Source organism: Pinus tabuliformis, chromosome 1_2 (assembly GCF_031772625.1).
Source record: "Pinus tabuliformis cultivar Carrire ecotype Pingquan chromosome 1_2, CPIR1, whole genome shotgun sequence".
Taxonomy (NCBI): Eukaryota; Viridiplantae; Streptophyta; class Pinopsida; order Pinales; family Pinaceae; genus Pinus; species Pinus tabuliformis.
In genome coordinates, this window is record NC_142298.1 from 2,767,978 (window position 1) to 2,912,156 (window position 144,179).

A 144,179-nucleotide genomic window follows, 5' to 3' on the forward strand; every position below is an offset into this window, starting at 1 on the left:
ATCCAAAGTATTTGGTGGGAGTGAAAGCATGCCCCCTTATGAACCACTACGAGTCAGCAACCGTTATTCTTATTATTATCCAAAGTATTTGGTGGGAATGAAAGCATGCCCCCTTATGAACCACTACAAGTCAGAAATGGTTGTCCCTACTACTCATTTTTATTATTCTTATTATTATCTAATTTTAAAGTCACGGCCAAACTATACATCAAATATAGTTATGACAATTGAGTTTTGATGTATTTTCCTACTATTTAAAAAACATAATTTGAAAAGATAGGCAATCCAAATTAGAAATTTCAATTAAAAAACCATTAAAATTTAATTATGTTAATAAATAATGTAAGCACGCCATTTTTAAGTAATTTCTTAAACTATAAGTTACTTTTCCAAATTATAGACACACTAACAATATGAGAAAAAAATTATAAAATTAAAAGAGAAATAATAAAAATATTAAAAATTATAATAAATAATTTTCTTGATAAAATCATTAAAATAAAAATATAATTGGTCACGGCAAAATCAAAACGTCACATGGCAAGTGAAAACATTTTTTTTTATTAATAAATAAAGTTTAATAACTTTTTTCCGACAATTTCATATTAAAAATTTTAAATTTTATTTTTTAATTAAAAGTAAAGGTATTTTGGAATTTAATTTAATTTTTTTAATTAAAAATAAATTTATTTTGGAATTGAGGTTTTTTTATAATAATAATAATAATAATAATCGAATAAATTGTTTTTTTAAATAATTTTATAAAAATTATAGCGAAAATAAAAGTATTATGACTTGCAAATGAAAATTATATATTGTGTTTTACTGGGATTAATAAAGTGATTTTATTAATTTATGAGATCTTGGATTGACAATGATTAGGTGATTTGTTAAGGTACTCCTTTATGTGAAGTTACTGGTTCAATTCCCCATCGTGGTCGAGGTGATATATTGGACATGATGAAGATGTAGTTCCAAATCAAATAAATTAGACAAAACTTACAATGTATTTATTGATATCAATACTTTATTCTACAGTAAAATTATACAATTAGAATATATATCATTTCTCTCTTTCAAAACACAGTAAATTGTAAAGTGACAGAGAAATAGAGAATTAAAAGCAGACTTTTGTTCCTAACATAAAATAAAACAGAGTTAGAGGACACCAACTTGATAATAATTTTGGGAAATATATGGCTAATTATTTGCCTCCTTCCATCCTTGACACAAAAAATAATGCTTTTCCCCCTGAGAAAACCAGGCGTGCAATTTCTTTCTAACTATTATTCAATGCTTCTCTTTAGTCTCTCTCATTTTTTGCTTAGAATCATTCAGACAAAAGCAAGAGAATTCATAGATAATATCCATCTACCACTCTTTAGGTAGTTACTAACTGCCTCCACCTCATCAACAGGTGGAAAGTAGTTAACTGCTCATTAATGAGCTCTTGTTTCCCACTTCTGAAGACAGCTCCTTGTCTTCTAGAAAACATTTAATTTTCCAATATAATAATGTTGAAAATCAGCAAGAAAATCTAGTTTTGACTTTGCCTTGGTCAAACTCAATTAAAATTCGAATTTCTGTTTCAGCAGAATACTTGGAGGTATTTAACTGAGATGACATGGTTCTTGTCACTCAGTTAACTCAATAAATTCGAGTTGGAGACACTTGAGTTCAGTTCTACGTGATTTACTACTAATTTGTAGCAATCCGTTTCAGTTAATTTGAGTTGTTGTCAGTTTAACTAGTTCTAACTATCAAAAGAACTAGTGGAGGTCAAGTTGTTGATATGTAAGTTCAACCACACTCAGTGATCAACTAGTTAATTGATCAATCCGCCAAAAATAATTGTTGCATGCAGAGAATTCGAGTTACCCAGTTGAGATGGAGATTCCAAGGTAGTGTACTATCAGTTGTAGCATATTTCCATGTGCACAGGTGGTGCATGCGGTTAGAGATTGACCTAAGACTATTACATAATTTCTTGGTGTGAAATTCCTAAAAGGATAGGGGAAATTTCCCAAGGGAATAGCTCAAGGAAATAGGAGCTTTGCAAGGCTTGAAATTGGCTAAATGTTGGGCCAGGTTCATTCAATCAGGTAAAGTGATAGACTATACAGTTACAGGGTTTTCTCAAGCTTAAGCTAGCATTGTATTTATTATCTATTCCCTTATTAATGCAACATAGATAGTAATGGGTTTTGAACAGTTTCTTTCCCCTAGATAAATCTTTGTACATGTGTAATGTTTCCTTTTTCATGTCTATGATTCTTTTTTTAGATGGTGAATTAACTTCCGCATATCAGTAGAGTAGCTTCAAGTCTTGTGATTTAGAAAATTTTATGAGCAGTATTGAATATAATACATTAATTTCTAGATGGTATCATAGCTAGAATCATTGTAGAGAAGATATTTCGAAGTTGTCATTGCAAGAGATTCAAATTTGAAGATCAGTGTTGCAATTTTTCTTCAAGACTGAGAAGATGGATTTCAATGGACTCAGGGTCAAGTATGCCTTAGAAGGCACCTCAAAATTTATTGCATGGAGGCATTTTTGGATGATATTTGGCTTCTAGAATACATCAATACATATGTAGCAAAACCCCAAGCATCGGATGCCAAAAATATTGCTCAGTGGAAGAAGGATGTGGCCAAAGCGAGGAGAATCCTATTAGAGGCGTTCAAGATCATATTGTCTCGAATGTCCATATAAAAGAGACTCCATTCGCAATGTGGAAAGCACCGACAGAATTGTTCGAGAACAATAGTGACCACAGGAAGTTGGCACTCAAGGACAAGCTTTGAAGTATCAAGATGCAAAAGAATTAAAAAATTCCACAGTACCTGAGAAAGTTTACACAGTGTCATGATGAACTTGGCGGGGTTGGTGTTAATATCCATGAAGAATACTTGGTAGCTCTTGCCGTTTTGGGCCTTCCCAAGAGTTGGAATAAATATCAAGATTTGGTAAATGGTAGAGAGAGACTACCGAGTTGGGAGTGGTTACAGTCTGATCTAGTGCATGAATAAATAAGGCAGAACACCAGAGACATGACCTCATCTAAGGGTGAGGATGAGGATAATTATTCTTTGGATGGAAAGGAAAATAAAGGGAAAGGGAATAAATCCCAATCCAAATCAGATTTTAGTCAAGGGGGAAAGAAGAAATACTTGTCCAGAATCAATTGCTTTCACTGTCATGACTTCAGGCACTATGCAACGAAGTGTCCACACAAGAAGGTAAGAAAGAAGACCGTAGGAGGAGAAGTGGGTGAAGCCTTGGCTTCATAATTCGAACTTTATTTTACCCTCATTACATGCATGGCAAGTGCAGTGATGGGTAGTGTGTGGTATCTCGACAGTGATGCCTCATTCCACATGACGGGGAACAAATAATTTTTTAGTGACTTGGAGGAGAAGGATCTCCAGATGCACATCAAGATGGGAGATGATGGAAGGTATAGCACAACTGGTATTGGAACAGTTACTTTTCAGAGGGAGTCTAGCTCCCCTCTCAGGCTCAAGGATGTGATGTTTGTACTGGTTTTGAAGAAGAATCTAGTTTTTGTAGCAGTGTTGGAAGACTGTGGCTACGATGTGATATTCAACAAAGGGAATTCTTTCCTAAGACACATGAAAATGGGACAAGTGAATAAGATCAAGGTTCGAGTGAAGAACCTCTACAAATTATATGCGGAAGACTATGCAACATTGAGCACAAAACAAGAGAAGGTTCAGAGCAAGGTTCGAGTGATTATATGCGGAAGACTATGCAACATTGAGCACAAAACAAGAGAAGGTTCAGAGCCGAGATGTCGGTGAATTATGGCATAGAAGACTTGGCCATTTGTGTCATGCCGCTTTGAAGATCATGCAAAAAATTTCTACAGGCCTCCCCAAAGGAGCACTAGAGTAGTGGGATACATGCAAAGGGTGCACATTGGGGAAGTACACAAAATCCACCTTCAATGATCGGGATTAGATGGCACATGCAATCCTTGAAAGAATCCACTCTGACGTTTGTTTACCTTTCTTGATAGCCTCCACTGCCAAGAATAGGAATTATGTTATATGTGTAAATTATTTCTCATGAAAGTGTTGGATATACTTCACGTAGAAGAAAGACCAAACATTCTCCAAATTTGTTGAATTCAAAGCACTTGTTGAGAAAGGAGTCGACAAGAACGTGAAGGTTCTCAAGAGTGATAACGGAGGTGAGTACGTGTCGAATGAGTTTAAAAAAATTTGTCCAAACGAAGGCATTTGATGGGAGTTGACAGCACCCCATAACCCACAACATAATGGGGTGGATGAGAGGAAGAACAAAAGTATTTTGGGAGCAGCACGAGCAATGTTGCATGACCAAATTCTACCTTTGCACTTGTGGGTTGACGCATGCAACACAGTGGTCTATTTGTAGAATAGGAGTCCTCATAGGATTCTTGACATGAATACACCAGAGGAAACTTTTTCAAGGAAGAAACCAGATGTGTCACACTTTAGGATATTTGGATCATTAGTTTACTGTCATGTTTCCAAGGAAGAAAGGAAAAATCTCGAATCAATAGCATATTTAGGCATATTTGAGGGGTACACAGATGCACCTCACAACTATCATGTGTACTTTCTATCTCTCAGGATGAAAGTGGTCAGAAGAGATGTGAAATTTGATGGGGAGAAGTAAATGAGGTGTTCTCTTAAGGGGGAGCTTCAATTGGAGCCAGATCAGGAGCTTTTGTCTCCAAAGGAAGAACCTTAGGAAGTTGTGAAGCATCCACAAGAAGAGGAGTAGAGAGTAGAGACATCCACTCAAGGAGAGACATTCATAGAAGGAAGGAATCAAAGTAGAGAAGCTGGAAAATTATTGTAGGATGCTAGAGAGGATGTGGGAGCACCCACATCACAGCGCAGGTAGAGGAGGTAACAATATCGGCACACTAGCTACATGGTTCTAATGAGTGATCTCGTAGATACTTATCCATCATATTTTGAGGAAGCTATAGAGAAACTAGTATGGGTTGATGCTATGGTATATGAATATGATTCCATTATCAAAAACAATGCTTGGGAAGTGGTCCCAAGGCCTGCACACAAATCAGTGGTAGGTTCGAGATGGACTTACAAGGTAAAGCATTTGGTCGACAGTAGCATCGAGAAACACAAGGCCATTATTTTTGGCCAAGGGGTTCTCTCAGGTTGATGGAATTGACTATGAGGAGACCTTTACTCCAGTAGCAAGGTACTCATCCATCAGGTCAATTCTAACATTGTCAGCGTAGATGGGGTGGAAGGTCCACCAGATGGATTTGAATATAGCATTCCTCAATGGAGTTATTAAGGAGGAAGTGTATATTGAGTATCCAGAGGGGTTTGAGACCTTTGAAAGAGAGTCGCATGTGTGCAGACTCAAGCGAGCGTTGTATGGACTCAAGCAAGCACCCCGTGCTTGGTATACTAGGATCGATAGCTATCTCACTAGTTTTGGCTTCACCAAAAGAGAAGCATATGTAAACCTTTATCACATTTTGGTAGAAGGTAAATTATTGATCATTGTGTTATATGTTGATAACTTTATCCGTACTGATGATGAGCAGTTGATCAGATATTGCAAGTAGGACCTTGCAAGAGAGTTCGAGATGAAGGACATTAGCCTCATGCACTACTTCCTTGGTTTGGAAGTATGGAAAGGATATGGGGAACTATTTGTCTCTCTGGGCATGTATGCCAATGATATACTTCAGAGGTTCTACATGGATAGGTGCAAAGCCAACTAAACTATATTGGAAGGCAACAAATCATGTGTTGAGATACCTCAGAGGCACTACTCAGTTTTGTCTTTGGTAAAGACAGATAGAGGTAGTGAAGCTGCAAGTCTTCACTATAGATTTTCCTATAGATTCATAGCTCATGTAATGTACTAAAACACAAGACAATAATCTATTATACTCTTTAAGTAGTGAAACCAATAGATCAATGAAAACAATAATCGACAAGAGGAAGATAATCAAAGACACATAACACAATTGTTTCTCTGGGGAAAGCCACTGCTCAAACTCTCTTGCAAGATCCTCCTTGCAATACTTGATCAGTTGATCATCACCTGTCAAAATCAAATCGTCGAAATATAACACAATGATCAATAATTTACCTTATATCACTATGTTGTATAGGTTTGCATCTGCTTCACTCTTGGTGAATCCCAACCCGGTGAAGTAGTTATCGATCCTGGTGTACCAAGCACGGGGTGCTTGCTTCAACCCAGACAATGCTCTCTTGAGCCAGCACACATTTGACTTACGGTCGAAGGTCTCAAAACCTTCAAGCTGCTCTATGTACACCTCTCCCTCAATCATGCCATTAAGGAAGGATGTATTTACATCCATCTGATGTATCTTCCAACCCATCTGCGATGATAATTCCAATATAGATCTGATCAATGAGTACCTTGCAAAAGGAGAAAAGGTCTCATCATAGTCAATCCCTTCTACCTGTGAAAATCCATGAGCCACAAATATGGCATTATGCTTCTCCACACTACCATCTGTAGCTTTCTTTACCTTGTAAATCCATCAGAAGCTCACCACTGACTTGTCCTCCGGTCTTGGGACCACATCCCAAACATTGTTATGAACTATGGATTCATACTCCTCCACCATGGCATCAACCCAAACTGGTTGTTACACTACCTCCTCAAAGGAATATGGATATGTCTCAACACATCCTCTCATAAGATCTATGTATCCAGTGTACCTCTCAAGTTACCTCCTTTGCCTCCGTTAAGATGTTGGTGCTCCCACATTCTCTCATGCATCATGCGATAACCTGTCAGCCTCTCTGGTGAGCTTTTCCCCATCTCTGGAAGACTCTACCTGAGTGGATGTCTCCACTCCCGAATCATCTGATGTGGTTGCTCCACATCAATATGAGGCTCCTCAACCATAGGAGCTAAAATCTCCTCAACTACATGTAGCTGAAGTGCCCTCTCAAGGGAAACTCGCATGGACTTCTCCTCATCGAATCTGACATCCTTGAGAACCACTTTCATCCGGCTGGTCGGCAAGTACACTTGATAGTTGAGAGGTGTATCAGTGTACCCACAAATATCCCCAACTCTGTTGTTGGATCAAATCTTCTTCCATGCATATTTGATCACTTGGCAATACACCGATGACCAAAAAATCCTAAAGTGACAAACATTTGGACTCTTACCAGAGAAACCCTACTCTGGTGTTTTCATCCCAAGTATATGATGTGGGGTTTTATTCTGCAAATAAATATTTGAATTTCATGCCTAAGCCCACAAGTATAGTGGTAGGCCCTTATCATGCAACATCGTTTGTGTTGCCCCTACAATGCTTTTGTTTTTCCTTTCATCCACCCCATTTTGTTGTGGGTTATGGGGGGTTGTCAACGCCCGTTTAATCCCTTCTGATGCACATAAATTCCTAAACTCATTTGAGACATACTCACCACCGTTATCACTCCTAGAAGCTTTAATATTCTTGCCATAAACTTTGTCAACCAATGCTTTAAATTCACAAAACTTTGTGAAATTTTGATCCTTATTCTGCATGAAAAATATCCAACATTTACGAGAAAAGTCATCAACAAATATAACATAATACATGTGTTTGACCATGGATGTTGTCGAGAATGGTCCACACACATATGAATGGACTCACTCTAGAATCACCTATGCTCAACTGTCTCTGTCGTGAAAGGAAGCCCTGGTCTATTTTCCCAAAGTACACCCCTTGCATGTTGTTGTCGATCCTAAAGATAGTCTCTGGATTGCAAGGAGACCGGTGCTTAGGACATCCAAATTTGGTGCATTATTATTATTCTCTGAAGAATTTAGAGCACCATTTTGCTATCACTTATAATTTGAGTTTAGTTGGTTCAAAGAAACTTTGGAAATACACATCTCATGAGTTCTTTATAAACAAGAGATGCACAGTGATATAAACTATCCATCAACGGTGGTCAATACCATTCAAGGACTTACAGCTCATTTTCTTAGATGTAGATGTGACAACAGAAGAAATAAAATACAAAATCCATCATATAAAGCTTGAGAGATCAAGTCTTCTACACATATCTAGATTTAGAGAGAAATGATAGCCGAAAAATAATGGCGAATGCTAAGACACATGGAGTTTATTTAAAGATTTGACTTCCACAATCCATACAGGCATTCTTCATCAATAGTTTGATTCAAATGAATATGTATTTAAGAGGAAACACATATAGAAGCTTCTTAACATTAAATTTGAGATGAACATGGAACATTTATAAAAATACTAAGGATAAGAGACATACTGAAATCCTAAAATGAAGGAATCGCCATAGATATTCCATTAATATTCTGTGAAACATACATATCGAAAGAATCAGAACATTTCTTTCACAAAACGATACGAAGTTTCTTTCCAAAATTATAAACCTTTCCTTCATTCATAAAAATTGTATATATAGGCCTTTTGGACAGAGATAGATCGTTAATGAGATATTCCTTTCTTGATTTGGTTCATTATGAAAAAAACATCTCAAAATTCTAACATGTGTGAATGCATAGCTGTGTTTAACTATGATGTGCTTATATATATATATCTATATATATATATATATATATATATATATATAACACACAAAAGTAGTTGAAACTCCAAAGTTGGCATGATCTAAAGGATCTTCAAGAGTGGTGAGACGATGTGGTCTAGTGAGGAGTATGTTCTGCCCGTGGATTAACATCTTGTACGAGTGGTGGATTAACAAACTATTTGCATTGTTTCCATAAGGCTGGAGGGGGGTGAGGAGAAAACCTGAACCGCCTGTAGCTAATCTTCAAATCAGTCATACTCAAGTAGTCCAAGCTACGATGAAAAATACTTCTAACAATCTCAAGTAGTTGAAATTCCCTCTTTAAGAAATTTACCACAGTTTTACCCTTAAGAGTGTCAGTTTTATCATGAGATGAACTTGCCCTACTTTTAGATTCTATCATTTTCTGATTGTATTGTTCTTGAGGCAGCAATTCCCCATGAAGCACCCAACAGTTAGGTAGTCCATCTTGTATGACCCTGTCAAACTCGTCATTGAAAGAAGCCACTTCCTTTTGTACCTTGACAAGATTTTGTTCTGCTCTAGGTTTGGCTTCTTCTTTCAAAACCACTTTGAAGATCTCCATCACTGCACTGACTCTATCTATTATGTCTATGGGTCTCATCTCCTTGATTGGTCTCTCATTCAAGAAATGAATAAACCTTTGAGAAATCTCGGATTTCTTTATACTTGTCTATTTGGCATTAACGATCAATGATTCATACTCACCACTAGTGACCCTTTCATCATGTATTAAAGTCACATGTTCCCATTTGTGATTCATTTCCTCAATGATATCATCCCACACCAACTACTTGGCTTCAAGGAGAGACATGTTTCCCTTCAAATTAGCCTTCAATTCATCTATCTCATGAGTTGCACCGTGTATGTTCTTAGTGACATGTTCGGCATTGGTAACAACGATTTTTAGTTGTTTATCCTTCTTAGCTAAATGGGCCTTAGCAGTATCTAAGTCCCTTTATGTCTTGTTCAGTTCATTTTCAAAAAGTTGAAGCTCAGTCAGATCCTGGGTGAGGCGCTTAGTGGGGTTCTAGGGGTCTTCAGGCACTACTACCACACATACATGAGTGTCAATCTTCTTTTGATATTCGGTCACCATTTGTTCTAGATCCAGTACTTTATCCTTGCTATCTATCAACTCCTTCATCGGTTTCTCTTTCTCCATATCGACGTGTGCCAGCTCCTTTGTTTGGACATGTTCACTACCAAGCATCTTTAGCCTATACCTTAATTCTTGATTTTCCTTCTCAGTTGATTGTAGAATGGCTTCCACAGCTGATCTGTCATCTGGGTTTATACCCAGTTTAATGATCAACTCTTTATATGATTCCTTCTAGAGATATAAAGCTTTGGAGTTGGCCTTCTCCATTTTTACTCTATTGGATACTTTTCCTATATATGTCTCAGCTCTACTAATAGTCATGAGGTTCTTACCCATATCATTATATAACATCTCCCTAGCATACTTATGTAAGTTGACCTTATTTGACAAAGGGACACTGGCTAATTTTAGGGAAACATCCAAGGTCTTGAATTAGGACCTTGTAGGCAAGAACTGCACTAATGGGTGTTGCAGTGAAATTTTCATCTAATCCCTCTCTAGGTCCATAGCGGTCAGTATTCGAGTATGGAGAGGTGTTGATTGGGAAGCCATTACTCTTTGCATTATCTCCATAACCTTTTTGTTTCTTTCCTCAATATATTTTCCTAGAGGCCAACTAGATCCTGTAGCAGAAACATTGTCCTTAGGGTATGGAATGACTACTTTGGTTGTGGATGAAGTTGTGGTTGTTGGTGGATTTTCCAGATTAATCTGAAATCCTAGATGATTTGACACCAGCTTCTCTACCTGTATCCCCATTTCTTCTTCCTCTTTTGGACCTTGACTCCTAGCTTTTTTATTTATATGGTCTCCCTTTGATTCTTTGCCCGTGCTTACTAGGGATTCAGTCTCCATTTTTGTATTAAGAGGCCATGAATCAAAGTTATCTTTCCATTCAATTTCGTGCTTAGGGTCATGCATGTAAGTTGATGCTTTAATATTTTCTCTCCTTCAAGCAATGATGCCTTGAGGATCATAATATCAAGTGTCTCCCTTTTTGAGCTCCATGGATTCAAGTAGGGCCTTAACTACTTTAAAATCATTCCTTGTATTTACCACAACAAAAACCTATTGGATGTCCCATTTTAAAATTGTAACCTTTCTTTTTTGGTACAAAATGAAGTAGGTATACACTGAGGATTTGTCGAATGAACTCAAGGGCGAAGATCCTAATAGGCATGAATACTGGCAAGCGGTATGGACAAAGTTCACAACCGTAAACCTAAATCTCTTTGTAATCCTCATAGAGGTACCAGTGTCCTATCATAGCATCATTGTTGAGTTGGAGGAACTCTTTGTGCTAAAGGAAGATTCTGGGTGGCAGGGTCCCATGGATGATCTGGTATGCGATGGCCATGCGGGTCGAGATGAATTGGGAATACCCACCCAAGTCAGGTCTTCTTCTCACAGAGATATTCCAGTCAAAGATGGAATGTTGTTGCTTGTTGGGAGAAAACACTTGAAGGTCTAGACATTGGAATTCTTCAATATGGGTATACAGGAATAGATAAAATAGAAAGAAATAGTAATGAAAGTAAGAAGAAGTGGGAAAAAAAATGAATCTGAAAACATGTGGCCATGGATAGGTAGAGAGGGATGTTGAGCAAGAAACCAGGTTGTTTCATTTTATGCAGACACCCCACGATGGCCTTATTTATCATGTGCGAGCTATCTTCGCCCATCAAACAAGAAATTACAGATAGGATGGGTCAAACGGGACTCCTATAAGAGGGTTATTGGGAAAAATTCCTATAAGGGAAAGGATTTAAATTCAGGGGAAAAGATTTGGTCCAGGAAGGATTGTTGTTCATCGAGAGGGAGAGTAATGAAGTGATGAACCAGGGTAGCATCGGTGAATGGATGCATTATGGAAGAAATAGGGAAAATTAAAGCCCTTTGGATCAACGTAGGAGTTACTTATAGGATTTTAGTCTCTGAGGTAGAAACAAAGTAGTTCTTATCTTCTTCGTAGGTTTTGGCAAGCCAGGATATAAATTTAGGGAAATGATGAACTTAAGGCGTGATTTGAAGATACAGACCAGAGTGGAAAACCCTAAAAGGGTCTTCTTTCCTCACATGGTTAGCAAATAGTTCAAACCGAAGGTCAGCGAGTGGATAAGGACAAGTGAGGTTTGAAATTTGACTCTCAAAATCCATTAAGGGATCAACACCATGAGACTTGACCTCACAGGTCTTAAGGGTTGCAAGCGAATTTTGCTTCATTTTATTGAGAAAATCAAAGTAAAAATCCAGGTGGTCAGGATTTCGAGTTACCTGGATCCTGCAGGAGTATCAGAAAGTGACATTGAAAGTGGTCCTTACATGTTTCAGGTGCGCGAAGCGAAAGGTCTTGCGTAGGTGACCAGGCGGGGGATATTTTTACTGAGACTATTTAGTAGCTGTCTGAAAAGGTAGGTTTAAGGGACAAGCTATTATATAGTAAAAAGAGAGATATTTTCCAAGTGGTGGGATTATAGATAGTAGTAGGGGGTACATGGTGACTTAGGGTTGGTCATATGAAAGGGAAGCGGAGAATAGGAGCAGGAGAGAACAATCACATTTACCTTTACCTTTACCTTTAGGCCTCGTTGCTTCTAGTCATGTGGAACCAATGGGATGATCCCATCTAGCAGGTGGCCCCACCATGCTACAGCAGGCAATACTCTTAATGGAATGAGCCCTCTGCTTGCCCTCGAAACCAATCAGGACCATTGGATCAACGTTTGAATTTTCAACGTCAGCGCTGCTCCTTTTGTTAATTATCGTGCAAGTTCTTCCCACAAAGTTGGTTTAGGAGTGTCGGGGGTCCTAAAGGATTGTGATCTTGCTAAGAGGAATGTGCCCTTTACCAAGTGCTTTAAAAGAAATCATCATGCCCTCTAATCACTTGGGTCGTGTTTAGTTATGAACCCCCAATTCGCACTACATGTTGCAGTAAGGATTGTGTATTGAAAGAGGTTAGTCCTTATGACTTTCCTTGAGAGTGATTATTCCGTTTGTCTATGATTAATGCCGCACTATTTCAATATTTGAAGAAAAATATTAAGGCTAGATATAGCATTGGCTTCGACTAGGGATGGAGCATTAACCTCAATGTACCGAGAACTTACAACTTGACATTTTCTCCTTGGGCTTGGAGTTTTATAACAGAAAACTTTGGGATGACAAAAAATAGAATAACAATAATTTTGAACATCATAGAATAATTACAGAAAACACATCGTTATTTACAATGAATTGGGAGAGGTACCTTTAGTGTTAGAAATACAGTTTGAGAAACTGCCCATTTACTGGTAGTTCTAGTGATTCTCCTTCCAGATTTTCCGATAAAAAAGTATTGTCTCCTTTTGCTTCAAAGATTTTGAATGGGTTGAACCATAATGGGTCGAAATTTCCATGTTTTCCCTTGTCATCCTTTCTAACATCCCACCTTAAAACTAAATCCCCTGGTTGGAGTGGTCTATCCTTTGCCCTCTTGTCGAACAAAGATTGCATTTTCTATTGATATTTAACCAATTTTTGGCTAACCTACTCCCTTCTTTCATGAAGCTCGACCAGCTAATTTATCCTTCAGATTAAATCATTTGGTTCTTCTTTTGCATATTGCAATATTCTGGCTACTATCATTGCAAGTTGTATTGGGAATAATTTTACTTTGTCATAAACTAATTCAAAAGGCGATTTTCCTGTGGATCACTTAGGAGTGACCTTGTTAGCCCATAGAGCAAATTTTAGCTGAGAGCCCCAAATTCTTTGATTCTCTGTAATTATTTTCTTCAGGATTGTCACCATCGTCTTGTTGGAGGACTCAGCTAGCCCATTTCCCTGAGGATAATATGTACTAGAATGACCAACTGTAATATTAAAGTTTTTACAAAAGCTAATGAATTTTGCCGACTTAAAGACCTGAGCACTATCAGTTATAATTTTCATAGGGCAACCAAACTGGGAAAAGATATTTTCCTCCAGATTTCTTATAACCACGGAGTTAGTTTCATTCTGGTTTGGGATGGCCTCCACCCATTTTTTAAAGTAATCAGTGGTTGTGAGTATCTACTTATGCTGACCACTGGAAGGAGGATGTATTTCTCCTATGAAATCCAGTCCCCACTGTCTGAAGGGCTCTTCAATACACACGAGGATCAAAGGGAGGGGAGCTAGCTTCTACTTTTCAGCAAAGATCTAACATTTCTGACAAGCTCGAACCTGAGAGTGAACCTCTTTGAAGAGTGTAGACCAATAAAAGCTGGCCTTCATTATTTTGTGAGTTGTGTTTTTCCAGTTGTAGTGCCCCCTGCAAACACCATTGTGAAATTCCTCAATTACCTTTTGAATTTTAGTCTCCACTAGGCACAATAGTAGAATCCTAGTGGGGTCTTTCCAATAGAGCTGATCATTGGATATGAAAAAATTTTGAGCCTATAATCTTAATGTTCGGTACTTGGATATGTCTATTTTTAGTGGGCACCCTAAAAACATTAGATAATGAATAATATTCTTATACCAGACTGATGTTTCATATTTAATATGAATCTTTTGGATGGAAGTTTTGATGTTTGATTGTTGCATTCCTGCTTCATCTTCTTCTGTCAATAAATTAATATGCATGGCCTGGAAATTGGATTCTGATAGGATTTTGGCTAATCCTTTCCCTTTGATGAGCTTCGTAGGCTTAATGTCCAAGTCATATTCTTGAATCTTAGTGATCCAACTTCCCCTTTTTCCCTCGTTGTCTCCTTGTACCAAAATGTCTTTAACTGTTGTTGTTGAAACATAAGCTATAATGTCAGAATGTAAGGCATAAACTCTGAAGGCCTTCAATGCCTTGACCAGAGCATAAGCTTACTTCTCCAAGATGTTATATTTCCATTCATCTTCTCTCAATACTTGACTGAAAAAGGTTACTGGTTGTTCATAACCATCCTTATTCTTTTGTAACAGAACATTAGCAATAGTATGAGGGGAAGCAAAGGAAAAGATATAAAAAGGTGTTGAATAATCAGGGTTGACTAACACAGGTGCTTTTACAGAAGCTACTTTGGTTCTAGAAAAGGATTCCCGTGAAGTTGGGCTCCATTTTACCTCATTCTCCTTTTTCAGCATGTCTGTAATACCTTTCACTATTTCAGCATAGTTGGGTATAAATCTTCTAAGAAATTTGGTCCTTCCCAAGAACACCCGAATCTCCTTCTTGTTCCTTGGTAAGGAGATGTGATTAATAGCCTCCACTCGCTCCTATGCCACTATGTGTCCCAACAATTTTCCTTCACTCAGAGCGAACTGAGACTTATTTGGATTCAGAGATAGTCCAAATCTCCTGCATTTTTCGAAGGTGAGTTTTAGGTGCAAGATATGCTCCTCATCAATTTGGAGAAAACTATGATGTCATCTATGTAGACCACTACAAATTTGTCTTTTTCTCATATGAATGTTATATCCATAGCCCTTTGAAAAGTTTTTTCGGTGTTTATAAGTTTGAATGGCATTCAGGCATACATGAAGGTTCCCCAAGGTGTGGTGAAGGAAGATTTCTTTTGATCATTGGGGTACACTACTACCTAGTTGTATACTAAAAAATTGTCCATCATGGACATCTGAGCTTAGCCGAATACCTTTTGTAATATGTATTCCATCTTAGGCAGTGGGTAGTTTTCCTTTAATGAGGCACTATTAAGGTTTCATAAATCCACACATAACCTTATCTCTCCATTATTTTTCCTAACTGGAACTAAGTTTTCCACCCACTCAAAATATCTGCCTAAGATTTTGCTTACATGGTTTCATTCCACTTTTCAAAGGAATCTTATGCTAAATAATGTTAGTATCAAATGTCTTCAAATCATCATACGACCAAGAAAACACATCTTTATAGACTTTGAATAGATTTAAATACTTTTTTTGTATTATGAAGGGATCCCTTTTGACAGTTTGATCATTCGAGGTTCATCCTCTGAGCCAATGTTGCAGTCTTCCACCTGTTCATCAGCTCCTTGTTCGGCCAGTTTTGAGACTACATCATTTTTCTTGAATAACTTTTCTAGAGGAACTAGGCCATAAGGGATAGTGTTCCCCTTTAGCTGTAAAACTCTGTGTCCTGCAATATTTTCTTCCCAGAGAGTTGACTTCTCTTTTGTTACATTTTCATCTTCCTGGTCAATAGCTAAATTTGAGAATTCTCCAATGACTTTTATAAAACGTTTGATTTGTTCACCATCCTCAAACACCTGCCAATGTCTCGCATTATCAGGTATAGAGGGTTTGTACCTAACCTTGACCTCATACCTAAGAAAAGGATTTTGGGGTGGCTTAAAATTTATGGAAGCTACAGCAAGTGAATCATCCATTTGATTCCCTTCCTTGGGTAGGAATTGGACGTTGAATGCCAGGAAGAAGCTTTCCATCAAGTCCCACACCTCATTTCTATAAGCCCTTAGCTTGGGGTGTTTAGTTTGACATTGGTTTTTTATTTGCTTTACCACTAGCTTGGAGTCTCCAAATACAGTCAAACATGCAATTCATATTCCTTGTTGCTTGCAAGCCAAGTAGTAAGGCCTCGTATTCTACCACATTATTTGTTGTTCAAATTCCAATTTAAATCAAAAAGGGACCAAGCTACCCTCTGGAGATACTAACAACACTCCTGCTCCATTACCTTCCTGGAATTAGCCCCATCGAAGTATAGCTTCCATACTTTTCCACTGTCTTTGAGTTGATCATTTAATTGGGCTATTGAAAGTACATGAGTTACTTCTAAGGTAAAGTCATATTCTTCTAGCATTAGACAAGAGAGATCACTATCTCTCTCGTACATAGGAGTATTATTCGAGCCCTCAGCTTTGGTAACTTTTTAAATTAGCCTTGAATCTCTACACAACCTTCTTTCTTCACCTCCAAAGGTAGGGATGGTGGCATAAGTCAAATCCAACTTGATGGAACCTCCAATATTTGACCCCCAAGATTTCGACAGGAGCATGCCAAACCTTGCAGGGATATCTGCTACCACAGTGTCCATAATTACACTCTTTACTGGGATCTAGTCCAAGTTCACCACTAGGTCCTTTATCATTCCCAAGCATTTTACTATCTTAAAGTCGAAAGAGTAAATGTCTTTGTAAGGTATAGTTATCTACAAACCGACTTGCTCCATCATTGTTAATGGCTTAATATTATGAGAGGCACCTGAGTTAAGCATGCAATTGTGAAGTAGGAGGTCATGTATTACAAGAGTAACATAAAAGGGTGCAGTGGAGGGATCTTTCTCTTCAACATGGGGTCCAAAAACTACCATTAGCCTTTCTTCTTGAATATTTAAACAGTCATGTGAAGGGACTGAAGTGGATGGAAGCATAAACTAAGAGACTTGAGCTTTATAAGTGTGTTTTTTTAGGAGTTCAATTAAAGGAACTGGGATTTTGAATTTTTCAAGTTCCTTTTGAATATTGAAGACATATGAACCTTTTTCTACACTGCAGATTCTGCTTGTTCTCTTTCCTTTTCACAGCTTGCGTAGAGATGAGATTTGACTTCTCCTCTATGAGGAATTTGGGCTTATAAAAAAATTTATTTAAGGAATCCTTTTTTCTTAATATTTGAATCTAATGGTTCTTTCCCCTTATCTGAGGGTCTAGGAGTCTCTTGAGAAGAAGCACCTTCATTCTGGTCTTGTTCTCTTGAAATCTTTCTAGAGGACCAGAGATCATACTTTATATGCAGCTGGGCTTGCATGAAGTTAGGAAACTTCTTGAAGTAATCACCTATCTCTCCATCATTCAACATTGTTTCCAAATCATGCCCTTCTTCTTCATGAGTTATGATTTCTTGCTCCCCTTCCAAGAAAGAAGAATACAAGTTGCCTTGAATTTCATGAGTGTCTTGTGATTGCTCATCCGAGTCACCCTCTATGTATAATGGACAAAGAATATGGTCCTGATGTTCCTTCCTTTCTCTTTGTAGTATCTGTAATGGTGGTCTTCGGTATTGGGAATTAAAGCCTTGATTAGAAACTTGAGCATTCTGTTTTGGGAGACTTTTATTTTCCATTTCCAACTTAACCAGTTTATTTGATAAGATTTTTATTAACTTATCCGTTTCTTCCAACTTTTGTTCCTGGGACTATTTTCCATGACTAGAGGAAGATGCTTCCTCTTTTCCCTTCTTCTTTTCTCTAGGATCAGTCTTACCTCTCGACTTTCCTGTGGATGTGAAGTTGGCCTCCACCTCGAAGGAATCAATCTAGATCTAATCCAAAGTGCGAGACTTCCTTTCCCTTAGTGTGAAACCAAACTCAGATTCGAAAGCCCTAGCAAAAACTACTCGGCCAGCTGCCTGGGGAGGTTTGATTTCAATAGGTAGATTGTTGTATTGTTTGTTAAACCATTTTATAATTTCTGAAATATCTTCATCCAGTTTCTTCTTTATTGCATTGAACTCAGTGAGGATATATTTGTGATATCTCTTTTCTCGCCACTTCTTCATAAAGGAGTTCTCCAGCTCTTCCCAAGTGGAAATGGAAGCATCTGGTAAGGATTTAAACCACTTTCTAGCCTCTCCACCAAGAGATTGAAAAAAGAGCCTCAATACCACATCTAAGTGATCGACATTTAAATTATCTTCAAATGCACAAAAGATCTCTATATTTCTTTGTGCTGAGATATCATTTTTTCCATTAAATCTGGGCAAGAGATTGAGGTGATCTTATGGGATGGCACTTAGAGGTTAAGGCAGGTCTAATGGAGCATATTTTTTCAATAGGAAGCCCGGGACATCCATTTGAAGTAATGGAGATGGTGTTAGATTTACTTGGGGTCTCTGTACTATGACAAAAGATGAAAGAGTAGACAGATTGAGACTTGTGGAATTATTTATATTATGAGTAGGATTGTCAGTGAAGATAATTTTTTCCTTTTCAACCTCAAGGAGAGGAGGGAATGAGAAGGAAGGAGTATTTATTGAAATTTCCTCTTCTTTGACTTCTAGGGGAACGGTATTGGGTATTGTACTTCTTTCGGAAGGATATATTAGGAATCTAGGAGTAAAATTTGAGCAATTAATGATGGCGTGCTGAGAGCTAGACGAGGAATCTTCAAGAAATGAGGAGATAGTAGCATCAGTGGTAGGGGTTTTTCCCTTCCAAACTCTCCTATAAATTATTCTTTCCGGATGAGATACAGATGGTGTTTTTTGTTGAGAGGTATCTGAACGGGTGTGGGGTCTCCTAAAATCTAGGATGATATTCTTAATATTTGGACAATGGAGTTTCCAAGGTGATGAATCTACAACTCATACGTATTTTATCACCTCAACAGAGAGTGCACGAATGTCGTATCCCAGGGGGGGAATTCTCTAATATATTCCCCGATGATGGTGCCATAAGATGTTGTCAATCCTAGAGACAGTATCTAGATTGCAAGGATACCAGTGCCTAGGACATCCATATTTGGTGCATTCTTATTATTCTTTGGAGGATTTAGAGCACCATTTTATGTCACGTATAATTTGAGTTTAGTTGGTTCAAAACAACTTCAGAAAGACACAGCGCATGAGTTCTTTATACACAAGAGATGCACAGTGATATAAACTATCCATCAATGGTGGCCAATATCATTTGAGGACGTATAGCTCATTTTCTTAGATGTATATGTGACAACAGAAGAAATAAAAGACAAAATCCATCATATAGAGCTTGAGAGATCAAATATTCTACACATATATGGATTTAGAGAGAAATGATAGCCAAGAAATAATGGTGGATGCTAAGACACATGGAGCGCATTTAAATATCTGACTTCCACAATCCATACAGGCATTCTTCATCAATATTTTAATTCAAATGAATATGTATTTAAGGGGAAACACATCTAGCAGCTTCTTAACATGAAATTTGAGATGAACATGAAACATTTATGAAAATACTAAGGAGAAGAGACATACTGAAATCCCAAAATGAAGGAATCACCATGGATATTCCATTAATATTCTATGAAACATACATGTCGAAAGAACGATAACATTTCCTTCACAAAACGATACGAAGTTTCTTTCCAAAATTCTAAACCTTTCCTTCGTTCATCAGAATTGTATATATAGGCCTTTTAGACAGGGATAGGTCGTTAGCGAGATATTCCTTTCTTGATTTGGTTCATTATGACAAAAACATCTCAAAATTCTAGCCTGTGAGAATGCACAGTTGTGTTTAACTATAATTTACTTATATAATATAACAAATTAAAAATATTAAGTAAAAATAACACAAAAGTAGTTGAACGGACTCCTGAAAGAGGGTTATTGGGAAAAATTCCTCTGGAGGAAGGGATTTAACTTCAGTGGCAAAAATTTGGTCCAGGAATGATGAACCAGGGTAGTGTCGGTGAACGGCTGCATCATGGAAAAAACAGGGAAAATTAAATCCCTTTGGATCAAGGTGGGAGTTACTTCTAGGATTTTAGTCCCTGAGGTAGAAACAAAGTAGTTCTTATATTCTTGGTAGGTTGTGGCAATCCAGGATATAAATTCATGGAAATGATGTACTGAAGGCACCATTTGAAAACACAAACCAGAGTCGACAACCCTAAAAGGGTCTTCTTCCCTCACGTGGTTAGCGAACAGTTCAAGGCGATAGTCAGCGAGTGGATAAGGACAAGTGAGGTCTACAATTTGACTCTCGTAATCCATTAAGGGCTTGACACTAGGAGACTTGACCTCATAGGTTTTAGGGGTTGTGGGCACAGTTTGCTTCATTTTATTGAGCGAATCAAAGTAAAAATTCAGGTGGTCAGGGTGTCGAGTTACCTGGAGCCTGCAGGAGTATCGAAAAGAAACGTTGAAAGTGTTCCTTGTATGTTTCAAGTAGGCAGAGCGGGAGGTCTTCCACAAGTGACCAGGTGGGGGATATTCTCGCTGAGACTGTTTAGTAGCTATTTGGAAAGGTAGGTTTGAGAGACAAGTTATTATATAGTAAAAAGAGCACAATTGTCCAAGTGGCAGGCTTAGAGATTGGAGTAGGGGGTACGTGGTGACCTAGGGTTTGTCAGAAGAAAGTGAAGCAGAGAATAGGAGCAGGAGCAGACAGTCACATTTTACCTTTACCTTTACATTTAGGCCCCATAACCTCTGGTCGTGAGGAGCCAATGGGAGTAACCCATCTGGCAGGTGGCCCCATCGTGCTATGGCAGGCAATACTCTGAATGGAATGAGCCCTTTTCTTGCCCTCGGAACAAATCAGTACCGTCAGATCAATGTTTGAATTTTCAACGTCGGCGTTGCTCCTTCCATTAATTCTCGTGCAAGTTATACCCCTATAGTTGGTTTAGGAGTGTCGGGGTTCTTGAAGGATGGTGATCTTGCTGAGAGGAACACACCCTTTACCCTGTGCTTTAAAATAAATCATCGGGCCCTTTGATCACTTGGTTCACGGTTATTTCTAAACCCCTGATTCACACTACATTTTGCACTAAGGATTATGTACCGAAAGAGGTTAGTCCTTATGACTTTCCTTGAGAGTAATTATTCCATTTGTTTATGATGAACGCCGCACTATTGTAATCTTTGGAGAATCATATTAAGGGTGGAGATAACATATGTATCAACTTTCTCTAGCATACCTTTGGGAATGCCAGTAGAGATCTTTTGCATGATTTTCAAAGCCCCATGATGCAAGTTACCCAATTAATTGTGCCACAACTCGCCAACGTCTCGGTTTTCCACCATCTCTGCTTTCATGCTCAAAGTAGCACAATCCTCTACCTCCAACTTACAGATATTCTTAACTCAAATCCCTATCTTCTTTACTTGACCTATGGCTATGTGTCGAAGGAACACATTTCCTTTCGATAAAATCACATCATGGCCTCTATCCTCAAGCATGGCGACAAATACTAAGTTCTTCTTCAACCCGGGCACATACATAACATCTCTCAAGGTGAGAGGATAACCCTTCTCCCTCAATAAAGTAACCGAGCCCAATCCAGTAGCACTAAACCTCCCATCATCACCCATCTCGATAGGCGTTTGGAGATCCTTCTCCTTCAGGTCATTGAACAATTCCTTGTCAAGGTACCATACACTGCCCATCATTGATGACACCATGCATGAAATGAAAGTAAATTCCAATTCAAATTGAGATTCCAAAGCCTCACCGTTGCTCCTCTTAAGGACTTCTTCTTGGACTTCTTGAGTGGACAGTTTATAGCAAAGTGTCCCAGCTCATGACAATGAAAGCACTTAACTTTCAACATGTATTTTGTCTTAGCTCCATGGAAAGAATCTGATTTGGAATGGGACGCCTTCCCTTCCCCTTCCTTTCCTTAGCCGCTAAGGCACATTTTTCCTCATCATCAGTCTTTGATGGGGAACCATCTTTGGTGTTCCTTCTAATCTCCTCCTGCATCAAATTTGACCATATTCGTTCCCAATCTGACAGCTTCTCCTTCCCATTGACAGAGTCCTGATAGCTATTCCAACTCTTGGGAAAGCTTAGGAGAGCTAGGCTCACCATATCATCTTCATAAATGGTTATTCCAACACTATCAAGCTCATCACAACAATGAGTGAACGTGGTCAAGTATTTTGGAATTGTTTTTCCTTTCTCCATCTTGATTTTTCGAAGTTTGTCTTTTAGTGCCAACTTCCTATCGTCACTATTGTTCTAGAATAGGTTTGTTAGTGCTTTCCACATAGCATACGGATTTTCCTTCCCATGGAGACTCAAGACAATGTGGTCTTGAACTCCCTCAAGGATTATCTGCCTCGCCTTCGCCACACACTTCTTCCATTCGACCAGATTATGTGCATCTGATGTTGTTGGCTTAGGAATTTCTTTCTCAATGAATTCCTTGAGGCCATTATCCTCCAACAGAACCTCCATCCTATTCTTCCAGACTATATAATTTGAGTTGCCTTCCAAGGCATACTCGAGCCTCAAATCGAAGAAATCCATTTGTCGATCCTGAAGTATGTATTGCAAATTTGAATTTCGCCTGTAACCCAAAACTCAAAACTTCGAAATATCCTCTAGTATATTGTCTTCAGCTCTGATACCATGTAGATTTTCCTATAGATTCGTAGTTCATGTAATGCACTAAAACACAAGACAAGAATAAACTCTACTCTTTAAATTGTGGAAACCAATAGATCGATGAAAAAAATAATCGACAAGAGGAAGATAATCACAAATGTAGATTGGGTGGGGAGTCCATCAAACAAGAAGAGAAGATCAGGAGGAATTTTTAGTGTTATTTCAGCATCAGTTTCTTGGTACAGTAGGAAGCAGAGATCTGTGGCACTCATCTCAAAAGAAGCAAAGTACATGGCTACAAGTCAAGCAGCATGTGAGGCTATCTGGATGAGAAATATTCTTGTTGGGTTATTTGGTCAGAAGATGGATCCTACTGTGATTTACTGTGATAATCGGAGATGTATCAAACTGTCTGAGAATCTTGTATTTCATGATCAATACAAGCATATCGACATCTAGTATCACGATCTACGATATTGTGTGAAGAGGCGGATTATGTTGTTGCAATACATTCCGAAAGAGGAACAAGATGTAGAGATTTTGACAAAGGCTTTGTCAAGAGGAAAATTTGAGTTCCATATAAGCAGGATTGGGGTATTTGATAATCCCTTTCTTGCTGAGAGGGAGTGTTGAAAATGCAGCAAGAAAATCTAGTTCTGACTTTGTCTTGGTCAAACTAGATTAAAATTTGAATTTCTATTTCATCAGAATACTTGGAGGTATTTCACTGAGGTGGCATGGCTCTTGTCACTTAGTTAACTCAGTAAATTCGAGTTGGAGACACTTGAGTTCAATTCTACATGGTTTCTAATTTGTAGCAATCTATTTCAGTTAATTTGAGTTATTGTCAGTTTAACTAGTTCTAACTGATAGAAGAACTAGTGGAGGTCAAGTTGTGGATGTGTAACTTCAACCACACTTAGTGATCAACCATTTAACTGATCAGTCAACCCAAAATAATTGTTGCATGTAGAGAATTTGAGTTACCCAGTTGAGATGGAGATTCCAAGGCAATATACTATTAGTTTTAGCTTATTCCCATGTGTACAAGTGGTGCATGCAGTCATAGATTGACTTAAGGTTATTGCACAATTCGTTGGTGTGAAATTCCTAAAAGATATGGGAAATTTTCCAAGGGAACAACGCAAGGGGAATTGAACCAGTAACTTCACATAAAGGAGTACCTTAACAAATCACCTAATCATTGTCTCTCCAAGATCTCATAAATTAATAAAATCACTTTTACTAATCCCAGTAAAACACAATATATAATTTTCATTTGCAAGTCATAATACTTTGATTTTCCCTATAATTTTTTATAAGATTATTTAAAAAAACAATTTATTCAATTTTTTTTTATTATTATTATTATAAAAAAACCTCAATTCCAAAATAAATTTATTTTTAATTATAAAAATTAAATTAAATTCCAAAATACCTTTACTTTTAATTAAAAAATAAAATTTAAAATTTTTAATATGAAATTGTCAGAAAAAAGTTATTAAACTTTATTTATTAATGAAAAAAAATGTTTTCACTTGCCATGTGATGTTTTGATTTTGCCGTGACCAATTATATTTTTATTTTAATGATTTTGTCAAGAAAATTATTTATTATAATTTTTAATATTTTTATTATTTCTCTTTTAATTTTATAACTTTTTTCTCATATTGTTAGTGTGTCTATAATTTGGAAAAGTAACTTATAGTTTAAGAAATTACTTAAAAATGATGTGCTTACATTATTTATTAACATAATTAAATTTTAATGGTTTTTTAATTGAAATTTCTAATTTGGATTGCCTATCTTTTCAAATTATATTTTTTAAATAGTAGGAAAATACATCAAAACTCAATTGTCATAACTATATTTGATGTCTAGTTTGGTCATGACTTTAAAATTAGATAATAATAAGAATAATAAAAACGAGTAGTAGGGACAACCATTGTTGACTCGTAGTGGTTCATAAGGGGGCATGCTTTCACTCCCACCAAATACATTGGATAATAATAAGAATAATAAAAACTAGTAGGAGGGACAATAGTTGCTGACTTTTATTTGCGAGTGCAAGCTGACTCATCATTATTCAAGGAAAACCCACATTATTCAAGGAAATCCCACAACACATGCAATTACTCGCTAGTGGTTCATAAGGGGCATGCTTTCACTCCCACCAAATACTTAGGTTTTGAGCTGCTCTTATCTAAGCAAAATAGTTTTAGGCATACTCCACACTGTTATTCAAAGAAAACCCACACCACCTAAAATTACCCATAAGTGATTTGTAAGAGAGAGAATTTCACTCACACCAAATGCTTCTAGATCTTAGATAGTTAACATATTTTCTTAAGTCCAAAAAAAAATCGAGCTCTTAATCGAACAAAACAATTTTAAACCTACTCCAACCCAAATATCCTTCTAAACTAATTACACTAACCACTTTTGATTTTATAATTTTTATATTTAATCTAAAACTTTTTTTTTTTTTGAACTTTTATATTTCAGCTATTAAACTTATTTACAATGCATATTTTTATATTTAAGAAAGACTAATAAATTTATAACATATTGTTTTTAAAATATAAAATTTAAATTTAAAAACATTTAATATAAAATTAAAAGAAAATCTCATATCGACTTCTTCACGTGTTAATGTTGACTCAAAAAAGTTAATTATAATTTTTCATGGAGTATTTTGACGTTGATGTAACCAACTCTAGATATTTTAATAAATAATAATTTATGAGAATAATAAATTATTAATTTTTTTTCATATTTTATTTAACTTCTCATTTACTATATTTAACTTGTACTATGTTTGAAAGAAATTCACATTTCTTCTGATTTGTCCATTTGAACAAGGAAAGTGAAAAAGAGACCGAACGGAACATTAAGAATTTATAATTCATGAACCTGATTCTCTTTCAACCTAATTTGAACATTACCAATTTATAATTCATGAACCCGATTCTCTCCAATATCTTTTTGTTTTAGAATTTAAAAGGGTCCTGACCTCTACTCTATTGATCTCTCAAGGCCAAGGGAAGCGAGAGGCAACAAACTCTAGTTTACAAGGTACGCCATTTGGATTATCTATCAGGAAATAATGGTCGAAGTGTCTGCGTTTATCAAGATTTGATTTTTCAATTGTTTTCAGGATGTTGTTTATCTGGTTAGGTTTGGTTTGGCCTTTTAGCAATGCTTCTTAGACCTCTTTCTATGAATACCCTCCTACTTTAGGGTACAGGGTTCGAACTTCTTACCTTTCTGACGGTTCTATTTTCCTTATTCTGCTCTATGCTGGGTAATTCATTTTTGAATTGACATAATATCTCACTCATTGGTATAATGTATTCCGAGCTCCTCCTCCTTCATAGTTCTGATAGTTTAAGCCATAGCAGTTATCGACCATTCTCTTCTATAGTAGGTTTTAATGGCTGAAAGTTAAGACTTACTGACCTATAAGCAGGACATTCATCCTCCGTGGAACGAGTTTAGGTTTAAGCATTGGTACTTTATGATATTTCCAAATGTATGTGAAAGACCTTATGGGTTTGCAAGGCGATGACACATGTAGTCATTTTAGGAGTAAATGGATTCCCATATCTCTTGTTTGAGATGCTGCTTTTATATGAAAGTAGTAGTGGTTGCTTTCTTCATAGTGGATTCGCTTGAAACAGATAGAACAGATATACTAGGTCAGAAACCAGGCTTCAATCTTTGTACAATTTAATCTACCTCGTTGCCAGAAATCTAACTTGCGACAGAATTCATGGGTAGAGGTGATCCCCATCACACTAAAATCTTGATTGGAAGTTTCCACCGTGTTGGTTTTGGAGCATTTTCTTTTTGACAAGAAAATTTTCATTTCATCTCAACGGTAGTTAGGGTTTTGTATTCTTCATCAACTTCAGTAGCTTTCCACTGATCGCAAGGAGAACAAACTCCACCAATCTAACCTTTTTCTCATATTTTATAACAGACGCCTGAATGTTTTCTTTGGTCTTTATCCTCCACTTGATGGTATATTTACAACCCTTCCCATAATATTTGGATTTGGATACTTCTCCTTTCACCTGATGGTATATTTACAACCTTTATCATCATATTTGGATTTGGATACTTCTCCTTTCGACAATATTTATTCTCAATCTTGTCATCCTTCCATTAATTGAAATTCTTGGCCACTACTATACAACATCCTTCAATTCTTGTTGCATCTTTCTAAATTTCAACTGTTGTTGATCTTTCATCTTTGATTTTGGAAGTGCGTACCTTAGAAGGGTACACCTTCCCTTTTATTCTCTTTTATAGGTGAAAAGGGGCATCTCAATTTGCTTCCGAGCCTTTTCAAGCTTCTGCAAACATTCATCCATGTTAATAACATCTCAAATAATTTGGACTCCATACTTCACTGCATCAAAACTTTTTTTCCCTTTATTCTGCTACATTGGCTTGCAACCCATCATTTGAAAGCAATATTATTCAAAAATACAATTAATATTAATAATTACTAATAACAACGCAAAATACGTTATCAAGAACATATATTAGGTTACTAGAACATGTAATGGATTACAGAATACAATGTGATCTCCTGATATTTTAAGGGTTTGCACAGACATTCAATAAGCAATAGAATGTAATGTTCCTAATGAAAAATTAACAGTGATAATCAAGCAAATGCAACAAATTCAACACAATATAAATGTACACATATCAGAGAACCAAAATGAGTTAGAAACATGCCAAGATGGGCGAATTTTATTATATAGATGAAGGAGTACAAAATAGATTGGAGTGAGCACACCTGGGCTTTCTTAGAGCAAGCTACAAGCCCTAGGTGGATGAATATCAACTACCCAAATGATGCAGAAAGCTCCCCAGCAAATCACTACGCAGGCCCTTGAAGAAGTACATTGCTGGCTGAGTTGGGAGCCTTGTTTGACCCCTCAAATCTGCATAGAAAATTTTGCCAAATTATTTTTGAGATCCTTGTCAAAAACTCAGAAAAACACAAAAGGGGTTTTGGCAAATTCTACTGACCATCTGGGACCCAAAATTTCAGTTCTCTCCTCCCCATTGGTTGCCAGATAATTCTGCTATTTGGAGCACCAAAACTTCCCCAAAAATTCTGTAAAATTAGGAGTCAACTCCTTGGCCCCTGACTGTCCAAACCCAAAAATGTTTTGAGCTAATTCTGAGCTCTCAGAATTACCCAAAATTGGTGCTACGCCCTCCTTAGTAGAACTAGAGACTATGTCCCCAGTGGCTCTATGGCTGTATCTGTTGCAAACTCTTTCCTTATTTATTCTCAATCTGCAATAGGAATGGTCTAGGAAATTTTCCCAGATGTAGGGGAGAGGTGTTACATCAAATCCTGACACAAGATAACTGTTACTAAACCCAACCCCACAAAAACGTTGTCCAATGACCCCTTGTGCATGCCCTAGGAAGATAATTTCATTCACTTCAATAGCAGTCATTTCCAGCTCCAAAAATTTCCCCAAAAGTTGAGCTCTCCCTCAAGCAACTCCGTTGATTTTCTCCGGGCAAAATACCCTCGAAAGCTAGCTGAAATGAGTGGTACGATTCCCTACTGCGTCCTCCTTGGAGTACGAATTGGTTGAAGGAATCTCCTAAAATGTGCTGCAATACTCCACAACCCTCTCACCAAAGTAGCAATAGCTTTCCTTCCTAGGGTGGCACTCTAAGTCCACCGAAAGAAGGGTGAATTCTCCCCTTGGAGAACTCTATGCTAAGCAGCACTAGTGACCCAGCTAAACAACTTGAGAAACAAAGTAAATAGATGAGTGAACAAAAGACCCCAATAACTTCTATGCTCTTGCTATTTATATTTCTTGCCTCCTCATGTGGTTCCCTCCATCCAATATTTCAACCTCCTTCCCTTAGCAATTCAATTTTCCTAAGGGGTTTGAATTCCCCTTTTTTGAGTGGCCCCACATCTCACTACCATTTTAATCTTTCATTTTTCTCTAATGTTGGTGACCACCATCTCTCCAAAAATTAAGTGGGGATTCCCACCTACTTTTCCTAAGTTTACATGCCAAAATATTTCCCAACCCCCAATTGCAAAAATAGAAATTCATTTTAGTAAAATTAATTTAATTGGGGACATTACATAGAAGTGTAGAGAATATAAACATCCTATTTTATTAATGTTCTTCGTTGATGCTTTGTGATGTGGCTTGTGGAGATAAATCCTCGTTGAGGAGATTAGTGCCCAGGCATCTAAGTTTTCTTTTAACAGAATTTGTTAGGAAGCATGCTTTTCATACAAATGAATCTTGAAGTTCAGAGTTATTCTCTATAACCAGTAGACTATGCCTTGAATATCTACAGACTCAAAAATTAAAGGGTGAGAGGTTTGAATTCCTGAGCATGTTTGAATTCAAGAAGTCAGAACTAAAACAGAACTGCTTCAAACAATTATGCTTAAAGGGATGTAATAGTACTTTTGATATAAAAAATCCCGAATATAATGAGTTTACTGGTATAAGATAGCAGGTGTGATTGATTGGTGATCCTAATTAAACAAGTCAAGTCAACACATTTATTAATGCTAAAATTTCTTAAAGGCCCTCTTCACTTTCCTGGATTTCTAAGTTTTTTGCCATGCCGCTTTTACTTTGTAGACATTCGTGGTGTCTGCGGGAATCACATTTGGGTTTCATTGGTCTCATGTAGACGTAGAGTAGATAGTTCCGCAAAGTTTTTTATTTTCTTCCATGGCACTGTGGAGAGCAAACGATAGCAGACAAAAAAATCGAGTGATTCATTGATAGAGTAACCTCGGAGGGACAGCGGAAGACTTTATATTCTCCCAAATATTGCCATTTTTGTGCTCTTATATGTATTTTTAAAATTCTATTGCTTATTGTTTTTAATTTAGATAACATCAGTTTTCCATCCAAATTTACAGACTTTCACCACGCTGCAAAATCCATCGGTTGATGGAAACGATGCAGAAAAGCTAAGTTTCAGAGACAAGTCAGTCCAACATGAAATGGTTGTTGAGTTAAAAACTTAAAACTCGAAAGATAGCTAGTGGCGTCAAGATTTGAATGGAGGGAAGCCAGGGGGGAAGCAGCATCGTTAGCGGCCATTTTTGAACAAAATGTAATCAAAAGAGACATAGATTTAGTTTTGACGTATAGATTGGAATTTTAACATATATATATTTTTTTCTTTCTGATTTTTATTAATTAATTTAAAATTTAAAATGATATATAAAATTTATACAAATTTCAACATATATATATATATATATATATATATATATATATAAAATTTTAAATTTAGTTTTTTCTTATTAATCTTAAAATATAGGTACGTATTTTTTAAATTATATTGCTTATTATTTTTAATTTAGTTTTGACTTATAGATTGGAATTTTAACATATATTTTTTTTCTTCTAATTTTTATTAATTAACTTAAAATTTAAAATGATATATAAAATTTATACAAATTATATATATATAATTTTAAATTTAGTTTTTTCTTAATAATCTTAAAATATAAGTGTGTGGGTGTAAACTAATGATGGTTTTTTATGAATGCAAATTTAAAAAACAACAATTTGTTAATTTGAAGAGATAATTAAAAATTAACTTGAATATATGGTAAAAGCACAAAATGTATGAAAATGATTTAGCTTTAATATATATAAAAATATATCAATATATAATTTTATTTACAAAAATTGAGTGAATTTTACTTATAGTTTTTGTTTTTTCATGCAATTATAATACATATATATTATGTTCCTATTGATGTTAACTTTTAGTACTTAAGCAGAGGAATTCTAATAGTGCTTAATATAATTTTTATAAATGATTAAGATCGAAGTAATTGAGGTATGCATTTTAACCGCATTTAACATTTTGATATGTCTAAGTCAAAAATATATTAAAAATATATATTTTGTGTCTATTATTAATTTTATTATATTTTTTAATATTATTTCCGTATCCTGATCCTGGATTTTAAAAAAACTAGCGAATTAAACAAAAAAAAAAAAAAAAAAAAAAAAAAAAAAAAAAAAAAAATTTAGCAAATTTTCAAAAAAACGGATCCAAATGCTGGTAACTTAGATTAAAACAGACCTAATGCCTTCCAAAACATATTTAACATCTAATTTGTTATCATAAGGGTTTGCTTAGGGCTTAAGATAATATAGAAATTAGAAGCCATTAATAAGTCTAATAAAAAACTATAAAAGGAGACCAAATGTCTTCCAATAACATAACATCTCAACTAATCTTTCTTTCTAAAATTACTCGACCTATCTGAGGTAGTGAAATTTTCTGAGGAACTTCTGAGGCAAAGGTTCGGACCTCTTGAGGATAGTTGGATTTTGTTTAGGACAGATCATCTTGTGAGCTTAAACTCGGCCTTAGGTAAGAATTTAAAAAAATTATGCTGTTATCTTTTTTTAATTGACTTGGAGTTGTTAAATCGAAGGCATAGGCTTTGTAACGTTTATATTGAGAAGCCCTTAATAAGTCTATTAAAAAACTATAAAAGGAGACCAAATGCCTTCCAATAACATAACATCTCAACTAATCTTTCTTTCTAAAATTACTCGACCTTTCTAAGGCAAAGGTTGGGACCTCTCGAGGATAGTTGGATTTTGTTTAGGACAGATCATCTTGTGAGCTTAAACTCAGCCTGAGGTAAGCATTTCAAAAATTATTCTGTTACATTTTTTTTTTAATTGACTAGGAGTTGTTAAAGCGAAGGCATAGGCTTTGTCTTATAGTTCTCGACCCTCATAAGAATGCTCACTTAGGTCTGTCCTTGTCTTATTCTAAGGGCTGCAATAGATTTTGGCCATGTTGTATGCTTATGTTTAGCACTGTATTTGTGTAGGTTTGTATACTTACACAAATTAAACTCTGTCCAGAGACGACTTTACGTATTTCTGGGCACAAAAATCATTCAGATTTTAAAGTATTGTTAAGAATGGACAGAGTGATGCAAAGAAAACATAACAACAGAAGAAGGAAACAGACTATAAATATATCAAGAACTGGAATCTTTTTGGTTAATGAAAATGTCTTACAGGCTTCATAGATTTCCTGATGCAAAAATAGTGCTAACCAGCCAAAACTTCCATACCATTCTCCCCGGTTCTTCATTATTTTTATACATTTTTTGGGGTAGTCGTTTCAATTATAAGTTTGTAACTAAGTTCTAATTACTTAATAACTAAAACTGTATTTAACTAACTAATATAAAATTTGTTATATTAAGTCCAAGCAAAATAAAAAATATTAACTTCGACATAACACTTGATATGCGTATACCTTCACATTTGTGATGTCGACTAGGTGCACTTGGCCCACTTACTATGAAGCTGGGCACACAGAATCACCAAATAGATACATAGCGTCATGGTACCATTAACAAGCAAACCCTAGGCAGTTAATTGATATTAGGATGTTGACATGTGGTACTCAAATGTGAATGTGAATGTGAATGATTACTGCAGAGGAGAACGAGAACCTAGGTAGGGTTTACGGCTTCTTTACTTCCGTTGAGTTGTGTAATTATAACAAGTGGTGGTAGAGAGATCTGATATTATTGACTCCTACATGTGTAATACTTCCACCACATAGCTCTGATGACTGGAGCTTCTTGAAGTATCTTTCACGGCTTGTGCCATAATCTGTAATACGGGCTCCAAAAGATCCAGATGTGTCAAGCCAATGAAGACTTGTAAGAGCAGACTATCGACTGTCTGTAACTTGTTGTGTGTCCAGATTCGGAGATTTAAGTGCTGTCAGTCCAGATAGCCTTTGCAAGCCAATATAAGTTTTTTGGGTGAATGACAGGTTCAAACTTTCCAAATTTTGTAAGCCTGCCAAATGCTGGATTCCATTGCTGCCAACTTTAGAATCTGACAAATCCAAGTTCTTTAGAGAAGTAACCCCTCTCAAACATTCCATTTCCTCGTCTCCAACTCTACAAGAATCCAAATTTAAGTTCTCCAAGTATGTCAAACCTTTAAGATGCACTAGGCTAGCATGTGTAATATTTTTATAGGCCATTTTCAAAACCTTTAAATTCTAAAGTCCTTCAAGCTTTTGGCATCCAGGATCAGTTATACAGCATGAATTTATGTTGAGATACGTTAAAGCAACATGGCTTCGAGAAATTTGCAGCTCCTTCAAGTTTGCCAATCCTTTTGCGTCAAGAGCCCATGCACAGTGTATTCTGGAGCCATATACCCAACTGTTCCTTTAACCCTAGTTGGAAGATGGCTTGGTCTTCTGGAAAAATTTCACCAGTCCGAAATATGCTATGTTAGGTCAGAGATTTTCATCCAGAAATATGTTACCAGATCTGATATCTGTGTATAATAAGGACACGAGAATGTTGATGCAAATATGCAAAACTTCGTGCTGTGCCTGTTATTATCTGGAAACATGCTTCCCAATTCAGAAAAATATCTCTATCCTAAATAAATGCGTGTCAAGGCTCCTGTTCGGCATATATGTATTGTGATCTCCAAACTCAGACAATTTGTGCCCCTGATGGTTGTTACTTATTTCATTATGAGATAGCTCAACATATTCTGAAACAAATTTCTTCTTTTTCCTTCCCTTGTATAAATATTCAATCTCCCCTGACCATTCTTTTGGACCTCCAAATAACTGTGTAGGAGAATGAGGAGACCCAGTATTAGCATCTTTCACCTCTGGCTTGGTCTGTAATACAACATAACCTGGCTTCTCAAAATTTGTGAACTTTGCATCATACAAGCCATTAGCCTTACCATTGTTTCCAGCAGAATGGTCTGTTACTTTACTTCCATTTGCTGTAGGCAACTCCTAGAAATTTCTTGGCTTCCTCTTTATCTGTATTTGTGGGGAAACATTAGCATGTTTCTTTGCTTTAATAGAGAGTTGTTGCATTGCAGATTGTACCCTAAATAGGTTTTTGAGTGAGGTAGAGTTGAGCAGGTCCAATATATCACCTTGATCACGACGGGGAATTGAACCAGTAACTTCACATAAAAGAGTACCTTAACAAATCACCTAATCATTGTCTATCCAAGATCTCATAAATTAATAAAATCACTTTATTAATCCCAGTAAAACACAATATATAACTTTCATTTGCAAGTCATAACACTTTGATGTCGCTATAATTTTTTATAAAATTATTTAAAAAAACAATTTATTCAATTATTATTATTATTATTATTATTATAAAAAAACCTCAATTCCAAAATAGATTTATTTTTAATTAAAAAATTTAAATTAAATTCCAAAATACCTTTACTTTTAATTAAAAATAAAATTTAAAATTTTTAATATGAAATTGTCGGAAAAAAGTTATTAAAATTTATTTATTAATGAAAAAAGATGTTTTCACTTGCCATGTGATGTTTTGATTTTGCCGTGACCAATTATATTTTTATTTTAATGATTTTATCAAGAAAATTATTTATTATAATTTTTAATATTTTTATTATTTCTCTTTTAATTTTATAATTTTTTTCTCATATTGTTAGTGTGTCTATAATTTGGAAAAGTAACTTATAGTTTAATAAATTACTTAAAAATGGTGTGCTTACATTATTTATTAACATAATTAAATTTTAATGGTTTTTTAATTGAAATTTCTAATTTGGATTGCCTATCTTTTCAAATTATATTTTTTAAATAGTAGGAAAATACATCAAAACTCAATTGTCATAACCATATTTGATGTCTAGTTTGGCCTTGACTTTAAAATTGGATAATAGTAAGAATAATAAAAACGAGTAGTAGGGACAACCATTGCTGACTCGTAGTGGTTCATAAGGGGGCATGCTTTCACTCGCACCAAATACTTTGGATAATAATAAGAATAACGGTTGTTGACTCGTAGTGGTTCATAAGGGGCATGCTTTCACTCCCACCAAATACTTTGAATAATAATAAGAATAATAAAAACTAGTAGGAGGGACAACAGTTGCTGACTCTTATTTGTGAGTGCAAGCTGACTCATCATTATTCAAGGAAAACCCACAACACATGCAATTACTCACTAGTGGTTCATAAGGGGGCATGCTTTCACTCCCACCAAATACTTAGGTTTTGAGCCGCTCTTAGCTAAGCAAAATAATTTTAGGCATACTCCACACTGTTATTCAAAGAAAACCCACACCACCTAAAATTACCCATAAGTGGTTCGTAAGAGAGAGAATTTCACTCACACCAAATGCTTCTAGATCTTAGATAGTTAGCCTATTTTCTTAAGTCCAAAAAAAATCGAGCTCTTAACCAAACAAAACAATTTTAAACCTGCTCCAACCCAAATACCCTTCTAAACTAATTACACTAACCACTTTTAATTTTATAATTTTTATATTTAATCTAAAACTTTTTTTTTTTGAACTTTTATATTTCAGCTATTAAACTTATTTACAATGCATATTTTTATATTTAAGAAAGACTAATAAATTTATAACATATTGTTTTTAAAATATAAAATTTAAATTTAAAAATATTTAATATAAAATTAAAAGAAAATCTCATATCGACTTCTTCATGTGTTAGTGTTGACTCAAAAAAGTTAATTATAATTTTTCATGGAGTATTTTGACGTTGATGTAACCAACTCTAGATATTTTAATAAATAATAATTTATGAGAATAATAAATTATTAATTTTTTTCATATTTTATTTAACTTCTCATTTACTATATTCAACTTGTACTATGTTTGATAGAAATTCGCATTTCTTCTGATTTGTCCATTTGAATAAGGAAAGTGAAAAAGAGACCGAATGGAACATTAACAATTTATAATTCATGAACCCGATTCTCTTCCAACCTAATTCAAACATTAATAATTTATAATTCATGAACCCGATTCTCTCCAATATTTATTTGTTTTAGAATTTAAAAGGGTCTTGGCCTCTACTCTATTGATCTCTCAAGGCCAAGGGAAGTATGAGGCAACAAACTCTAGTTTACAAGGTACACCATTTGGATTATCTATCAGGAAATAATGGTCAGAGTGTCTGCATTTATCAAGATTTGATTTTTCAATTGTTTTCAGGATGTTGTTTATCTAGTTAGGTTTGGCTTGGCCTTTTAGCAATACTTATTAGACCTCTTTCTGTGAATACCCTCCTACTTTAGAGTACAGGGTTCGAACTTCTTACCCTTCTGATGGTTCTGTTTTCCCTATTCTGCTCTATGATGGGTAATTCATTTTTGAATTGACATAATATCTCACTCATTGGTATAATGTAGTCTGAGCTCCTCCTCCTTCATAGTTCTGATAGTTTAAGCCATAGCAGTTATCGACCATTCTCTTCTATAGTAGGATTTAATAGTTGAAAGTTAAAACTTACTGACCTATAAGCAGGACATTCATCCTCCGTGGAACGAGTTTAGGTTTAAGCATTGTGGTACTTTATGATCTTTCCAAATGTATGTGAAAGACCTTATGGGTTTGCAAGGCGATGACACATGTGGTCATTTTAGGAATAAATGCATTCCCATATCTCCTGTTTGAGATGTTGTTTTTATATGAAAGTAGTAGTGGTTGCTTTCTTCATAGTGGATTCGCTTGAAATAGATAGAACAGATATACTAGGTCAGAAACCAGGCTTCAATCTTTGTACAATTTAATCTACCTCGTTGCCAGAAATCCAACTTGCGACAGAATTCATGGGTGGAGGTGATCACCATCACACTAAAATCTTGATTGGAAGTTTCCACCGTGTTGGTTTTTGGAGCATTTTCTTTTGACAAGAAAATTTTCATTTCATCTCAGCGGCAGTTAGGGTTTTGTATCCTTCATCAACTTCAGTAGCTTTCCATTGATCGCAAGGAGAACAAACTCCACCAATCTAACCTTTTTCTCATCTTTTACAACAGATGCCTGAATGTTTTCTTTGGTCTTTATCCTCCACTTGATGGTATATTTACAACCCTTAAAAATTAAAAGAGAAATAATAAAAATATAATAAATAATTTTCTTGATAAAATCATTAAAATAAAAATATAATTGGTCACGGCAAAATCAAAACATCACATGGCAAGTTAAAACATTTTTTTCATTAATAAATAAAGTTAAATAACTTTTTTCCAACAATTTCATATTAAAAATTTTAAATTTTATTTTTTAATTGAAAGTAAAGGTATTTTGGAATTTAATTTAATTTTTTTAATTAAAAATAAATCTATTTTGGAATTGAGGTTTTTTTTATAATAATAATAAAAAAAAAATTGAATAAATTGTTTTTTTAAATAATTTTATAAAAAATTATAGCGAAAATCAAAGTATTATGAGTTGCAAATGAAAATCATATATTGTGTTTTATTGGCATTAATAAAGTGATTTTATTAATTTATGAGATCTTGGATAGACAATGATTAGGTGATTCGTTAAGGTACTCCTTTATGTGAAGTTACTAGTTCAATTCCCCATTGTGATCGAGGTGATATATTGGACATGATGAGCCCCAGTCTCCCCCAACTCTCAAATCATCAATAGACTCCGATCTGACATTCACATTAAGGTGCAAGAAACAATTTAATATTCACTCTTAGTATGAAAAATCAATTTGATGACAATCTTTACTCACTATGCAAAGAATGAACTAGACACAAAAATGGTTGGGTGAATTCCATTTTGTACACAAATTGCTCAGCACAAACGATTTCTTTACAGCATGAACACTAAACTACCTCTTCCATTATGTCATGAAAATTTACCAAAAAAAACTTCCATGCTACCTCTGCTATGTATATTTAGTCAACAATATGAAAGCTATATGGTTAATACAACACTTTGTCACTTTGTCAAATCAAGTGTAGGACAGATGCCTAATATCATGCATCATACAAATTGGAAGAAAATGGCACAAATAAGATTGCAAATTGTTGTAGAGTTCAACCAAAGTGTCCAGATTCAGAATTCAATCTAAGTTACAAAATACAAGCTGTGCAACTCTCTTAGCTCAAGCTAAGAAATAATAAAACTACACTCTCTAGGGCCCTTGGAGACAAAATAGTCACACAACCTTAACCAAAATAATAGATACTATTCTTTCAATAAATTACAGTTAGTATGACAAAATCCAACTCTTAATGTGTTTGACACCAATTATGCCTTAGTCAAGAGAATGGCCCTTTCAAGACAGCTAGCTCTCTACCACTGTAAAGCAACTATAAAAATTTAGTACTACTCAATTTGCATTTCAGACATTGTTAAACACAGTCAATCAAGAGGAAGGCCTTTTCAAGACAGACTGCTTTCTACCTTCAAGACAGACTGGATTGAGAACATCAAGAAAATTATCAGTTTCCTCGAGTTGCAAAATATAAGTCAAGCAATCTGAGAATAGTTGAAGTTCATAAAAAATATAATAACACAAAGAAAACATTCACATATCCAGAAAATTAAAAAAATTGCATACAGAAGAGAGTAAAAAGCCTAAAATTTTCATCAAATTCATTTTAATACAACAATTCTTGTGTGAAAGGCAGGTAAAAACCACTGCTGCTACAGCTTTACAGCTGTGGAAAATAAGCAAGAAGAAAAAAAATCTATTAAGTAAACAAATGGTAAAAAGTACCTTCTTTTTAGTAATTAAATGATCAAGCTCAACAGGAGACAGATTCACCAGCTCAGATATATTTGGAAGCTAGGTAAGCTTTAACTTTGTTGTTTTGATGGAGCCTTCAAGATGCATCACTCCATTAAGATGTATAATGGTGCCATTCTTGTCCTTTTCAACATGTTGTATGATGGCATTGCCCCAATCCATCAGTGTTACCTCTTCGCCTTCTGAGACAGCAGTTGCATCAGCACCATCCAACCAGATTTCTTTTGTGTAAGTAGTTGCTTTTTTCCCAGCTCCTTCATACTTTTTATGTCGGGGTGCAATTCTAACAAAAGGTTCTTCAGGCCCATTTGTTAAGCACAAAAGCATGTGACCTTCTTGAAAAACAGCAGTGTGTCTTGGACATATAGGATCAATAATTTTCTTATTCATTGTCCAAAGCTTGTCCCACTCCATAAGGTTGAGATTTTTCGATGCTCCCTGAAGCAATGGCAGAAAACAAATTTATAAATGTTTAACCAATTCCAGGAGATAAGATAGAGTGAGTCAATCAGAAACTGATAACAGGAAGAGGCAAAATAGAACAATCCTATAGAGAATAAACTGCTTCAAGGCCTCCAGAGTCAAGCCTCTTCGTATTATTCCTTGCACTGTTGGGAACCGAGGGTCATCCCAGCCCTCTACTTTACCGTTATCAACAAACCATTGTAACTTTCGCTTGCTCAAAAGTGTGTAAACAAAATTTAAACGACTAAAATCCCATAAATGGACCTTGCACAAACCCATATCCTGTAAGACTTGATAGTACTGTTCATTGCGATCATGGTATTCACTTGAACGAAGAGCATGTGTCACACCCTCAATACTATCAACATATGGGCATGCAAAGTCATACGTTGGATAAACTTTGTACTTGGACCCAACACGATGATGAGATGTAGGATTGCATCTATAATAAACAGGATCCCTAAGTGACTTATTTGCAGCCTGCATATCCATCTTCCCTCTAAGACAGCATTGCTTGCCCCTCTCAGACCCAGCAACCATTTCTTTCCACAAAGCCATATTTTGCTCCATGCTATTATTCCTATTCACTGACTCAATTCCATCCATTCTCTCCTTCTGCATCTGCTCTCGGGGTGTGTCATCTACATAGGACTTTCCCTCAGATATTAGTTTCTCAGCCGTCTCCATTAACTGCAGAAAATAATCTGAAGTATATGTGGGTCCTTCTCCTTTGATACCGAGTGTATCCAAATCATTTAGAATATTCTCAACAAATTCATTACTCTCTTTAGCGCCAAGGTTCGTGTCATCAAAGCGTATGATTAAGCACCCTTTATACCTCTGAGCAAAGTATTGGTTTAAAAGAGCAGCCTTTGCATGCCCAATATGGAGATAACCACTTGGCTCAGGAGGGAAACGTGTACACATGTTTCCCATTTCAGCATCTGGCAGATCAATGTCAAAGGAACCCTCTGCTTTTTCTATTTCGTTGTTTTCACCTTTGATCCCAGTACCATCATTCTCTTTCTTATTCACCAACCCTGGCTTGCCAATTCCTCGTCTTCCTACATATTTTTGAATTACTTCACTCAGTACTGGATATTCTGACAATATTGAATTGTACCACCGGACTAGATTCTGAAACTTCTTTGATTTACGGATACTTTCCCATCTTTGCCCAGTGCCTCAGAACAAGAGAAGCCAAAAGTTTCATGATACATCTATCGTTATGGATTTGTCTCTGCCTCGTAGTAAAACAAAAATATGTATATATAGATGAGCCTATATGCAATTGATGGGTATTAAATTCACATAACTTGTAAGAGAGCAAGAGATACAAACTAGTCCTGCGTGTGAAACGCCCTATGTATATGACCAACATGTGCATCAACTAATGATGAACTCATAAAAATAGATGCCTACAAATATATAAATGACCACTAATAAATAGCATACCTGCTAGACTAGACCAAACTGCTATATCAGCTACAGATAAACTATACCTAACCACAAAGGTCCGTAGTGACAGATAATTATCCACATAAGTACAAGATTTTTCAAATTCATCTCCAGCTGAAAAGACATTGGCGTATTCCAACCATTCATCAATCTGGGATGATATCATACATTGATAAAATCAATTTCTACTATTGCTTAAAAAATACGTAGGAAGCACTCAGACACTCATAACATTGATTTTTAACATTGTTGCAACAAATATATAGAAAGAACTTAGCCAAATGAATATGCATATATATATATATATATAGCCCCAAGGGGTAAACTTGACCTGTTAATTATATTTCTGTACATCTCAATTCCAGAAAATTCACTTCAATAACCACTGTGGAATGTAATTAGCTAATCCCTAGATAAAAGGACAATGTATAAATAAGAAATAGTGAAAATTGAATTATGAACAATCAAATCTTTCTAAAGGGAGTAATAATTTTATTGGCTTAGGTTGCAACCAAGAAGGACTAGAAGTACAGTTTTCAATGTGCAAGGATGTACAACTAGACAAGGAAATGCTAAACAAGAGGAACTAGTCAAAATGTTAAGCAGTAGTCACAAAAAATGGAGTCTGAGAAAACTAATAGGATAAAAAAATTCATTAAATATAGAAATGGCAAAGAGAATCACCTGAGCTGTCGTGAATGCATCACGGTCGTAAAAGTCAGGGACACTTGCAATGTGGCCAAGGTATCTTAATAATATTCCAGTTCCATGAAATTCTTCTTTGTAACAAGCACACAAGTAATCTTATGAACTCAAGTAATTCCATGTGCAACAGTAAAACCCCTCATTGCAATATTGAGCATCTCAGGCTCATTCACTTCTGTAATCCAGTCTCTTTAGAGCCCTTGGCTCATAAAACATAAAATGGTCATAAAGTTCAATCAAATAGGAGAAGATCTGAAAGAACTGTATATATAACTAGTAAGAAACATATCCCTGCTTCAGAACCTTTTTAATTTTCAAAAACACTTCAGTGAAGTCTTATATTGTCCATGAATACTTATGCTAAAATGCAGCCTCCAGCTTAAATATAAAACAAGTATGGTAACCAAGGAATCATAGTTTAGAATAGATGTTAGTAACACGATAACATAATTGTAAAAGAATCATGCATATATGCAAACACAGCAAAAGATACAAAAGTATAATTCTCAAAACATAAGAAAACATAATATAAACTATAGGAGCATACCCAGAAGGAAAGGAGAATGTTGGTGGTGACCCCGAAGGAAGCTTGGGATCAGCATTTATCGATATACCCGCAATTGCTGCTGTAGCAAAGATGGAAAGGGGTGGAGCTTCTTCTGCATATGCCAAAGCCACCTCCATTCTATATGCACAAGATCATATACTCATTGTCATTCCCACAAGAGTTAAAGAAATGAAATAAGATGTCAATATTGCAAAACAAAAGACCAAAAAAGTAAGGAATATGCAGTGTTTCAAAATTCATAGGCAACAAAAATCTCGGCACCAGATATGAAGCTCAAATCTCCCTCTTTGTTCTGCAAGAAGGATATGTTTTCAATAAGTTTTGCAACAGCAAAATACTTCATAAAAATGTAAGTTCCAGGGCATGGATTTGGTCAAGCATCATATTTCTTATATGGCATCATGTCATTCATCAAATATCCTTCCATTATTATATAAGTGGCTAATGCGAATAGTCAAATGGGGTTATCTCAGGTGGTTAGGTAGAATGTTTGTTATCTCCCCTACCTAGGTTCAATTCCCCGTGAGTGACACGATGATGAGAAATATTATTGTAATGGCTATGTGCCTATGAATATTGTTGTATTGACCCTTACTCTCACCCTCAGACTGAGAGAGAGGATGATTTCCCTAGATAAAATGGTAGCTAATGCAAATAACATAAAACCACCACAACAGAGTGCAACCTTGCACAAGAAATGAGCAGCAAAAATCTATCCCAGAGCAATTCTGAGTGTGACAAGTGTAGACAGGTAGGACATGCTGATGCATCAGCGATCTGTTGTAGATGTGTAGGTTAAATAATAGTTGACGCAATCAAAGTTGATAATAGGTTGGAGTGCATCATGCCAGAGTGGTCAGGAGCAGTTGTCCTCAACGCAACAAAGAAAACAAATTGAAAATCGACCTATAGTATGTTCTCTACAGTGGTATTAGATTTGTTTGAAGCATGATAAGCATAGTGCAAAGATCTAAGTCTCATTGGTGGTTGTGATCAGCAGGTAGCAGAGCATTGTTCCTCTTGAGACAAATACCACTCTTGAGTAATCATCCCCCATAACATTATTATAGGGCACCCTAAGTTCCTTATGGTAGTTTAACCATCTAAACCCTAACCTTAATACTACATTGGTCACTTATCATTAACATTTATAGTGACCATATTACATAAACATCTATTCTCGTGTTATACTTTAACACTCACCAAATTCAGTAATATAGTCATACTTGATGAAACTTCCATGGATGACCTTCACTATGCTATTTGAAGCACTTGCATTACCAAAAGTTGTTTCTTAAAACCCTAAATAATTTTTGTACTCCATCACCATCCTTGATTTACTAACGAAATATTAAAGTGCAATCATTCAAAATTATTCAATAAGACCGTTTCTAAATAGGGAAAAGAAACAACCATGCACTTATGGAAGATAGAAGATTCAAAGGTTCAGAAGAAGTCAACAAAAATAACACCACAGCTAGAGTCACATATTTTTATTAATCCTTTCAATATTAACATAATTTCTTCGACAAGACATCCTCCAAAACCTTAAAAACTAAAAACAAATAGTCAACAAAGCCAAGTAGGACTACATCAAATGAAAATCAACGAAGGTATTAAGGACTCATTAAAGCTACCAGGTGGCAAACAAGCAAGTATAGAGTCCAAATATTCAATTTGAAGAAAACTCAATCTTTGTTCAACCCGGGTCGATTTGGCCAATATATTAACTTCGTAATTTACAGTTGGGATTTTCCTACAAGATATATCCTAGCCATATCAGTGTAAGATACATATCCTTGACATATTAATGCAATATACATATCCTAGTCATATCTAAGATGTATCCTAGCCATATCCAATCCGCATTCAATTTTGTATCTGTGTCGAATATGGGATATACTGTCCCCAAGACCCTGCAAAGACATATCCAATAACTTAGGATGGAATTCAATGCATGTGTCTCAATAATTTGACTACTGCAATCATGTTGCAAATGAAATTTTTCTCATCAACATAGGGATAAAGAGAGCACACATATTTATAAACATGTGCATTGTAATGTTAATGTTGAATATTATAACATGTGACCAAAGTGTAAAATGTAATATGTAAAAGGTGGGTGGTTAAACCACCATAACCACAAAAGGATGCCATAAATATGAGATGAGAAATGATATACCTTGAGTGCGAGAGATGTAACATTAATGTAGCATAACACTCTTAATGTATATTGAATGAGTATGCAATCCCCAAAAACGACAAGGTATCAAAGCAACTCGATTCAAGTGGAACTAGAACCAAAGCGCAGAGAACCAAGATGTGCACAAGAAGTTGTGTTAGGAAAGTCCCAACTTCAAAACGAATAAAGAAGACAAGCCGATATGCAAAGGCAAGATGGTTTTTCTTTAAAAAATAAGTCGTAAATATATTAAACTTTTGAAGGCGGTAAAACTTCGAAATTTTAAATCCATATAATAAAAGATCTTGAAGCCTCTCAATGTTGAACAGGCAACAAAAACATGGGTGTTTTGGAATTTGGAACCACATATGAAGTCATCAGTTTTGAAGGTTTGGAGGCATAGCAAAAAAAAGTAAAAGTACAAAATTTACAGATTGACACATGCATAACATTAGTTTTCAGCTTGTGGAAGGACAATTGAGAACATGAAAAGAACATCAGATTATAAATAGTCGAGAACAAGAACAATGCAGAGAGGGGTCACCCTTGGGGCCAACATAGTAATGCATCAAAAATTCGTAGAGACCCAAACTGAAAGCTAAGAATAGATGATTTGATACCCAAATTGCAAACTCAACAAAAGCATACAAAAATGCTAAACAATCAAAGTTTATTATGCTCACAACTATTAGGGCACAAACACATCCATCCACATGTTTGTTTTTGGGGTGATTTCAAATCACCAAATGTTAGTACCTTGGCAGTACTTCATGGACATATAGACCTTGGTTAGAGTACTAACATGAGGTTGTTATTCTAAACTGAGGAGCTTGTCACCTAATTAGATGTGAACCTTGTTGTCACCTAAAGTGTACACCTAAGGCACAACGTTCAAGGTAGGGACTGTCACTCTGAACCCTGCCCTCTTCATTCTAGCTATCTCCTAGGCAAGCTAAGGGGGACAGTCCCTATAGGTGGAAAGCGAAAGGGAAACTTTATTGAAAATCAACAAGTTCTAGGAGATGCAACTACTCATCAATGTAACTTGATTAAAATTAGGTGCCAAACCTGATTACTGAGCAATGTGAGATATATATGATTAGATTATTTATAAGACACTTGAATTATGAAAGAAATGATAGACTGGTGCCTTAATGCTTAAATTGCAAATTAGAAACACCTACAAGTGAAATGTCAAGTTAGCACCAAAAAACAATGAGCAGTGAATTATTAGCGAACAATGACACTATCAACAATCACACCAGTGCAAATATAAATCACTCGCAATCCCAATTGTCAATGATCAAAATGCAAGATCTAATGGGAAATGCAAATCTTAGCTAGTCAACTAATTTAACAAGCTACCTTTTAAGGGAAACAAGTCTAGCCTCAAAGTGTCAATGGTAATCCTAGTTGAATCAATAGGGATCTTTACATGCAAGATGCTTTTTTATGAGCAGTAAAGAGAGCAATCTTTGGACTAGCAACAAAATTCAATTATGTATTTGAAATGAAACCAAGTTTGCCTATGAATGAAATAGTGCCGAGGCCTAGATGCCAATGACGCTCTTTGGTTTTCTTAGACAGATAGGAATAGCACTTAAACGAGATAGCTTACATGGAGCAGAAACACTTTTAAATTAGTAACAAATTTTGAACGAGTGTTTTAAAGGAGACCAAGTATTATTATAAGTAAAGAACTAATTTTCAATGGTCTGTTGTCAAGATTTTAATACCACAGATTACAAGGTCTTTTCTTAGAGATAGGCAAATGAGTTTTAATTTATTTAAGAACTCAGTCCACGCAATTTCAAAGAAATACTTTAGAATTTTATTTTGATTATTGTGTAGTACGCTTAGTGTTTTAAGGTTTATTTTTTAGGATTAAGATCTGCAAATGAAGCTTTCAGTTCAGACTTACTTGACCGAGTTCCTTTGATGGTTGGTGTGCCAATGCAAGCACCAGATCCAGTTGTTTTCAGGCCACCAATGAGTTCTGGAAAAATCCTTTAAAGAACCAAATATGCTACCTTTACACATACCCAAATTGTCAGTCTTAAAAAGAGGTCTGATCACTGTAGGTTGAAATTTTCCGGCAAAACAAAAGATTAATCCTTTAAAGGACTCCTCATTGAGTTTGAGTTTCCCAACAGAATAAAGAATTACTTTTATCACCAGAATTAGAATGAGAGGAACTCCTTTGACAGAAGAAAGAGTTCTTCGAACTCAAGAAGCTTGATGATTATGCATTCAATTTATCATTTGCAGCCAAACCTAAAGGGGACTCCTAGGCCTTGCAAATGACCAGATCTGGAAGAGTTTAGCTACAAGCCTTACCAAATGGTAAAAAAATATTGAGAATGAGTCTGCAAGAAACCAGGGGTAACCTAAAGATTAGAAGTGCCAAATACAATCCCTAAAAAAAAAATGCTCTAAGAACCCTACAGCAAATTATATGTAGTGAAGATTTTAGAGGCCAAAGGGCCTGCGACTTCCTTGAAGCAAATGGTCAAAAAGCCTGCAACCAAAAACAATTCAGATAGTAAACCCCTTAAATATTATGAGATAAGGTCTTTCCAAAAAGCCAAAGTTTAACGTTAAAACAAATTATATATCAACGTATAAGCCCTCTGAGTGCCTGCGACTTCCTTGACAAGCCTTAATAGGCTACAGTTATGGTAATTGAGGCCCAATAGGTTTGCGGTTAAGCTTAGAAGGGCTAGAGAAACAAGCGATTTAGCCAATCAAAATTTCAAATCAAACTTTAAGCTCCAAAATCTCTATGTACCCTACCAAACTGAAACTCCAATCAGATTTAAAAATGAGAAAAAAATCACAAATGAAATTAAAGATTGGAACTCCTGCAAAATCGAATCTTGAAGTGGAAAAAGTGGGTATCAAACCCTTGCGGCTGAGGCAAATAGGCCCTTAAAGTATGCAATGTCTGGCCTTTAAACTCTAGCCGTGAGGCTGGGTGAAGGCTAAGCCCATCCTCCTACTCGAGGGAGGTAAACAAATGCACGTGCAGATCAAAAAATACATTGCTCCCTTTTACATTTGCTACATGAATATATTTAAATATTAAATAAAAAATCTTAAAAAAAACATTTACAAATATTTACCAAGCTTAAGAGACATAGTAAAATATTTACAAGTTTAAAATAATAAATTTCAAATATTATTATTTACAAAAATTTAAAATGAAATATTTCAAATATTATTTGCAGAGTATGAAATATTAAAAAAAAAAAGTATTTACAATTTACAATTAAAAGATAAATAATTTACAAATAATGTACAAATAGTTTACAAAGCTTGATCCGCAGGGTATGAAGACACCTCCGCCCTTAGCTCAAGTTGTTATCTCTTACAATGTCAGATATTCAAATAAAAGCAAATGAAAATAGATTGGAAAAAAATTTAAATGGATGATCTTTAAGTTGTTATCTCTTACAATGTCAGATATTCAAATAAAAGCAAATGAAAATAAGGGATAAATTTTTAAATGGATGATCTTTAATAGAGTGAGAGGAAAGAAAAACCCTTTCACAATGTTCTTATGATCAATCCTTGAAATGTCCCAACATGGTTTCTTTAACCCTCACGCTCAAGAGTGGGATGATTTAGCCAAAAACTTCCCTGCAGCTAAGTTACTGGAAACGTCAGGCTAACCTCCCCGAAACGTCATTCATCCGGAAACTAGTACGAAACGCATAAAAAACGGCACAAAAAAATATTGTTAGCGTTTTAGAATTTGTTGGCATCCGAAAATGTTTTTAGGGCATTTTTCATAAAAAGCATCTTTTTCCGATCATTTTTAATACATTTCAGATTTTACCAAAACTAATCCGACCAAAACAAGAACGTATTGGGATTTTTCAATGGCCGCCAAGAACGGTTTTCACATTTTATATTTGATTTTCATTGTGCTTTTCATGAGGTTGTTTTCCCATTTTATAACCTTTACCTAGTCAGCATTTGTCATTTTCCTAGAGTGGTCATTTTCATTTGCATTTATCATTTTGGATTGACTGTGGAGTGACCCAACCCACGAGCGACTATGAGTCTTGACATTGTGAGCGAGCTGCCGAGCCTTTAGCCCAGGAGCCACTAAGTCTTGACATTGTGAGCGAGTCGTCGAGCCCTCAACCAGCGAGCGAGTAGTGTGGACTCTGGAGCCTTCAACCCGCCAACCGAATCTGTCACTCAGCCACTGTGGGAGCTTGAGTCGATCCTGAGAGCCGAGCGGAATAGTGTAAGTGTTCACTATTCAAGGCTCATTTTAATTTTTGGCATGGCGATATCATGATATTGGAAGTCCATTTTGAATGTTAATTTCTAAACCCTCGGGCCTCTATTGGACAACCATTATGGTAAACTGAAGTTCATTATATGTAGATAATAACATATTTCATTAGAAATCATTTTCAACAAAAACAATGTGCCATCCAATCTCTGAAGATTTGTAGTTGACAATCGTACAACAAACCCTTGATCAGTTATATCAATGATTCGGTCCACTAAAGCATTCCTTCCCTAACCTGAGATAAAATTCTCCACATCGACTTGGAACAAGGGACTTTCCATTTTCTGAAAATTTATCCTACAATCCACATCCTACAAATATGTTTATTTTGACCATATGACATTTACTATTAAGTAAATTGTAGAGTAAGGGTTTAGCTGAAGGAGAGAGCTCTCAACAGTCTTGTTGGCTAATTGCATAGAATACATAATTATTCCCTCATTGGAGTCACCAAAATGGAAGTGTTGAGATTCAACTTTCAAGCAATGGTGTGACTTCTACATGATTGTATTTTAACCTGAACCTTGCCTTCTTGGCCTAGGGGAAAATATGAAAACACACACTTTTTGGAACATGTTAAATCATTTGCCAATAATATGGGAATTCTGTAATAAAAAAGGGACTGTAGTGGCTACCTAAAGAGTCACATTTCCTGCCAAATAACTCATTGTATATCCTGCATAAACACAACATTTTAACCTCGGCAAAGCAATGGTGGGTACTCTTCAAAATGACATTTTAAACTGAATCTTCTTTGCTCGCTTAGCAGAAGATTTAAAAATCCATTCTTCTAGAACACGTTATATCAATTGCTAACGATAAGACTGCACTGCCTATTTTTATTCTTTAGATATAATCTAGATTCTAAAATATGAATGGTAATATGAAATTCTTATTTTATATATATGTGTGTGTGTGTGTCGTTTCCTACCGTATCGTATCCAAATTTTTTGAAAATTTGTCGTATCTGTTTCAAACGCCTTATCTGTATCCATTCCCGTATTTTTTTCAGTGCAACTTAGCCCCACACGCTTGTGATCTTATTCAAAAGAGATTTCTAAAAACACTCAAAAAATTGTTAAATCCAAATGGGATGGACTCACAAAGTAAAAGGTTAGTCTAAGGGTTTAACCGAAAACCAATAGATCCGCCCAATCATCAATGCTTACTCAACCCAAATAACAGTCCAAGATACTTGTACACTGATAAATCCCAAATGCATATGAAAATAAAAACATTAAAATTCAGTAGAAAATTAAGCACATGATCAGAGAAAATTTACCATGTTAAGTCACAGACATACACACATGGTCATGCCCCCAAATATTTTTTACTTTATTAATCCAAAAAAATATATATGGAGCTTCCAGAGCCAATTACAACATCCAAATATGATTACAATGAGGATTCTTAGGCTCAATTTGTAGAAAAATAGAGAGATCTAGATCCTTCCAAATGGAAAACGACTATGTCCAAGAAGTTGCACAAATTTGACTTGATCCTGGTGAATAACGGCTAGTTGTTGCTTAATCCATGCTAAAATTAAATCATGTCCCTTGATCTTGATGAAGAAATTCGAATTCTATAATAATTCTCTTTTTTCTTGGTCAAAAAAAATATTATTTTGACCTTTTTTCCTCGAAAAAATATTATTTTGACTTAATCATCTTGGTCTATAAGCTCATTTTTTTGTTAAAAATTTGATATTTTCCTTGCTGGAGGGCCTTGGAAATTGGACTTCTTTTGGACCCAGAAAAATTAATTTTCTTGAAAATATAATTCTTTTTTGGTCTCATTTAACTTTCTGTGGGTTTTTTTTGCCTTGGAATTGAGTTTGTCAAATTTAATTATTCCTCAGGAATGCTCACCTTCTCCAAAACTTTGTTTTTCCACTTGGAGAGAATTTTATTCTCTCAATTTTAATTTTTTGACCATTTTTTGGCTTAATTTTTGTCGAATAAAAATAATTTGAGGGGATAGACATAATTTCAACCCTCAAAATGTGTCTAGACATTAAGTTGAGGCGTAGAAGTTCTAACTGTAAGTACCCTACCCCCTTCAACTTTTACAATCATTTGATTTTACAATTTACATCCAATTTATTAAATTTCCTAACTAGCTGGAAATTTAATAATTAAAAATAGACACTTAGACTCAACCAAATTCTACAAGACTCCATACATGATCTAGTATGATGAAAATACATAAACTCGATACACTAGGACTTACTTAAGACATCACCACCGAATCCCACCCTAGCTTTAGGGGTATATCTGGGAGAAAAAATCCACTAATTACCTGATTGTTTAAAACACAAATAATTAGTTGAGGTTAAAAAACTCCCTAGAATGAAACTCGTTAGCAAAAATTCTTAAGCTTATCTACGTGTTTTACATGGCTTTATAAACATACTAGAATCATTTTTACAATGGCCCACCGAGATGCAGAATTTAGGTTTACATGATTTCACAAACAGCTGAAGGATAATGATGATCTTTGGCTGCTTGATTGCTCGAGCATGATGGAGTGCTTTGAAAAAAATTATATGCTGCTATAGGGTGGTTGACACGAAGCGATCAAGAAACCTATCTAGGAGGAAGAGCACTAGGCACTTGGAGGAGGGCACCTGGCCCTTGAGAAGCTTGGTTCCATGCAATATACACCTTTAAGGTTGGACACTTTACTTAAGGACATATGGCACATAGTTAAAGGAGGAATGCTTTGCATGAGGACACTTGGATACCAAAAATGGAATAGGCACATTGAACTAATAGCTTGATGGAGGGCACACTATCAAGGAGGGGAGGCATTGAGCTCTAGAAGTATCATGCTTAGAGTGCATTTCATCTTTGGGGTTGGATAAACCCTATTGTGACACTTGGACATCATTGCATCATAGAGCACTCCATGTGGGATTGAATTATTGGTTTCTTATATGGGAAGCCCTTGTTTTATGTTAGTTTCCCCCACCCAGTTTATATATAAAGGAAGGAGAAAACTCTTGTAATCATTATTAGCATTGTACTCTATTCTATCTTTGTAATTGTCTTAAAGAAGTCTTGCATTGAACAAAATATTAGGGAGTCCTATAGGGAGCAAAATACTAAGGATTGTGATGCAAACCTTGGTAGGTAGAAGACATGAAGAATCAATAAACAACTTGGATGTTCTTGGAGAGTTTGCGCTTATGAGATGTCAAGTTTTTCTCTCGTGAGATGTTAACGTTTTTGTTATACATGTAAACCTTTGAGAAGAACATGACGATGAAGGTTAAGATGGTTTAACTTATGGCTCTTGATTTAGCACAAGGGTTCTATCCCTAATAAAAGACATGAGGAAAGGAGCTAGTGCTTTGGACGAGATTGCAACCTTCTTCTTGTGTGATGAACGAAGGCTAGGGCAAGATCATAGAGCCCCTAATTTGATGAGTCTCAAAGTTGGTGAGATACCTTGCTTGGAGTTGGAAAGTGACTCAGTTATTGAGTTCTTGATGTTCTATGGATGTCTTGGTGCTTGTGTTGATGCAAAAGTTGACAACCTAAGGTTGTAGCACTAGGGTTCATCCATAGCATATGACATGAATAAACAAGCTAGCACCTAGATGAGATTGTAATCTTGTTCTTGTGTGATGAATAGAGGCTAGGGCAAGATCAAGCCTCTCACAGATGGTGAGATGCCTTACTTGGAAAACAAATATTATTGAATTCTTGATATTCCATGGATAATTTTGTGCTTGTGCTAATGCAAGAGTTGACTCAAACCCTAGGTTGTCAATTCTTGCATCAACACAGGCACCAAGCCATCCATAGAACATTAAGAATTCAATAATCATCATCTTCCAAGCAAGGCATCTCACCAACTTACTCAAACTCTAGGTCGTCAACTCTTGCATCAGCACAGGCACCAAGCCATCCATGGAACATTAAAACTACTCAAACTCTAGCTCACCAACTCTTACATCAACAAACGCACCAAAACATCCATGGAATACCAAGAATAAAATAACCAAGTCTCTAAAACCCTATGATGAATTATGTCAACTTAGAGGCCAACACTACAATTGCCTTGTCATGTAATTGTGTGATGCAACATGACGAGGGTTTGAAAACCCTAAGGAAGACAAAAATACTAGTTATAAGAGCTTGTTTTATACAAGCTTGGTGTATGTTCCAAGTAGGGCTTGTTGATGTTGATCCTAGCTTGTTGAGATATTTGGCAAAGTGGCCAACTTTTTTGGGAGTGATTCCTTGCTAGGAGGAGTTGGTGGACAGAGTTCTCCTATAGTTTCCCTGGCTAGGTTGAAGAGTTTGACTTGGACCAACTTTGTGATAAAGTTGTGTTATATTCTTATATTTTGATTTTCAGCTTATGTTATCTTCATGATTGATTAGATTTAACCCTAGTTATGCACATTGATTTGACATACATTTAGTTGAATTGATTAAGTGATTTAGAAAATATTTAGAAGATAAAAGAACTAATATATTATTGTAATAAAGTATTTTCAGATCTATAATCTGGTTGCCTAAGTGTTATAACTTGTTGGCATTGAGGTACACTTGTTATGTATGTATTTCATTGGGCCGCATGGTGAATTGGGTTGGACTGAAGTGGAATATTAGTTATTGTAGTTTATTATTTCAGATTTAGAACTAAGGAAAAATTTTCACAAGAATTTGTTTGGGAAACTTATAGATTCAGGGGAAATTTCTGAAGTTGCATTTACTATTCATTTCACAAAATTTCTACATGGTATCAACACTGATTGGTCTGAAATTGCCTTCTTACGGATTTAAAGGTTGGATACTTTAGTTGTTGTACCTAATAGTGGTTATTTGATGGTAGTGTGCTTGAGGTCAGCACTTGCACCCATGAAAGGTTTGATGGGTTGAAACCCTAGTTGTTCTTGTCATGAAAGTATGTTCACAACTTTTCATCTATGATAGATTGTAGATACACTTGGGGCATTTATTTTTAGTTGGTGTGATGTTTTCTTATATTCTCTTTCTGCATTGACCATACTATGGCTAAGTTACAAATTGTTTGGTAGATTACTTGGAAATAGACACGCCTTTGTGAGCAATGACTACTTGTATAATGTGGATTTGGACCTATACTTGTGGTCATGACTCCTACAAAGTAGGTATGATGTTCTATCATAATGGGGGAACAGGTTGCACATTCATAGAGAGTTGACTAGTATTACAAAAAACACTCTTCTCATAAAGGAGTGTTAGCTTTTGGGGTTACTCTAAAAATGTTTTCACCCAATGCTACTCCCTAGTGATGCTTCATGGACATATGGTGATCTAGATTTATGCAAGAATGAAATGAAATACAAATTCAAACCAAAACACAGAGATATAGCGAAAAATATTTGCAATTAATAAAATAGCAACTGCTGAAAACTATTTCCATACATAAGAGAAACAAACTAGCTCGGACGATGGTAGCTTATTTCTGAGGAGATGTGATAGCTACATGTCTTCTTAACTGTGTTACAATAAGGCTTGGAGGCCTTTTTATTATTGAGGAACAATGGAAAACCCTAAACATCTAGAAACCTAAACCTAAGCGATGAAAAGCCAAATGTTTGTGGGCCCCATTGGGGTTAGTTAGTACATAAACTTCCCAGGGTCGTAACTTTGGCATACGATTTTTGTGTGACGCTTACGATACCTCCTCAGAAAGATCTGTTTGAGGACAACAACTTTCGACTATAGACCCTTTCTCTAGTTGGTCTGCCTGTTTTCCAAAAAATAACATCGTTTGAGATTCAAAACAGTATCGAAAGTTCACGACCCGAAAAACTGCCAAAAATAGTAAATTATGCTAGAAATTAGGAAACTAAAAGGAAATAATGTTGGGGGTCCAAGTGGAATAGGTAGGTGGCCATCAATATCACCTAGACCTGTTGTCAATTTCTTGTTGTTAAATTGCTAGACTTATTTATCATAACTTGTTAGCACTGACCTCCAGTTGCTGATACAGTCATTATTGCTATTTGTTTTTGTTGTCGGTGTTGTTAGTTTTTCAGTTTCCAATTTTTGTGTTTCAAAATATATATATATATATATATATATATCAAATTCCAATTTTTGGTTCACAACAATTGGAATAGACAATTTACCCTTAGAAAACATTAAAAATCGAGGAAAAAAAAAAAATTTCCCAAGCAAAACAAAGGAGGAAAAGAGAGATGAATGTCAAGATACCCTTCTTGATGAAGGGTATGGTCTCAAATATGATGACTACGAGGTAGCCTATGAGGCATATGTCCACTCAGGGGAAACTTTAGAAGGGGTGGCTCAAGGTGGATGGTTATCTAGGTGATTTTGTAGCCTCGGGATGAGGCTATAATTTCTACTTTCAAATCAATAAGAGTGTGTAATATCCTGCCTAGATATCTTCGTTAAATCACAGGGAATTTCCTTTATAAAATCGATGTCGTTAATTTTTAATCAAAAATCCACGAAGATTATACCAATATGAACCAGCAATAAAACCCAGAACATGGCAATGATAAAATATTCGACAAAAAAGGAAACATATGCAGCAAACCCTTGCCTTCATTATATTAATATAAAATCGACATTAGATGGACAAATGAATAACTGGAGAATAGCTGAGATAAACCCTCAACTGCTGCAAACTGGATCTGGCCTCAAAATATATCTGCTACCACACTGGATCTAGCCTCCCAAACTAGAACTGCATTGATGCCCAAGTTGAGAATCTAAATGATCTTTACTCCAATCTTCAGATCTGTTGCAAATCTGATCTCCAATAATACCGTTGAAGCTCCATGAGATTTCTAGGTGAAATCTCCTCAATTAGGGGTTGGGTTTTCATCCAACTCACAATAATAAACCCAACGGTTTTTGTCTTGGGGCTTGCTGAAAGTAAAGAACCTTGTTCCCAAACCACTCCAAAAATAATATTACTCAACTCCAAGATGTCCCAAATGATTTTCTTCCCCTCCTTTTATAAATCTAATGGATCCCTCTCAATCATTCTAAAAACATTTTATTTTATTATTTTATCACCATTCTAGAAGATTCTCCATTTCACTTTATCTAAGTGACTTTTATTTTATTTTATTTAAGTCACTTTTCCTCTTCTAGCCTTTTTAAGCATTTTCCCCCTTTTTATTTAATTAGTGACTAAATTAAAGTCATTTTTAATCTAGGAAAATCGTAATTTCGCCTCTACGATCTCTCTGGCCATTGAAAATTACTTTTCACCATCCCATCCTATAGATCTCTTCGTTTCGATTCCAACGAGCTATTACACTAAGGTTTTTCATCAAATATTACTCCCAAAATGACACCTTACGTGTATTTAATTAAGGTATGCTTAATAATAACCTCATTTTATGAGAATTGTCAAAATGCAATGGAACCAAGAATAAGTTGTGTGAAATTGACCCTGATGATGAATTGTGCCAAGCAAACTCCATTAGACCTTGTAAGACTCCTCCAAAACCCTTCAGGCCCACTAATAATGAAATCTCACTCTCATGACCAAGTTGTCACCAACCATGGAAATCTGTGCTAGTCGCATCATAAGGGAGACTGAAATGTAGACATTACAAGTCCTCCCACACCAAGATTGTTTTCCCTCAAGTAATCATCATCTAACCACTGTCGAGACATTTGTACACCGATACTAGGATCCCATACAAACCATTGTGCGACACCATGCCTCCATGCCAACCAACCATGAATGGATCCCTCAATGCCTGGATCCCAAACCACTCTGACTCATCCTGCCATCAATAGATCCACCTGGATCCCAATGCCACCATGGCCAATCATCATTTCCCATACCTAACAGCTCCAATTGTGCTATACTTTCGGCCAAAGATGTCCTCCCAAAAATCGTCCCATCAATAGGATACCAACTCGTAATCTCCTGCTAATCCATTCGGGAAAGATGAAATGCATGAACATTTGTGCATGGAGTAAGTCCACCATGCCATTGTTGCTCCATGGTCAACTCATGTTGCTCTGCCCGGTCAACCAACATGATCTGTCTCAGAAACTCTGCCCCTCTCTCCCTAATGTATAGAGTTGGTATGGTAATGCTGCAAGCCCTATCTATGTACTCTTAAAGAGGGTTGCTTTGGAACTCCCAAATGTACTCCTCTTGCTGCTTTGCTAGGGACTTTAGCTGCCCCTCAACACTAGACAACTCAGCGCTAACTCGGCACACACCACTCTAAGCTCCTTAATTTTACTGTTTTGTTGCAAGATGGTGCCTCGTACTATTTAGATCTTTTGCTTCAATGCCATAAGATCAGTCCTAAAATGCTCAATCTTTTCCCAGTGGCTGTTGTCTGAAAGTACTACATCCCTGCTAGTTGCCTCTGCATCTATTTGCACCTCATCAATGGGTGGAATTTAACCAAAGATGGATACTCAACCATCTCCACCATGTCTCCAACTTGAGCCTTCAACTAGCTCTCTAAAGATGGCTCATCATGCATACTATGCATATCATCCTCCTCATCTGACTCACACTTCTTTATGTGTTTTTCATGCTGGATCACTAGTAGCTCATCTTGCAAGAATCCCTAAATGTACTCTTTGGTCTTCTTCACATATGGGGCCAATTTGTTGCTCATCCCCTTCAGCCATTAAACATGGATGCACAGGTGGGTTGTTATCATCAACTCCATATGATTGTTCATGCTCTTCAAAGGTATCCTCGTGAAAATCAATGGACTCAACTATAGTAAAGGACCCCATCTCATCCATTACTATCACCTAAACCTTCAATGGGCTCTCCAAAAGAGTAGACTCGTGATCCTCATGATGTGATACAGCCATTTCTGGGTCATGCCCCCCTTGAGATCATGCTAGTTAGAGCATTCCGCATGTAACTCCTGTCCAACCATGGACCCTTCAACCCTTCCCAAAATCAGTTGACTTGAGTTCCTTTCCATTTCTTGCTCTACTTCAATTTTTATGGTCTCATCTGCTTCTCTATCCCCTGTAACTTTACATCTATGAAATGGTGTTAATGCTTCCTGACATGTGAAACAAACTGCTCTCTTCTCATTTGATTTTTGCTCTTCCTTTGGAGTTTTGGAGACTGCTTTCACTTTGGCTCCTCATCCTTCCCTGATTTGAGCCCTTAAAAAATTTTCCTCATCAAATTTCTTCTAACGAGAGGTTCTACACAATGGGCTACGAATTGCCTCAATGACTCATCCATGGGCTAATAAATTTGCAACCTGCAAATTCCTCTATTATTCTAGCAACAAACTTACTCAATAACTCACATCAACACTTTATAGTAGCAACAATACAGAAGATGACTCAACAAATGTACTCTCGAATAGCAGTTCAATGACAGGACATGTTATGCTCCAGTAACTTCCCTCTATAATCAATTTCATCTCACACAATCAAATCAACTCAACAATATTCTGACCCAAAAACACATGCAACCTCTCTGTAACTCAACTCTGCCACGACAAAATATGTGACTCAACAGCCACACTCTATCCTGGCACTACTCAACAACTATGACAGTATGACACCATAGAAACATACATATCTGAATGTACAGACACATAGCAATACAATTATTGGATGTCATAATAACAACCAAACTCAGCCAATAGCAGCAGAAACTACAGCAACAATGAATCTAATCAAATTTTTTTGAGGAATATATTGATCTCACTGTTAGCTAGAAACAATGTAGCAACCTATGTCCTATACTCTACATTTTGGGCTAGCTCAATCAACAAAGTTCTCTTAGCAATACATCCACACTTGCAAGGAAGATTAACATTAAATTACATCAAGGTGTCAAACCCAAATCTAGACCATGAGGAATGATTGGCCTTCTACAGGATTACAACAGCAAAGAAACTCAGGCTTCCTGATGATTAATAAGCTTGATATTCAACTGGCAAATGATTATACCAAAGCTAAAATTATTTCTTTGAGGAGTTTCTTCAACATTTAGTGCACAGAGATTTTGTCAAACATTTGATTTGCAAACAGCAATGGATGAAAGGCAATTGATAAACCTAGGCACAAATCTAGCACACTTCAGTGATACAGGGATGATCAGACTTGCCTCAAGAAGTAGCACAGTCGTCTGCTACAACACTCGGCTTCAAGTAGAGAACTCGTCCCCATAAAAATAGAATATACCCGGCCCTTGAAGATGGTGAACACTCAGTCTCCAATTGATAATAGACTTTACCTTCTTTAGGAACTTTGCATCACAAACTCAACAACTATCAATACACTTCACATCTACACATCCATACACATTTGCACTGACAACCATAACATTCTAGCACGCTGCCAGAATATACATCTCTCAACCAACTATACATTCAGCAATTCATTATTATGGCAACCCCTAAAACAACAACAATTAAATACTCTGGCCAACAATCACCGAACTAGACATCTACAACAACATAGTGTTAGCCATCAATCCCCTCTCCATACTCTGCCTCTACATCATTTTAGGATTGTTATCACTTTTCAGGATCAATGCTTTATCTATCAGCGACAGGTGTTCTTTGTGAGCTCCAGTCATATTGTATACATGGCACTCGAGTACCAATTGACAATGCTCAAAAAATAGATTGCACACTCTCAGCGTGCAGATCAATCCTCGTCGTCGCGTACTTTGCAAACTCGACTCAACAATAGACTAAGCCACTTAATTCATACTTTCCTCCAACAAATTCAGCTTCGTAAGCCACGCATAGGCATCAACAATCAGTACTATTCATACACAAGCAACTACAGTTTGCTCGATCCATCTCACAAGCTTCAACCTACGGATCTGCAACAGCGCACTGGCATTGACCATTGTACAACTCTTGGTCTTCAACTCACCAAACCAACTTCTACTCTGTATCTTGACTCAAATTCAACTAACGATATACTAAATTTTCAAACTCGGCCTCAGCAACTCAACTTTCAAGTGAGTCCCTATCACTGCTAGGCTCTGTAGAAGTTCCCCTTCCGTCCATGTGATAAGAAATGCAGCTCTCTATCGTGGTGACAGGATTATGACTCCACCCAAAATATCAATAAAGAACTTAGACGTTGCATGATGAAATTTGGACAGGTCCTTGGTCCTGGTGATTGTGAATCCCACCCAGGGTAACAATTTGAGTGCACGATTATAAACTCAACCTGATATAACAATTTCTATGCTTATGTTGGGATATGCTACATCTTTATAGTATACTTGAAGTGTCTCAGGCGGACAGCCACCAAGACATTCACTGTAAATTCATCCCCCAGCTATCATGCAATTGACTCAACTCAATAATTAGTAATGTGACTCCTTTGTTCTACTCCTACACTCAACAATTTGCTTTGGTCATTCTACTGAAATAAATGGCCACTTGAGTGTGCACGAATCCAACAATTGAAGCTCGCAAAATACATAGACTTGGCCCCTTCGTAGATCTCATCCTTAACCCAGCTCGATCTTCAGCATCTTTCTAATAATTTATTCCCTTTGCACATGCTGGCACCCTCTCTCCATAATCTTTGCTCATACTGGCTTGCACGTTGATGACAAAATCATATAGCAATTCACACCAGAGTATATTCGGCCTCAGTCTTATAGCATTTCGATAGTTTCACACCATGGGTGGATACATTTGGCCTCTTTAGACACTAAGCCTCGATTTCCCAAGAATTTGTGAATTCAACCTGCTTCAAAGACAGATTTTGGCCCTTAAGTAAGAAAAGACTCAACCTCAATGAGAAATGCAATTTTAGCCCTCATAAATAGATAATTTTGCTCTTCCATGGGGTGGATCTCAACTTCTAAATAACTTGAACCTTGAGGAAGATGGTGACTCCAAAAATAGTTTAGCTTTCTTGAATAATTTCCTACATCACTACTCAGCTACCACAAGTAAATCCAACCTATAAAGAAAATTTGATTCATCTCCTTCAACACTGGAAAATCTTCACAATATTAAGCCAACTAGGGAGGCTATAGGGAACAACCAAAATTGATGAGGTTCTAGCTAGGGTGATTATGGAGGATCACTGAATGTTAGTTTCTCCTGAAACCCTCGCTTGAGCTTCAAAATTAATCCATGATCTCAACTTGAAATTAATCTGCAATAAACGCTCAATCTGGCAGGAAAACCAGCTCTGATACCCCTGTAATATCCCGCCTGGATATCTTCATTAGATTACAGGGAATTTCCTTTATAAAATTTATGTCATTAATTTTTAATCAAAAATCCACAAAGATTACACCAATATGCAAAAACAAATAAAACCCGGAAACCAACAATGATAAAATATTCGACAAAAAATGAAACATATGCAGCAAATCCCAGCTTTTATTATATTAATATAAAATCAATATTACATGGCCATATGAATAACTGGAGAATAGCTGAGATAAAACCTCAACTGCTGCAAACTGGATCCGGCCTCAAAACATATCTGCTACCACACTGGATCTGTGTTAATTTTAGGTATGTTCACAGTTAGCTCAATATTTAGCAATCACATCAGCATTAAAGTAAATTGCAAATAGAACATAAACATAGACCGCAGAAGAAAAGCCAAGACAAGAAGACACAAGATGTGGTGCTAGCCAGGGATAAACACCAACGTGGGGAAACCCTCGATCAATTCTTCTTATATGTTCTTCAATAGTTCAGCAGAGAGAGAAATAGAACATTTACAATAGAATTCAACACTTTGACTTATCTAAATAAGAGCATAGATCATCTCTAAGAAGATGATACATGAGGTAGTTGAACTCAGTTGAGACATGCTGCTTCAATTGATTCTCCAAGGTGACTCCATTGCTTTGCTGCACCTATCGTTGTGCTGCTCCTCATCATCATGTTGCACCTCACCGTGCTGCACCATGCTGCACCCATCATCACTATGCTGCATCTCATCAAGCCTCACCAATCATGACTGTACCATGTACTTGCTGCACCAAGTATCATTGTTGTCCCAAGTACTATTATTGCACCTTTCTGCACCATGTACTTACTATCCCATGTGCCATTTCTGCACCATGTTGTCACACTACTAGCAATGCTGTCCCATTGTTAGTGACATTGCAATTCCAAGTTTGCCATATTGATGTCCCAATTGTATTGTTGTTGTTCCAGTTGTATTGCTGTAGCATGCCATCATGCTATCATGCTGCCCATGCATCTTGTTGCACTATCATGCATTCAAACTTCATGGGTCACCTTGCTGTCACATTCCTAGCACAATTGTCCCACTGTCAGTAATTGTTGCTCCTATGATTGTTGGCAGCACTGTGCTTGTTGCTGACCCATTGTAACCTACAACAACCCAACATACTTACAGCAACCCAACATTGCTGCTATCCCTACAGCAACCCAACATACTTACCTTGCCTTGGCCCTCTAGCAAAGCTTCACGACCCTCCTTCCAATAATTCGGCCACCTGAAATAACCTTAAGACAGCCCTTCAAATGTTGCCTTAGCTGCGGCCTAGTCACAACAAGAGGGTCCCTTTACTCAGCTATCAACGTCCTTCTTGGCAAGCTGATCTAAGGCTGCAAAGACACCTTACTCCTGCCCTCCAACAAACCTTCAAGAAGTCCTTCAAATCTTTCCTAAAACTAGGGCTGTCTATCCACTAGCAAAAGCATCAAAACAATAAAACAACCATACCTTGCTTATCAACAATCTGATGTCCTCCTTGTCCTTGAATTCTGTACCTTCCTCTATAATCTCGGCTCTCTGGTTAGGGCTGACTCTAACCACTTTTACAACCCTAAAACTTGGCTGTCTAAGCTTCCAGGACTGCAGATTTTCTTCCCAAACAAATCCTCCCTACTTGCTGTCCATTACACCACTTACAACCCTCCTGTTTAGGCTTTCGGTCCCTCAAACAACCATCGTTCTTGGCAAGCTGATCTAGGGCTTCGTAGGCCTGCATCTAGGGCATCATAGGCCTGTGTCTAGGGCATCATAGCCCAGCGTATAAGGCAACGTATATCTTGTTGAGGTTTCCTCCATAGTTGCATTAGAATGACTGCGTTAGAGGTAAGGGCTCCTCTAGGTTAGCGTATCTACCATAGCTGTGATTTGACTTCCATTAGGGCAGCGTAGAGGTCCCTTCCATGGCTATGATCTAGTCTCCATTAGGGCAGTGTAGAGCCTTTTCCTTTTGACTGCTACTAGGGCTTCATCCTCCTAGATTTCTCTTCCACTAAAACCCAAAACAAGTGGAGAGAAATCAAGAGTGAAGTGCGTGTAAAATGACTCTCAAGTCATCTCCTTTTATACTAAAACGTTGAGCACATGTGGGTGTTATTTAGTTGTTGGCTGACCTTGACGAATTGTCTTATAACACAAATAAATTCATAACTCCATGAATACTTATCGGAATTAGATGATCTTTAGATCAATCCTACACCTCTCGATGAGAGGGATCCAAGAAAAATATCAGCCTCCATAAATAAGATGTGACCCACATGGAGTTTGGCCCTAGTTGCCAATTTTAACACTGCCTCTCAACTAGGGAGAACTCCATCCGCTGATCCATCTGCCAAGTTGTACTATCTCTGCCATCAGTACCCTGCACTGCTCTACTATGCTAAACCATGAAGAAGAAGAATTGATTGAGAATGCCGCATACCATTCTCTACTGACCCGAAGTTAGTTCCATATGAAGAGAGTGTGTCATACCACTCTTACTGATCCCAGATCAGTTCCAAGAGAGTGAGTCATATCACTCTTACTAACCTGAAGTCAATTTCATTGATCCCAGATCAATATCACAAGAGAGTGTCTCAAACCACTCATACTGATCCCAGATCAATTGAGGTCATCCTAGTATAGGGAGTACGGTAGATACAACAATGTGTCCATCAATAGTACTACTATGGTCCCTAACCCAGTTTCCCTGCTCATTGATCAAATGAGAGGTACTTCCCATGAGTCCCAGACTGCATGGGTAGGATGCCTCGATAAGAGAACCACTCATCCTATCCCTAAGTCGCCACGGGGTATCGCAGGGGAAGGCTGAACCATTCACCTTGTACACAACGCACCATTAGGGGAGGGTGAGTCGCCCTATGGTCGCTTGTTGCTCCAAGAAGTACCCCAAGCCCCCCAGAGCTCCTAGAGCTTAATGCATGCAACATGCAAGACCCTCATAAGAGGGTCTCTCAATGGCTCCAAGTCATTCGAGAAAGTCACAAATTTGACCTTTCCCTGGGGCTTCGACAGAATGTTTGTGACCTGTACATCAGTCTCAATGCAATGGAGCCTCCTTGCTCATCGATGTACCATATCCCAGATAAGGTAGTATTTGATGTCTATATGCTGGAGCAATCATAGAATACGGGATTCCTCAACAATCGAATCCCCCCTGGTTGACACAGAAGATCACAGTGGTATCCATCATGTGTACAAACAGCTCACTGAAGAGCTTCCGCAACCAAGCAGCTTCACACGAGGTCATACTCGTAGCTATGTATTCGGTCTCAGCGGTGCTCAAAGAAATCATCTTCTTCTTCCTGCTCATCCAGGATATCAAGCAGAACCCAAAGAGAATCAACACTCAGAAGTGCTCTTGCGATCCTCCACACTGCTTGCTCTATCAGCATTCGAATAATCATGCAGCTTCACATTTCTGGCAGTGTATCTCAATCCATGCGAGATTGTGCCCTGAAGATATCTTAGAAGATTCTTGGCACCAATCCAGTGAGGCTCAACCAAATATGAGCCCAACATGCTAACTGCAAAACATATATCTGGACGAAAGTTCACCAAGAACATCAAAGCGAATTAGTTTATGAAACTCAGAGGCATTTCCCAAATCTGGCCCGGCATCATTACATCCACAACCTTCAAGAAATGGTTTGGATCAACTTCACTCCTAGTAAATCTCAGCTTCATCAAACAGCTATCAATCCTCTCAAACTAAGCCCGGGGTGTTTTGCCTCAAGCCATAGAGGGCTTTCTTCCACTTGCATACATGAGATTCTCGATCATGAATATCAAACCCCTCGGGTTGTTCCAAACCTGTGGACCTTCTACATGAGGGGAATGGTCCCCTTGTAGGATTTTCCTTCGGTACATCTCTAACATGTACCTTCATGTTCTTCTTGAATTCAAGCATCCCTGACACTATCTGACTCACATTAGGTAGGACCCCAGAATAAGCAGACCTGCGGTGCTATAGATGAGGTGTGTCAACTGACATGGTCCCCAATGGACCATCTTGCAACTTGATACAAATTTCCAACCCTAAACCCATGAGTAAAAGCATCTTTGAAAATTTTATTTTCAAACATGTACCTTTCCATCGATGAATGCCACCCTGAAACCTTTGACTTCCTGATCCGGATCTTGGGAGGAGGCCCCCAAGATCTGAAAAATTGAAATGGATCTTGGGGTAGAGACCCCCAAGATCTGAAAAATTGAATTGCCAAAAGAAAAAGAGGAGAATGCCAAATAAACAAAACCACAAAGAAACTTTTATTTAAAATAGTAATACTTGATAAACCAGCTAGGGCGATGGTAGCTTATCTCTGAGAAGAGATGTGCGGCTACATGCCTCTGAACTGTAAAGGCTACATTATGGCGGACAATCTGTCCTTTTACAAAATGTGACTTGTTACTTATAGTATTTTTCAGTTACAATACCACGGGTCAATTCCATGGGTGAATGAATACCATGGTTAGAGTTTACAATACCACGGGCGGATGCCATTTACAATACCATGGGTAAATTCCATGGGTCGATGAATAATATGGGTGGATGAGTACCATGGGTGGATTTTACAATACCAAGGGCAGATGCCATTTACAATACCATGGGTAAATTCCATGGGTCGATGAATAATATGGGTGGATGAGTACCATGGGTTGATGCCATTTTCCATTCAGATCATTCCTCCCTCCTTAAGAAGCAATGGTCCCCATTGCGTAAAGTTCCCTCCTGTGAAGCCTTTATGGAATATGAAGAGCCACTGAAGATAAGGGTTTTATGTGGTTAACCCAAAACCCTGATAAATGAAGATCTGAGGATAGAGATACCCTGTAATGCTTGTGACCAACTGTGATTCTGACAGTGTGCGGCCTAGCAAATGGACTTCGATGACAAGGATTTCATGCGGTTGACCCATAAGCATGATGTTGGTTGCTGATCAAGTAGCAAGTGCCTACATAGCCTGGGGTGGGAGGTCATGTCTCCAAATAACCCAAGTCGAATGCTGCTATATTGAAACTGATGAATGTGAAGCAGGTGCCTACTAAAGTGGGGTGGGAGGGCATGTCTCCAATGGAAACCCACTCCGAATGCTGCTCCAAAGTTAAAATGGACATAACTCGGCCAATATAACTTAGAATATTTATTATAACCTATTTTTAGAAGCAGAAGGATCATTTTGCATCTTCCCACGAGTTGGAAATCAATATCTGGACACTCTGAGATCTCAGATTTGCGCTGCAACAGTTCCGTCGTCACAAAAATTCTGATAAAATAGCTGATTTTAAATCAGCGATATCTCCCACATCCGAACTCCGATTCGACCCTTTTTTTTTTTGAAATTGGGTGATTTTTCGAGAGGAATCCGGATCTGGTATTTTTTTTGTAAATTTTGTACCAAATGTTTCAGATCTGATCTGCAAAGTCGTCGCCCAAAAAAATTCCTGCAAAAAAATGAAAAATGAAAAATTCTTCCTGCTTGACCCAAGAAAGTGCTCTATGGAGGTTGAAGCACATGCCTGAAGTTTGTTGAATATTGCTGCAAAATTTGAAACTGAAATATGCATCAAACCCTCATTCCCATGGAATCATAACCTGCTCTGATACCACTGATCCGGACTTAAACAGGAACGCAACAAATTACAGAGATAACCATAAACACAGATATGCAGCAGAAATAATACTTCATTTCATTAATGTAAAATACTGAAATATGCTTACAAACAGTAATGGAAATAAACTAGCTAGGGCGATGGTAGCTTATCTCTGAGAAGATATGTGTGGCTACATGCCTCTGAACTGTAAAGGCTACATTGTGGCGGACAATCTGTCCTTTTACAAAATGTGACTTGTTACTTATAGTATTTTTCAGTTACAATACCACGGGTCAATTCCATCGGTGAATGAATACCATGGGTGGATTTTACAATACCACGGGCAGATGCCATTTACAATACCATGGGTAAATTCCATGGGTCGATGAATAATATGGGTGGATGAGTACCATGGGTGGATTTTACAATACCACGGGTGGATGCCATTTACAATACCATGGGTAAATTCCATGGGTCGATGAATAATATGGGTGGATGAATACCATGGGTTGATGCCATTTTCCATTCAGATCACTTCCATTGCCGAAATGGACACCAGGTTCTTCTTTCAGGTACATAAAAAGATTCTTGTAAATAAATCAAGTTACCCTTATCCAATTGAAGGGTAACATTCCCTACACCCTTTTTTGGATAGGTGGCATCGACTCCAAGTATAATCCCACAATTGTTTCCATCTCTACCAAATTAGAGAGAGCACCCTTCTATCCGATGAAGTGCCTTGAAGCACTACAATCAATAAGCCAGATTCCCAAAGAGTTTGAAGGAGAGGGCCAATACAAGGTAACGCTTCTTTATCTTATCAAAAACAACATTTGATTCTTCATACTCGGGGCTCCTTGCTTTCTTGAAGAGTCAGTCATTTCCTTGATGACCTGCATTACCTATCATTCCTCTGATCATTGAAGATGTCCCTGGAATGATTGTTATCATCATCAAGTGATGTGCCCCTACCATTCAGACACTCCTTTGCATAATGGCTGAACTTATTACAAACAAGGCATTTGCCTTTCCTTCCACCCTTAGATCCGAACTTCCCATTCAAGTGATCTTTAGGCAGGCCATCAGAAGCTTCCACTGCGCCATTTTGATAATATTCTCTGCTTCGATTTCATCCTTGGTGAATTTGACGAGGGATGAGGAATCCATTGATCCTTTTGTCCTTTCCCAACTATCTTTGGTGATTGCTCTTTCACTCTTGCTTGGGCTTTGTCTTCACCTCACCTCTGATACCATGTTAATTTTAGGTATGTTCTATGCTTAGAGAAATTTATTTCAATTTTCACAGTTAGCTCAATATTTAGCAATCACATCAACATTAAAGTAAATTGCAGATAGAACATAAACATAGATCGTGGAAGACAAGCCAAGACAAGAGGACACAAGATGTGGTTCTAGCCATGGATAAACCCTAATGTGGGGAAACCCTTGATCAATTCTTCTTATATGTTCTTCAATAGTTCAACAGAGAGAGAGAGAGAGTACATTTACAACAGAAGTCAACACTTTGACTTATCTAAATAAGAGCATAGATCATCTCTAAGAAGATGATACATGAGGTAGTTGAACTCAGTTGAAGACATGCTGCTTCAACTGATTCTCCAAGGTGACTCCATCACTTTGTTGCACCTATCATTGTGCTGCTCCTCATCATCATGCAGCACCTCACCGTGTTGCACCATGCAGCACCCATCATCACTATGCTGCATCTCATCATGGTTCACCAATCATGACTGTACCATGTACTTGTTGCACCAAGTATCATTGTTGTCCCAAGTACTATTGTTGCACCTTGTTGCACCATGTACTTGTTGTCCCATGTGCCATTGTTGCACCTTGTTGTCACACTACTAGCATTGTTGTCCCACTGTTAGTGACATTTCCATTCCATGTTTGCCATACTGCTGTCCCAATTGTATTGTTGTTGTTCCAGTTGTATTGTTGTAGCATGCCATCATGCTATCATGTTGCCCATGCATCTTGTTGCACTATCATGCATTCAAACTTCATGGGTCACCTTGCTGTCACATTCCTAGCACAGTTTTCCCACTGTCAGTAACTACAGCTCCTATGATTGTTGGCACCACCATGCTTGTTGCTGACCCATTGTAACCTCATACTTACAGCGACCCAACATTGTTGTTGTCCCTACAACAACCCAACATACTTACCTTGCCTCAGCCCTCTAGCAAAGCTTCACGACCCTCCTTCCAATAATTCGGTCACCTGAAATGACCTTAAGACAGCCCTTCAAATGTTTGCCTTAGCCATGGCCTAGTCATGACATGAGGGTCCCTTTACTCAGCTGTCAACGTCCTTCTTGGCAAGCTGATCTAAGGCTGCAAAGACACCTTACTGCTGCCCTCCAACAGACCTTCAAGAATTCCTTCAAATCTGTCCTAAAACTAGAACTGTCTATCCACTAGCAAAAGCATCAAAACAATAGAATAGCCATATCTTTCTTATCAACAATCTGCTATCCTCCTTGTCCTTGAATTTTGTACCTTCTTCTTTAATCTCGGTCCTCTGGTTAGGGCTCACTCTAACCACTTTTACAGCCCTAAAACTTGGTCGTCAAGCTGCCAGGACTGCAGATTTTCTTCCCAAACAAATCCTCCCTAGTTGTTGTCCATTACACCACTTACAACCCTCCTGTTTAGCCTTTTGGTCCCTCAAACAACCAGCATTCTTGGCAAGCTGATCTAGGGCTTCGTAGGCCTACGCCTAGCGCATCATAGCCCTGCGTCTAAGGCATCATAGCCCAGCGTATAAGGCAACATATATCTTGTTGAGGTTTCCTCCATAGCTACGTTAGAATGACTGCGTTAGAGGTAAGGGCTCCTCTAGGTTAGCGTATCTACCATAGCTATGATTTGACTTCCATTAGGGCAGCGTAGAGGTCCCTTCCATGGCTGTGATCTAATCTCCATTAGGGCAGCGTAGAGCCTTTTCCTTTTCACTGCTACTAGGGCTTCATCCTCCTAGATTTCTCTTCCACTAAAACCCAAAACAAGTGGAGAGAAATCAAGACTGAAGTGTGTGTAAAATGACTCTCAAGTCATCTCCTTTTATACTAAAATGTTGAGCACATGTGGGTGTTATTTAGTTGTTGGCCAACCTTGACGAATTATCTTATAACACAAATAAATTCATAACTCCATGAATACTTATCGGAATTGGATGATCTTTAGATCAATCCTACACCTCTCGATGAGAGGGATCCAAGAAAAATATCAGTTGCCATAAATAAGATGACCGACGTGGATTTTGGCCCTAGTTGCCAATTTTAACAATCTGGCTTGCCAAACTGGAACTGCATTGATGCCCAGCTTGAGAATTTGAATGATCCTTACTCGAATCTTCAGATTTGCTGCATATCTGATCTCTAATAATACTATTGAAGCTCTGTGAGATTTATGGGTGAAATCTCCTCAAGGTGGGATGCGATTTCGTCCAACTCACAACAAGAAAATCAAGGGTTTTCATCAAGGGGCTTTTGAAAGTTGAGAACCTTGTTCCCAAACCTCTCCAATAAGAAAATTACTCAACTCCAAGATGTCCCAAATGATTTGGATTTTGCTTCCCCTCCTTTTATATACGAAATGGATCCCTCTCCATCCTTCTAGAAATATTTTATTTTATTATTTTACATCCATTCTAGAAGATTCTACCCCTTTATTTTATGTAAGTGACTTTTATTTGATTTTATTTAAGTCACTTTTACTCTTCTGGCCATTTTAAGCATTTTCCCCTTTTTTATTTAATTAGTGACTAATTAAAGTCACTTTCAATCTAGGAAAATGGTAAATCTGTGTCTACAAGCATATTTAATTAAGATATGTCAATAATAACCTTGTTTTACTGAAATTGTCCAAATGCAGCAGAACCAAGAATAAATTGTGCGGAATCAACCCTGATGATCAATTATGCCAAGAAAAATTTGTCGAACCCCATAAGACTCCTCAAAAATCCTTCGGCCCCACTGATAACGAAATCTCGCTCCCATGACCAACTTGTCCCCAACCCTAGAAACCCATCCTAGCCACATCATAAGGGAAACTAAAAAAGGGGACATTACAGAGTGACAGTTACTTCATGGAGCATCAATGAGATATACTTAGAATGGATGGTTGTCTGGGGGTATTCAAGGGAATTCTACCATCAATCTGAGGATGTGACAACCTAATGGAGCAATAAGGATACTTGTTTAGGTGAAATTCTACTTTTTATGTGAGGATACATGAGGGTGATGGCAACTTGACGGTTGGTTCCAAACATGTTTGAGGAGGAGAGAGGCAACAAATAATTTGTTTGTCACAGTTCTTCTTTTTTGTAAAAGTTTGAGTTCATGTTTAAGGGGATGATTATGTGTTAGGAGTCTCGAGTTCATTTTTAAGGGGTTTATTATGTGTTAAAAGTGTATGTATGGTGGCATGACGAGAGGGTTATTGGAATAATGAGAACACATAAATATATGCATAGGCATGTTGCAACATGCAAAATATTACATTATGTGACTAAACTATAAAACGTGAAGGTTAAAACTTAGGTGGTTAAACCACCATACCCTCCTAGGGATGCTATAAAAATGAGAGATGTCAAACGCATACATTGAGTGCGAGAGATTTGAGGCATCAACACTAATGCAGCAACATTTTTGTACTCTCTCCACTTCAGTTGCTTATTGAATGTGAATGCAAAACCTTAAAATAACAAATGACCGCATCGTATTAACCTAGGGTTCCAATAGCTAACCATGGATATCTTTATGGCACTTCAATTATAACTTATCATAGTCTAATCTATGTTCTTGATAAAATGTATATGGCATTGTTACTAGTATTACTAGTATCATAATTAAAAAAAATTATGTGGTTCATAGACCTTGGAGATTGGTGACCACTACGTCCACAAAATATTTGTACCAAGCAAATCCACCTGAAAGGATCACTTCCTGTCAACTGAACCACGAAGCCTGACCCCGAGAGTGTCGAGAGAGTTGAACCCATGACCTCTCAATAGCAAAGATGCCTTAACAATGGGGACATGACCAATTGAGCTAACCCTCGGGGATACTAATATCATAATAATATTTTCAAGTGCTCTTGCTTTCAAATGATGGGCTGCAAAGCTATTATAGCAAAATCAAGGGGGAAATTTTTTGTTGTGGTGAAGTATAGAATCCAAAATATTTGAGCCATCACTGATGTGAATCATTTTGTTTTGGTTTGTTGTATGTATCAGTTTTGGGTTGAAGTGTATCATTTCCTTGTGGAAACAATGAGAAAAAAAGGTTCAGATGCATCTCAACTGCAGTGGCTAGAATTCCAGATAAAAACAACCTTCTTGAGTTTTTGGCTGATAAGGATAAACAGGCAGATTGTAAACTGGAAACAAGATATTACAGCATTGATCTTGAAGTGATGTGGAGCTAGGTGAACATTTTATAGATGCAATTACTCAGGCTAAGAGAGCAACTGATAGAGAGAACTATTTTTCCTCACCTGAACAAAATGAAAATCCTCAAATTTGTTGAGAATAAGTAGAAGAAGGTGTATGTTAGATGTATAATAGTATGATTGAGGCTTCTCATGCAAGAGACAAAAAAGGTAATAGATTTGGGTGCTGCTTCACTTCTTAACTTTCCAGAACTCCAAGAGAAAGCCAATTTACAACTCTACCTCACTTAAAAACCTATTTAAGGTACAATCTGCAATGCAACAACTCTCTATTAAAGCAGAGAAACATGCTAATGTTGCCCCACAAAAACAGATAAAGAGGAAACCAAGAAATTTCCAGGAGTTTCCTACAGCAAAAGGAAGTAAAGTAACAGGCCATTCTGCTGGAAACAATGGTAAGGCTAATGGCTTGTATGATGCAAAGTTCACAAATTTTGAGAAGCTAGGTTATGTTGTATTACAGACCAAGCCAGAGGTGAAAGATGCTAATACTGGGTCTCCTCATTCTCCTACACAGTTATTTGGAGATCCAAAAGAATGGTCAGGGGAGATTGAATATTTATACAAGGGAAGGAAAAAGAAGAAATTTGTTTCAGAATATGTTGAGCTGTCTCATAATGAAATAAGTAACAACCATTAGGGGCACAAATTGTCTAAGTTTGGAGATCACAATACATATATGCTAAACAGGAGCCTTGACACGCATTTATTTAGGATAGAGATATTTTTCTGAATTAGGAAGCACGTTTCCAGATAATAACAAGCACAGCCCGAGGTTTTGCATATTTGCATCAACATTCTCGTGTACTTATTATACACAGATATCAGATCTGGTAACATATTTCTGGATGAAAATCTCTGACCTAACATAGCATATTTCGGACTAGTGAAATTTTTCCAGAAGACCAAGCCATCTTCCAACTAGGGTTAAAGGAATAGTTGGGTATATGGCTCCAGAATACACTGTGCATGGGCTCTTGACGCAAAAGGGTTGGAAAACTTGAAGGAGCTACAAATTTCTCAAATTTGTGTTGCTTTAACGTATCTCAACATAAATTCATGCTGTATAATTGATCTTGGATGCAAAAAGCTTGAAGGACTTCAAAATTTAAAGATTTTGAAAATGGCCTATAAAAATATTACACATGCTGGCCTAGTGCATCTTAAAGGTTTGACATACTTGGAGAACTTAAATTTGGATTTCTGTAGAGTTGGAGATGAGGAAATGGAATGTTTGAAAGGGCTTACCTCTCTGAAGAACTTGGATTTGTCAGATTCTGAAGTTGGCAGCAATGGACTCCAGCATTTGGCAGGCTTACAAAATTTGGAAAGTTTGAACCTGTCATTCACCCAAAAAACTTATATTGGCTTGCAAAGGCTATTTGGATTGACAGCGCTTAAATCTCTAAATCTGGATGCACAACAAGTTATAGACAGTCGATAGTCTGCTCTTACAAGTCTTCATTGGCTTGACACATCTGGATCTTTTGGAGCCCGTATTACAGATTATGGCACAAGCTGTGAAAGATACTTCAAGAAGCTCTAGTCATCGGAGCTATGTGGTGGAAGTATTACACATGCAGGAGTCAAGAATATCATATCTCTCTACCACCACTTGTTATAATTACACAGCTCAACGAAAGTAAAGAAGCCCTAAACCCTACCTGGGTTCTCATTCTCCTCTGCAGTAATCATTCACATTCACATTTGAGTACCACATGTAACCATCCTAATATCAATTAAATACCTAGGGTTTGATTGTTAATGGGACCATGGCACTGTGTATATATTTGGTGATTCCGTGTGCCTAGCTTCATAGTAAGTGGGCCAAGTGCACCTAGCCAACATCGCAAATGTGAAGGTATACGCATATCAAGTGTTATGTTGAAGTTAATATTTTTTATTTTGCTCAGACTTAATATAACAGATTTTATATTAGTTAGTTAAATATAGTTTTAGTTATTAAGTAATTAGAAATTAGTTACAAACTTATAATTGAAACAGTTACCCCAAAAAATGTATAAAAATAATGAAGAACCAGGGAGAATGGTATGGAAGTTTTGGCTGGTTAGCACTATTTTTGCATCAGGAAATCTATGAAGCCTGTAAGACATTTTCATTAACCAAAAAGATTCCAATTCTTGATATATTTATAGTCTGTTTCCTTCTTCTGTTGTTATGTTTTCTTTGCATCACTCTGTGCATTCTTAACAGTACTCTAAAATCTGAATGATTTTTGTGCCCAGAAATACGTAAAGTCGTCTATGGACAGAGTTTAATTTGTGTAAGTAGACAGACCTACAAAAATACAGTCCTAAACATAAGCATACAGCATGGCCAGAATCTATTGCAACCCTTGGAATAAGAAAAGGGTAGACCTAAGTGAGCATTCTTATGAGGGTCGAGAACTATAAGACAAAGCCTATGCCTTCGCTTTAACAACTCCAAGTCAATTAAAAAAAATGTAACAGAATAATTTTTGAAATGCTTATCTCAGGCCAAGTTTAAGCTCACAAGATGATCTGTCCTAAACAAAATCCAACTATCCTCAAGAGGTCCCAACCTTTGCCTTAGAAAGGTCGAGTAATTTTAGAAAGAAAGATTATTTGAGATGTTATGTTATTGGAAGGCATTTGGTCTCCTTTTATAGTTTTTTATTAGACTTATTAAGGGCTTCTCAATATAAACGTTACAAAGCCTATGCCTTCGCTTTAACAACTCCAAGTCAATTAAAAAAAGATAACAGAATAATTTTTGAAATGCTTACCTCAGGCCGAGTTTAAGCTCACAAGATGATCTGTCCTAAGCAAAATCCAACTATCCTCAAGAGGTCCGAACCTTTGCCTCAGAAGTTCCTCAGAAAATTTCGCTGCCTCAGAAAGGTCGAGTAATTTTAGAAAGAAAGATTAGTTGAGATGTTATGTTATTGGAAGGTATTTGGTCTCCTTTTATGGTTTTTTATTAGATTTATTAATGGCTTCTCAATATAAACGTTGAAGTAGACTAGTGTGTAAAAAATACTTTTAAAATTATTCATTCAACTAAATTCTATATTATCTTAAGCCCTAAGCAAACCCTTATGATAACAAATTAGATGTTAAATATGTTTTGGAAGGCATTAGGTTTGTTTTAATCTAAGTTACAGCATTCGGATTCGTTTTTTTGAAAATTCGCTAATTTTTTGAGTTTTTTTGAAAATTCGCTAGTTTTTTTAAATCCAGGATTAGGATACGGCAAAAATATTAAAAAATATAATAAAATTAATAATAGACACAATATATATATTTTTAATATATTTTTGACTTAGACATATCAAAATGTTAAATGCGGTTTTTTTTAAATTATATTAAGCACTATTATAGAGTGAGACCTGCAAATTGTTTGATAACTTTAAGAACCTTTTACTAACAGAAATCCAAGCAATTTCAAAAATATAATGGCTATCATAATTTTATAAAGATATAATGGCTATCATAATTTTATAAAATATATAAAGTTGAAATTATAAATTTGAAAAATGTGATTAAGGTATTCTCTACACTTCTAAAAGTTTTGTAGTAGAATTCCTCTGCTTATGTATTCAAAGTTGACATCGATAGGAATATAATATATATGCATTATATTTGCATGAAAAAAAAAATACTATAAGTAAAATTCACTCAATTTTTGTAAATAAAATTATATATTCATATATTTTTATATATATTAAAGCTAAATCATTTTCATACGTTTTTTATTTTACCATATATTCAAGTTAATTTTTAATTATCTCTTCAAATTAACAAATTGTTGTTTTTTAAGTTTGCATTCATAAAAAACCATCGTTAGTTTACACTCACACACCTATATTTTAAGATTATTAAGACAAAACTAAATTTAAAATTATATATATATATATATATATATATATATATATATATATTGTATAAATTTTATATATCATTTTAAATTTTAAGTTAATTAATAAAAATTAGAAGAAAAAAAAAATATGTTAAAATTCCAGTCTATAAGTCAAAACTAAATTAAAAATAATAAGCAATATAATTTAAAAAATACGTACCTATATTTTAAGATTAATAAGACAAAACTAAATTTATATATATATATATATATATATATATATATATAAATTTGTATAAATTTTATATATCATTTTAAATTTTAAATTAATTAATAAAAATCAAAAAGAAAAAAATATATATATATGTTAAAATTCCGATCTATAAGTCAAAACTAAATCTAGGTCTCTTTTGATTACATTTTGTTCGAAAATGGCCGCCAACGACATTGCTTCCCCCCTGGCTTCCCTCCATTCGAATCTTGCGCCACTAGATGTCTTTCGAGTTTTAAGTTTTTAACTCAACAGCCATTTCATGTCGGACTGACTTGTCTCCGAAACTTAGCTTTTCTGCATCGTTTCCATCAACCGATGGATTTTGCAGCATGGTGCAAATCTGTAATTTTGGACGGAAAATTGATGTTATCTAAATTAAAAGTAATAAGCAATAGAATTTTAAAAATACATATAAGAGCACAAAAATGGCAATATTCGAGAGAATATAAAGTCTTCCACTGTCCCTCAGAGGTTACTCTATCAATGAATCACTCGGTTTTTTTGTCTGCTGTCGTTCGCTCTCCGCAGACACCACGAATGTCTACAAAGTAAAAGCGACATGGAAAAAAACTTAGAAATCCGGGAAAGTGAAGAGGGCCTTTAAGAAATTTTAGCATTAATAAATGTGTTGACTTGACTTGTTTAATTAGGATCACCAATCAATCACACCTGTTGTCTTATACCAGTGAACTCATTATATTCGGGATTGTTTTATCAAAAGTACTGTTACATCCCTTTAAGCATAATTGTTTGAAGCAATTATGTTCTTGTTCTGACTTCTTGAATTCAAACATGCTCAGGTATTCAAACCTCTCACCCTTTAAGTTTTGAGTCTGTAGATATTCAAGGCATAGTCTACCGGTTATAGAGAATAACTCTGAACTTCAAGATTCATTTGTATGAAAAGCCTGCTTCCTAACAAATTCTGTTAAAAGAAAACTTAGATGCCTGGGCAGTAATCTCCTCAACGAGGATTTATCTCCATAAGCCACATCACAAAGCATCAACGAAGAACATTAATAAAATAGGATGTTTATATTCTCACATCACAAAGCATCAACAAAGAACATTAATAAAATAGGATGTTTATATTCTCTACACTTCTATGTAATGTCCCCAATTAAATTAATTTTGCTAAAATGAATTTATATTTTTGCAATTGGGGGTTGGGAAATATTTTGGCATGTAAACTTACGAAAAGTAGGTGGGAATCCCCACTTAATTTTTGGAGAGATGGAGGTCACCAACATTAGAGAAAAATGAAAGATTAAAATGGTAGTGGGATGTGGGGCCACTCAAAAAAGGGGAATTCAAACCCCTTAGGAAAATTGAATTGCTAAGGGAAGGAGGTTGAAATATTGGATGGAGGGAACCACATGAGGAGGCAAGAAATATAAATAGCAAGAGCATAGAAGTTATTGGGGTCTTTTGTTCACTCATCTATTTACTTTGTTGCTCAAGTTGTTTAGCTGGGTCACTAGTGTTGCTTAGCATAGAGTTCTCCAAGGGGAGAATTCACCCTTCTTTCGGTGGACTTAGAGTGCCACCCTAGGAAGCAAAGCTATTGCTAATTTGGTGAGAGGGTTGTGGAGTATTGCAGCACATTTCAGGAGATTCCTTCAACCAATTCGTACTCCAAGGAGGACGCAGTAGGGAATCGTACCACTCATTTCAGCTAGCTTCCAAGGGTGTTTTTGCGGAGAAAATCAACGAAGTTGCTTGAGGGAGAGCTCAACATTTGTGGAAATTTTTGGAGCTGGAAATGACTACTATTGAAGGGAATGAAATTATCTTCCTAGGGCCTGTGCAAGGGGTCATTGGACAGCGTTTTTGGGGGGTTGGGTTCAGTAACAGTTATCTTGTGTCGGGATTTGATGTAAAACCTCTCCCCTACATCTTGGAAAATTTCCTAGACCATTCCTATTGCAGATTGAGAATAAATAAGGAGAGAGTTTGCAGTAGATAGAGCCATAGAGCCACTGGGGACGCGGTCTCTAGTTCTACTGAGGGTGTAGCACCAATTTTGGGTAATTCCAAGAGGTCATAATTAGCTCAAAACATTTTTAGGTTTGGACAGTCAGGGGTCAAGGAGTTGACTCCTAATTTTGCAGAATTTTTGGGGAAGTTTGGGTGCTCCAAATAGCAGAATTATCTGGCAACCAATGGGGAGGAGAGAGCTGAAATTTTGGGTCTCAGATGGTCAGTAGAATTTACCAAAACCCCTTTTGCGTTTTTCTGAGTTTTTGACAAGGATCTCAAAAATAATTTGGAAAAATTTTCTAGGCAGATTTGAGGGGTCAAACAAGGCTCCCAACTTGGCCAACAATGTGCTTCTTCAAGGGCCTGCGCAGTCATTTTTTGGGGAGCTTTCTGCATCATTTGGGCAGTTGATATTCATCCACCTAGGACTTGTAGCTTGCTCTAAGCAAGCCCAAGTGCGCTCACTCCAATCTATTTTGTATTGCTTCAGCTATATAATAAAATTGGCCCATTTTGGCGTGTTTCTGACTCATTTTGGTTCTTTGATATGTGTACATTTCTATTGTGTTGAATTTGTTGCATTTGCTTGATTATCACTGTTAATTTTCATTAGGAACATTACATTCTATTGCTTATTGAATGTCTGTGCAAACCCTTAAAATATCAGGAGATCACATTGTATTCCCTAATCCATTACATGTTCTAGTAACCTAATATATGTTCTTGATAACGTATTTGGCATTGTTATTAGTAATTATTAATATTACTTGTATTTTTGAATAATCTTGCTTTCAAATGATGGGCTGCAAGCCAATGTAGCAGAATAAAGTGAAAAAAAGTTTTGTTGCAGTGAAGTATGGAGTCCAAATTATTTGAGATGTTATTAACATGGATGAATGTTTGAAGAAGCTTGAAAAGGCTCGAAAGCAAATTGAGATGCCCATTTTCACCTATAAAAGAGAATAAAAGGGAAGGTGTACCCTTCTAAGGTATGCACTTCCAAAAGCAAAGATGAAAGATCAACAGCAGTTGAAATTTAGAAAGATGCAATAAGAATTGAAGGATGTTGTATAGTAGTGGCCAAGAATTTCAATGAATGGAAGGATGACAAGATTGAGAATAAATATTGTCGAAAGGAGAAGTATCCAAATCCAAATATGATAATAAAGGTTGTAAATATACCATCAGGTGAAAGGAGAAGTATCCAAATCCAAATATGATGGTAAGGGTTGTAAATATACCATCAAGTGGAGGATAAAGACCAAAGAAAACATTCAGACGTTTGTTATAAAAGATGAGAAAAAGTTTAGATTGGTGGAGTTTGTTCTCCTTGCGATCAGTGGAAAGCTACTGAAATTGATGAAGGATACAAAACCCTAACTCCCGCAGAGATGAAACGAAAATTTTCTTGTCAAAAGAAAATGCTCCAAAAACCAACACGGTGGAAACTTCCAATCAAGATTTTAGCGTGATGGGGATCACCTCCACCCATGAATTCTATCGCAAGTTGGATTTCTGGCAACAAAGTAGATTAAATTGTACAAAGATTGAAGCCTGGTTTCCAACCTAGTATATCTATTCTATATGTTTCAAGCGAATCCACTATGAAGAAAGCAACCACTACTACTTTAATATAAAACCATCTCAAACAAGAGATACGGGAATGCATTTACTCCTAAAATTACCACATGTGTCGTCGCTTTGCAAACCCATAAGGTCTTTCACATACATTTGGAAATATCATAAAGTACCATAGTGCTTAAACCTAAACTCATTCCACGGAGGATGAATGTCCTGCTTATAGGTCAGTAAGCCTTAACTTTCAACCATTAAAACCTACTATAGAAGAGAATGGTCGATAACTGCTATGGCTTAAACTATCAGAACTATGAAGCAGGAGGAGCTCGGACTACATTATACCAATGAGTGAGATATTATGTCAATTCAAAAATGAATTACCCAGCATAGAGCAGAATAGGGAAAACAGAACCATCAGAAGGGTAAGAAGTTCGAACTCTGTACCCTAAAGTAGGAGGGAATTCATAGAAAGAGGTCTAAGAAGCATTGCTAAAAGGCCAAACCAAACATAACCAGATAAACAACATCCTGAAAACAATTGAAAAATCAAATCTTGATAGACGCAGACACTCCGACCATTATTTCCTGATAGATAATCCAAATGGCGTACCTTGTAAACTAGTGTTTGTTGCCTCCTGCTTCCCTTGGCCTTAAGAGATCAATAGAGTAGAGGCCAGGACCCCTTTAAATTCTAAAACAAAAAAAATATTGGAGAGAATCGGGTTCATGAATTATAAATTGCTAATGTTCGAATTAGGTTGGAAGAGAATCAGGTTCATGAATTATAAATTGTTAATGTTCCGTTCGGTCTCTTTTTCACTTTCCTTGTTCAAATGGACAAACCAGAAGAAATTCGAATTTCTATCAAACATAGTACAAGTTCAATATAGTAAATGAGAAGTTAAATAAAATATGAAAAAAAAATAATAATTTATTATTCTCATTAATTATTATTTATTAAAATATCTAGAGTTGGTTACATCAACGTCAAAATAATCCATGAAAAATTATAATTAACTTTTTTGAGTCAACACTAACACGTGAAGAAGTCGATATGAGATTTTCTTTTAATTTTATATTAAATGTTTTTAAATTTATATTTTATATTTTAAAAACAATATGTTATAAATTTATTAGTCTTTCTTAAATATAAAAATATGCATTGTAAATAAGTTTAATAGCTGAAATATAAAAGTTCGAAAAAAAATAAGTTTTAGATTAAATATAAAAATTTTAAAATTAAAAGTGGTTAGTGTAATTAGTTTAGAAGGGTATTTGGGTTGGAGTAGGTTTAAAATTGTTTTGTTCGGTTAAGAGCTCGATTTTTTTTTGGACTTAAGAAAATAGGTTAACTGTCTAAGATCTAGAAGCATATGGTGTGAGTGAAATTCTCTCTCTTACGAACCACTTATGGGTAATTTTAGGTGGTGTGGGTTTTCTTTGAATAACAGTGTGGAGTATGCCTAAAATTATTTTACTTAGCTAAGAGCAGCTCAAAACCTAAGTATTTGGTGGGAGTGAAAGCATGCCCCCTTATGAACCACTAGCGAGTAATTGCATGTGTTGTGGGTTTTCCTTGAATAATGATGAGTCAGCAACTGTTGTCCCTCCTACTGGTTTTTATTATTCTTATTATTATCCAAAGTATTTGGTGGGAGTGAAAGCATGCCCCCTTATGAACCACTACGAGTCAACAATGGTTCTCCCTACTACTCGTTTTTATTATTCTTATTATTATCTAATTTTAAAGTCACGGCAAAACTAGACATCAAATATAGTTATGACAATTGAGTTTTGATGTATTTTCCTACTATTTAAAAAATATAATTTGAAAAGATAGGCAATCCAAATTAGAAATTTCAATTAAAAAACCATGAAAATTTAATTATGTTAATAAATAATGTAAGCACACCATTTTTAAGTAATTTCTTAAACTATAAGTTACTTTTCCAAATTATAGACACACTAACAATATGAGAAAAAAATTATAAAATTAAAAGAGAATAATAAAAATATTAAAAATTATAATAAATAAATTTCTTGATAAAATCATTAAAATAAAAATATAATTGGTCACGGAAAAATCAAAACATCACATGGCAAGTGAAAACATTTTTTTTCATTAATAAATAAAGTTTAATAACTTTTTTCCGACAATTTCATATTAAAAATTAAAAATTTTATTTATTAATTAAAAGTAAAGGTATTTTGGAATTTAATTTAATTTTTTTTTAATTAAAAATAAATTTATTTTGGAATTGAGTGTTTTTTATAATAAAAATAATAAATGATAAATAACAAAAAAAATTGAATAAATTGTTTTTTAAAATAATTTTATAAAAAATTATAGTGAAAATAAAAGTATTATGACTTGCAAATGAAAATTATATATTGTGTTTTACTAGGATTAATAAAATGATTTTATTAATTTATGAGATCTTGGATAGACAATGATAAGGTGATTTTTTAAGGTACTCCTTTATGTGAAGTTACTAGTTCAATTCCCTGTCGTGATCAAGGTGATATATTGGACATGATGAAGATGTAGTTACAAATCAAATAAATTAGACAAAACTTACAATGTATTTATTGATATCAATACTCTATTCTACAGTAAAATTATACAATTAGAATATATATCATTTCTCTCTTTCAAAACACATTGAATTGTAAAGTGGCAGAGAAATAGAGAATTAAAAGCAGACTTTTGTTCCTAACATAAGATAAAACAGAGTTAGAGGACACCAACTTGATAATAATTTTGGGAAATATATGGCTAATTACTTGCCTCCTTCCATCCCTGACATAGAAAATAATGCTTTTCCCCCTGAGAAAACAGGCGTGCAATTTCTTTCTAACTATTATTCAATGCTTCTCTTCAGTCTCTCTCATTTTTTTCTCAGAATCATTCAGACAAAAGCAAGAGAATTCTTAGATAATATCCATCTACCACTCTTTAGGTAGTTACTAACTGCCTCCACCTCATCAACAGGTGGAAAGTAGTTAAGTGCTCATTAATGAGCTCTTGTTTCCCACTTCTAAAGACAACTCCTTATCTTCTAGAAAAAATTAGTTTTCCAATATAATAACGTTGAAAATCAGCAAGAAAATCTAGTTTTGACTTTGCCTTGGTCAAACTTCTGTTTCAGCAGAATACTTGGAGGTATTTAACTGAGATGACATGGTTCTTGTCACTCAGTTAACTCAATAAATTCGAGTTGGAGACACTTGAGCTCAGTTCTACATGATTGACTGCTAATTTGTAGCAATCTATTTCAGTTAATTTGAATTGTTGTCAGTTTAACTAGTTCTAACTATCAAAAGAACTAGTGGAGTTCAAGTTGTTGATGTGTAAGTTCAACCACACTCAGTGATCAACCAATTAATTGATCAATTTGCCAAAAATAATGGTTGCATGCAGAGAATTTGAGTTACCCAGTTGAGATGGAGATTCCAAGGTAGTGTACTATCAGTTGTAGCATATTCCCATGTGCACAGGTGGTGCATGCAGTTAGAGATTGAACTAAGGCTATTGCATAATATATTGGTGTGAATTTCCTAAAAAGATAGGGGAAATTTCCCAAGGGAATAGCTCAAGGAAATAGGAGCTTTGCAAGGCTTGAAATTGACTAAGTGTTGGGTCAGGTTCAGTCAATCAGGCAAAGGGATAGACTATACAGTTACAGGGTTTTCTCAAGCTTGAGCTAGCATTGTATTTATTATCTATTCCCTTATTAATGCAACATATATAGTAATGGGTTTTAAGCACTTTCTTTCCCCTAGATAAATCTTTGTACATGTGTAATGTTTCCTTTTTCATGTCTATGATTCTTTTTTTAGATGGTGAATTAACTTCCGCATATCAATAGAGTAGCTTCAAGTCTTGTGATTTAGAAAATTTTATGAGTAGTATTGAATATAATACATTAATTTCTAGATGGTATCATAGCTGGAATCATTGTAGAGAAGATATTTCGAAGTTGTCATTGCAAGAGATTCAAATTTGAAGATTAGTGTTGCAACTTTTCTTCAAGATTGAGAAGATGGATTTCAATGGACTCAGGCTCAAGTATGCCTTGGAAGGCACCTCAAACTTTATTGCATGGAAGGACTGCATGGAGGCATTATTGGATGATATTTGGCTTCTAGAATACATCAATACATATGTAGCAAAACCCCAAGCATCGGATGCCAAAAATATTGCTCAGTGGAAGAAGGATGTGGCCAAAGCGAGGACAATCCTATTAGAGGCGTTCAAGATCATATTGTCTCGAATCTCCATATAAAAGAGACTCCATTCGCAATGTGGAAAGAACTGACAGAATTGTTTGAGAACAATAGTGACCATAGGAAGTTGGCACCCAAGGACAAGCTTTGAAGTATCAAGATGCAAAAGAATGAAAAAATTCCACAGTACCTAAGCAAGTTTACACAGTGTCACGATGAACTTGACGGGGTTGGTGTTAATATCCATAAAGAATACTTGGTAGCTCTAGCCCTTTTGGGCCTTCCCAAGAGTTGGAATAAATATCAAGATTTGGTAAATGGTAGAGAGAAACTACCGAGTTGGGAGTGGTTACAGTCTGATCCAATGCATGAATAAATAAGGCAGAACACCAGAGACATGACCTCATCTAAGGGTGAGGATGAGGATAAATATTCTTTGGATGGAAAGGAAAAGAAAGGGAAAGGGAAGAAATCCTAGTCCAAATCAGATTTGAGTCAAGGGGGAAAGAAGAAATACTTGTCCAGAATCAATTGCTTTCACCGTCATGAATTCAGGCACTATGCAACGAAGTGTCCACACAAGAAGGTAAGAAAGAAGACTGCAGGAGGAGAAGTGGGTGAAGCCTTGGCCTCATAATTCAAACTTTATTTTACCCTCATTGCTTGCATGACAAGTGCAGTGATGGGTAGTGTGTGGTATCTCGACAGTGATGCCTCATTCCACATGACGGGGAACAAATAATTTTTTAGTGACTTGGAGGAGAAGGATCTCCAGATGCACATCGAGATGGGAGATGATGGAAGGTATAGCACAACTGGTATTGGCACATTTACTTTTTAGAGGGAGTCTGGCTCCCCTCTCAGGCTCAAGGATGTGATGTTTGTACTAGTTCTGAAGAGGAATCTAGTTTTTGTAGCAGTGTTGGAAGACTGTGGCTACAATGTGATATTCAACAAAGGGAATTATTTCCTTAGACACATCAAAATGGGACAAGTGAATAAGATCAGGGTTCGAGTGAAGAACCTCTACAAATTATATGTGGAAGACTATGCAACATTGAGCACAAAAGAAGAGAAGGTTCAGAACCAAGATGTCGGTGAAATATGGCATAGAAGACTTGGCTATTTACGTCATGCCACTTTGAAGATCATGCAGAAAATTTCTACAGGCCTCCCCAAAGCAGCACTAGAACAGTGGGATACATGCAAAGGGTGCACATTGGGGAAGTACACAAAATCCACCTTCAATGATCGGGATTAGATGGCACATGCAATCCTTGAAAGGATCCACTCTAACGTCTGTGTACCTTTCTCGACAGCCTCCACTGCCAAGAATAGGAATTATGTTATATGTGTAAATGATTTCTCATGAAAGTGTTGGATATACTTCATGCAGAAGAAAGACCAAACATTCTCCAAATTTGTTGAATTCAAAGCACTCGTTGAGAAAGGAGTCGACAAGAATGTGAAGGTTCTCAAGAGTGATAATGGACGTGAGTACGTGTCAAATGAGTTTAAAAAAATTTGTCCAAAAAAAGGCATTTGATGCGAGTTGATAGCACCCCATAACCCACAACATAATGGGGTGGATGAGAGGAAGAACAAAAGTATTTTAGGAGCAGCACGGGTGATGTTGCATGACCAAATTCTATCTTTGCACTTGTGGGTTGACGCATGCAACACAGTGGTCTATTTGTAGAACAAGAGTCCTCATAGGATTCTTGACATGAATACACCAGAGGAAACTTTTTCAAGGAAGAAACCAGATGTGTCACACTTTAGGATGTTTGGATCATCAGTTTACTGTCATGTTTCCAAGGAAGAAAGGAAAAATCTCGAATCAATATTAGATTTAGGCATATTTGAGGGGTACACAGACACACCTCATAACTATCATGTGTACTTTCTATCTCTCAAGATGAAAGTGGTCAGAAGAGATGTGAAATTTGATGGGGAGAAGGAAATGAGGTGTTCTCTTAAGAGGGAGCTTCAATTGGAGCAAGATCAGGAGCTTTTGTCTCCAAAGGAAGAACCTTAGGAAGTTGTGGAGCATCCACAAGAAGAGGAGTAGAGAGTAGAGACATCCACTCAAGGAGAAACATTCATAGAAGGAAGGAATCAAACTAGAGAAGCTAGCAAATTATTGTAGGATGCTAGAGAGGATGTGGGAGCACCCACATCACAGCGTAGGTAGAGGAGGTAACAATATTGGCACACTAGCTACATGGTTCTAATGAGTGATCTCGTAGATACTTATCCATCCTATTTTGAGGAAGCTATATAGAAACTAGAATGGGTTGATGCTATGGTATATGAATATGATTCCATTATCAAAAACAATGTTTGGGAAGTGGTCCCAAGGCCTGCACACAAATCAGTGGTTTGTTCGACATGGATTTACAAGGTAAAGAATTTGGTCGACAGTAGCATCGAGAAACACAAGGCCATATTTTTGGCCAAGGGGTTCTCTCAGGTTGATGGAATTGACTATGAGGAGACCTTTACTCCAGTAGCAAGGTACTCATCCATCAGGTCAATTCTAACATTGTCAGCGTAGATGGGGTGGAAGGTCCACTAGATGGATTTGAATACAGCATTCCTCAATGGAGTTATTAAGGAGGAAGTGTATATTGAGTATCTAGAGGGGTTTGAGACCTTTGAAAGAGAGTCGCATGTGTGTAGACTCAAGCGAGCATTGTATGGACTCAAGCAAGCACCCCATGCTTGGTATACTAGGATTGATAGCTATCTCACTAGTTTTGGCTTCACCAAAAGTGAAGCATATGTAAACATTTATCACATTTTGGTAGAAGGTAAATTATTGATAATTGTGTTATATGTTGATGACTTTATCCTTATTGATGATGAGTAGTTGATTAGATATTGCCAGTAGGACCTTGCAAGAGAGTTCGAGATGAAGGACATCAGCCTCATGCACTAATTCCTTGGTTTGGAAGTATGGAAAGGATATGGGGAACTATTTGTCTCTCTGGGCATGTATGCCAACGATATACTTCAGAGGTTCTACATGGACAAGTGCAAAGCCAACTAAACTATATTGGAAGGCGGCAAATCATGTGTTGAGATACCTCAGAGGCACTACTCAGTTTTGTCTTTGGTAAAGACAAATAGAGGGAGTGAAGCTACAAGTATTCACTATAGATTTTCCTGTAGATTCACAGCGCATGTAATGTACTAAAACACAAGACAATAATCTACTATACTCTTTAAATAGTGAAACCAATAGATCAATGAAAACAATAATCGACAAGAGGAAGATAATCAAAGACACATAACATAATTGTTTCTCTGGGGAAAGCCACTGCTCAAACTCTCTTGCAAGATCCTCCTTGCAATACTTGATCAGTTGATCATCACCTGTCTAAATCAAATCGTCTAAATATAACACAATGATCAATAATTTACCTTACACCACTATGTTGTATATGTTTGCATCTGCTTCACTCTTGGTGAATCCCAACCCGGTGAAGTAGTTATCGATCCTAGTGTACCAAGCACAGGGTGCTTGCTTCAACCCATATAATGATCTCTTGAGCCAGCACACATTCGACTCACGGTTGAAGGTCTCAAAACCTTCAGGCTGCTTTATGTACACCTCTCCTTCAATCATGCCATTAAGGAAGGATGTCTTTACATCCATCTGATGTATCTTCCAACCCATCTGCGATGATAGTTCCAATATAGATCTATTCAATTAGTACCTTGCAAAAGGAGAAAAGGTCTCATCATAGTCAATCCCTTCTACCTGTGAAAATCCATGAGCCACAAACATGGCCTTATGCTTCTCCACACTACCATCTGTAGCTTTCTTTACCTTGTAAATCCATCGGAAGCTCACCACTGACTTGTCCTCCGATCTCGAGACCACATCCCAAACATTGTTATGAACTATGGATTCATACTCCTCCACCATGGCATCAACCCAAACTGGTTGTTGCACTACCTCCTCAAAGGAATATGGATATGTTTCAACACATCCACTCATAAGATCTATGTATCCAGTGTACCTCTCAAGTTACCTCCTTTGCCTCCATTGAGATGTTGGTGCTCCCACATTCTCTCATGCATTATGCAATAACCTGTCAACCTCTCTAGTGCGCTTTCCCCCATCTCTGGAAGACCCTACTTGAGTGGATGTCTCCACTCCCGAATCATCTAATGTGGTTGCTCCACATCAATATGAGGCTCCTAAAACTTAGGAGCTAAAATATCCTCAACTGCATGTAGCTAAAGCCCCCTCTTAAGGGAAACTCGCATGGCCTTCTCCTCATCAAATCTAACATCCCTAAGAACCACTTTCATCCAGTTGGTCGGCAAGTACACCCAATAGTTGAGAGGTGTATCAGTGTACCCCACAAATATCCCCAACTCTGTTGTCATATCAAATCTTCTTCCATGCATATTTGGTCACTTAGCAATATACCGATGACCAAAAAATCCTGAAGTGACAAACATTTGGTCTCTTACCAGAGAAATCCTCCTCTGGTGTTTTCATCCCAAGTATTGATGTGGGCTTTTGTTCTGCAAATAAATACTTGAATTTCATGCCTAATCCCACAAGTGTAGTAGTAGGCCCTTATCATGCAACATCGTCTGTGTTGCCCTTACAATGCTTTTGTTTTTCCTTTCATCCACCCCATTCTGTTGTGGGTTATGGGGGGTTGTCAACACCCGTTTAATCCCTTCTGATGTACATAAATTCTTAAACTCATTTGAGACATACTCACCACCGTTATCACTCCTAGAATCTTTAATCTTCTTGCCATAAACTTTCTCAACCAATGCTTTAAATTCACAAAACTTTGTGACATTTTGATCCTTATTCTGCATAAAAAAATATCCAACATTTATGAGAAAAGTCATCAACAAATATAACATAATACATGTGTTTGGCCATGGATGTTGTCGAGAATGGTCCACACACATATGAATGGACTCGATCTAGAATCACCTATGCTCAACTGTCTCTGTCGTGAAAGGAAGCCCTGGTGTATTTTCCCAAAGTACACCCCTTGTATGTTGTTGTCGATCCTAGAGATAATCTCTGGATTGCAAGGAGACCAGTGCTTAGGACATCCAGATTTGGTGCATTATTATTATTCTCTAAAGAATTTAGAGCGCAATTTTGATGTCACTTATAATTTGAGTTTAGTTGGTTCAAAGAAACTTTGGAAAGAAACGGCTCATGAGTTCTTTATAAACAAGAGATGCACAGTGATATAAACTATCCATCAATGGTGGTCAATACCATTCAAGGACTTACAACTCATTTTCTTAGATGTAGATGCGACAACAGAAGAAATAAAATACAAAATCCATCATAGAGAGCTTGAGAGATCAAGTATTATACACATATCTAGATTTAGAGAGAAATGATAGCTGAAAAATAATGGTGGATGCTAAGACACATGGAGTTCATTTAAAGATTTGACTTCCACAATCGATACAGGAATTCTTCATCAATAGTTTGATTCAAATTAATATGTATTTAAGAGGAAACACATCTAGAAGCTTATTAACATTAAATTTGAGATGAACATGAAACATTTATAAAAATACTAAGGAGAAGAGACATACTGAAATCCCAAAATGAAGGAATCGCCATAGATATTCCATTAATATTCTGTGAATCATACATGTCGAAAGAATCAGAACATTTCTTTCACAAAACGATACGAAGTTTCTTTCCAAAATTATAAACCTTTCCTTCATTCAAAAAAATTGTATATATAGGCCTTTTGGATAGAGATAGATCGTTAATGAGATATTCCTTTCTTGATTTGGTTCATTATGACAAAAACATCTCAAAATTCTAACGTGTGTGAATGCACAGCTATGTTTAACTATGATGTACTTATATATATATATATATATATATATATATATATATATATATATAACACACACAAAAGTAGTTGATACTCCAAAGTTGGCATGATCTAAAGGATATTCAAGAGCGGTGAGACGATGCGGTCTAGTGAGGAGTATGTTGTGCCCGTGGATTAACATCTTGTACGAGTGGTGGATTAACAAACTATTTGCATCGTTTCTATAAGGCTGGAGGGGGTGAGGAGAAAACCTGAACTACGTGTAGGTAATCTTCAAATCAGTCATACTCAAGTAGTCCAACCTACAAAGAAAAATACTTCTAACAATCTCGAGTAGTTGAAATTCCCCCTTTAACAAATTTACCACAGTTTTACCCTGAAGAGTGTCAGTTTTTTCATGAGATGAACTTGCCCTGCTTTTAGCTTCTATCATTTTCTGATTGTATTCTTCTTGAGGCAGCAATTCCCCACGAGGCACCCAGTAGCTAGGTAGTCCATCTTGTATGACCCTGTTAAACTCATCATTGAAAGAAGCCACTTCCTTTTGTACCTTGACAAGATTTTGTTCTACTCTAGGTTTGGCTTCTTCTTTCAAAACCACTTTGGAGATCTCCATCACTGCACTGACTGTATCTACTATGTCTATGGGTCTCATCTCATTGGTTGGTCTCTCATTCAAGAAACGAATAAACCTTTGAGAAATCTGGGATTTCTTTATACTTATCTCTTTGGAATTAACAATCAATGATTCATACTCACCACTAATGACCCTTTCATCATGTATTAAAGTCACATGTTCCCATTTGTGATTCATTTCCTCAATGATATCATCCCACACCAACTACTTGGCTTCAAGGAGAGACATGTTTCCCTTCAACTTAGCCTTCAATTCATCTATCTCATGTGTTTCACCCTGTATGTTCTTAGTGACATGTTCGGCATTGGTAACAATGATTTTCAGTTGTTTATCCTTCTTAGCTAAATGGGCCTTAGCAGTATCTAAGTCCCTTTATGTCTTGTTCAGTTCATTTTCAAAAAGTTGAAGCTCAGTCAGATCCTGGGTGAGGCGCTTAGTGGGGTTCTAGGGGTCTTCAGGCACTACTACCACACATACATGAGTGTCAATCTCATTTTGATATTCGGTCACCATTTGTTCTAGATCCAATACTTTATCCTTGCTATCTATCAACTCCTTCATCAGTTTCTCTTTCTCCATATCGACCTATGCCAACTCCTTTGTCTGGACATGTTCACTACCAAGCATCTTTAGCCTATACCTTAATTCTTGATTTTCCTTCTAAGTTGATTGTAAAATGGCTTCCACAGCTGATCTGTCATCTGGGTTTATACCCAGTTTAATGATAAACTCTTTATATGATTCCTTCTAGAGATATAAAGCTTTGGAGTTGGCCTTCTCCATTTTTACTCTATTGGATACTTTTCCTATATATGTCTCAGCTCTACTGATAATCATGAGGTTCTTACCCATATCATTATATAACATCTCCTCAGCCTACTTATGTAAGTTGACCTTACCTGACAAAAGGACACTGGCTAATTTCAGGGAAACATACAAGGTCTTGAACTGGGACCTTGTAGGCAAGGACTACACTAATGGGTGTTGCAGTGAAATTCTCATGTCATCCCTCTCTAGGTCCATAGCAGTCAATATTCGAGTATGGAGAGGTGTTGATTGGGAAGCCATTACTCTTTGCATTATCTCCATAACCTTTTTGTTTCTTTCCTCAATATATTTTCCTAGAGGCCAACTAGATCCTGTAGCAGAAACATTGTCCTCAGGGTCTGGAATGACTACTTCGGTTGTGGATGAAGTTGTGGTTGTTGGTGGATTTTCCAGATTAATTTGAAATCCTAGATGATCTGACACCAGTTTCTCTACCTGTATCCCCACTTCTTCTTCCTCTTTTGGACCTTGACTCCTAGCTTTTTTATTTATATGGTCTCCCTTTGATTCTTTGCCCATGCTTATTGGGGATTCGGTCTCCATTTTTGTATTAAGAGGCCATGAATCAAAGTTATCTTTCCATTCAATTTCATGCTTAGGGTCATGCACGTAAGTTGATGCTTTAATATTTTCTCTCCTTCGAGCAGTGATGCCTTGAGGATCGTAACACCAAGTGTCTCCCTTTTTGATCTCCATGGATTCAAGTAGGGCCTCAACTACTTTAAAATCATTCCTTGTGTTTACCACAAAAAAAACCTATTAGATGTTCCATTTTAAAATTGTAACCTTTCTTTGTTGGTACAAAATGAAGTAGGTCTACATTGAGGATCTGTCGAATGAACTCAAGGGCGAAGAATCTCATGGGAATCAATACTAGCAAGCAGTATGGACAAAGTTCACAACCATAAGCCTGAATCTCTATGTAATCCTCACAAAGGTACCAGTATCCTATCATAGCATCATTGTTGAGTTGGAGGAACTCTTTGTGCTAAAGGAAGATTCTAGGTGGCGGGGTCCGATGGATGATCCGGTATGCGATGGCCATGAAGGTCGAGATGAATTTGGAATACCCACCCAAGTCGGGTCTTCTTCTCACAGAGATATTCCAGTCAAAGACGGAATTTTGTTGCTTGTTGGGAGAAAACACTTGAAGGTCCAGACATTGGAATTATTCAATATGGGTATACAGGAACAAATAAAACATAAGGGAATAGTAATGAAATTAAGAAGAAGTGGGAAAAAAAAGAATCTGAAAACATATGGCCACGGATAGTTAGAGAGGGATGTTGAGCAAGAAACTAGGTTGTTTCATTTTATGCAGACACCCCACGATGGCCTTATTTATCTTGTGCGAGCTATCTTCATCCATCAAACAAGCAATTATAGATAGGATGGGTCGAACGAGACTCCTATAAGAGGGTTATTGGGAAAAATTCCTCTAAGGGAAAGGATTTAAATTCAGTGGCAAAGATTTGGTCCAAGAAGGATTGTTGTTCATCGAGAGGGAGAGTAATGAACCAGGATAGCATCGATGAATGGATGCATTATGGAAGAAACAGGGAAAATTAAAGCCCTTTGGATCAAGGTAGGAGTTACTTATAGGATTTTAGTCCCTGAGGTAGAAACAAAGTAGTTCTTATCTTCTTCGTAGGTTGTGGCAGGCCAGGATATAAATTTAGGGAAATGATGTACTTAAGGCGTGATTTGAAAATACAGACCAGAGTGGACAACCCTAAAAGGGTCTTCTTTCCTCACATGGTTAGCGAACAGTTCAAACCGAAGGTCAGCGAGTGGATAAGGACAAGCGATGTTTGAAATTTGACTCTCGAAATCCATTAAGGGATCAACACCATGAGACTTGACCAAATGGGTCTTAAGGGTTGCGAGTGAAGTTTGCTTCATTTTATTGAGCGAATCAAAGTAAAAATGCAGGTGGTCAGGATTTTGAGTTACATGGATCCTGCAGGAGTATCAAAAAGTGACATTGAAAGTGGTCCTTATATGTTGCAGGTGTGCGGAGCGAAAGGTCTTGTGCAGGTGACCAGGCGGGGGATATTTTTGCTGAGACTATTTAGTAGCTGTCGGGAAAGGTAGGTTTAAGGGACAGGCTATTATATAGTAAAAAGAGAGATATTTTCCAAGTGGTGGGATTATAGATTGTAGTAGGGGTACATGTTGACTTAGGGTTGGTCATAAGAAAGGGAAGCGGAGAATAGGAGCAGGAGAGAACAATCACATTTACCCTTACCTTTACCTTTAGGCCTCATCACCTCTAGTTGTGTGGAACCAATGGGATGATCCCATCTAGTAGGTGGCCCCATTGTGCTACAACAGGGAATACTCTTAATGGAATGAGCCCTCTACTTGCCCTCGAAACCAATCAGGACCATTGGATCAACGTTTGAATTTTCAACGTCAGCGCTGCTCCTTCCGTTAATTATTGTGCAAGTTCTGCCCATAGAGTTGGTTTAGGAGTGTCGGGGGTCCTAAAGGATGGTGATCTTGCTAAGAGGAATGTGCCCTTTACCAAGTTCTTTAAAAGAAATCATCATGCCCTTTGATCACTTGGGTCGTGTTTAGTTATGAACCCCCGATTCACACTACATGTTGTGCTAAGGATTATGTATTGAAAGAGGTTAGTCCTTATGACTTTCCTTGACAGTGATTATTCCATTTGTCTATGATTAATGCTGCACTATTTCAATCTTTGAAGAAAAATATTAGGGCTAGATATAGCATTGGCTTCGACTAGGGATGGATCATTAACCTCAATGTACCGAGAACCTACAACTTGACATTTTCTCCTTGGGCTTGGAGTTTTATAACAGAAACTTTGGGATGACAGAAAATAGAATAACAAGAACTTTGAACATCATAGAATAATTACAGAAAACACATCGTTATTTACAATGAATTGGGAGAGGTACCTTTAGTGCTAGAAATATAGTTTGAGAAACTGCCCATTTACTAGTAGTTCTAGTGATTCTCCTTCCAGATTTTCCGCTAGAAAAGTATTGTTTCCTTTTGTTTCAAAGATTTTGAATGGGTTGAACCATAATGGGTCGAAATTTCCATGTTTTCCCTCGTCCTCCTTTCTAACATCCCACCTTAAAACTAAATCCCCTGGTTGGAGTGGTCTATCCTTTACCCTCTTGTCGAACAGAGATTGCATTTTCTATTGATATTTAACCAATTTTTGGCTAACCTGCTCCCTTCTTTCATGAAGCTCGACCAGTTGATTTATCCTTCGGATTAGATCATTTGGTTCTTCTTTTGCATCTTGCAATATTATGGCTACTAGCATTGCAAGTTGTATTGGGAATATTGTTGCTTTGTCATAAACTAATTCAAAAGGCAATTTTCGTGTGATCACTTAACAGTGACCTTGTTAGCCCATAGAGAAAATTTTAGCTGAGAGCCCCAATTTCTTTGATTCTCTGTAATTATTTTCTTCAGGATCATCACCACCATCTTGTTGGAGGACTCAGCTAGCCCTTTTCCCTGAGGGTAATATGTACTAGAATGACCAACCATAATATTAAAGTTTTGACAAAAGCTAATGAATTTGGCCGACTTAAAGAGATGAGCACTATCAGTTATAATTTTCATAGGGCAACCAAACTGGGAAAAGATATTTTCCTCCATATTTCTTATAACCACGGAGTAAGTTTCATTCTAGTTTGGGATGGCCTCCACCCATTTTTTAAAGTAATCAATGGTTGTGAGTATCTACTTTTGCTGATCACTGGAAGGAGGATGTATTTCTCCTATGAAATCCAGTACCCACTACCTGAAGGGCTCTTCAATACACACAGGGATCAAAGGTAGGGGATCTAGCTTCTACTTTTCAGCAAAGATCTTACATTTCTGACAAGCTCGGACCTGAGAGTGAACCTCTTTGAAGAGTGTGGACCAATAAAAGCTGGCCTTCATTATTTTGTGAGTTGTGTTTTTCCAGTTGTAGTGCCCCCTGCAAACACCATTGTGAAATTCCTCAATTACCTTTTGAATTTCAGTCTCCACTAGGCACAATAGTAGAATCCTAGTGGGGTCTTTCCAATAGAGCTGACCATTGGATATGACAAACTTTTGAGCCTATAATCTTAATGTTCGGTACTTGGATATGTCTATTTTTAGTGGGCACCCTAAAAATAGTAGATAATGGATAATATTCTTATACCAGACTGATGTTTCATATTTAATATGAATATTTTGGATGGAAGTTTTGATGTTTGATTGTTGCATTCCTGCTTCATCTTCTTCTATCAATAAATTAATTCGCATGGCCTGGAAATTGGATTCTGATGGATTTTGGCTAATCCTTTCCCTTTGATGAGCTTCATAGGCTTAATGTCCAAGTCATATTCCTGAATCTTAGTGATCCACCTTCCCCTTTTTCCCTCGTTGTCTCCTTGTACCAAAATGTCTTTAAGTATTGTTGTTGAAACATAAGCTATAATGTCAGAAAGTAAGGCATAAACTCTGAAGGCCTTCAATGCCTTGACTAGAGAATAAGCTTACTTCTCCAAGATGTTATATCTCCATTCATCTTCTCTCAATACTTGAATTAAAAAGGCTATTGGTTGTTCATAACCATCCTTATTCTTTTGTAATAGCACATCAACAATAGTATGAGGGGAAGCAAAGGAAAAGATATAAAAAGGTGTTGAATAATCAGGGTTGACTAACATGGGTGCTTTTACAAAAGCTACTTTGGTTCTAGAAAAGGATTCCCGTGAATTTGGGCTCCATTTTACCTCATTCTCCTTTTACAACATGTCTATAATACCTTTCACTATTTCAGCATAGTTGGGTATAAATCTTCTAAGAAATTTGGTCCTTCCTAAGAACACCTGAATCTCCTTCTTGTTCCTTGGTAAGGAGATGTGATTAATAGCCTCCACTCGTTCCTATGCCACTGTGTGTCCCAACAATTTTCCCTCACTCAGAGCGAACTGAGACTTATTTGGATTCAGAGATAGTCCAAATCTTCTGCATTTTTCGAAGGTGAGTTTAAGGTGCAAGATATGCTCCTCATCAATTTGGAGAAAACTGTGATGTCATCTATGTAGACCACTACAAATTTGCCTTTTTCTCCTACGAATGTTATATCCATAGCCCTTTGAAAAAAAAAATCGATGTTTATAAGTTCGAATGGCATTCGGGCATACATGAAGGTTCCCCAAGGTGTGGTGAAGGAAGATTTCTTTTGATCATCGGGGTACACTGCTACCTGGTTGTATACTAAAAAATTGTCCATCATGGACATCCGAGCTTAGCCGAATACCTTTTGTAATATGTATTCCATATTAGGTAGTGGGTAGTTTTCCTTTAATGAAGCACTGTTAAGGTTTCATAAATCCACACATAACCTTATCTCTCCATTCTTTTTCTTAACTAGAACTAAGTTTTCCACCCACTCAAAATATCTCAAAATATCTGCCTAAGATTTTGCTTACAAGGTTTCATTCCACTTTTCAAAGGAATCTTATGCTGAATAATGTTAGTATCAAATGTCTCAAATCATTATATGACCAAGAAAACACATCTTTATAGAGTTTGAATAGATTTAAATACTTTTTTTGTATTATGAAGGGATCCCTTTTGACAGTTTGATCATTCGAGGTTCATCCTCTGAGCCAATGTTGCAGTCTTCCACCTATTCATCAGCCCCTTGTTCGGCCAGTTTTGAGACTACATCATTTTTCTTGAATAACTTTTCCAGAGGAACTAGGCCATAAGGGATAGTGTTCCCCTTTAGCTACAAAACTCTGTGTCCTACAATATTTTCTTCCCAGAGAGTTGACTTCTCTTCTGTTACATTTTCATCTTCCTGGTCAATAGCTAAATTTGAGAATTCTCCAATGACTTCTATAAAATGTTTGATTTGTTCACCATCCTCGAACACCTGCCAATGTCTCACATTATCAGGTACAAAGGGTTTGTACCTAACCTCAACCTCATACCTAAGAAGAGGATTTTAGGGTGGCTTAAAATTTATGGAAGCTACAGCAAGTGAGTCATCCATTTGATTCCCTTCCTTGGGTAGGAATTGGAAGTTGAATGCCAGGAAGAAGTTGTCCATCAAGTCCCACGCCTCATTTCTATAAGCCCTTAGCCTAGGGTGTTTAGTCTGACATTAGTTTTTTATTTGCTTTACCACTAGCTCGAAGTCTCCATATACAGTCAAACATTCAATTCATATTCCGTGTTGCTTGCAAGTCAAGTATTAAGGCCTCGTATTCTGCCACGTTATTTGTTGCTTCAAATTCCAATTTAAATCAAAAAGGGACCAAGCTACCCTCTGGAGATACTAACAGCACCCCTGCTCCATTACCTTCCCTGGAATTAGCCCCATTGAAGTATAGCTTCCATACTTTTCCACTGTCTTTGAGTTGATCATTTAATTGGGCTATTGAAAGCACATGAGTTACTTCTAAGGTAAAGTCATATTCTTCTAGCATTAGACGAGAGAGATCACTCTCTCTCTTGTACACAGGAGTATTATTCTAGCCCTCAGCTTTGGTAACTTTTTTAATTAGCCTTGAATCTCTATACAAACTTCTTTCTTCCCCTCCAAAGGTAGGGATGGTGGCATAAGTCAGATCCAACTTGATGGAACCTCCAATATTTGACCCCCAATATTTGGATAGGAGCATGCCAAACCTTGCAGGGATATCTGCTACCACAGTGTCCATAACTACGCTCTTTACTGGGATCTGGTCCAAGTTCACCACTAGGTCCTTTATCATTCCCAAGCATTTTAATCTCTTAGAGTCGAAAGAGTAAATGTCTTTGTAATCTGCAGACCAATTTTCTCCATCATTGTTAATGGCAAAGATTATGAGAGGCACCTGAGTTAAGCATACAATTGTGAAGTAGGAGGTCATGTATTACAAGAGTAACATAAAAGGGTATAGTGGAGGGATCTTTCTCTTCAACATGGGGTCCAAAAACTACCATTAGCCTTTCTTCTTGAAGATTTAAACAGTGATGTGAAGGGGCTGAAGTGGATGGAAGCATAAACTGGGAGACTTGAGCTTTATAAGTGTTCTTTTTTAGGAGTTCAATTAAAGGAACTGGGATTTTGAATTTTTCAAGTTCCTTTTGAATATTGAAGACAGATGAACCTTTTTCTGCACTGCCAGATTCTTCTTGTTCTCTTTCCTTTTCACAGCTTGCTTAGATATGAGAGGTGCCTTCTCCTCTTTGAGTAATTTGGGCTTATAAAAAAATTTATTTAAGGAATCATTTTTTCTGAATAATTGAATCTAATGGTTCTTTCCCCTTGTCTGGGGGTCTAGGAGTCTCTTGAGAAGAAGCACCTTCATTCTGGTCTTGTTCTCTTGATATCTTTCTAGAAGACCAGAGATCATACTTTATATGTAGTTGGGCCTACATGAAGTCAACAAACTTTTTGAAGTAATCACCTATCTCTCCATCATTGAACGCTGCTTCCAAATCATGCCCTTCTTCTTCATGAGTTATGATTTCTTGTTCCCCGTCCAAGAAAGAAGAATACAAGTTTCCTTGAATTTCATGAGTGTCTTGTGACTGCTCATCCGAGTCACCCTCTATGTATAATGGACGAAGAATATGGTCCTAATGTTCCTTCCTTTCTCTTTGTAGTATCTGTAATGGCGGTCTTCGGTATTGGGAATTAAAGCCTTCATTAGAAACTTGAGAATTCTATTTTGGGAGACTTTTCTTTTCCATTTCCAACTTAACCAGTTTATTTGATAAGATTTTTATTAACTTATCCATTTCTTCCAACTTTTGTTCCTGGGACTCTTTTCCATGTCTAGAGGAAGATGCTTCCACTTTTCCCTTCTTCTTTTCTCCAGGATCAGTCTTGCCTCTCGACTTTCCTATGGATATGAAGTTGGCCTCCACCTCGAAGGAATCAATCTAGATCTAATCCAAAGTACGAGACTTCCTTTCCCTTAGTGTGAAACCAAACTCGGATTCGAAAGCCCTAGAAAAAACTACTCGGCCAGCTGCCTGGGGAGGTTTGATTTCAATAGGTAGATTGTTGTATTGTTTGTTAAACCATTTTATAAATTCTGAAATATCTTCATCCAGTTTCTTCTTTATGGCATTGAACTCAGTGAGGATATATCTGTGATATCTCTTTTCTCCCCACTTCTGCATAAAGGAGTTCTCCAGCTCTTCCCAAGTGACAATGGAAGCATCTAGTAAGGATTTAAACCACTTTCTAGCCTCTCCGCCAAGAGATTGAAAAAAGAGCCTCAATACCACATCTAAGTGATCGACATTTAAATTCTCTTCAAATGCACAAAAGATCTCTATATGTCTTTGTGCTGAGATATCATTTTTCCCATTGAATCTGGGCAAGAGATTGAGGTGATCTTATGGGATGGCACTTAGAGGTTAAGGCAGGTCTAATGGAGCATATTTTTTCAATGGGAAGCCCGGGACATCCATTTGGACAATGGAGATGGTGTTAGATTTACCTAGGGTCTCTGTACTATGACAAAAGATGAAAGAGTAGATGGACTGAGACTTGTGGAATTATTTATATTATGAGTAGGATTGTCAGTGAAGATACTTTTTTCCTTTTCAACCTCAAGGAGAGAAGGGAATGAGAAGGAAGGAGTATTTATTGAAATTTCCTCTTCTTTGACTTTTGGGGGAACGGTATTGTGTATCGTACTTCTTTCGGAAGGATATATTAGGACTCTAGGAGTAAAATTTGAGCAATTAATGATGGCGTGCTGAGAGCTAGAGGAGGAATCTTCAAGAAATGAGGAGATAGTAGCATCAGTGGTAGGGGTTTTTCCCTTCCAAACTATCCTATAGATTATTCTTTCTGGATGAGATACAGATGGTGTTTTTTGTTGAGAGGTAACTGAACAGGTGTGGGGTCTCCTAAAATCCAAGATGATATTCTTAATATTTGGACAATGGAGTTTCCAAGGTGATGAATCTACAACTCATACATATTTTCTCACCTCAACAGAGAGTGCATGAATGTCGTATCCCAGGGGGGAATTCTCTAATATGTTCCCCGATGATGGTGCCATAAGATGTTGTCAATCTTAGAGATGGTCTCTAGATTGCAAGGAGACCAGTACCTAGGACATCCATATTTAGTGCATTCTTATTATTCTCTGGAGGATTTAGAGCACCATTTTATGTCACGTATAATTTGAGTTTAGTTGGTTCAAAACAACTTCAGAAAGACATAGCGCATGAGGTCTTTATACACAAGAGATGCACAGTGATATAAACTATCCATTAATGGTGGCTAATATCATTCGAGGACGTATAGCTTATTTGCTTAGATGTATATGTGACAACAGAAGAAATAAAAGACAAAATCCATCATATAGAGCTTGAGAGATCAAATATTCTACACATATATGGATTTAGAGAGAAATGATAGCCAAGAAATAATGGTGGATGCTAAGACACATGGAGCGCATTTAAATATCTGACTTCCACAATCCATACAGGCATTCTTCATCAATATTTTAATTCAAATGAATCTGTATTTAAGGGGAAACACATCTAGCATCTTCTTAACATGAAATTTGAGATGAACATGAAACATTTATGAAAATACTAAGGAGAAGAGACATACTAAAATCCCAAAATGAAGGAATCACCATGGATATTGCATTAATATTCTATGAAACATACATGTCGAAAGAACCATAACATTTCCTTCACAAAACGATACGAAGTTTCTCTCCAAAATTCTTAACCTTTCCTTCGTTCATCAAAATTGTATATATAGGCCTTTTAGACAGAGATAGGTCGTTAGCGAGATATTCCTTTCTTGATTTGGTTCATTATGACAAAAACATCTCAAAATTCTAGCTTGTGAGAATGCACAGTTGTGTTTAACTATAATTTACCTATATAATATAACAAATTAAAAATATTAAGTAAAAATAACACAAAAGTAGTTGAAATTCCAAAGTTGGTGTTGGGATGGGGTCCCCTAGGGTCAATTTTGGGGAAAAAGCCCAAGTTTTGGGGCAAAATCCCAAGTTTTGATGTACAAAATGTAAAGTCTCCGCAAATTGTGGTCGTGGAGTACGTAGATAGTTAAAGTGTCATAAAGGGCTTTACCCTTCTTTTATGTAAGTTGAGTCAGCTTTTGAAGACCTAGCCATGGTCTGCGAACCATGGGATTATATAAATAGGTGTGTCTTAGGATGTCTAAGGCAAGTAATGAAGTTTGATCTATGGTAGAAGTCTAAAGAGTTAGCAAAGAAGAGCAGGAAGAAAGGCTCTACAGCTGTGTGTGCAGAGGCCTAGAGTAGAGTCCACAGCTAAGTGCACAGACCCCTGCAGCTGAGTGCGCAGGGAAGTCTTGAGTCTGTAAGCAGAAATGAGTATTAATAAAGAGATTATTCCATAAATTCTTGTGTTATGTCTACTTACTTCTGTTTTATATGAATGCATTTATACTATGATGAAAGATGGGTTAATGAAATACTAATGTATTGATGCGCGGCTTTACACGATTTATACTATTACATGAACGCAATTAATGTTAATTGTTTACGCGAAGATTATCTTGTTGTATGTTGAAGTTATTTAACACTCAAACCGATCTGAGTAATTATTGGGTTAAGAGTAATCTTTGATGTGCATAAGTAGTTGATTCACCTATTCAGGGTCTGCGAAAGACAGTCGTAGACCTTCACAGAGGTCTAGAGGCTGATTAAAGGGAGTTATATCAATAAGCCATAAGGTCTTATCGATCTGCGTGAAGGCATATTTAGGGCATCAGATGACATTACACTGATCTCTGGGTGCGGAAACGTGGTTCCAGCATCCCCCATACTACTTTGGCTGAGACTTCAGTCTACGCTCCATGGATTGATGCCAAAAGGGCCAGTAGTGTAGGGATTTCTTTGGCACAACTAACTCTGAACCTGGGTCAGGACCCACTAATCCAACAACTCGCATGATATGAAGGATCTTCAAGAGCGGTGAGACGATGCGGTCTGGTGAGGAGTATGTTGTGCCTGTGGATTAACATCTTGTATGAGTGTTGTATTAACAAATTTTTCACATCGTTTCCATAAGGTTGGAGGGGGATGAGGAGCAAACATGAACCGCCTGTAACTGATCTTCAAATAAATCATACTCAAGTAGTCCAACTTGCAAAGAAAAATACTTCTAACCATCCCAAGTAGTTGAAATTCCCTCTTTAAGAAATTTACCACAGTTTTACCCTTAAGAGTGGAAGTTTTCTCATGAGATGAATCTACCCTGCTTTTAGCTTCTATCATTTTCTAATTGTATTTTTCTTGAGGCAGAAATTCCCCACAAGGCCCCTAGCAGTTAGGTAGCCCAGCTTATATGACCCTGTCAAACTCTTCATTGAAAGAATCCACTTCCTTTTGTACCTTGACGAGATTATGTTATGCTCTAGCTCTAGCTTCATCTTTCAAAACCACTTTGGAGATCTCCATCACTGCACTGACTCTATCTACTATGTCTATGGGTATCATCTCCTCGATTGGTCTCTCAATCAAGAAATGAATAAACCTCTGATCAATATGGGAGTTCTTTATACTTATCTCTTTGGCATTAATGATTGATGATTCATACTCCCCACTAGTAACCCTTTGATCATGTATTAAAGTCACATGTTCCCAGCTGCGATTCATTTCCTCAATGATCTCATCCCACACCAACTACCTGGCTTCGAGGAGAGACATGTTTCCCTTCAACTTACCCTTCAATTCATCTATCTCCTGTGTTGCAACCTATAGGCTCTTAGTGACATGTTCGGCATTCGTAACTGTGATTTGCAATTGTTTCTCCTTCTAAGCTAATTTGGCCTTAGCATTATCTAAGTCCCTTTGTGTCTTCTTCAGTTCACTTTCAAAAAGTTGAAGCTCAGTCAGAGCTTAGGTGAGACACGCAGTGGGGTTTTGGAGGTCTTCAGGCACTACTATTAAACATACATGACTTTGAATATTCTTTTGCAATTCGGTCACCATTTGTTCTAGAGCCAATACTTTATCCTTGTTATCTGTCAACTCCTTCATTAGTTTCTATTTCTCCATCTCGACTTGTGCCAGCTCCTTTGTTTGGACATGTTCACTACTAGGCATCTTTAGCCTATGCCTTAATTCTTGATTTTCCCTCTGAGTTGATTGTAGAATGGCTTCCACAGCTGATATGTCATTTGGGTTTATACCCAGTTTAATGATCAACTATTTATATGATTCCTTCTGGAGATATAAATCTCTGTTGTTGGTCTTCTCCATTTTTACTATATTGGAGGCTTTTCCTATATATGTCTCATCTCTACTGATAGTCATGAGGTTCTTACCCAGATCATTATATAACATATCCACAACTTTATTATGTAAGTTGACCTTATCTGACAAAGGGATACTGGCTAAGTTCAGGGAAACATCCAAGGTCGAAACTTTGTCATACAATCTCCGTTTGACGCGTACAATATCTCGTTAGAAAGATCTTTCCGAGAACTACAACTTTGGGAAGACAAACATCAATCCATGGACCCATGTTGCTCCCAGTTTTCTCAAAAAACGTCGTTTAGGGCCTCAAAATGGCTCCGGAAGTTTAGGACCCGAAAAACTGCTAAAAATAGTAAACTGTGCTACAATTAAGGAAACTGAAAAGCTAAAAGAAACAATGGTGGGGGTCCAAGTGGACTTGGTGGGTGGCCACCAATATCCACTTGGATTAGTGACTCCATCACTTTGTTGCACCTATCATTATGCTACTCCTCATCATCATGCTGCACCTCACCATGCCGCACCATGCAACACCCATCATCACTATGTTGCATCTCATCATGCTTCACCAATCATGACTATACCATGTACTTGTTGCACCAAGTATCGTTGTTGTCCCAAGTACTATTGTTACACCTCGTTGCACCATGTACTTGTTGTCCAATGTGCCATTGTTGCACCATGTTGTCACACTACTAGCATTGTTGTCCCACTGTTAGTGACATTGACATTCCATGTTTGCCATACTGTTGTCCCAATTGTATTGTTGTTATTCTAGTTGTATTTTTGTAGCATGCCATCATGCTATCATGTTGCCCGTGCATCTTGTTGCACTATCATGCATTCAAAATTCATGGGTCACCTTGCTGTCAAATTCCTAGCACAATTGTCCCACTGTCAGTAACTGCTGATCCTATGATTGTTGGCAACACTGTTCTTGTTGCTAACCCATTGTAACCTCATACTTACAGCGACCCAACGCTGTTGTTGTCCCTACAGCAACCCAACATACTTACCTTGCCTCAACCCTCTAGCAAAGCTTCACAGCCCTCCTTCCAATAATTCGATCACCTGAAATGACCTTAAGACAGCCCTTCAAATGTTTGCTTTAGCCGTGGCCTAGTCACGACATGAGGGTCCCTTTGCTCAGCTGTCAACATCCTTCTTGGCAAGTTGATCTAAGGTTGCAAAGACAACTTACTGCTACCCTCCAACAAACTTGCAAGAAGTCCTTCAAATCTGTCCTAAAACTAGAACTGTCTATCCACTAACAAAAGCATCAAAACAATAGAACAACCATACCTTGCTTATCAACAATCTGCTATCCTCCTTGTCCTTGAATTCTGTACCTTCCTCTATAATCTCAGTCCTCTGGTTAGGGCTGACTCTAACCACTTTCACAGCCCTAAAACTTGGTCGTCAAGCTTCCAGGATTGCAGGTTTTCTTCCCAAACAAATCCTCCCTACTTGTTGTCCATTACACCACTTACAACCCTCCTATTTAGGCTTTCGGTCCCTCAAACAACTAGCATTCTTGGCAAGCTAATCTAGGGCTTCGTAGGCCCGTGCCTAGGGCATCATAGGCCTGTGTCTAGGGCATCATAGCCCAGTGTATAAGGCAACATATATCTTGTTGAGGTTTCCTCCATAGCTACGTTAGAATGACTGCGTTAGAGGTAAGGGCTCCTCTAGGTTAGCGTATCTACCATAGCTGTGATTTGACTTCCATTATGGCAGCGTAGAGGTCCCTTCCATGGCTATGATCTAATTTCCATTAGGGCAGCATAGAGCCTTTTCCTTTTAACTACTACTAGGGCTTCATCCTCCTAGATTTCTCTTCCACTAAAACCCAAAACAAGTGGAGAGAAATCAAGAGTGAAGTGTGTGTAAAATGACTCTCAAGCCATCTCCTTTTATACTAAAACGTTGAGCACATGTGGGTGTGATTTAGTTGCTAGCTGACCTTGACGAATTGTCTTATAACACAAATAAATTCATAACTCCATGAATACTTATCGGAATTGGATGATATTTAGATCAATCCTATGCCTCTCGATGAGAGGGATCCAAGAAAAATATCAGTTGCCATAAATAAGATGACCCACATGGAGTTTGGCCCTAGTTGCCAATTTTAACAATCTGGCTTGCCAAACTGGAACTGCATTAATGCCCAACTTGAGAATTTGAATGATCCTTACTCAAATCTTCAGATTTACTGCATATCCGATCTCTAATAATACCGTTGAAGCTCCATGAGATTTATGGGTGAAATCTCCTCAAGGTGGGGTGGGTTTTCGTCCAACTCACAACAAGAAACTCAAGGGTTTTCATCACGGGGCTTGCTGAAAGTTGAGAACCTTGTTCCCAAACCTCTCCAATAACAAAATTACTCAACTCCAAGATGTCCCAAATGATTTGAATTTTGCTTCCCCTCCTTTTATAAACCAAATGGATCCCTCTCCATCCTTCTAGAAACATTTTATTTTATTATTTTACCTCCATTCTAGAAGATTCTGCCCCTTTATTTTATGTAAGTGACTTTTATTTGATTTTATTTAAGTCACTTTTACTCTTCTGGCCTTTTTAATCATTTTCCCCTTTTTTATTTAATTAGTGACTAATTAAAGTCACTTTCAATCTAGGAAAATGGTAAATATGTGTCTACAATCCCTCTGACCACTGAAAATCACTTTTCACCATCCCATCCTATAGATCTCTTCGTTTTGGTTCCAATGAGCTATTGCACTAAGGTGTCTCATCAAATATTCCTCCCAAAATGACACCTTAAGCATATTTAATTAAGATATGCTCAATAATAACCCTGTTTTACGGAAATTGTCCAAATGCAACAGAACCAAGAATAAATTGTGTGGAATCAACCTTGATGATGAATTATGCCAAGAAAAATTTGTCGAACCCCATAAGACTCCTCCAAAATCCTTCGGCCCCACTAATAACGAAATCTCGCTCCCATGACCAACTTGTCCCCAAACCTAGAAACCCATCCTAGCTGCATCATAAGGGAAACTAAAAAAGGGGACATTACAAAGTGACAGTTACTTCATGGAGCATCAATGAGATATACTTAGAATGGATGGTTGCCTGGGGGTATTCAAGGGAATTCTACCATCAATCTGAGGGTGATGACAACCTAATGGAGCAATAGGAATACTTGTTTAGGTGAAATTCTACTTTTTATGTGAGGATACATGAGGGTGATGGCAACTTGACGGTTGGTTCCAAACATGTTTGAGGAGGAGAGAGGCAAAAAATAGTTTGTTTGTCACAATTCTTCTTTTCTGTAAAAGTGTGAGTTCATGTTTAAGGGGATGATTATGTGTTAGGAGTCTCGAGTTCATGTTTAAGGGGTTTATTATGTGTTAAAAGTGTATGTATGGTGGCGTGACGAGAGGGTTATTGGAATAATGAGAACACATAAATATATGCATAAGCATGTTGCAACATGCAAAATATTATATTATGTGACTAAACTATAAAACGTGAAGGTTAAAACTTAAGTGGTTAAACCACCATACCCTCCTAGGGATGCTATAAATATGAGAGATGTCAAACGCATACATTGAGTGCGAGAGATTTGAGGCATCAACACTAATACAGCAACATTAATATAATACAATCTTTGTATTCTCTCCACTTCAGTTGCTTATTGAATGTGAATGCAAAACCTTAAAATAACAAATGACCGCATCGTATTACTCTAGGGTTCCAATAGCTAACCATGGATATCTTTAAGGCACTTCAATTATAACTTATCACAGTCTAATCTATGTTCTTGATAAAATGTATATGGCATTTTACTAGTATTACTAGTATCATAATTAAAAAAAATTATGTGGTTCATAGACCCCGGAGATTGGTGACCACTACATCCACAAAATATTTGTACCAAGCAAATCCACCTGAAAGGATCACTTCCTATCAACTGAACCACGAAGCCTGACCCTGAGAGTGTCAAGAGAATTGAACCCATGACCTCTCAATAGCAAAGATGCCTTAACAATGGGGACTCGACCAATTGAGTTAACCCTCAGGGCTACTAATATCATAATAATATTTTCAAGTGCTCTTGCTTTCAAATGATGGGCTACAAAGCTATTACAGCAGAATCAAGGGGGGAATTTTTTTTCTGTGGTGAAGTATAGAATCCAAAATATTTGAGCCATCACTGATGTGAATCATTTTGTTTTGGTTTGTTGTATGTATCAGTTTTAGGTTGAAGTGTATCATTTCTTTGTGGAAACAATGAGAAAAAAAGGTTCAAATGCATCTCAACTGCAGTGGCTAGAATTCCAGATAAAAACAACCTTCCTGAGTTTTTGGCTGATAAGGATAAATAGGCAGATTGTAAACTGGAAACAAGATATTACAACATTGATCTTGAAGTGACGTGGAGCTAGGTGAAAATTTTATAGATGTAATTAGTCAGGTTAAGAGAGCAACTGATAGTGAGAACAATTTTTCCTCACCTGAAAAAATTGAAAATCCTCAAATTTGTTGAGAACGAGTCACATTTTTTTGGTGTTAGAAAAAGGTCTTCTGGCATGTTTGAAGCAAGTATTTATGACCGGAATAAGTAGAAGAAGGTGTATGTTGGATGTATAATAGTTTGATTGAGGCTGCTCGTGCAAGAGACCAAAAAGGTAATAGATTTGGGTGCTGCTTCAGTTCTTAAATTTCCAGAACTCCAAGAGAAAGCCAATTTACAACGTGAAATTGACCTACTTAACTCTACCTCACTCAAAAACCTATTTAAGGTACAATCTGTAATGCAACAACTCTCTATTAAAGCAAAGAAACATGCTAATGTTGCCCCACAAAAATAGATAAAGAGGAAGCCAAGAAATTTCCAGGAGTTGCCTACAGCAAAAGGAAGTAAAGTAACAGACCATTCTGCTGGAAACAATGGTAAGGCTAATAGCTTGTATGATGCAAAGTTCACAAATTTTTAGAAGCCAGGTTATGCTATATTACAGACCAAGCCAGAGGTGAAAGATGCTAATACTGGGTCTCCTCATTCTCCTACACAATTATTTGGAGGTCCAAAAGAATGGTCAGGGGAGATCGAATATTTATACAAGGGAAGGAAAAGGAAGAAATTTATTTCAAAAATTGGTTGAGCTGTCTCATAATGAAATAAGTAACAACCATCAGGGGCACAAATTGTCTGAGTTTGGAGATCATAATACATATATGCCGAACAGGAGCCTTGACACGCATTTATTTAGGATAGAGATATTTTTCTGAATTGGGAAGCATGTTTCCAGATAATAATAGGCATAGCACGAGGTTTTGCATCTTTACATCAACATTCTTGTGTCCTTATTATACACAGATATCAGATCTGGTAACATATTTCTGGATGAAAATCTCTTACCTAACATAGCATATTTCGAACTAGGGAAATTTTTCCAGAAGACCGAGCCATCTTCCAACTAGGGTTAAAGGAACAATTGGGTATATGGCTCTAGAATACACTGTGCATGGGCTCTTGACGCAAAAGGGTTGGCAAACTTGAAGGAGCTGCAAATTTCTCGAAGCCGTGTTGCTTTAACGTATCTCAACATAAAGTCATGCTGTATAACTAATCCTGGATGCCAAAAGCTTGAAGGACTTCAGAATTTAAAGGTTTTGAAAATGGCCTACAAAAATATTACACATGCTAGCCTAGTGCATCTTAAAGGTTTGACATACTTGGAGAACTTAAATTTGGATTCCTGTAGAGTTGGAGACGAGGAAATGGAATGTTTGAGAGAGCTTACCTCTCTAAAGAACTTGGATTTGTCAGATTCTGAAGTTGGCAGCAATGGACTCCAGCATTTGGTAGGCTTACAAAATTTGGAAAGTTTGAACCTGTCATTCACCCAAAAAACTTATATTGGCTTGCAAAGGCTATCTGGATTGATAGCACTTAAATCTCTGAATCTGGACGCACAACAAGTTACAGACAGTTGATAGTCTGCTATTACAAGTCTTCATTGGCTTGACACATCTGGATCTTTTGGAGCCCGTATTACAGATTATGGCACAAACTGTGAAAGATACTTCAAGAAGCTCTAGTCATCGGAGCTATGTGGTGGAAGTATTACACATGTAGGAGTCAAGAATATCAGATCTCTCTACCACCACTTGTTATAATTACACAGCTCAACGGAAGTAAAGAAGCCCTAAACCCTACCTGGGTTCTCCTTCTCCTCTGCAGTAATCATTCACATTCGCATTTCAGTACCACATGTCAACATCCTAATATCAATTAACTACCTAGGGTTTGATTGTTAATGGGACCACGACGCTGTGTATCTATTTGGTGATTCCGTGTGCCCAGCTTCATAGTAAGTGGGCCAAGTGCACCTAGCCGACATCGCAAATGTGAAGGTATACGCATATCAAGTGTTATGTCGAAGTTAATATTTTTTATTTTGCTTGGACTTAATATAACAAATTTTATATTAGTTAGTTAAATACAGTTTTAGTTATTAAGTAATTAGAAATTAGTTACAAACTTATAATTGAAACAGTTACCCCAAAAAATATATAAAAATAATGAAGAACCAGGGAGAATGGTATGGAAATTTTGGTTGGTTAGCACTATTTTTGCATCAAGAAATCTATGAAGCCTGTAAGACATTTTCATTAACCAAAAAGATTCTAGTTCTTGATATATTTATAGTTTGTTTCCTTCTTCTGTTGTTATGTTTTCTTTGCATCACTCTATGCATTCTTGACATTACTTTAAAATCTGAATTATTTTTGTGCCCAAAAATACGTAAAGTCATCTCTGGATAGAGTTTAATTTGTGTAAGTAGACAGACCTACGCAAATACAGTCCTAAACATAAGCATACAACATGGCTAGAATCTATTGTAGCCCTTAGAATAAGACAAGGACAAACCTAAGTGAGCATTCTTATGAGGGTCGAGAACTATAAGACAAAGCCTATGCCTTCACTTTAACAACTCCAAGTCAATTAAAAAAAATGTAACAGAATAATTTTTGAAATGCTTACCTCAGGCTGAGTTTAAGCTGACAAGATGATCTGTCCTAAACAAAATCCAACTATCCTCGAGAGGTCCCAACCTTTGCCTCAGGAAGGTCGAGTAATTTTAGAAAGAAAGATTAGTTGAGATGTTATGTTATTGGAAGGCATTTCGTCTCCTTTTATAGTTTTTTATTAGACTTATTAAGGGCTTCTCAATATAAACGTTACAAAGCCTATGCTTTCGCTTTAACAAACCCAAGTCAATTAAAAAAAGATAACAGAATAATTTTTGAAATGCTTACCTCAGGCTAAGTTTAAGCTCACAAGATGATCTGTCCTAAACAAAATCCAACTGTCCTCAAGAGGTCCGAACCTTTGCCTCAGAAGTTCCTCAGAAAATTTCACTGCCTCAAAAAGGTCGAGTAATTTTAGAAAGAAAGATTAGTTGAGATGTTATGTTATTGGAAGGCATTTGGTCTCCTTTTATAATTTTTTATTAGACTTATTAATGGCTTCTCAATATAAACGTTGAAGTAGACTAGCGTGTAAAAAATACTTTTAAAATTATTCATTCAACTAAATTCTATATTATCTTAAGCCCTAAGAAAACCCTTATGATAACAAATTATATGTTAAATATGTTTTGGAAGGCATTATGTCTGTTTTAATCTAAGTTACCAGCATTCAGATCCGTTTTTTTGAAAATTCGCTAATTTTTTGAGTTTTTTTGAAAAATCACTAGTTTTTTTTAAATCCAAGATCAGGATACGGAAATAATATTAAAAAATATAATAAAATTAATAATAGACACAAAATATATATTTTTAATATATTTTTGACTTAGACATATCAAAATGTTAAATGCGGTTTTTTAAAAATTATATTAAGCACTATTATAGAGTGAGACCTGCAAATTGTTTGATAACTTTAAGAACATTTTACTAACAGAAATCCAAGCAATTTCAAAAATATAATGGCTATCATAATTTTATAAAGATAATGGCTATCATAATTTTATAAAATATATAAAGTTGAAATTCTAAATTTGAAAAATGTGATTAAGGTATTCTCTACACTTCTAAAAGTTTTGTAGCAGAATTCCTCTACTTATGTACTCAAAGTTAACATCGATAGGAATATAATATATATGCATTATATTTGCATGAAAAAACAAATACTATAAGTAAAATTCACTCAATTTTTGTAAATAAAATTATATATTGATATATTTTTATATATATTAAAGCTAAATCATTTTCATACATTTTGTGCTTTTACCATATATTCAAGTTAATTTTTAATTATCTCTTCAAATTAACAAATTGTTGGTTTTTAAGTTTGCATTCATAAAAAACCATCATTAGTTTACACCCACACACCTATATTTTAAGATTATTAAGACAAAATTAAATTTAAAAGTATATATATATATATATATATATAATTTGTATAAATTTTATATATCATTTTAAATTTTAAGTTAATTAATAAAAATTAGAAGAAAAAAATATATGTTAAAATTCCAATCTATAAGTCAAAACTAAATTAAAAATAATAAGCAATATAATTTAAAAAATACGTACCTATATTTTAAGATTAATAAGACAAAAGTAAATTTAAAATTATATATATATATATATATATATATATATATATATATATATATATATATATCTAGATATAGAAATTTGTATAAATTTTATATATCATTTTAAATTTTAAATTAATTAATAAAAATCAAAAAGAAAAAAAATATATATATGTTAAGATTCCAATCTATAAGTCAAAACTAAATCTAGGTCTCTTTTGATTACATTTTGTTCGAAAATGGCCGCCAACGACGTTACTTCCCCCCTAGCTTCCCTCCATTCGAATCTTGACGCCACTAGCTATCTTTTGAGTTTTAAGTTTTTAACTCAACAGCCATTTCATGTTGGACTGACTTGTCTCTGAAACTTAGATTTTTTGCATCGTTTCCATCAACCGATGGATTTTGCAGCGTGGTGAAAGTCTGTAATTTTGGACGAAAAACTGATGTTATCTAAATTAAAAATAATAAGCAATAGAATTTTTAAAATACATATAAGAGCACAAAAATGGCAATATTCGGGAGAATATAAAGTCTTCCGCTGTCCCTCCAAGGTTACTCTATCAATGAATCACTCGGTTTTTTTGTCTGCTGTCATTCGCTCTTCGCAGTGCCATGGAAGAAAATTAAAAAAATCTGCGGAACTATCTACCCTGCGTCTACATGAGACCCATGAAACCCAAATGTGATTCTCGCAGACACCACGAATGTCTACAAAGTTAAAGTGGCATGGAAAAAAACTTAGAAATCCAGGAAAGTGAAGAGGGCCTTTAAGAAATTTTAGCATTAATAAATGTGTTGACTTGACTTGTTTAATTAGGATCACCAATCAATCCCACCCGCTGTCTTATACCAGTAAACTCATTATATTCGGGACTTTTTTATCAAAAGTACTGTTACATCCCTTTAAGCATAATTGTTTGAAGCAGTTTTGTTCTAGTTCTGACTTCTTGAATTCAAACATGCTCAGGGAATTCAAACCTCTCACCCTTTAAGTTTTGAGTCTGTATATATTCAAGGCGTAGTCTACTAGTTATAGAGAATAACTCTGAACTTCAAGATTCATTTGTATGAAAAGCTTGCTTCCTAACAAATTCTGTTAAAAGAAAACTTAGATTCCTGGGCACTAATCTCCTCAACGAGGATTTATCTCCACGAGCCACATCACAAAGCAGCAATGAAGAACATTAATAAAATAGGATGTTTATATTCTCACATCACAAAGCATCAAGGAAGAACATTAATAAAATAGGATGTTTATATTCTCTACACTTCTATGTAATGTCCCCAATTAAATTAATTTTGCTAAAATGAATTTCTATTTTTGCAATTTGGGGTTGGGAAATATTTTGGCATGTAAACTTAGGAAAAGTAGGTGGGAATCCCCACTTAATTTTTTGAGAGATGGAGGTTACCAACATTAGAGAAAAATGAAAGATTAAAATGGTAGTGGGATGTGGGGCCACTCAAAAAAGGGGAATTCAAACCCCTTAGGAAAATTGAATTTCTAAGGGAAGGAGGTTGAAATATTGGATGGAGGGAACCACATGAGGAGGCAAGAAATATAAATAGCAAGAGCATAGAAGCTATTGGGGTCTTTTGTTCACTCATCTATTTACTTTGTTGCTCAAGTTGTTTAGCTAGGTCACTAGTTCTGCTTAGCACAGAGTTCTCCAAGGGGAGAATTCACCCTTCTTTCGATGGAGTTAGAGTGCCACCCTAGGAAGGAAAGCTATTGCTACTTTGGTGAGAGGGTTGTGGAGTATTGTAGCACATTTTAGGGGATTCCTTCAACCAATTCGTATTCCAAGGAGGACACAGTAGGGAATCATACCACTCATTTCAGCTAGCTTTCGAGGGTATTTTGCCCGGAGAAAATCAACGGAGTTGCTTGAGGGAGAGCTCAACATTTGTGGAAAGTTTTGGAACTGGAAATGACTGCTATTGAAGGGAATGAAATTATCTTCCTAGAGCCTACGCAAGGGGTCATTGGACATCGTTTTTGTGGGGTTGGGTTCAGTAACAGTTATCTTGTGTCGGGATTTGATGTAACACCTCTCCCCTACATCTGGGAAAATTTCCTAGACCATTCCTATTGCAGATTGAGAATAAATAAGGAGAGAGTTTGCAGCAGATAGAGCCATAGATCCACTGGGGACGCGGTCTCTAGATCTACTAAGGAGGGCATAGCACCAATTTTGGGTAATTCCGAGAGGTCAGAATTAGCTCAAAACATTTTTGGGTTTGGACAGTCAGGGGTCAAGGAGTCCAAATTATTTGAGATGTTATTAACATGGATGAATGTTTGAAGAAGCTTGAAAAGGCTCGAAAGCAAATTGAGATGCCCATTTTCACCTATAAAAGAGAATAAAAGGGAAGGTGTACCCTTCTAAGGTATGCACTTCCAAAAGCAAAGATGAAAGATCAACAGTAGTTGAAATTTAGAAAGATGCAACAAGAATTGAAGGATGTTGTATAGTAGTGGCCAAGAATTTTAATGAATGGAAGGATGACAAGATTGAGAATAAATATTGTCGAAAGGAGAAGTATCCAAATCCAAATATGATGATAAAGGTTGTAAATATACCATCAGGTGAAAGGAGAAGTATCCAAATCCAAATATGATGGTAAGGGTTGTAAATATACCATCAAGTGGAAGATAAAGACCAAAGAAAACATTCAGGTGTCTGTTATAAAAGATGAGAAAAAGGTTAGATTGGTGGAGTTTGTTCTCCTTGCGATCAGTGGAAAGCTACTGAAGTTGATGAAGGATACAAAACCCTAACTGCCGTTGAAATGAAATAAAAATTTTCTTATCAAAAGAAAATGCTCCAAAAACCAACACGGTGGAAACTTCCAATCAAGATTTTAGCGTGATGGGGATCACCTACACCCATGAATTCTGTCACAAGTTGGATTTCTGGCAACGAGGTAGATTAAATTGTACAAAGATTGAATCCTGGTTTCCGACCTAGTATATCTGTTCTATCTATTTCAAGCGAATCCATTATGAAGAAAGCAACCACTACTACTTTCATATAAAAGAAACATCTCAAACAGGGGATATGGGAATGCATTTACTCCTAAAATGACCACATGTGTCGTCACCTTGCAAACCCATAAGGTCTTTCACATACATTTGGAAAGATCATAAAGTACCATAATGCTTAAACCCAAACTCATTCCACGGAGGATGAATGTCCTGCTTATAGGTCAGTAAGTCTTAGCTTTCAACCATTAAAACCTACTATAGAAGAGAATGATCGATAACTGCTATGGCTTAAACTATTAGAACTATGAAGGAGGAGGAGCTCGGACTACATTATACCAATGAGTGAGATATTATGTCAATTCAAAAATGATTTACCCAGCATAGAGCAGAATAGGGAAAACAGAACCGTCAGAAGGGTAAGAAGATTGAACCCTGTACCCTAAAGTAGGAGGGCATTCATAGAAAGAGGTCTAAGAAGCATTGCTAAAAGGCCAAACCAAACCTAACCAGATAAACAACATCCTGAAAACAATCGAAAAATCAAATCTTGATAAATGCAGACACTCCGACCATTATTTCCTGATAGATAATCCAAATGGCGTACCTTGTAAACTAGAGTTTGTTGCCTCCGGCTTCCCTTGGCCTTCAGAGATCAATAGAGTAGAGGCCAAGACCCTTTTAAATTCTAAAACAAAAAAAATATTGGAGAGAATCGGGTTCTTGAATTATAAATTGTTAATGTTCGAATTAGGTTGGAAGAGAATCGGGTTCATGAATTATAAATTGTTAATGTTCCGTTCGGTCTCATTTTCACTTTCCTTGTTCAAATGGATAAATCAGAAAAAATGCGAATTTCTATCAAACATAGTACAAGTTGAATATAGTAAATGAGAAGTTAAATAAAATATGAAAAAAAATAATAATTTATTATTCTCATAGATTATTATTTATTAAAATATCTAGAGTTGGTTACATCAACGTCAAAATACTTCATGAAAAATTATAATTAACTTTTTTGAGTCAACACTAACACGTGAAGAAGTCGATATGAGATTTTCTTTTAATTTTATATTAAATGTTTTTAAATTTAAATTTTATATTTTAAAAACAATATGTTATAAATTTATTGGTCTTCCTTAAATATAAAAATATGCATTGTAAATAAGTTTAATAGCTGAAATATAAAAGTTCGAAAAAAAAAGTTTTAGATTAAATATAAAAATTATAAAATTAAAAGTGGTTAGTGTAATTAGTTTAGAAGGGTATTTGGGTTGGAGTAGGTTTAAAATTGTTTTGCTTGGTTAAGAGCTCGATTTTTTTTTGGACTTAAGAAAATAGGTTAACTGTCTAAGATCTAGAAGCATTTGGTGTGAGTGAAATTCTCTCTCTTACGAACCACTTATGGGTAATTTTAGGTGGTGTGGGTTTTCTTTGAATAACAGTGTGGAGTATGCCTAAAATTATTTTGTTTAGCTAAGAGCAGCTCAAAACCTATGTATTTGGTGGGAGTGAAAGGATGCCCCCTTATGAACCACTACGAGTTAGCAATGGTTGTCCCTACTACTCGTTTTTATTATTCTTATTATTATCTAATTTTAAAGTCACGGCCAAACTAGACATCAAATGTAGTTATGACAATTGAGTTTTGATGTATTTTCCTACTATTTAAAAAATATATTTTGAAAAGGTAGGCAATCCAAATTAGAAATTTCAATTAAAAAACCATTAAAATTTAATTATGTTAATAAATAATGTAAGCACACCATTTTTAAGTAATTTCTTAAACTATAAGTTACTTTTCCAAATTATAGACACACTAACAATATGAGAAAAAAATTATAAAATTAAAAGAGAAATAATAAAAATATTAAAAATTATAATAAATAATTTTCTTGATAAAAGCATTAAAATAAAAATATAATTAGTCACGGCAAAATCAAAACATCACATGGCAAGTGAAAACATTTTTTTCATTAATAAATAAAGTTTAATAACTTTTTTCCGACAATTTCATATTAAAAATTTTAAATTTTATTTTTTAATTAAAAGTAAAGGTATTTTGGAATTTAATTTTATCTTTTTAATTAAAAATAAATATATTTTGGAATTGAGGTTTTTTAATAATAATAATAATAATAATAATAATAATTGAATAAATTGCTTTTTTAAATAATTTTATAAAAAATTATAGCGAAAATCAAAGTATTGTGACTTGCAAATGAAAATTATATATTGTGTTTTACTGGGATTAATAAAGTGATTTTATTAATTTATGAGATCTTGGATAGACAATGATTAGGTGCTTTGTTAAGGTACTCCTTTATGTGAAGTTATTGGTTCAATTCCTCGTCATGATCGAGGTGATATATTGGACATGATGAAGATGTAGTTTCAAATCAAATGAATTAGACAAAACTTACAATGTATTTATTGATATTAATACTCTATTCTACAGTAAAATTATACAATTAGAATATATATCATTTCTCTCTTTCAAAACACAGTAAATTGTAAAGTGGCAGAGAAATAGAGAATTAAAAGCAGACTTTTGTTCCTAACATAAAATAAAACAGAGTTAGAGGACACCAACTTGATAATAATTTTGGGAAATATATGGCTAATTACTTGCCTCCTTCCATCCTTGACACAGAAAATAATGCTTTTCCCCCTGAGAAAACTAGGCATGCAATTTCTTTCTAACTATTATTCAATGCTTCTCTTTAGTCTCTCTCATTTTTTTCTCAGAATCATTCAGACAAAAGCAAGAGAATTCTTAGATAATATCCATCTACCACTCTTTAGGTAGTTACTAACTGCCTCCACCTCATCAACAGGTGGAAAGTAGTTAACTACTCATTAATGAGCTCTTGTTTCCCACTTTTGAAGACAGCTCCTTGTCTTCTAGAAAAAAATTAATTTTCCAATATAATAATGTTGAAAATCAGCAAGAAAATCTAGTTTTGACTTTGCCTTGGTCAAACTCAATTAAAATTCAAATTTCTGTTTCAGCAGAATACTTGGAGGTATTTAACTGAGATGACATGGTTCTTGTCACTTAGTTAACTCAATAAATTCGAGTTGGAGACACTTGAGTTCAATTCTACATGATTGACTGCTAATTTGTAGCAATCTGTTTCAGTTAATTTGAGTTGTTGTCAGTTTAATTAGTTCTAACTATCAAAAGAACTAGTGGAGGTCAAGTTGTTGATGTGTAAGTTCAACCATACTCAGTGATCAACCAGTTAATTGATCAATCTGCCAAAAATAATTGTTGCATGCAGAGAATTCGAGTTACCCAGTTGAGATGGAAATTCCAAGGTAGTGTACTATCAGTTGTAGCATATTCCCATGTGCACAGGTGGTGCATGTGGTTAGAGATTGACCTAAGGCTATTGCATAATTTCTTGGTGTGAAATTACTAAAAAGATAGGGGAAATTTCCCAAGGGAATAGCTCAAGGAAATAGGAGCTTTGGAAGGCTTGAAATTGGGTAAGTGTTGGGCCAGGTTCAGTCAATCAGGCAAAGGGATAGACTATATAGTTACAAGGTTTTCTCAGGCTTGAGCTATAATTGTTCGAGAATAATAGTGACCACAGGAAGTTGGCACTCAAGGACAAGCTTTGATCAAGATGCAAAAGAATGAAAAAATTCCATAGTACCTGAGCAAGTTTACACAGTGTCATGATGAACTTGGCGGGGTTGGTGTTAATATCCATGAATAATACTTGGTAGCTCTAGCCCTTTTGGGCCTTCCCAAGAGTTGGAATAAATATCAAGATTTGGTAAATGGAAGAGAGAAACTACCGAGTTGGGAGTGGTTACAGTCTGATCTAGTGCATGAATAAATAAGGCGGAACACCAGAGACATGACCTCATCTAAGGGTGAGGATGAGGATAATTATTCTTTGGATGGAAAGGAAAAGAAAGGGAAAGGGAAGAAATCCCAATCCAAATCAGATTTGAGTTAAGGGGGAAAGAAGAAATACTTGTCCAGAATCAATTGCTTTCATTGTCATGAATTCAAGCACTATGCAACGAAGTGTCCACACAAGAAGGTAAGAAAGAAGACCGCAGGAGGAGAAGTGGGTGAAGCCTTGGCTTCATAATTCAAACTTTATTTTACCCTCATTGTATGCATGGCAAGTGTAGTGATGGGTAGTGTGTGGTATCTCGACAGTGATGCCTCATTCCACATGACGGGGAACAAATAATTTTTTAGTGACTTGGAGGAGAAGGATCTCCTGATGCACATCGAGATGGGAGATGATGGAAGGTATAGCACAACTGGTATTGGCACAATTACTTTTTAGAGGGAGTCTAGCTCCCCTCTCAGGCTCAAGGATGTGATGTTTGTACTGGTTCTAAAGAAGAATATAGTTTTTGTAGCAGTGTTGGAAGACTGTGGCTACGATGTGATATTCAACAAAGGGAATTCTTTCCTAAGACACATCAAAACAGGACAAATGAATAAGATCAGGGTTCGAGTGAAGAACCTCTACAAATTATATGTGGAAGACTATGCAACATTGAGCACAAAAGAAGAGAAGGTTCAGAGCCGAGATGTCAGTGAAATATGGCATAGAAGACTTGGCCATTTGCGTCATGCCGCTTTGAAGATCATGCAGAAAATTTCTACAGGCCTCCCCAAAGGAGCACTAGAGCAGTGGGATACATGCAATGGGTGCACATTGGGGAAGTACACAAAATCCACCTTCAATGATCGGGATTAGATGACACATGCAATCCTTGAAAGGATCCACTCTAATGTCTGTGTACCTTTCTCAAAAGCCTCCACTACCAAGAATAAGAATTATGTTATATGTGTAAATTATTTCTCATGAAAGTGTTGGATATACTTCATGTAGAAGAAAGACCAAACATTCTTCAAATTTGTTGAATTCAAAGAACTTGTTGAGAAAGGAGTCAACAAGAACGTGAAGGTTCTCAGGAGTGATAACGGAGGTGAGTACGTGTCGAATGAGTTTAAAAAACTTTGTCCAAACGAAGGCGTTCGATGGGAGTTAACAACACCCCATAACCCACAACATAATGGGGTGGATGAGAGGAAGAACATAAGTATTTTAGGAGCAGCACGGGCGATGTTGGATGACCAAATTCTACCTTTGCACTTGTGGGTTGACACATGCAACACGGTGGTCTATTTGTAGAACAGGAGTCCTCATAGGATTCTTGACATGAATACACCAGAGGAAACTTTTTCAAGGAAGAAACCATATGTGTCACACTTTAGGATATTTGGATCATCAGTTTACTATCATGTTTCCAAGGAAGAAAGGAAAAATCTCGAATCAATAGTAGATTTAGGCATATTTGAGGGGTACACAGACACACCTCACAACTATCATGTGTACTTTCTATCTCTCGAGATGAAAGTGGTCAGAAGAGATGTGAAATTTGATGGGGAGAAGGAACTGAGGTGTTCTCTTAAGAGGGAGCTTCAATTGGAGCCAGATCAGGAGCTTTTGCCTCCAAAGGAAGAACCTTAGGAAGTTGTGAAGCTTCCACAAGAAGAGGAGTAGAGAGTGGAGACATCCACTCAAGGAGAGACATTCATAGAAGGAAGGAATCAAACTAGAGAAGCTCGCAAATTATTGTAGGATGCTAGAGAGGATGTGGGAGCACCCACATCACATCGCAGGTAGAGGAGGTAACAATATCGGCACACTAGCTACATGGACCTAATGAGTGATCTCGTAGATACTTATCCATCCTATTTTTAGGAAGCTATAGAGAAACTAGTATGGGTTGATGCTATGGCATATGAATATGATTCCATTATCAAAAACAATGTTTGGGAAGTGGTCCCAAGGCCTGCACACAAATCAGTGGTTGGTTCGAGATGGATTTACAAGGTAAAGCATTTGGTCGACAGTAGCATCGAGAAACACAAGGCCATATTTTTGGCCAAGGGGTTCTCCTAGGTTGATGGAATTGACTATGAGGAGACCTTTACTCCAGTAGCAAGGTACTCATCCATCAGGTCAATTCTAACATTGTCAGCGTAGATGGGGTGGAAGGTCCACCAGATGGATTTGAATAAAACATTCCTCAATGGAGTTATTAAGGAGGAAGTGTATATTGAGTATTCAGAGGGGTTTGAGACCTTTGAAAGAGAGTCGCATGTGTGCAGACTCAAGTGAGCGTTGTATGGACTCGAGCAAGCACCCCGTGCTTGGAATACTAGGATCGATAGCTATCTCACCAATTTTGGCTTCACCAAAAGTGAAGCATATGTAAACCTTTATCACATTTTGGTAGAAGGTAAATTATTGATCATTGTGATATATGTTGATGACTTTATCCTTACTGATGATGAGCAGTTGATCAGATATTGCAAGTAGGAGCTTGTAAGAGAGTTCGAGATGAAGGACATCAGCCTCATGCACTACTTCCTTGGTTTGGAAGTATGGAAAGGATATGGGGAACTATTTGTCTCTCTGGGCATGTATGCCAACGATATACTTCAGAGGTTCTACATGGACAGGTGCAAAGCCAACTAAACTATATTTGAAGGCAGCAAATCATGCGTTGAGATACCTCAGAGGCACTACTCAGTTTTGTCTTTGGTAAAGATAGATAGAGGGAGTGAAGCTGCAAGTCTTCACTATAGATTTTCCTGTAGATTCACAGCTCATGTAATGTACTAAAACACAAGACAATAATCTACTATACTCTTTAAATAGTGAAACCAATAAATCAATGAAAACAATAATCGACAAGAGGAAGATAATCAAAGACACATAGCACAATTGTTTCTCTGGGGAAAGCCACTACTCAAACTCTCTTGCAAGATCCTCCTTGTAATACTTGATCAGTTGATCATCACCTGTCAAAATCAAATCATCGAAATATAACACAATGATCAATAATTTAGCCTACACCACTATCTTGTATAGGTTTGCATCTGCTTCACTCTTGGTGAATCCCAACCCAGTGAAGTAGTTATCGATCCTGGTGTACCAAGCATGGGGTGCTTGCTTCAACCCATACAATGCTCTCTTGAGCTAGCACACATTCGACTCACGATCGAAGGTCTCAAAACCTTTAGGCTGCTCTATGTACACCTCTCCCTCAATGTTATAAACATATTTGGGCACATCAACCCCAAACTTATATGTCGATAAACTAGGGCTCATTCAACCCCTAAAAGAGTTGTTTCATACCCTAAAGGAACATAGTCATCTGAATACATCATTCCCCAAAAGTTCCATCTGAGAAACCATCCAGAAATTGCCTAAATTGAACCATATTGACTGCTCCACTGGCAAAGTGCGATGCATACTGAATGGTACACTGCTAGGGTGTGATGCATATTGTTTAGGCCTTCTATAGGGTGCGATGGGCAAGGATGGACAAATGTCCGGGACAGTTTGCTAAGTGGATTCTCATAGAATCTTCTAGAAACTTCTTCTATGCCACTTGCCTCTCTGAATTCACCCAAGGATGAATAAGGGATCTAAACTTCAGTTATCCCTTCTCTTATGGAACCAAATGTAACAAGTGGAATGACACTAATCAAACCCCATGGATGACTCACACCCTTGCACATATCTATAAATGGATCCCTCATCCAAGAGATCCAAAGGCTGGAATGTTGTGAATTGCAAGTAAGTGCTGATAGTTTGTGATTGAGGAAAGAGCATTGTATTGTTGGAGTGATCTTGCTATTTCATGAGGTGAAGAAGGATTGAAGCTGGGAGGATGATGCTGGATCAGACAACTGGATTGTAATTCTCCCTTTTATTAATAAAATTCTTCAAGTTTTCTTCCATATGATTATGCAATTGTGAATGATATCATTTGTGAATGCCATCATTTGTTCATTATATATCTGATTCTGTAATGTTTATGTTGTAATAGATCATGATGATTTGGCAGTTCTTTGTTGTTGTACTTGTGCAGGTACTCTCCAAGCGTGTTAAGTATAGGGAGGAATTGTGGGTTCTGTTAAAGGGGGGAGAGATCAAGCAAGGGATCAAGCGGAAGTTGCAAGTTGGTTCCATTATCTTTCTCTTATTTTTTACACATAGAAGAAATCGTTGAATTGCTTTAAACTGTTGTTTCTAGGGTAGCTGCCAAACCTAGAGGGCTAGCATTCCTTAAGAATACTAGTTTTCCCGGAAACAAATTGGGGACTTCACTGGGGAGCGAATAGATGTTTGTTTTTGTTGTTTGTTTTATGTTCAAATTTGATAAACTATAGACAGAGCCTGAAGTCAGCCAGGTAGCCTTCGAACTGCTCCTGCTTTGCAATTGCATAGTAGATGAATGTTGCTTCAATCAATCTCTGGTTTAGTTTATGAATTGAACATCTGACTTGCAAGCATAGCGAGATTCCATTTTGGTAGCTCAATAACCTCTCAAGACACTCCATCATACTTTGCTCTTTACTGTTCATCAAAACCCACCTTAACTCGTTGAAAACAGCTCCACATTTAAGCCAAAACCCATCTTAGTTTCGCTCCTTGGACCATCGCATTTTCTCCCACTATCACTCAGTATGCATAGCACCTCTCGAGTGCAGTAAGTGCGATGCATTTCATATTCTGTGAAGCCTAGGTGCGATGATTGACAGAGCTCTTTTTCCATTCTAGAAATTGAGGGTTTTGACCTTGTTTTCAATTTTGTTTGATTGTTTTGTTACAAAAGAACAGTTCCTCTTTACTGAAACTTCCTTGTGTCACTTAGATCAACCTCAATTACATTAGGATTAGTGAATGTTTTTGTGTGTTTGTTCATCATTTACAATCCTTGGTCGAAAATTTGTTTAAATCGATTTGTCGCTTTGGTACAAAAAGTGTCGTAATTGTCGTTTTGTGTCAAAAAGAGAAGTGTCTGGATTCTTCCTTCCCTTGATAGTCAATTGAACTTTTCTTCATGTATTTGGTTTGATTTTTTTATATTCGAAGTACCGAAAGCATTTTCATTCAAAATTGAAAAGTGTCGTTGAGTCTTCATTTCTCTTTTGAAGAAGAAATTGTCGAAAATTTCGTTTTGAGTGAAATATTTCAGATCCTTGTAGCATTTAGTTTTCCTTTTTGGAATTTTTCATATTAAGGAGAACGAAAACAAATAAATGCATTTGCATTAGGCATTTTTTTTAGTTTTGTGTGCAAAAACAAGATTTAGGGAAATGCACTAGTGTGTGCTCCTTGCTCTTTGCTTAAAAGCACTGTAATTTTCTTTCCCTAGTAGCTAGGATTTTCATTGCTCAAAATAAACAAAGATTGTTTATCATTGTAGATTGCATCTTAGGAATTTCAGATCATCATCACGCGGTGAACCATTGAAAGGAAAACTCTAAACAAGATCAACCTTAAAATGAATTTCAATGAATCTAACAACGCTTTGGAACTTAACGCAACATATCTAGAGGTCTAAGCTAGTGATGTGTTCCGGCGTCGTTAAAACTAGTGGCTATCATTTTCATTAAAGGTTGGGTGATTCCTCCTCCTTGATACGACAAGTGCTAGCACGGACTTATGCTCCCCGTACCGTCGTGTATATATTGGGAGACCACAATAGGCTTAAATCCTTTATCCATAGGAAGCCTAGTCTGTCACCTTATTGATCACAATGCACTAAACACAGCATTTGGGAAGATTTATTGTCGTACATAAGTCCTTGGTAATTTCTCTTTAATTTTTCACCAAGGTGTATATTACAGTTTTGCGATTGATTTGGTAATCCCTCTATCTAGATATTCCAGAGTAGTCACTTTCATTCCTTTTCGACTCTTTAAAAGAAAAGGTCCATCTGAGCACTTGTCCTTTCAGACACATTAAAAATTGAAGGAGACTAGAGTCATCTTTAGCTTTTTCTCGACTCTTAAAAACTGAAAAAGCAAATTTGTGTCCAAGCGTCATTAAAATTAATTGAATTTGGAATAACATCCCTGTTCCTTAGTTGATCTTAGTTTGAGACATATGGCGACGAATCCGGAGTCCACTGATCAAGGAATCCCTTTTGAGGGGAATCCTAGTCCTTTTCCTTCTCGGGGAAATATTGGTGCTCCTTATATGGCTACATTATCCCTTCCGGGACTTACCATTGGCCTGCTAGTATGGCTATTCTCAACCTTTGTGGTTCAAAATGTAGTGATCTCTCCACAATCAAGTACGCCTCCAGATGAACCTGAAATTGACCCTTTGCCTTCTTCCTCGTTTGTTTCTCCCTCCCCTTCTTCCTCTTCGCTTGGTGAAAGTAGTGATACTAGTAACTGGGTGGCTGAGAAGAATAAGAAAGGGAAGGAGAACAAGAAGAAGCCAATTCAGCAAGGGGGCAACCAAGCAACCATTGCTTTGAATGCATCATCTAATGAAAATCCGCCCATCAAACTTCCCAAAGCTAAATATCCGTGTATAATTTTTGTCGGAGACCATTTTCATCAAGATTGTCCTTGCTTTCCTCGGATCTTGAAAGAATGGTCTTCCCGTTCACACCATCCCATGTCGTCAACCTCTGGAGATCATGTTGGTAACACACCATCAACTAGTGATACTAAAGTTCATGGACGAAAGGGAAAGGTCAAGTTTCCCTGTAGGTTATGTGAAGGTAATCATTCCCTTCACCTTTGTCCTTTTTTGGATGAAGCCAAAAGAGTGTTGGATAACCGTCCTACTTCACCGCAGCGACTTCCATCTGGTTACAGGAAACTCTCCCTAAGTCCTTCACTAGTTGAAAAACTAATTGACTTAAATCAACCGTCGGTCGAAACCACTCTCTCTGAAAGTGAATCTTATGAGTCTATACCCGACCAAAGTCAATAGGTCGAGGTAACAGTTGACCCAATTTCACCTTCAGCTAATTGTACCTTTCTCGAAGAGAGTGAAAATGATACTGTTCAAGTTCTTTTTGTTACTTCAGATTCTAATGAGCTTGGGGGAAATCCACCTGTACCTTCAAGATAGGAGGAAAATCCTCCAGTTCTTGTAACTCAAGGAGGTAATTCTCCCGTTTCTTCGGTACCCCCTCCAGGCAGTCTAGTCACTTCCTTTGATTGGAATCGACTAGCAAGATCCCGCCTTCCTTCCTATATACCTTTCCAGATCATAGTACAAGTTTGTAAAATGATTGTGTCTGGCACTATTATAGATGAAGGTGCATCAGTGAGTATCCTTTCCTCAACTGCTTGGAAAGCGCTTGGTTCGCCACCGCTTATGCCTGTTACACAGAATCTGTTAGGCTTTAACAAAGGAACCAGTCGACTGTTAGGGATCCTTCCTAAGTTACCAATCACTTTGGGAGGGAAAACCATTCATCTGAATGTGATGATAGTCCTAGGACCGTTAGATTACAATTTACTTCTTGGGCGTGACTATGTTTATAACATGGAAGCTATTGTTTCAACACTCTTCCGAGTGATGCATTTCCCGCATGAAGGCAAGATTGTCACCATTGACCAGCTTTCATTTCCCGGTCCAAGCATAGCTCCAAGTCAATCATCATCCCTAAATGGTCCTTTTACATCAACGGTGTCACTTGAACCTTCATTCCATCCACCTCATAAACATGAGTAGTCTGGTGCATGTAACGAAGCTTAGGGGGCATGCACCCTTGTCTATTCTGGATGCACCTAGTTGTAAAGATAAGTTTCCCTGTAGGTTATGTGATTGGTCTGACACACCATTCACCTTTGTCTATTCTGGATGAAGCCAAAGAGCTGTTGGATAACCGTCCTGCTTCACCGCAGTGATTTCCATCTAGTTACAAGAGACTTTCTTTTTCATCATGTTGGGGGCATGCAAACCAAATTCAAGCACAGTTTTGTCGTTTCGAGCTTGTGTAAAAATGAAACTGACTTCAAGCATTGTTTTGTCATTTCAAGCTTGTGTAAAAATGAAACTGACTTCAAGCATGGTTTTTTTGTTTCGAGCTTGTGTAAAAATGAAATTGAATCCAAGCATAGTTTGTTGTTTCGAGCTTGTGTAAACATGAAATCGAATCCAAGCATAGTTCCCCCATGGTTCAAGCTTGTCAAAAAATGAACCCATTTTCAAAAATTAACCTTTGTGATTGCCATTCTATCAGCCTTTTGAACCTTGGTTGTGTACCTCCCATCACCACCATCCCTTTGGCCGATCATACGCTCTCACTTGGTTGTTTTACCCCTTTGAGGAATAGTTGCAATGAGTGGTCTTATTAGCCAGCCTCTTCACAAAATTCAACATGTTTTGAGAAGTTCCAAATTCACCGGAACCAATTGCTACCCTAGACACCACTCGTTCCTCAAAATCGAGTCTTCTTTAAACCCTTTTCAGACTCGTTAAACATGAAAATATTGTCAAGCGCTTGTCTTTTTCAGCTCGTTAAAGTGATTGGAAAAGTCATCCCTTTTGTATTATTTTATTCTTTTTCGGACCTGAGGGATTATTTTACGAAAAAGAAATCGAGTCTTCTTTAAACCCTTTTCAGACTCGTTAAATATGAAAATATTGTCGAGCACTTATCATTTTCAGCTCATTAAAGTGATTGGAAATGGCATCCCTCTTGTATTGTTTTATCTTTTTTCGGACCTGAGGGATTACTTCACAAAAAGGTCGAGCGCTTGTCATTTTCAGCTCGTTAAAGTGATTGGAAATGTCAAGAGTCCTATTTAAACCCTTTTCAGACTCGTTAAATATGAAAATATTGTCGAGAGCTTGTCTTTTTCAGCTCGTTAAAGTGATTGGAAAAGTCATCCCTTTTGTATTGTTTTATCCTTTTTCAGACTTGAGGGATTATTTTACGAAAAAGAACTTATGGAGTTTTCTTTTCGTCCCTTTTCAAACTCTCTAAACATGAAAAGGACCGAGTTATCCTTGTCGTTAAACTCGTTAAAACAACAGCGACAAACTTGTCCATTCTAGACGAGACAGAGTTTCACTGTCGCTAGACTCGTTAAAACATCAAATAGTGATAGGTTTGCCTGAAGGGCGAATTATAGAACAAGCATATGTTATCCTCCTCTAGCTTGACAAAAATAAAGAGGTACTAGTCAGCAATGACTGGGGAAAAAGGGAAAAAAACTTGAATAATCTATGGTAGCAGGTCGCTCTTGAACATGACACTTTCACTTCATCTCCATTATTGAGTCGCGTTGGGTTATTCCATTCACCAGTCATCTCACCGTTGGTCTTTAATACCATCCATCTTTTGTGGTTAACGCTACCAATTCATCTTAGTGTCGCCGACATGTTCAAGAGAAGTCATTCAGTTGAGAAATCACCATCCAGTTAATGTCTCATCCACTGCAATACCTCCAACCTTCATTTTTTCATGACCGCCATTCCTGAACCTTGTGTCGTCAGTTCGTTTTCACCTCCAGAAAATCATTTGCTTCGTTTCGTGTCGTAGATGTGGGATACATCAAGGCCCTCCTATGACGAGTCACTTCTTGTCGACATCAGCTCATTATCCAAGAAGTTGACTTAGAAACAACCCTTTCAGTGCTTTGAAGCTTGCATACATCAATGGCAAGTTTCTCACTTCCGGCGATAGGTTGACATCAATGGCCTTCGACCGAAAGATTTTACGTGGTGTTCGACATCGGATCATATATTCACACCACGTGAATTGTACTGTAGTACCTTGAGGGTCATTATCATTATCGGTGATTCCTCTTGCGTCTGTTAACAGCTTACATCATTGGCTGGTAATCAGGTGATGTCTTTCCATGTTCGACTTCAGAACATCTCTTCACATGGATTGACTTGTACATCGAGCGAAGATTGGACGAGTTTGAAGACCCTGGATCTAGTTTCATCCATCCGGGCTGCGATATATTCAGGGATATAAAAACATCAAATGTACAAAAGCTCTACATAGATGGTCATCCCAACCATGGATGATGACTCTATATCTGAAGAATCACCAGTCTGTATTTGCAGACGACTATCTGATCTATGTATGTGAAATGAAATTTATAAAGCTAAGCATGGGAATGCCTCCCTCAGCTAGATCATGAAAATCATATTATGATAATGTATTGTACTGTAACTGATGCAGGTCACCTTCTAGTTCGAAACTTCAGATCCTCATGATAAAACATTTCACCCGACATGAATATTTACAACCTCATGCTTTAGGGGGCAACTGTTATAGACATATTTGGGCACATCAACCCCAAACTTATATGTTGATAAAATAGGACTCATTCAACCCCTAAAAGAGTTGTTTCATACCCTAAATGAACATAGTCATCTGAATACATCATTCCCCAAAAGTTACATCTGAGAAACCATCCAGAAATTGCCTAAACTGAACCATATTGATTGCTCAACTGGCAAAGTGCGATGCATACTGACTGCTCCACTACCAGGGTGCGATGCATACTGTTTAGGCCTTCTATAAGGTGTGATGGGTGAGGATGGACAAATGTCCAGGACAGTTTGCTAAGTGGATGCTCATGGAATAATCTAGAAACTTCTCCTATGCCACTTGCCTCTTTGAATTCACCCAAGGATGAATAAGGGATCTAAACTTCAGTTATCCCTTCTCTTATGGAACCAAATGTAACAAGTGGAATGACACTAATCAAACCCCATGGATGACTCACACCCTTGCACATATCTATAAATGGATCCCTCATCCAAGAGATCCAGAGGCTGGAATGTTGTGAATTGCAAGTAAGTGCTGATAGTTTGTAATTGAGGAAAGAGCATTGTATTGTTGGAATGATCTTGCTAGTTCATGAGGTGAAGAAGGATTGAAGCTGGGAGGATGATGATGGATCATACAACTGGGTTGTAATTCTCCCTTCTATTAATAAAGTTCTTCAAGTTTTCTTCCATATGATTGTGCAATTGTGAATGTTATCATTTGTGAATGCCATCATTTGTTCATTATATATCTGATTCTATAATGTCTATGTTGTAATAGATCACGATGCTTTGACGGTTCTTTGTTGCTGTACTTGTGCAGGTACTCTCCAAGCGTGTTAAGTACAGGGAGGAGTTGCGGGTTCTGTCAAAGGGGAGAGAGATCAAGCAAGGGATCAAGCAGAAGTTGCAAGTTGGTTCCATTATCTTTCTCTTCTCTGTTACACATAGAAGAAATCGTTGAATTGCTTTAAACTGTTGTTTCTAGGGTAGCTGCCAAACCTAGAGGGCTAGCATTCTTAATGAATACTATTTTTCCCAGAAACACTCAATCATGCCATTAAGGAAGGATGTCTTTACATCCATCTAATGTATCTTCCAACCCATCTGCGTTGATAGTTCCAATATAGATCTAATCAATGAGTACCTTGCAAAAGGAGAAAAGGTGTCATCATAGTCAATCCCTTCTACCTGTGAAAATCCATGAGCCAAAAACATGGCCTTATGCTTCTCCACACTACCATCTGTAGCTTTCTTTACCTTGTAAATCCATCGGAAGCTCACTACTGACTTGTCCTCCAGTCTCGGGACCACATCCCAAACATTGTTATGAACTATGGATTCATACTCCTCCACCATGGCATCAACCCAAACTGGTTGTTGCACTACCTCCTCAAAGGAATATGGATATGTCTCAACACATCCACTCATAAAATCTATGTATCCAGTGTACCTCTCAAGTTACCTCCTTTGCCTCCATTGAGATGTTGGTGCTCCCACATTCTCTCATGCATCATGCAATAACCTGTCAACCTCTCTGGTGCGCTTTCCCCCATCTCTGGAAGACTCTACCTGAGTGGATGTCTCCACTCCCGAATCATCTGATGTGGTTGCTCCACATCAATATGAGGCTCCTAAACCTTAGGAGCTAAAATCTCCTCAATTGCATGTAGCTGAAACTCCCTCTCAAGGGAAACTCGCATGGCCTTCTCCTCATCAAATCTGACATCCCTGAGAACCACTTTCATCCGGCTGGTCAGAAAGTACACCCAATAGTTGAGAGGTGTATTAGAGTACCCCACAAATATCCCCAACTCTGTTTTCGGATCAAATCTTCTTCCATGCATATTTGGTCACTTGGCAATATACCGATGACCAAAAAATCCTGAAGTGACAAACATTTGGTCTCTTACCAGAGAAATCCTCCTCTGGTGTCTTCATCCCAAGTATATGATGTGGGATTTTGTTCTGCAAATAAATATTTGAATTTCATGCCTAAGCCCACAAGTGTAGTGGTAGGCCCTTATCATGCAACATCGTCTGTGTTGCCCCTACAATGCTTTTGTTTTTCCTTTCGTCCACCCCATTCTGTTGTGGGTTATGGGGGGTTGTCAACACCCATTTAATCTCTTCTGATGCACATAAATTCTTGAACTCATTTGAGACATACTCACCACCGTTATCACTCCTCGAAGCTTTAATCTTCTTGCCATAAACTTTTTCAACCAATGTTTTAAATTCACAAAACTTTGTGAAATTTTGATCCTTATTCTGCATGAAAAATATCCAACATTTATGAGAAAAGTCATCAACAAATATAACATAATACATGTGTTTGGCCATGGATTTTGTTGAGAATGGTCCACACACATATGAATGGACTCGCTCTAGAATCACCTATGCTCAAGTGTCTCTGTCGTGAAAGGAAACCCTGGTGTATTTTCCCAAAGTACACCCCTTTCATGTTGTTGTTGATCCTAGAGATAGTCTCTAGATTTCAACGAGACCAGTGCTTAGGACATCCAGATTTGGTGCATTATTATTATTCTCTGAATAATTTAGAGCACCATTTTCATTTCACTTATGATTTGATTTTAGTTGGTTCAAAGCAACTTTGGAAAGACACAACTCATGAGTTCTTTATAAACAAGAGATGCACAGTGATATAAACTATCCATCAACGGTGGTCAATACCAATCAAGGACTTACAACTCATTTTCTTAGATGTAGATGTGACAACAGAAGAAATAAAATAAAAAATCCATGATATAGAGCTTGAGAGATCAAGTATTATACACATATCTAGATTTAGAGAGAAATGACAGCTGAAAAATAATGGTGGATGCTAAGACACATGGAGTTCATTTAAAGATCTAACTTCCACAATCCATACAGGCATTCTTCATCAATAGTTTGATTCAAATGAATATGTATTTAAGAGGAAACACATCTAGAAGCTTCTTAACATTAAATTTGAGATGAACATGAAACATTTATAAAAATACTAAGGAGAAAAGACATACTGAAATCCCAAAATGAAGGAATCGCCATAGATATTACATTAATATTCTGTGAAACATACATATCGAAAGAATCAGAACATTTCTTTCACAAAACGATATGAATTTTCTTTGCAAAATTATAAACCTTTCCTTCATTCATAAAAATTGTATATATAGGCCTTTTGGACAGAGATAGATCATTAATGAGATATTCCTTTCTTGATTTGGTTCATTATGACAAAAACATCTCAAAATTCTAACATGTGTGAATGCACAGCTATGTTTAACTATGATGTACTTATATATATATATATATATATATATATATATATATATATATATATATATATATATATATATATATATATACACAAAAGTAGTTGAAACTCCAAAGTTGGCATGATCTAAAGGATCTTCAAGAGTGGTGAGACGATGCGGTCTAGTGAGGAGTATGTTGTGCCCATGGATTAACATCTTGTACGAGTGGTGGATTAACAAACTATTTGCATCGTTTCCATAAGGCTGGAGGGGGGTGAGGAGAAAACCTGAACCGCCTGTAGCTAATCTTCAAATCAGTCATACTCAAGTAGTCCAACCTACGATGAAAAATACTTCTAACAATCTCGAGTAGTTGAAATTCCCTCTTTAAGAAATTTACCACAATTTTACCCTTAAGTGTGTCAGTTTTATCATGAGATGAACTTGCCCTGCTTTTAGCTTCTATCATTTTCTGATTGTATTGTTCTTGAGGCAGCAATTCCCCATGAGGCACCCAACAGTTAGGTAGTCCATCTTGTATGACCTTGTCAAACTCGTCATTGAAAGAAGCCACTTCCTTTTGTACTTTGACAAGATTTTGTTCTGCTCTAGGTTTGGCTTCTTCTTTCAAAACCATTTTGGAGATCTCCATCACTACACTGACTCTATCTACTATGTCTATGGGTCTCATCTCCTCGGTTGGTCTCTCATTCAAGAAACGAATAAACCTTTGAGAAATCTATGATTTCTTTATACTTATCTCTTTTTCATTAACAATCAATGATTCATACTCACCACTAGTGACCCTTTAATCATGTATTAAAGTCAAATGTTCCCATTTGTGATTCATTTCCTCAATGATCTCATCCCATACCAACTACTTGGCTTCGAGGAGAGACATGTTTCCCTTCAACTTAGCCTTCAATTCATCTATCTCATGTGTTGCACCTTGTATGTTCTTAGTGACATGTTCAGCATTGGTAAAAACGATTTTCAGTTGTTTATCCTTCTTATCTAAATGGGCCTTAGCAGTATCTAAGTCCCTTTATGTCTTGTTCAGTTCATTTTCAAAAAGTTGAAGCTCAGTCAGATCCTGGGTGAGGCACTCAGTGGGGTTCTAGGGGTCTTCAGGCACTACTACCACACATACATGAGTGTCAATCTTCTTTTGATATTCGATCACCATTTGTTCTATATCCAGTACTTTATCCTTGCTATCTATCAAATCCTTCATCGGTTTCTCTTTCTCCATATCGACCTGTGCCAGCTCCTTTGTTTGGACATGTTCACTACCAAGTATCTTTAGCCTATACCTTAATTCCTGATTTTCCTTCTAAGTTGATTGTAGAATGGCTTCCACAGCTGATCTGTCATCTAGGTTTATACCCAGTTTAATGATCAACTCTTTATATGATTCCTTCTAGAGATATAAAGCTTTGGAGTTGGCCTTCTCCATTTTTACTCTATTGGATACTTTTCCTATATATGTCTCAGCTCTACTGATAGTCATGAGGTTCTTACCCATATCATTATATAACATCTCCCCAACCTACTTATGTAAGTTGACCTTATCTGACAAAGGGACACTGGCTAATTTCAGGGAAACATCCAAGGTCTTGGACTGGGACCTTGTAGGCAAGGACTGCACTAATGGCTGTTGCAGTGAAATTCTCATCTCATCGCTCTCTAGGTCCATAGCGGTCAGTATTCGAGTATGGAGAGGTGTTGATTGGGAAGCCATTACTCTTTGCATTATCTCCATAACCTTTTAGTTTCTTTCCTTAATATATTTTCCTAGAGGCCAACTAGATCGTATAGCAGAAACATTGTCCTCAAGGTCTGGAATGGCTACTTCAGTTGTGGATGAAGTTGTGGTTGTTGGTGGATTTTCCAAATTAATCTAAAATCCTAGATGATCTGACACCAGTTTCTCTACCTGTATCCCCACTTCTTCTTCCTCTTTTGGACCTTGACTCCTATCTTTTTTATTTATATGGTCTCCCTTTGATTCTTTGCCCGTGCTTACTGGGGATTCGGTCTCCATTTCTGTATTAAGAGGCCATGAATCAAAGTTATCTTTCCATTCAATTTCGTGCTTAGGGTCATGCACGTAATTTGATGCTTTAATATTTTCTCTCCTTCAAGCAATGATGCCTTGAGGATCGTAATACCAAGTGTCTCCTTTTTTGAGCTCCATGGATTCAAGTAGGGCCTCAACTACTTTAAAATCATTCCTTGTGTTTACCACAAAAAAAACCTATTGGATGTCCCATTTTAACATTGCAACCTTTCTTTGTTGGTACAAAATGAAGTAGGTCTACACTGAGGATCTGTTGAATGAACTCAAGGGTGAAGATCCTCATAGGCGTGAATACTAGCAAGCGGTATGGACAAAGTTCACAACCGTAAACCTGAATCTCTGTGTAATCCTCATAGAGGTACCAGTATCCTATCATAGCATCATTGTTGAGTTGGAGGAACTCTTTGTGCTAAAGGAAGATTCTGGGTGGCGGGTCCCATGGATGATCCAGTATGAGATGGCCATGAAGGTTGAGATGAATTGGGAATACCCACCCAAGTCAGGTCTTCTTCTCACAGAGATATTCCAGTCAAAGACGGAATTTTGTTGCTTGTTGGGAGAAAACACTTGAAGGTCCAGACATTGGAATTATTCGATATGGGTATACGGGAACATATAAAACATAAGGGAATAGTAACGAAAGTAAGAAGAAGTGGGAAAAAAATGAATCTGAAAACATATGGCCACGGATAGGTAGAGAGGGATGTTGAGCAAGAAACCAGGTTGTTTCATTTTATGCAGACACCCCACGATGGCCTTATTTATCATGTGCGAGCTATCTTCGCCCATCAAACAAGCAATTACAGATAGGATGGGTCGAACGGGACTCCTATAAGAGGGTTATTGGGAAAAATTCCTCTAAGGGAAAGGATTTAAATTCAGGGGCAAAGATTTGGTCCAGGAAGGATTGTTGTTGATCGGGAGGGAGAGTAATGAAGTGATGAACCAGGGTAGCATCGGTGAATGGATGCATTATGGAAGAAACAGGGAAAATTAAAGCCCTTTAGATCAAGGTAGGAGTTACTTATAGAATTTTAGTCCCTGAGGTAGAAACAAAGTAGTTCTTATCCTCTTCGTAGGTTGTGGCAAGCCAGGATATAAATTCAGGGAAATGATGAACTTAAGGTGTCATTTGAAAATACAGACCAAAGTGGACAACCCTAAAAGGGTCTTCTTTCCTCACATGGTTAGCGAACAGTGCAAACCGAAGGTCAGCGAGTGGATAAGGACAAGCAAGGTTTGAAATTTGACTCTCGAAATCCATTAAGGGATCAACACCACGAGACTTGACCTCACGGGTCTTAAGGGTTGCGAGTGAATTTTGCTTCATTTTATTGAGCAAATCAAATTAAAACTGCAAGTGGTCAGGATTTCGAGTTACCTGGATCCTGCAGGAGTATTAGAAAGTGACATTGAAAGTGGTCCTTATATGTTTCAGGTGCGCGAAGCGAAAGGTCTTGCGCAGGTGACCAGGTGGGGGATATTTTTGTTGAGACTATTTAGTAGCTATCGGGAAAGGTAGGTTTAAGGGACAAGCTATTATATATTAAAAAGAGAGATATTTTCCAAGTGGTGGGATTATAGATTGCAGTAGGGGGTACATGGTGACTTAGGGTTGGTCATAAGAAAGGGAAGCGCAGAATAGGGGCAGGAGAGAACAATCACATTTACCTTTACCTTTACCTTTAGGCCTTGTCGCCTCTAGTCGTGTGGAACCAATGGGATGATTCCATCTAGCAAGTGGCCCCACCATGCTACAACAGGGAATACTCTTAATGGAATGATCCCTCTGCTTGCCCTTGAAACCAATTAGGACCATCGAATCAACATTTGAATTTTCAACGTCAGCACTGCTCCTTCCGTTAATTATCGTGCAAGTTTTGCCCACAGAGTTGGTTTAGGAGTGTCGGGGGTCCTAAAGGATGGTGATATTGCTAAGAGGAATGTGCCCTTTACCAAGTGCTTTAAAAGAAATCATCATGCCCTCTGATCACTTGGGTTGTGTTTAGTTATGAACCCCCGATTCGCACTACATGTTGCACTAAGGATTATGTATTGAAAGAGGTTAGTCCTTATGACTTTCCTTGAGCGTGATTATTCCATTTGTCTATGATTAATGCCACACTATTTCAATCTTTGAAGAAAACTATTAGGGCTAGATATGGCATTGGCTTCGACTAGGGATGGAGCATTAACCTCAAGGTACTGAGAATCTACAACTTGACATTTTCTCCTTGGGCTTGAAGTTTTATAACAAAAAACTTTGGGATGACAGAAAATGGAATAACAAGAACTTTGAACATCATAGAATAATTACAAAAAACACATCGTTATTTACAATGAATTGGGAGAGGTACCTTTAGTGCTAGAAATACAGTTTGAGAAACTGCCTATTTATTGGTAGTTCTAGTGATTCTCCTTCCAGATTTTCCAATAGAAAAGTATTGTTTCCTTTTGTTTCAAAGATTTTGAATGGGTTGAACCATAATGGGTCGAAATTTCCATGTTTTCCCTTGTCCTCCTTTCTAACATCCCACCTTAAAACTAAATCCCCTGGTTGGAGTGGTCTATCCTTTACCCTCTTGTTGAACAAAGATTGCATTTTCTGTTGATATTTAATCAATTTTTGGCTAACCTGCTCCCTTCTTTCATGAAGCTTGACTAGCTGATTTATCCTTTGGATTAAATCATTTAGTTCTTCTTTTGCATCTTGCAATATTTTGGCTACTAGCATTGCAAGTTGTATTGGGAATATTGTTGCTTTGTCATAAACTAATTCAAAAGGCGATTTTCCTGTGGATCACTTAGGAGTGACCTTGTTAGCCCATTGAGCAAATTTTAGCTAAGAGCCCCAATTTCTTTGATTCTCTATAATTATTTTCTTCAGGATCGTCACCACCATCTTGTTGGAGGACTCAGCTAGCCCATTTCCTTGAGGGTAATATGTACTAGAATGACCAATCGTAATATTAAAGTTTTGACAAAAGCTAATGAATTTGGCCGACTTAAAGACCTGAGCACTATCAATTATAATTTTCATAGGGCAACCAAACTGGGATAAGATATTTTCCTCCAGATTTCCTATAACCACGGAGTCAATTTCATTCTGGTTTGGGATGGCCTCCACCCATTTTTTAAAGTAATCAGTGGTTGTGAGTATCTACTGGGAGACTTGAGCTTTATAAGTGTGTTTTTTTAGGAGTTCAATTAAAGGAACCGGGATTTTGAATTTTTCAAGTTCCTTTTGAATATTGAAGACAGATGAACCTTTTTCTGCACTGCCACATTTTGCTTGTTCTCTTTCCTTTTCACAGCTTGCTTAGAGATGAGAGGTGCCTTCTCCTCTTTGAGGAATTTGGGCTTATAAAAATTTTTTATTGAAGGAATCCTTTTTTCTTAATATTTGAATCTGATGGTTCTTTCCCCTTGTCTGAGGGTCTAAGAGTCTCTTGAGAAGAAGCACCTTCATTCTGGTCTTGTTCTCTTGATATCTTTCTAGAGGACTGGAGATCATACTTTATATGCAGCTGGGCCTGCATGAAGTTAGCAAACTTCTTGAAGTAATCACCTATCTCTCCATCGTTCAACGCTGCTTCCAAATCCCGCCTTTCTTCTTCATGAGTTATGATTTCTTGCTCCCCATCCAAGAAAGAAGAATACAAGTTGCCTTGAATTTCATGAGTGTCTTGTGACTGCTCATCCGAATCACCCTCTATGTATAATGGACAAAGAATATGGTCCTGATGTTCCTTCCTTTCTCTTTGTAGTATCTGTAATGGTGGTCTTCGATATTGGGAATTAAAGCCTTGATTAGAAACTTGAGCATTCTGTTTTGGGAGACTTTTATTTTCCATTTCCAACTTAACCAATTTATTTGATAATATTTTTATTAACTTATCCATTTCTTCCAAATTTTGTTCCTAGGACTCTTTTCCATGACTAGAGGAAGATGCTTCCTCTTTTCCCTTCTTCTTTTCTCCAGGATTAGTCTTACCTCTCAACTTTCCTGTGGATGTGAAGTTGGCCTCCACCTCGAAGGAATCAATCTAGATCTAATCCAAAGTGTGTGACTTCCTTTCCCTTAGTGTGAAACCAAACTCAGATTCGAAAGCCCTAGCAAAAACTACTCGGCCAGCTGCCTGGGGAGGTTTGATTTCAATAGGTAGATTGTTGTATTGTTTGTTAAACCATTTTATAAATTCTGAAATATCTTCATCAAATTTCTTCTTTATGGCATTGAACTCAGTGAGGATGTATCTGTGATATCTCTTTTCTCCCCACTTTTGCATAAAGGAGTTCTCCAACTCTTCCCAAGTGGCAATGGAAGCATCTGGTAAGGATTTAAACCACTTTTTAGCCTCTCTGCCAAGATATTGAAAAAAGAGCCTCAATACCACATCTAAGTGATCGACATTTAAATTCTCTTCAAATGCACAAACGATCTCTATATGTCTTTGTGTTGAGATATCATTTTTCCCATTGAATCTGGGCAGAGATTGAGGTGATCTTATGGGATGGCACTTAGAGGTTAAGGTAGGTCTAATGGAGCATATTTTTTCAATAGGAAGCCCGGGACATCCATTTGGAGTAATGGAGATGGTGTTAGATTTACCTGGGGTCTCTGTACTTTGACAAAAAATGAAAGAGTAGACGGACTGAGACTTGTGGAATTATTTATATTATGAGTAGGATTGTCAGTGAAGATACTTTTTTCCTTTTCAACCTCAGGGAGAGGAGGGAATGAGAAGGAAGGAGTATTTATTGAAATTTCCTCTTCTTTGACTTCTAGGGGAACGGTATTGTGTATCGTACTTCTTTCGAAAGGATATATTAGGACTCTAGGAGTAAAATTTGAGCAATTAATGATGGCATCCTGAGAGCTAGACGAGGAATCTTCAAGAAATGAGGAGATAGTAGCATCAATGGTAGGGGTTTTTCCCTTCCAAACTCTCCTATATATTATTCTTTCCGGATGAGATACAGATGGTGTTTTTTGTTGAGAGGTATCTAAACGAGTGTGGGGTCTCCTAAAATCCAAGATGATATTCTTAATATTTGGACAATGGAGTTTCCAAGGTGATGAATCTACAACTCATACGTATTTTCTCACCTCAACAGAGAGTGCATGAATGTCGTATCCCAGGGGGGGAATTCTCTAATATGTTCCCCGATGATGGTGCCATAAGATGTTGTCGATCGTAGAGACAGTCTCTAGATTGCAAGGAGACCAGTGCCTAGGACATCCATATTTGGTACATTCTTATTATTCTTTGGAGGATTTAGAGCACCATTTTATGTCACGTATAATTTGAGTTTAGTTGGTTCAAAACAACTTCATAAAGACATGGTGCATGAGTTCTTTATACACAAGAGATGCACAGTGATATAAACTATCCATCAATGGTGGCCAATATCATTCGAGGGTGTATAGATCATTTGCTTAGATGTATATGTGACAACAGAAGAAATAAAAGACAAAATCCATCATATAGAGCTTGAGAGATAAAATATTCTACACATATATGGATTTAGAGAGAAATGACAGCCGAGAAATAATGGTGGATGCTAAGACACATGGAGCGCATTTAAATATCTGACTTCCACAATCCATACAAGCATTCTTCATCAATATTTTAATTCAAATGAATCTGTATTTAAGGGGAAACACATCTAGTAGCTTCTTAACATGAAATTTGAGATGAACATGAAACATTTATGAAAATACTAAGGAGAAGAGACATACTGAAATCCCAAAATGAAGGAATCACCATGGATATTGCATTAATATTCTATGAAACATACATGTCGAAAGAACCATAACATTTCCTTCACAAAATGATATGAAGTTTCTTTCCAAAATTCTGAACCTTTCCTTCGTTCATCAAAATTGTATATATATGCCTTTTAGACAGAGATAGGTCGTTAGCGAGATATTCCTTTCTTGATTTGGTTCATTATGACAAAAACATCTCAAAATTTTAGCTTGTGAGAATGCATAGTTGTGTTTAACTATAATTTACTTATATAATATAACAAATTTAAAATATTAAGTAAAAATAACACAAAAGTAGTTGAAATTCCAAAGCTGGTGTTGGGATGGGGTCCCCTAGGGTCAATTTTGGGGAAAAAGCCCAAGTTTTGGGGAAAATCCTAAGTTTTGATGTACAAAATGTAAAGTCTCTGAAATTGTAGTTGCGGAGCGCGTAGATAGTTAAAGTGTCATAAAGGGCTTTACCCTTCTTTTATGTAAGTTGAGTCAGTTTTTGAAGACCTACCCATGGTCTGCGGACCATGGGATTGTATAAATAGGTGTGTCTTAGGATGTCTAAGGAAAGTAATGAAGTTTGGTCTATGGTAGAAGTCTAAAGAGTTAGCAAAGAAGAGCAGGAAGAAAGGCTTTACAACTGTATGTGCAGAGGCCTAGAGTAGAGTCCGCAGCTAAGTGCACGGACCCCTGCAGCTGAGTGCACAGGGAAGTCTTGAGTCTATAAGAAGAAATGAGTATTAATAAAGAGATTATTCCATAAATTCTTGTGTTATGTCTACTTACTTCTGTTTTATATGAATGCGTTTATACTGTGATGAATGATGGGTTTATGAAATACTAATGTATTGATGCACGACTTTACATGATTTATACTATTACATGAACACAATTAATGTTAATTGTTTACCCGAAGATTATCTTGTTGTATGTTGAAGTTATTTAACACTCAAACCGATCTGAGTAATTATTGGGTTAAGAGTAATCTTTGATGCGCGTAAGTAGTTGATTCACCTATTCAGGGTCTGCGAAAGACAGTCGTGGACCTTCACAGAGGTCTAGAGGCTGATTAAGGGGAGTTATATCGATAAGCCATAAGGTCTTATCGATCTGCATGAAGGCATATTTAGGGCATAAGACGACATTACACTGATCTCTGGGTGTGGAAACATGGTTCCAGCATCCCCCATACTGCTTCCTGTGAGACTTCAGTCTGCGCTCCATGGATTGATGCCGAAAGGACCAGTAGTGTAGGGATTTGTTTGGTGCAACAAACTCTAAACCTGGGTCAAGACCCACTAATCCAATAGCTGGCATGATATGAAGGATCTTCAAGAGCGGTGAGACGATGCGGTCTGGTGAGGAGTATGTTGTGCCCGTGGATTAACATCTTGTATGAGTGGTGTATTAACAAATTTTTCACACCGTTTCCATAAGGCTGGAGGGGGATGAGGAGCAGACATGAACTTCCTATAGCTGATCTTCAAATAAATCATACTCGAGTAGTCCAACCTGCAAAGAAAAATACTTCTAACTATCCCAAGTAGTTGAAATTCCCTCTTTAAGAAATTTACCACAATTTTACTCTTAAGAGTGGAAGTTTTCTCATGAGATGAACCTACCCTGCTTTTAGCTTCTATCATTTTCTAATTGTATTTTTCTTGAGGCAGAAATTCCCCATGAGGCCCCTAGCAGTTAGGTAGTCCAGCCTGTATGACCCTGTCAAACTCTTCATTGAAAAAATCCACTTCCTTTTGTACCTTGACGAGATTATGTTATGCTCTAGCTCTAGTTTCATCTTTCAAAAACACTTTGGAGATCTCCATCACTGCACTAACTCTATCTACTATGTCTATGGGTATCATCTCCTCGGTTGGTCTCTCAATCAAGAAACAAATAAACCTCTGATCAATATGGGAGTTCTTTATACTTATCTCTTTGGCATTAATGATTGATGATTCATACTCCCCACTAGTAACCCTTTAATCATGTATTAAAGTCACATGTTCCCAGTTGCGATTCATTTCCTCAATGATCTCATCCCACACAAACTACCTGGCTTCGAGGAGAGACATGTTTCCCTTCAACTTACCCTTCAATTCATCTATCTCCTGTGTTGCAACCTATAGGCTCTTAGTGACATGTTCGGCATTCGTAACTATGATTTGTAGTTGTTTCTCCTTCTGAGCTAATTGGGCCTTAGCATTATCTATGTCCCTTTGTGTCTTCTTTAGTTCACTTTCAAAAAGTTGAAGCTTAGTCAGAGCTTAGGTGAGACACCCAGTGGGGTTCTGCGGGTCTTCAGGAACTACTATTAAACATACATGACTTTGAATATCCTTTTGCAATTTGGTCACCATTTGTTATGGAGCCAATACTTTATCCTTGCTATCTGTCAACTCCTTCATCAGTTTCTATTTCTCCATCTCGACCTATGCCAGCTCCTTTGTCTGGACATGTTCACTACCAGGCATCTTTATCCTATGCCTTAATTCTTGATTTTCCTTCTAAGTTGATTGTAGAATGGCTTCCACAACTGATATGTCATCTGGGTTTATACCCAGTTTAATGATCAACTATTTATATGATTCCTTCTGGAGATATAAATCTCTGGAGTTGGTCTTCTCCATTTTTACTCTATTGGAGACATTTCCTATATATGTCTCATCTCTACTGATAGTCATGAGGTTCTTACCCAGATCATTATATAACATATCCACAACTTTATTATGTAAGTTGACCTTATCTCACAAAGGGACACTGGCTAAGTTCAGGGAAACATCCAAGGTCTTGAACTGGGACCCTGTGACAAGGACTGCATTGACGGGTGTTGTAGTGAAATTCTCATCCAATCCCTCTCTAGGTCCATAGTGGTCAGTAGTCAAGTATGTTGAGGTGTTGATTGGGAAGTCATTGTTCTCTGCATTCTCTCCTTGACCTTTTTGTTTCTTTCCTTAATAGATTTTCCTAAAGGCCAACTAGATCTTGTAGTAGCAGCATTGTCCTCAAGGTCTGGAATGAATACTTCAACTATGGATGAAGTTGTGGCTGCTAGTGGATTTTCCAGATTAATCTGAAAGCCTGGATGATCTGACACTGGTTTCTCTAACTGTATCCCCACTTCTTCTTCCTCCTCCTCTTCTGGACCTTGGCTCCTAGATTTTTTATTTATATGGTCTTCCTCTATGTAATTACCACCTGTTGAGTTAGCGGTCCTCTTTGATGATTTTTACTGGGGATTCGGTCTCCATTTCTGTATTAAGAGGCCATTAATCAAAGTTAGCTTTCCATTCAATTTTGGGCTTAGGGTCATGCACATAAGTTGATGCTTTAATATTTTCTCTCCTTCGGGCAATGATGCCTTGGGGATCATAATGCCAAGTGTCTCCCTTTTCGAGCTCCATGGATTCAAGTAGGGCCTCAACTATTTTAAAATCCTACCTTGTGTTTACCACAAAAGGACCTACTGGTTGTCCCATTTTAAAAATGTAGCCTTTCTTTGCTAGGACAAGATGAAGCAGGTGTACACTGAGGATCTATTAGATGAACTCGAGGGAAAATATCTTCATAGGCATGAATACTGGCAAGCGATATGAACAAAGTTCACAACTGTAAACCAAAATCTCTTTGTAATCCTCATAGAGGTACCAATATCCTATCATAGCATCCTTGTTGAGTTGGATGAACTCTTTTTGTTGCAGGAAGATTCTGGGTGGAAGGGTCCCATGGATGATCTGGTATGTGATGGCCATGAAGGTCGATATGAATTGGGAAAACCCGCCCAAGCCAGGTCTTCTTCTCACAGAGATATTCGAGTCAAAGACATAATTTTGTTGCTTGTTGGGAGTGTAGGTTTTAACCCCGTACAGAAATTATCGGCATACAAATTCTAAAAACAGAAAATAAACAATGGCAAGAGCATAAAACATAAAACAAATATATACAGAGATTTTCCCCTAGATCCAAAAACCGGGACTACCAGATTGATTTTTCATTATATTCCTTTCAATGTTACAATACATATATATACATGCTGAAGCATCCATAAACCCCAATCCATTAATCTTGGAATAGAACATAACTGTAGTTCCCTTGACCAGATCTACAAAATACCATGGACACAAATCCCTTATGCCCAAAACCATGTGCGAAATCCATGCACAAAACCATAGGTAGGTCTTTCCACCTAATATAGGGTCCAAAAAATAATTCCCGAGGCACTGCCTCGGACTCCATGCAGGAGGGCTATTGCCCCCTTGCAAACCCCCCCACGCATGGGGTAGTCGTGGAAAGAATATAACACATACCCAACAGGGAGAAAACACTTGAAGGTCGAGACATTGGAATTATTCAATATGGGTATACAAGAACAGATAAAATAGAAGGGAATAGTAATGAAAGTAAGAAGAAGCAGGAAAAAAATGAAGTTGAAAACATATGGCCGCGGATAGGTAGAGAGGGATGTTGAGCAAGAAACCAAGTTGTTTCATTTTATGTAGACACCCCAGTATGGCCTTATTTATCATGTGTGATCTATCTTCACCCATCAAACAGGAAATTACAGACAGGATGGG

At 36.9% G+C, this 144,179-nt stretch overlaps 1 protein-coding gene across 2 annotated transcripts; it reads right to left on the minus strand.

The window, feature by feature from the left end:
- Positions 1-38,296: 38,296 nt before the first annotated feature.
- LOC149204007 (glutamate--tRNA ligase, cytoplasmic-like) lies at positions 38,297-109,184 on the minus strand. 2 transcript variants are annotated; one of them, XM_089394599.1, is made up of 4 exons: positions 108,606-109,113; positions 72,607-72,697; positions 41,551-41,688; positions 38,297-40,024 (listed from the first exon to the last, which is right to left on the minus strand). In XM_089394599.1, the coding sequence occupies exons 3-4, from the start codon at positions 41,603-41,605 to the stop codon at positions 38,880-38,882; spliced, it is 1,200 nt and encodes a 399-aa protein (XP_089250725.1). In that variant the 5' UTR covers positions 41,606-41,688; positions 72,607-72,697; positions 108,606-109,113; the 3' UTR covers positions 38,297-38,879. The 2 variants fall into 2 exon arrangements, with proteins under 2 accessions (XP_089250725.1, XP_089250726.1); XM_089394600.1 differs by lacking the exons at positions 38,297-40,024; positions 41,551-41,688 and adding an exon at positions 41,699-43,487 and having other exon boundaries at positions 108,606-108,696; positions 108,813-109,184.
- Positions 109,185-144,179: the final 34,995 nt, after the last annotated feature.

Bases quoted from the DNA above. Each gene is read 5' to 3' on its own strand.
- LOC149204007 (XM_089394599.1), bottom strand. From the start codon at position 41,605: ATGCTGATCCCAAGCTTCCTTCGGGGTCACCACCAACATTCTCCTTTC. The intron at 40,025-41,550 runs GTATGCTCCTAT...TCTTGTTCTGAG, and splicing joins ACATTCTCCTTTCCTTCTGG to GCACTGGGCAAAGATGGGAA.